Source organism: Engraulis encrasicolus, chromosome 10 (assembly GCF_034702125.1).
Source record: "Engraulis encrasicolus isolate BLACKSEA-1 chromosome 10, IST_EnEncr_1.0, whole genome shotgun sequence".
In the NCBI taxonomy this organism is placed as follows: domain Eukaryota; kingdom Metazoa; phylum Chordata; class Actinopteri; order Clupeiformes; family Engraulidae; genus Engraulis; species Engraulis encrasicolus.
Genome location: NC_085866.1, coordinates 54,255,406 through 54,399,091, shown reverse-complemented (window position 1 = coordinate 54,399,091; position 143,686 = coordinate 54,255,406). Strand labels below are relative to the sequence as shown.

General features: G+C 44.0%; 5 protein-coding genes across 7 annotated transcripts in view; 3 read left to right on the top strand and 2 right to left on the bottom strand.

Moving 5' to 3' along the window:
* The first annotated feature begins 11,281 nt into the window (after nucleotides 1-11,281).
* LOC134456353 (glucagon-1-like) lies at nucleotides 11,282-20,158 on the top strand. Its single transcript, XM_063207723.1, has 4 exons — nucleotides 11,282-11,474; nucleotides 11,569-11,674; nucleotides 17,373-17,521; nucleotides 20,032-20,158. Exons 1-4 carry the CDS (start codon nucleotides 11,414-11,416, stop codon nucleotides 20,064-20,066), a joined length of 351 nt encoding a protein of 116 aa, XP_063063793.1. The 5' UTR covers nucleotides 11,282-11,413; the 3' UTR covers nucleotides 20,067-20,158.
* Nucleotides 20,159-22,392: 2,234 nt separating this feature from the next.
* On the bottom strand, nucleotides 22,393-27,422 carry LOC134456351 (acrosin). Of its 2 annotated transcripts, none has more exons than XM_063207721.1 (5): nucleotides 27,297-27,422; nucleotides 26,842-27,028; nucleotides 25,401-25,672; nucleotides 23,207-23,349; nucleotides 22,393-22,664 (listed from the first exon to the last, which is right to left on the bottom strand). In XM_063207721.1, exons 1-5 carry the CDS (start codon nucleotides 27,376-27,378, stop codon nucleotides 22,419-22,421), a joined length of 930 nt encoding a protein of 309 aa, XP_063063791.1. In that variant the 5' UTR covers nucleotides 27,379-27,422; the 3' UTR covers nucleotides 22,393-22,418. The 2 variants fall into 2 exon arrangements, with proteins under 2 accessions (XP_063063791.1, XP_063063792.1); XM_063207722.1 differs by having other exon boundaries at nucleotides 26,842-27,025.
* A 1,874-nt stretch (nucleotides 27,423-29,296) lies between these two features.
* Nucleotides 29,297-116,483, top strand: scn8aa (sodium channel, voltage gated, type VIII, alpha subunit a). Its single transcript, XM_063209371.1, has 28 exons — nucleotides 29,297-29,378; nucleotides 36,767-37,107; nucleotides 52,258-52,376; nucleotides 54,294-54,383; nucleotides 54,954-55,082; nucleotides 56,413-56,504; nucleotides 62,078-62,296; nucleotides 63,674-63,737; nucleotides 65,505-65,646; nucleotides 72,655-72,865; nucleotides 73,546-73,814; nucleotides 74,029-74,328; nucleotides 78,394-78,529; nucleotides 79,617-79,855; nucleotides 84,863-85,036; nucleotides 85,460-85,816; nucleotides 86,630-86,803; nucleotides 87,313-87,617; nucleotides 92,037-92,143; nucleotides 92,432-92,586; nucleotides 94,118-94,291; nucleotides 100,931-101,053; nucleotides 105,783-106,067; nucleotides 106,266-106,319; nucleotides 109,431-109,568; nucleotides 109,976-110,080; nucleotides 113,983-114,253; nucleotides 114,574-116,483. Exons 2-28 carry the CDS (start codon nucleotides 36,832-36,834, stop codon nucleotides 115,728-115,730), a joined length of 5,865 nt encoding a protein of 1,954 aa, XP_063065441.1. The 5' UTR covers nucleotides 29,297-29,378; nucleotides 36,767-36,831; the 3' UTR covers nucleotides 115,731-116,483.
* A 17,081-nt stretch (nucleotides 116,484-133,564) lies between these two features.
* Nucleotides 133,565-137,334, top strand: LOC134457376 (transmembrane protease serine 12-like). The gene is made up of 5 exons (XM_063209370.1): nucleotides 133,565-133,738; nucleotides 134,899-135,112; nucleotides 135,713-135,978; nucleotides 136,068-136,207; nucleotides 137,015-137,334. The coding sequence occupies exons 1-5, from the start codon at nucleotides 133,639-133,641 to the stop codon at nucleotides 137,192-137,194; spliced, it is 900 nt and encodes a 299-aa protein (XP_063065440.1). The 5' UTR covers nucleotides 133,565-133,638; the 3' UTR covers nucleotides 137,195-137,334.
* Nucleotides 137,335-137,644: 310 nt separating this feature from the next.
* The window catches only part of dip2ba (disco-interacting protein 2 homolog Ba), a 95,528-nt gene continuing 89,486 nt past the window's right edge, over nucleotides 137,645-143,686 (bottom strand). For both annotated transcript variants that reach the window (XM_063209366.1, XM_063209367.1), the window contains exons 35-38: nucleotides 142,330-142,404; nucleotides 141,712-141,886; nucleotides 141,170-141,293; nucleotides 137,645-140,937 (exon numbers count right to left, since the gene is read on the bottom strand). In XM_063209366.1, coding sequence (XP_063065436.1) covers nucleotides 140,685-140,937; nucleotides 141,170-141,293; nucleotides 141,712-141,886; nucleotides 142,330-142,404 — 627 coding nt within the window. In that variant the 3' untranslated portion in view covers nucleotides 137,645-140,684. The remainder of the gene's footprint in view (nucleotides 140,938-141,169; nucleotides 141,294-141,711; nucleotides 141,887-142,329; nucleotides 142,405-143,686) is intronic.

The following is a 143,686-nucleotide window of genomic DNA, read 5'->3' as shown; positions in this document are numbered from 1 at the left end:
CAGCCAATTCAATCAGCTAAGCTGATCCTCATGATAACACCCCTGAAGCCAGGTTGATGAGCTGACTAGTGAAATGAGAGCACAGACAGAAGGAAAACCTAAGTTTTTTCCACCTGTGGTGATAGAGAACTGGTAAGTCAGAGAGAGAGAGCAAGAGCAAGAGAGAGAGAGAGAGAGAGAGAGAGAGAGAGAGAGAGAGAGAGAGACAGAGACAGAGACAGAGGCAGAGAAAGATGGACAGACAGACATGAAGCTGGAGAGAGCAGCATTGGGGTGAGACAGAAAGGGACAAATGCACGTCAGAGAGCTGATGAAGCAGAGAGAGATGGTAAGCTGGAGAGAGAGAGAGAGAGAGAGAGAGAGAGAGAGAGAGAGAGAGAGGGAGACAAGAGAGAGAGAACTGATGCACTGGAGAGAAAGACGGAGATTGAGGTGGAATGCTGCAGACACCGACTGGAGAGCGAGAGAGAATGTGAGCGAGTGGGAAATACAGAGACAGTGGCTGCGTTTACATGACATTTTTAATTCCGAATTAATAATTCCGAATTCAATTGTTCCTTCGAGCTTACTATGATCTTTCATTTAATTCCGAATTGTGAAGTGTTTACATGACGTTTACAAAGCAGAATTAACCTTTATTCAGAATTAAAGTGAGTCATTATGAATGTCTCATGTAAACGTAGCCAGTGAGACAAAGAAGTGAAAATCTGTAGAGAAAGAGAGCCTGGAGATGGAGGCGGATAATGTGGAATAATGAGAAAGAGAGAGAGAGAGAGAGAGAGAGAGAGAGAGAGAGAGAGAGAGAGAGAGAGAGAGAGAGAGAGAGAGAGAGAGAGAGCTGGGCCCAGTATGCCTGCATAATAGATGCTGTCGGATTATTACCCCAAGCCAAGGACACGGCTGCACTGCCACCCTGCTAAGATTACTACACTACACACACACGCGCACGCAGGCACAAATGCACGCAGGCACACAGGCACGCACACGCACACACGCACACACACACACACACACACACACACACACGCACACACGCACACACACACACACACACACACACAGTTATAATAACTCACTGTCACATACAGTACAAACATCCCAATCACACACATAGTTACATTCACACATAGTGTACACACACACACACACACACACACATGCACAGATCACTGATACATACACAACACGAATTGGAGGCACCACCATACTGCTAGCTGAGAAATGGAAATCCATCTGTGCATACCTTTCCATAAAGACCACATTAAAAAGAGGAACTTTCAGTAGCCTCTTACTGCAGAAGGGTCCATCGACAGGCCTATTCACTCTTTGCTGAAAACACTCAACTCAGTGTTTCCCACAGAAATTTTGGAAACTATGGGGGCAGCCGGGGTTTATTTTGTCCGGGGGGGGGGGGGGGGGGGGGTCTTCTCACACGGGCCTTTTTTTTTTATCCTTTTTGGGGGGGGGGGTGTATTCTTGCAGCGTAAATGCAAAACGGCAAAACAATGACTACAGTATGACATTGGCGCATGGAGAAACTGTAGGCCTGGGCCTATATTTCAGCCATTTATATTTTGAGAAATAAGGCTAACTTACATAAGATTTTACCCATGACTTGTATAATAGTAGTACATTGTCATTGTCAAAAAATGCAGTACAGTGAATAATTTCTGTTTACAACACAGTTTCATTCGTCCCTCATGCAGGGGTCTGGGAAACAATAATAAAACAACAATAGGAGCAGAGATAAGAATTTAAGAGCACTGTGAAATTGTTAACGCATAGACAAAAAGGGTCTTAGAGGGTAGGCTATGCCTTTTCCCCCACACATATCTGTAGGCGTACACATTCTACATGAGGGGTGCTGGTCACAGGGCCAGTTTTTTCCAAAATTCCTCCCATTAAAAGGGCTGAACAACATATTACACATTTATGTCTATATTCACATTCATTACACATTAATTTCTATATGCAGCCCGATGTCTCCTCTGCTGTGTCAATGAAGGTCTGTCACCAAACTCATTACAACTGTAAAACAAAGCCTAGGGAGTGTTAGTAAACTCATCCCAACTGTCCCTTCTCTGAAGGTTTTTTTTATATTGCTCCCAAACCCAAGTAAACTACAACAACTTGACTAGGCTTTTGATCCCTGTCTTTCAAGCACTTGTGGTTCTCTCTATAGCAGGGGTGCCCAACCTTTTTTTAACCAAGATCTACTTTTGAAGTTGATGGTCTGCCATGATCTACCAAGTCAAATTCAAGGATGTCAGTATGAAAATTTAAGACCACCATTTATTAATCACCATTAATTATGAACAAAATGTTTTCAGTAGGCTACTATGGCCGCATCTTTTCAGTGTGTTTTTAAAGTGTGTTGAATAGCCTATCTTTACAAAGCAATGCAGCACTGATAGTATGCAGAGATAATTTCAGTCATACACAAGTCATAAACAACTGAAACAATTTCAAAAATGATAAACATTTGCTATATAAAAAGGCACATAGGCCCTATTTCTAAAATATGATGAAGCATTATCATGCCTTCAGTGGTATAGGCTACACATTAAAAAGGGCTCAGAAATTCACCATTTGTTATGGGTAAATAGTAGGCTACTATGAGAGAGAGAGAGAGAGAGAGAGAGAGAGGAGAGAGAGAGAGAGAGAGAGAGAGAGAGAGAGAGAGAGAGAGAGAGAGAGAGAGAGAGAGAGCAATGAGAGAACTGACTGATTGGATTGGTTTAACACCCCTGTTAAGTGTGACTTCTTCTATGAAGGTTTTTTTTTTCAGCTCTCTGGGACAGTAGCACAGCAAAGGCTTTCTATTGTGAGTTTGGCCAATCGTTTTGGTCCACAACTGAAGCAAGAAACGGCACAAATGAAGTGAATTCCATACATGTCAACAACCTAACATTTCCCTTACACGCGGCACGCGATGTAAACGCAGTTAGCGATGATGCATGCGACTAGCGATTTGGACGAAGATCCTCGCATATCGGCGTGTCATAACGCATCGTTGCGCACATGTTCTGTTACTCACCCGATGTTACACGTGTGCACACATGAATCAACTGTAATACCCTTACGGTCACTTCCTAATGCTTTCCCCTCATTCTGTGTTACCGTGGGACTACTTATCTAACCAATACAGAGTCTATAGGATGTATTTACTCCAGGAGGAAAATGCGAAGGAAATTCAAAATCGTAATTCAAATCGTTTTAACAAAAACGGATATCGTAAAAAAATAAAAATAAAAATAAAAGTTTTTTTTTTTTTTTTTTTTTTTTTTTTTACATTTTCGTAAACTATGGCGGCCAAATTTAAACTATGGCGGGCCGCCATAGTTTCCTCAATGTATGGGAAACACTCAACTACATGATAACAACATTGCTATGACATTGCAGAGGGACTTCATAACATATTAAGACTTGGTCATTACAATTTAGTTGACAATAAGGTTACAAAAGGGGCTCTGCAGGAAGGGGTGAAAGTTCAGTTTAAAACCCAGAGGACCTCGGACAACTGAGAATAGGAACTGACCCCTCACACACTGCAGAGCTCGGGGAGTCCCATCTGCAGGAAGTAAAACCCCTGCTGCATGTGTCACATGAACAAAACCAACGGCATACAAGAAGACAGGGGCTTTACTTTTCAGATCCTCGCCTCTGCTTCATTGTTCAATCGATGTGAAAGCGAAAGTGAAAGCCCATTGGGAAACTCCAACTCCAACTCCCATTGTCATTGTGACACAGCACTCCACAGCACACAAGTGCACACTGCACACAACAAAATTGCATTTATGCCTCACCCATGCAAGGGGGCAGCCCTCAATGGCGCCTTTAGGGAGCAGTGCGGCGGGACGGTACCATGCTCAGGGTACCTCAGTCATGGAGGAGGATGGGGGAGAGCACTGGTTGATTCCTCCCCCGACCAACCTGGCGGGTCGGGAGTCGAACCGGCAACCTTTGGGCTATAAGTCTGACGCCCTAACCGCTTACCCATGACTGAATGTAATTGGAAAACAAAAAGGTTGGTGCCTGTGCCTTATCTTAGAACAGAGGTGTATCTCTCGGTGCGCTTTTTACAAGCTAGTGTTTGCAAATCAAACCACAGCCATGTAGTTTGGGGGTCATCAAGTGCTGTGGGGAAGGAAAAAAGAACATCTGACTTAATAGACACAGCAAGAATCCAGTGACTAACACATACAGTACAGGACTACTGTATATGAACGGGGCAGAGGAACTAACTTTGTTGTATTTCCTATGTGTCATTTGGTTAACATTAGGCACTGGTTCCTTATTCAGTCTTTTTGCGTCAGTCTTGTTCTACTTCTGCCTAGCAACAGCACTCTCTGACCTCCAACATGGGCTATGGATCACTTCTCACCAAACTTCTCCTGTAAAATGTATGAACTGATTGATGTCTTTACTCTAGTCTAGATCATGGCTACGATCACATACACCATGACAGACTATTAGAAGAACCCAGTTCTGCTCCAACCTTATGTCCAAAGAAGACATCCTTACTGTGATGGGATTGGCAACTTGGTTGGCCTCTTTTCTGAAGACGCAGGTCTCATCGTCATCTCTGAAGATCACTACTGACACCATGTGGGCAAATCTGGGAATAGTAGGAACAAAGTGGAAGCAGTGATCGATTTATTTTTCCCAAAGACAATCCTAAATGCGTATATGTATATAGGCGCCAATAAAGGGGTTGTGATGGACCTTGTTGATCAGGTAAAATTGGAGGGGCCAAAAAAAAAACTGAAATAATGAAAATGTTGATCATTGTCTTCTATCTGTCTGTGCCTTTTTCAAGTATGTGTGTTTCTACAATTCTATGATTGTGAGCCCCCCTAATGTTGACTTGAAACTGGCGCCTATGTATGTATATATGATTTAGCCATTTTAAGCATTCACGTAGTATTTGCAAAAGGTAATACCTGTATTAGACTCTCAGAAGTCCTAAATGGTTGTTCTGTGCAGTTCTGTGTCCTTTTTTCTGTCTTTTAGGAAGAACCAGAGACATTTTAGTAATGAAAAATCTTGCTAAATGACTATGGGCGAAAATTATTGTGCTGGCACATTCACAATTGTGTTTAATAACCTTACACATAAATAAATGAAGAGGGGTTAAGATAGATAAGTAGCTTTAGATGTAGATATGTACCGCAGATTTAGTGCAGATACCGTGCAGTATAATATATATTTAATATAAACCTGCAGTAAAAAAAAGGTAAATATTCATATCTCACATCATTGAAAAATAGCAGATTAGAATGTCCTGCAGAAAATGTGAATGTACGGTATTAGCATATTTGCGCTGATGATGGTCATTGGGCTATACTTATACTATATTTTGTCTATGTACTAACAATCATAATTATTTAGATACTCATATTTCAAATATCATTTGCATTAAGATTTTTGCTACTATTAATAATGTATCAATAATGTAATATCAATTAAGCTGTAATAGCTTACCCTGCACAATAACAATGCAACCTTATTTGTTTCAACATTCATTTTAAACTAGGCCTATATTACTTTTACACTACCTGCTGTATCTAATTTGTTTTCTTATTTTCTTTATTTCAGTTGTTACAGTTGTTGATTTTGGCCTGCTCCTCCCCTCAATGCAGTGATATCAACCCTCATGCCGCTAGCTGATCTCTCCGAGTCAGATTTAACTATTCATTTTGGATGATGTGGTCAAAATACCACATAGCACATGCTTCCTTCCTTCCTTCCTTCCTTCCTTCCTTCCTTCATTCATACATTCATTCATTTATTTTTTGTTATGCTGTGATTCTTGGGAGGATAACTTAAAATGACAATAGACTCTACATTGTGCATATGTAGGCCTACTGTATTTTGTTTATTACCTCCATCAAGGAGTTAGTGTTAGTTTGTCTGTTTTTTTTTGTCTGTCTGTCTGTTTGCTTGTCTGTCTGTCTGTCTGTCTGTCTGTCTGTCAGCAGGATAACTCAAAAACTTGTGAACGGCTTTGGCTGAAACTTTGTGGAGTGGTTGGAAATGCCCCAAGTGACTAAATTCTGATGGCGGATCACGAACCGGAACCAGGACTTTTTCAAAGATTCTTCACCATTGCTAGTGTACAAATCTAGACGCCCCTAGTGACTGCAAATTGAACTGCGGGACAGGGCGAATGTTGACATCCCAATTTATAACTCCACAAAAAGAAGGCAGAAAGACTTAAAACAAAAATCGGGGGTAACATAGTCAAATAATCTAACAAACAGCTTCCTTGACGGAGGTCTGCACTCTCAGAGTGCATTCTAGTTTTTATTTATTTGTATTTATGCTAATGTTCTTTTAAAAAAATGAATTGGTCAACGGGGGATCTCCAGCCACCCAGCGGGCATTGGAAGCCCTTAGGGGGCGTTCAGAAGGATACAGCTGAGAGGGGGCGGTGCTTAGTTGCCATTGGGGGGCACAAGTCCATTTTATTTTTTAATACTAAAGGGACATTGGCACGGTTATGATGAGGTCAAGGGTGCATTGGGAGGCTTATGATGAGGTCCAGGGGGCGTTTGTTCCAAAAAGGTTGAGAACCACTGGTCTATATAAAAAACACTGAAGTGTAATGTAATTGTAACAACTTATAACTTCAATAACCTGACATTCCTATTCCCATTCCTGCCCCTATTCTAATGGAAACCATGTAAGTGACTAGTGTTATGAATGAAGTAGACACTGGAATGCAGGCTTCTGTGGTATATGGAATCTAAGGCTATGTGTGGTTCATTGATTGTGTATTAGAACTAATATACAATCAATGGTGGTTATCCAACTGCACCCTCTTGTGGATAGGCTGAGTAAACATATTACTCCACAATCTCTCTTTCTCTCTCTCTCTCTCTCTCTCTCTCTCTCTCTCTCTCTCTCTCTCTCTCTCTCTCTCTCTCTCTCTCTCTCTCTCTCTCTTCTTCTTCTTCTCTTCTCTCTTGTCTGTCTGTCTGTTTGCTTGTCTGTCTGTCTGTCTGTCTGTCTGTCTGTCAGCAAGATAACTTAAAAACTTGTGAACGGATTTGACTAAAACTTTGTGGAGTGGTTGGAAATGAGCCAAGAGACAATAACTAATATACAATCAATGGTGGTTATCCAACTGCACCCTCTTGTGGATAGGCTGAGAAAACATATTTTACTCCACAATTACACACTCTACTCTACTATTACTATTCTCTCTCTCTCTCTCTCTCTCTCTCTCTCTCTCTCTCTCTCTCTCTCTCTCTCTCTCTCTCTCTCTCTCTCTCTCAATAATGTGAGACTTGGATCATCCTCTCCATGGCCAGACTCATGTGTTGGGGCCAGAAATTGGCCAGATCGAAGCTGAGGAGGACTTTGACTGTCCCCGGGTAGAAATCATGTAACTATAGAGTTCACACTTGAAAAAATTACCTTATGGAATTGACGACGTCAATCTTGGTCCCAAATAAGGAGAGGGTGGACAGGAAGGGATGGGAAAAAGGTGAATGACAATGTTGCCGTTGATGGTGGAAAGGGGGTAGGATTGGGGATAGTGGAGACAGGGGTGCAATGGGTGTCTGGCAACATCAGGGCTGCCACCAACAAAAGATGCCACCAACGGCGATGGATTATGACTCAATGGGCTCCTGGGCCAGACAACAAGAAAGTCCATGGCATTGAAAGTGGCAAAAAGATTTGAGAGCTTGAAGTAACTCTCGGCAGTTTAGCTGAGTTTGCGTGGTGCCCGGAGCATGCCTGTCTCGAAATCTACAGGTCATTAAAAAAAATGCTGTTAAACTGCCCTTCGCGGTGTGAATTTTTTCATCCCAGAGTACCAATAATGAGTACAAATGATAATGTGTCTCCTGTGGCACGTAAAATTTGATTTTCCTATGAGTACTTCTTTCACATGATGCTCGTTCGGTTCCGTCAGCCAGAAGTTACATGTGGGGAATTCTGACAGCCGACCACAAAAGTGGTTGGGAGAGTCACCGTTCACTTATACTTTTGACTAATTTAAGCATCAGCCAACTTAGAACAGTAATTAATTAACCTTTTCATTCTACCCTGTGTCCTTTTAAGATGTTTGAGAGGCTTAGTTGTTAGGGGGTTTCTCCTCGGAGAAAAAATTAAAATAGAGTAGGTCAATTTTGAAGTGCAATTTTAACACATATACAGTAGACTATGTCTTCACAGACATCTTTAACATCTCTCTGGAGCAAGCAGTCATCCCATCACTTTTCAAAGCTGCTACCATCATACCCGTGCCGAAGAAATTATCACCATCATGCTTCAATGACTACCGTCCTGTAGCACTGACGCCCATAATCATGAAGTGCTTCGAACGGCTAGTCCTGTCACACATCAAAGCCACCCTACCCCCCACCCTGGACCCCTACCAGTTCGCATACCGAGCCAAGCAATCCACGGAGGATGCAATTTGCTCTGCCCTCCATCCAGCCCTCACCCACTTGGACAATAAAGACTCATATGTGAGAATGCTGTTCATTGACTTCAGTTCAGCATTCAATACCATAATACCACAACAACTCATCAGCAAACTGGACAAACTAGGTTTCAGCACCTCCCTCTGCAACTGGCTGCTGGACTTCCTGATGCAGAGACCACAAGCAGTACGGGTAGGGAATAACACCTCAAGCACCCTGACCCTGAGCACGGGGGTTGTGTTCTCAGCCCCCTGCTGTTCACGCTGCTGACACATGACTGCACAACGACCCACAGCACTAACCATCTAGTGAAGTTTGCGGATGATACAACACTGGTGGGCCTCATCACTAAGGGCGATGAGACTCACTATAGAGAAGTAGACCTGCTGGCCAGATGGTGCAAAGACAACAACCTCCTGCTGAATGTCAACAAGACCAAGGAGATTGTTGTCAACTTCCAAAAACAACTGCCACCACTGACCATCGATGGTGATGCTGTGGAGAGAGTGAGCAGCACCAAGTTCCTTGGAGTGCACATCAGCGACGACCTCTCTTGGACCACCAACACTACATCACTGGTGAAGAAGGCCCATCAGCGTCTCTACTTCTTGCGCAAACTAAAGAAGGCTAGAAAGTGCTACACCCTCCATCATGACAACATTCTACAGAGGAACCATAGAGAGCGTCGTGTCCAGCTGCATCACAGTGTGGGGAGGAAGCTGCACGGAGAAAAGCAGGAAGACACTCCAGCGTGTTGTGAACACAGCGAAGAAGATCATTGGAGTACCACTCCCCTCCCTGCAGGACATTTACACCACACGCCTCACCCGGAAAGCACTGATGATCATCAAAGACACAAGCCACCCAGCACACAAACTGTTCAGCCTCCTGCCCTCTGGAAAGAGGTACAGGCGCCTCCGTTCCCGTACCACCAGGCTTGCAAGCAGCTCGATGCACCAAGCAATCAAGATACTGAACACTCAACCCACTCTCCCTCCACTGTCAGCCTCTAGCCAGCCAGGCCACTGACAACCCCCCCCCCCCATCCCCACCACCATATCTGCGACTGAACATTCCACCTGCACTACTACATCTGTGACTGAACTTTCAACCTGCACTAACTCAAAACATGCACACGCACACACACACACACACACACACACACACACACACACACACGCACACACACACACACACACACGCACACACGCACACACACACACACAAGCACACTGCACTTTCTGCACTAAACCCAAACATACACACACTGACACACAACTCATACACACACACACACACACACACACACACACACACACACACACACACACACACACACACACACACACACACACACACACACACAGACACACACCGCACTTTCTACCTGCACTAAACACACACACACACACACAAAACACACACACACACACACACACACACACACACACACACACACACACACACACACACACACACACACACACACACACACTGCTGCTGGTGTACTTGATAGACCCTTTTTAATATTTATTTTTCTTCAAATGCTACTATTACTATGTCAGAACGCTACAAAGGACTTTTAGAAAAGCACAACAAAATACCTCCTCTTAATGTATGTTCTCTACAAGTCTTCTGTTGTCCAGTCTTGCACTTTAAATGTCTGTATGAGCACTGTCTATGTCCATACTGTCTTATGTCCATGTATGAGTATTGTCTATGTCTATACTGTCTATGTCCTTACCTAGATTAGTCTATGTCTGCATGGGAAAGCAAGAAACGTAATTTCAAATTCTTTGTATGACCAGTGCATGTAAAGAAATTGACAATAAAACCAACTTGACTTGACTAATACTGAAGTGTGTTTTGTACCATAGCTTGGAGGCTTGAGCTTCTGGGCCCCCTTGGCTCTTGGGCCCCAGGGCCTGGGTCCAGTAGGCCCATGCAGTAATCCACCCTTGCCAACGTGGGGTTGAGGTAGGGGGCAGGAACAGGGGCAGGGGGAAATGGGATGTCTGACGTCACTGATGCAACCACAGAGGGGGATGGGGAAGGTACAGGGAGGGAGGTGGTGGGTAGAGGAGTGCAAGGGCAGGGGAGAGGGGGTGTATGACAATGTCACAAGCCCCCTGTCAGAGGTGGTATACCAGAGGTTGGCAGCTTCTCACATCCTCACACTGCACGGCTGCCAATTAACCAAACGGCAGCTGGTGACTCTCACTAAACCGGTGCACCCCTGAACCTAAACAGACCTGTGGCACCACACAGAAGCACCCGGGCCAACAGGAAAGGGCTTGGTAACCAGATGACACCATAATGAGCTAGAGGGAGAGAGGAAGTGCCATATTTGGCATCAAGGTGGTGTGGCGTGGTGTATTATTATTAGTATCATTATTATTAGCCTATTACTATTATTATTATTATCATTATTATATTATCATTATTATTGATGGTCTACCTTAGTTTGAAGTTGGTAATACCATTGCACAGTGTAGGACTACATACAGTTTTGCTCTGGTCTTCTACCAAATAAAAAGCCACTGTGTCTATGTAAATACTGTAGATTACAGTTCAAAATGGGATGGTGGATCACGTGTCGTGCATATTCAAGGATTTGACCTTGACCTTTTCCAGGTACATTTGGCGAGTTTTGCCAATACCAAATCCAGTCCTCCTCAAACCTCCAACAGTTTCAAGTGCTGTGAAAACAATAGCCTACATTTACTTGAATACGAATAACTTAATAAAATATTTTTAGAAATAAAATAAAACTTGGCTAAAGCTACGTTTTCTTCAGGAAAGGAAACCATTGTCTACTACACACTAACAAGTCAACTTCTGGTAGCCTATGACGCACGCGACTCACCTCAAACTACAGATTCTCCCTCCTTTATAAGATAGTCGACAGTTCTGCCACACGAATTTGGCAGTGGCACCTTGATGCTTTTCTTTGGCACAGTTGCTTCGGTTCCTTTATGACTTTCAACCCTCAAGGAAAGAAGACACTGCAAGTTTGCATCTCGAAAAGCACACAAGGTAACGGCATCCATTTCAAAGTGGACTCACGTAGCCTATTTGGGTGTTTTTCTGTGCGAATGTTTACATCGTCTGCGGTTTTCTGTTCTCTCAGGTGTCCACAAGTACAGGAAGATGCGCGGGCCATTTTGGAGTATTTTTATCTTCACGCTCTGCGCAGACACGTTGGAGTTTGTGATAGAAGATCAAACACGCCTTCGGTAATATTTCCAAACTTTCTACTCAAAGGTAGGGTAGACGAATGTTTCCCTTTACGTTTAATCCTAGCGGCCACAAGAATGACCTAATGGTCTTTTGGAAGCACCAGAGTGGTGAAACTGTAACTTGATGTTCTGTAAATTATTACCCTACACTTTGAAAACGACATGAAATAACACCAACACCAATAATCACCCTATGTTGAAAATCATGCTCATGTTTTTATATTGTGCTCACAAGAGGAGGGTCAGTCCGGTAGCCTGTTCCGAGAATACGGTTAATTGATAGACCTAAACCAGATTTCGTTAATCTTTAGAAAACATTAGCCTAATGAAAGCCGAACTGGTAAACTTAAACTCCCATTTTCATTTAATTGTGTTAAATGAACACCCCCACACACACACACACACACAATTAGCCATAGGCTATATAACAGACACAAATGAAGTCCTTTGAGTTCTCATAAAAGTCAAGGGTCCTTGTGCCACTAGGCCTTTCTGTTGGGAGGAGAGGTAAGGTAGCCTCTCCGTCCCATGGGTGTCCATAAACTCATTCCGCTTCTTGCGTTCTTTCCAGTTCATGATAAAAGTCCGCTTTGCCACTATATTGTGGCTGGGTTGAAATGGTGGTGCTCTTTCTAAGTGCTGCATTCCATTGTGACTGGGAGAATTGCATTCCCATATGTCACTTTCTCATTGACCTTTTATTAGTAAATTTACACATGGTTACACTGAGGACCGTAGTTTGTACATGACACAGTGCCCTTTCCTTTTATGGCTGTAATTCATTTGCTCTCCAGGTCACTGTGTGTTCCTATGTACACCCTTTTGACCATAATGCTTTAATTGTAGAATAAAATCTATTGTGGGTTAGAAAATGTACAACTGTCAACCCAAATTCTGCTTTCAAGACATTAAAAGCCACTATTTTCCATTCTGTATTAGGCCTTGTCCCATCTGGTTTGAAGGAGGACTTTCATCAATGTAGCATTGCATTTTATAACAGTTTGCTACACTTGTTCATTACATTTGAGATCATCTTGTATTTTCATTTATTTGAATCTTTGAAAAACTCTTTATTTTGCAAAGCATGTCTATTTGCATGGTTATTAATCTGACATGTGATACATGTAGGCCAGTGACGTGCGGTCAAGTTTATGGCTGGTGAGGCACTGACTTTTCCAATATCAGATTTTCAAATATATAATAGTATTAGTATTATTTGCCAAATAGGCCTACCGATAAGTTTCATATGTCATAGCTTTCTTAACATAAGGTAGGCCTACATATTAAAACATGCTGCATTTCCGTAGAGAAAATACTATTAGATCTCTCTCTCTCACACTCTCTCTCACACACACACACACACACACACACACACACACACACACACACACACACACACACAGGATTCAAACAGTGGTCTCACATAAACCACACAGCACCAAGGCGGACAAACAGGAGCATCACGGCGGATGCTCAAACACACACACACACACACACACACACACACACACACACACACACACACACACACAGACGATTCCAAACACTGGTCTCGCATAGACCACTGAGCACCACGGCGAACAAACCGGTGTGGTAGCTTGTGATACGCACCGGATTCTCATGCAAATGTACATCTACTTGTACCAAAGAAAGTGGATCTAACTAGCTCCACCTTCTTTGCTTGTACAAGGTTACGGCAAGCGATGTGGGACAAAGGTATGGCAGGAAGCGAATGTCAACATAAACAGCGATTACACAAGCTTCGATATGGTCACCAAATATGTTGGGACTGTCATTTATGTTATGCCTACACTTTGGAATTAGATCAGAGTCTTGTTGTTACACGGGTATATTTGATTTACCTCAACGGTACCCTGTACTTAAGTTTAATCGGTCCATCCCACAAGCAGAGTTAGAGAGAGAGTAGTTTATTTGTCACATACAAAGCCATAACCAAGGTTACAGCTTGTAGTGAAATGACGGTTCTGGTAAAACTCCACATCGTGCAGAAATCATTAGATTAAATGTCAACATAAATACACATATTAAAGAAATAAGTAGTATAGAAAATGTCCATGGTGTCAGATTGTTCATAGATTTGTCGATCGAGGCGAGAGTTGGACGCATCGCTTTACAAAGCAGACAGCTGTGCGGTGTCCGAGGCTCCTGGGTGGATATGGTGCTAGATGAGACGGAGACTACATCGCGGGTGGCAGAACTGCAGGCTATCACCCCACGCTATACACGATGATGGTCTCCACATTCATCTGGTGTCCGCGGACCTCTTGTAGACAGTAGTGCGAGGCTTGTCGGGATGATGTTCTTTCTCTGCCGGGCCGGTTGGTATGCGGTATTGGCTATGCGCATTCTGATCTCCATGGAGTTCCGTTGCGCTGCGGTGATCCGACAACATCGATTTCGATTTAAGGTCAACAAAAATGCAGACGGCAATAAATAGCACTAAAAAGTGCTGTCTAGAAACACATCGTCATATCTGTCCAAAATGTAGACTTCATATGGACTAAGTAGGTTTGAAGAGATGAAAAATTGCACGGTTTTGACGGAGTTACCAGAGAGGCAGCCAAACAATGCGGCGCCATACAGGGCACATGAGAATCCGGTGCGTATCACAAAAGCTACCACACCGGACAGAATCACGGCGGATTCTGTCTCTCCCCACGGGTCTCACAAACACAGGCCTCACACACATAGGAAACACTGGTCTTACCTTTACTCGTAGCCTACATCAGGTCCATGCGCCGCTCTTTCCGGATGAAAACATCCGTGACTGTCATAGCCTAGAAATCCTTGTCTTAGCCTCAGAAGCATGTCCTTCTCAATGCCAACGCCTGTTGCAACATGCAGAATGGCGGAGATCTCATTCATCAGCTCGACATAATTCCCACGATTCGAAGAGTGTGTACTCTCAGTCTCATCACCACCGCGAAACGTCAACTCCTGAAGCAGGTTGGCTGAATGAGACGTCACGGTTCTCCTTCAGCGTTGTGCATGCTAACGTTACTTTAGCCGGTGCTGTTCATCCAAAGCCACATCTAGCCTATTCCAGACGCCCCAAATGTCTTCAAAGCAATTTGGCATTGAATATGAGTAGCCGAGGATTGTGTTTCATGAGGCTCCTTGGTAAATTTTTAAGTCACAAAATCCAGTGCTAATGGTCTTCCACACATTCTCGCCGGTTGCAAACAAGAGACACGGATAACAAAAAAAAAAATTCTGTTGTACCACTCACTTTGAAATGATCGGGTCGTTCTAATCTTCTGCCCGGTCACCTGCAGCAGAAAACCCTTCAGCTCTGTCGGTCCTCCATTCTTTATCACATCTTTTTTTTCCCTTGGAAATCCAACTTTGAGAATGCTCTTAGTTTCGTTATGACATCCACTTCCATGGTAGCAGTCAAAGTGAACAAGCTAGCCAACACTAATGACACCGACTATTTTGAACTTCAGATTCGATATGATGTCACTGACCAACAAGACTCTCAACGCCAGAACGAGGTTGTGGCCAGACTGCTCCTAGCCGCACCACTGTATCTTTCAGTGGGCGTTATGCCAAAGCGTTCAGAGTAAAGAAATGATAATCACACGTAGAAAATAGTGAAACATTATCAGGAAAATGAGGGCACACCATACATATTTCTATTAAGTGTATAAAAACGTTTAATACAATATTACCAGGTTGCATACACAGAACGAGCAAAATGGCGCATGTGCTCAAGCTATGGGCACTTTGTATTTGCTTGTGATGTTGGCTTGATTATGTCCTCTTTTGAAAGTCGCTTTGGTTATAAAGCGTCTGCCAAATGCAATGTAATATAATGTAATGTAACTTAATGTTAAGGAGGGATTGCGCAATCCTGGTGAGGCAAGCTCGGAGCTGCCCCAAATTCAGCGTATTCGGAGCAATTTGACATGAAATGGGCAAATATTACGATTTTGGCCACGAAAATGATTGAAAATGATTGAAACTGTTTAAATACTGCACAAATGGTAGTGCGCAGATGCTCGAAAACAATAGTTGTTATTGTTACTATTATTCACATTTACTGCATCTCATCATTCTCATGTAGGCTGGTGAGGCACTACCTGCCCTGCCGTATTGGAGCGCACGTGCCTGATGTAGGCCTGTTTGGAATTAGGACTCCAGGAATACTAGTGAACTGCTATGGCATAAGCTAATGGGGATCCTTTAAGAAAATAGAATAAAATGCTGCTACCACTGTTTATCTTTACGTGTTACACCCCGAGCTTCAAACAAAAAGTTTCGCCACAGTGGGCAAAACGGTAGTGAATAACGAGTAAAGGACAAGCACTTTTGAAATACAGTCAGAATTTCGCGTGAAAATTTCACTAATGGGTTATTCAGTCGGATCTTGAGATTATAACATAGTTTGCATAATGTCATCTCTTTGTTATGTTCTGAGATTATCTTTTCTTCCAACAAATCCCAGCCTCCAATTTTAGTCTCAGTGTTATAGGCCCACTGCAAAGGATAACGTGAATTAAATGCAATTTAGTACAGGGTAGATGTCAGATAATGCTATTCCACCCCTAGACCGTGGTTCATTCAATTTTTCTGGCTAATCCTATTTTTTTTGTAATTCCATAGGAATCCATGTAATATTTTATTAACCTCCTTAAATCAGCTAGTGTGGAAATTGAGTGGGATGGATGAGATTATAAAAGTCAGTCTTGGTAAAAGGTTCATTTTAATCATTTCAGTTCTGGCCCAGAGAGATAAAAATAACAGTCTATCTCTTAGTGTTATCCCTCATAGACTTAAAGGACCTTTGCATTCATGCCTCACCGTGCAAGGGGGCAGCCCCAAATGGCGTAATGCCATATAGCCAGTAGTTATCCTTTAGTTTGGAAGAAGAGTAATCCAGGCTCTTCTATTGGATGATTTAGGACTACCCCAAAGTTAACTTACTGAACCAGTGTCTTGGAATACGTTTCAGTTCTGTCCATTGAAAATAATTGAAATGAACTAAGCACACTATCATTACAGTATGTTTGAGCTTTTTATGCATATACTTTCCAAAGGTTTTGTTTTTTGTAAAAAAAAAAAAATGTTAAAATGTATTCAATGCAATCCTATGGGACGTGAGCAATTCGCTGCTTGAAAACCGACTGTGTATTATCTCAGCGGTCAGTATTTTCACCGATTAAGTAACAAAACTTGAAATTGAAAAAGGCATCATGTTTGGTCATAAAGAAGGTCCAAGGAGTAAAATCCATGCACTGGGCCCTGCCGTGGCCTAACGGTAGGGCACTAGGTTACTACGCCAGCGTCCTGGGTTCGATTCCGACTTCCGATCCTCCCACATCTCTCTCTCTCACTTGCTTCCTGTCACCATCTCCTACTGTCCTATCAAATTAAGTAAAAAAAGCCCTAAAAAAATGTAAAAATAAATAATATAAATCTGTGCTCTGACATTTTCAGAAAAACAAAACTTGGAATTAACTAGGTGCAACTCAACTCAACCTTTTCTTTCTCCCTCTGGATGAGTCTGGAGTAAGGTCATATAATTTTGTACTTTTAGAATATAGCTTAGCTAATCTATCCCCTCCCAGATAATCATGCCTACCTTACCTTTGCTGAAAATATGGATGTCTTCGGACAAATTGATTGGTAGGCATAGTGTAAAGTGATAATCAATTCCTACCCCCTTCTTTAGGTGGTGGTCTTTTCAAGTGGAGGATGGACAAAACATCTCCCACTACGTGAAAAGGCACTCAGATGGGACGTTCACCAATGACCTCATACATCGCTGGGATAAAATTAAGGCCAAAGACTTTGTTTCTTGGCTGGCTAGCACCATGAGAGGTAGTAGTCATATTTTGCTGTTTTAAACCCCTGTTTCTTTAACATTGAAAAATAATGTATGTGTGTAGCATAACAATGCATTTCTAAATGATTCCAAAGATGGAAATACCTGAAGAAACATGTACAGTTCACAGCAATGTTTGTGATTTTGTGATGTAAAAAACAGTAATGATTTTTATAGAATTAAGTTTACATTATTAAAAACTACAGCACATTCCTATGGGTATTGTTTAGGCCTATAATTTATTACATTACATTTTGCAGCTGCTTTTAGACAAAGCAACTAACAAATACAATCAAGGACATAATCAGAGCATGCATAACTTGGAGATACAAAGTGCACCAGAAATACAAAAAAAGAAAAGAAAAACAGAACAATAAGTCCAGACACAAAGTAGGGTTAGTTATTATGTTAAGTACATTAGCACAGGGTTAGGTAGAGTACACACGCTCATGCAACATTCCTTAGAGATGCCCCAGGTCTGGGCTCAGGCATTAGTGCAGTAAATAGTCTTGAGATATAAGAGTCTTTACCTGCTTCTTGAAGGTAACTCAGGTCTGTTTCTAATGTTTCCTAGAATCAAAATGCATGTTGTGGATGAGCAGCCTACATTAGCTATCAAGATCATTTTGTTTGTGTTAAACTTGTCAGTCAAATCTTTGTTTAGAAAGACTATGTGACATAGTCAGTAATTATGTTTTTTGTTAGTCCATTCGTCTGAGTGGAAGTAGTCCCAAACTACATATCCCATGGTGCAGTGCAACAGACTGCAGCAAGATGCTATGAAGCGCACTCGACTTTGTTGCTGTTGATCGACGTTGACAACGTACGTCAGCGAGAACTTGTCGTCACGATGTGGGTGGTATGAAACACTGTGCATTTAAAGTCGACCACAAATGTGCACGAGACGATGCGCTTGCACCGGTTTGAAGTACTATCACACCACCAGGTGTGGGGGGACAGATGGAGAGGAGGAGCTGCTGAACTCGGGTGCAATGCAATCTTGTGAAGGGATGTTGGACAACGAGCCTACACACACATGAGTGAACTATTGGCAAACCAGTTCAGGAGTGTGTCCCCATGGAGGTGGTATGCAGACGAGCAGCAACGGGGATAAGCAACTGCGGGAGTTGCAAGGTCCGTCTGCAGTCGCATTGATCCCGCGATAGTTTCACACCATGTGACATGTCACCTCGTTGTCGCACCCCAATTCAGATCCTACTCCCCAACTCCCCCCCCACCCCTCCACACACACACACACACACACATACACACACCTCACATGTAGTGTGATAGTAGATCAAACTGGTGCGAGCTCATAGGCTCTTGGAAATTAGTGGTCGACTTTAAATGCACTGTGTGTAATACCACCCACGTCGTGACGACAAGTTCTCGCTGAAGTACTTTGCAACTGCGGTCGACCAAATCGAATAAGGCTTTTGCCTAAACCAGTCGGTGCATTCGATTTCACACAACGTCTACACCCGCATGCAGACAGCAATGCATCCTGGACTGGAAGTGTTGCAGGATGGTTAGAAATCTTGTCCAACTTACCAAATTTCAGTTATTACTGATCCCCGTTGATGGTTGTTGCATGGGCCTGCATACCACCTCCATGGGTGATGCACCCTTGAACTGGTTGGCCAAAAGTTCACTGACGTCTGTGTGTGGACACGTTGTCCCACACCCCTGAAAAGTTTGCAATGCACCCCATTTGAACTCCTCCTCCCCACACGTTACATGTGATGTGCTACGTAGATCAAACTGGTGCAAGGTTCATCATCTCGTGCAAATTTGTTGTCGACTTAAAATGTGCTGTGTTTAACACCACCCACGCCGTGATGGCAAGTTCTCGCTGATGTGGGCTACTTTGCAAGAAAGAAATTTGGTTGATGTTGTGCTAAGTCGAACGCACCTATTTTTTGTATGTTTATGGCAGGGGTTCCCAAACTTTACCATGACAAGGCCCGCCATATACTGGTAGATTCCAGTCAGGCCCCTCCTTACATAGGTCGTGCCATACTATTTTTTTCTGTGCATCCCCTTTCACAACCATAGTCTATGTTTGTGTGTCAGTGCTCCATTGGGATAGGCCTACGTATATAAAGTAACGATAATGGTTCTGAGATGCACTACGTAGATTATTATAATGCAGTTCTTAACTAATGGGAATATTGTTAAGCTTATTTTTTATTTATTTTGGTGTACATTAATTATTTAATTTAAGAAATTTTAATATTTATTTTGTTTTGCTACACTTTTGCTTCCAACTTGCTGCGGCCCCCTTAGCATCCTACTTTGGTCTGTGACACACTTCAATAAAATGACATTAAAACCATGTAATTAATCCAATTATGTACTTTTTGGTACGTTTTGTTCTACATGAATCTAAACCAAATTATTTCACGTTTTTGTGAGGGGGGACTCTCACAAAATTATTATTGTCATTTTGATTTTGTAGTCCAACGATAAATAAAGTCTGTCTAATTAAATCACATTCCAATTTCAGCCGACAGGAGTGAAGTGTCCATGGCGATGGGATGACACCAAGATAGCTCATCCTCTGCTCTCTCCGTTAAAGTATGTTAAAAAAGCTTCCAAAACACTAATAAAAATGTTTGCTTTGCCCCACGTCATTTCAGAGATCTGTGATTTTAATTTTTGTTCACACTTGATTTCAGGTTATGTCCTACAAAACATACACGTAATTAACCTGGCTCTCAACAGATGAATTAAATGTGTTTCTGTGACTGTAACACATCATATGCGGTGGTTCACAATATTCCTCTTAGTCTCACAATCTCAAAGCCTTTAATTGTGATATTTGTTCAAAGCCTATGAAGTGATTGTGTCATAAGAATAGTGTAATTTCACTTACCTATTACTAACCTAATGTTATTACAAATGTCATCAGGGAAATACACATACGCTACATATGTGATCTAAAAACAGCTGCCTGGAGTGAAGGGAGTGTTTTTTTCCACTCCCTATTTACCCCCTTGCACGCCCGCACTTAAAATAATGACAGACAAACAGGCAATATTTGTGTCGGCAGATTCCTTGTGTGTGTGAATGCAAGGCAGTGGGGGTGCCTGAGTGTGCAGTGACCATATGGCATGGGAGGGCGGATTTTTACCATGCTCCCTCCAACACAGCTGCAGCCTCCTCGTTCCACCACAAGAGGACGTATTTTTGCCATGCTCCCTCCAACACAGCTCTAGTTTCCTATTTTCACCACTAGTTGGAGCTGTAGTGTTTGGAGAAGACTGTCCATCATGTTCACCATGAAATACTACTGTATGCCTCATGTGTCCTTTAAACTAGGGGTGTGAATGGGTGCCCACTCCTCCTTCAAATCCTTCTAGCTCCTCTTGCCATTTTCCTCTGGCTTCTTACCTTGGTATCGTCCCTCCTCCGTGGAGAACAATAAGGCGTTACCTCTGTTGAGCAGTGTGAAGTGTTTTTTGGGTAATTTCCTCCACTCCATCCTGGTAACTAATAATAGAATAGCTCATGAGTTGGGTTTTTGCAAGAGATGTTAAAAAATAATAATAATAATAATAAAAACCTTCAGTCACAGATGGTGTTATGCCTTGTCTCACTAGGCAGGAAGCTGAAGTAAAGGTAAAGTAAAGAGATCTCAGCCCAAGGGTGGCAGCTATCAAATTAGTTCCTCCCATCCTGTTGCCTGTGGCCTTGTGGCGCAATGCTCGACGTCATTGATGATTAAAGTATTATTTAATATCTTGCAAAAGCACAATTTAAAGGTCATTATCTCATTGCAATCGATGTTGAATGGGGAAAAGCCCGCCAAAAGTTGCTCTACCGAGGTTGACGGCAGGGAAACCTTATTGTTTTCTACACTGCGACGGGACAAACACGAGACAAGAGCCCACAAATACCAAGAAAGGATGGGAGGGCCTAGTTTGAAAGGCACCCCAAGTGTATCATGAGTGGATAAATTCAAGGGCCTACCAACTCCTTCCAACCCCCCTACAACCACCCCCACACACGTTAGGTAGCCATGAAGGTGGGGTTGGGGTTCAAAACCATTTTCTTGCCTGCAATCACTCAATAATATATAGTATGTTGTGCCAAAATGAGGCACAGCATTTTGCAATAAGGTCAATCTCAGAAGCTAAATGGTTGGTATTTCAGCAGTTAGACAACTGAACTTGTTTGGCTAGGATCTCACACTCGTTCCAAGATACTATTTTTAGAAGTTCCAGAGCTTGGAGTGTGATTGGACCTTTCCGAAAGTGTTTCCCAGCCATGATCTCTGAATGTGTGAAGACACACTGCTGTGAGAGTGGGCTTCAGCTTGCATGCTCTGACAGTAGGCTACTGTATATCACTCGGCATGACTGTGAGATTTGTAGAAAAGTGTAAAGGAGGCTCTAATACTAGCGGTAGTACAGGCCATTTGTTGTAACTCTTTGGCGGAACCATTGTTTTTTGTGTATAATAGGATATGTGCAGTACTTGAGACTGCAAAGTGCATATGCATATTACAAGCTACAGTGTGTTCTTATGGTGCATACAAGACTCATCACAAGAGTTGGCTATTGTACAACAAATATCATAGATGTCATTCCTAAGCAGTAGGCTACTTATGAGGAAAACAATAGGCTACACAGAAAGTGGCCCCCAACAGACCTTAATCCAGACATCAGTCGCTGAGTTACTGCAAAGACTAGTGTGGTGGGAATGTTCAGACAATGAAAGTTCTTTGAGCACCATACAATATAATTTGGAATTCAGAATATTGCATTGTTGTGGAATACATTCTTTTTTATAGAATGTTTAAAAACCCACCCTTAAAAGGTTTTATAATAGACATACACTCTGCTTGATAAACCATTAAACCATATCCTGTGGTAATGCTGTGTTTATTTTTCAGGCTACAGTTAACATCCACAGAGTGGTTAAAACTGCCGTTATATGGATGAAGATGGCGTGCACAACCAGAGCAGGGGAGGACGATTTGGCTTTTCTGTGCATCCAGTCTGTGTACATGGAGGCTCGCGTATACACTCCAGGCTTCTTGGGCCTAGCGCACTCCGATCCGAAGCTGGTCAGCCCCAGTAGGTAGAAGCGGTCCTGCTCTTCACTGTAGCACTGCAGTGGGCCCCCACTGTCTCCCTACAGTGCACAAACACAAATACCAACACAAATGAAATGACGTTACATTTAATTTACAGTAACAGTTGCTTTTACCCAAATCTGGTACAGTGCAGGTTCTTTTTGGGTTTTTTTTCCATTGTTTTATTGTTACACTGAATTTAAACAAAGAAGGGCAAAAATGACATTAATATTATATCATTAATATCAATATCATTAATAATCAATACGGTGCCCTTCCTGAACCAAAAATGACAAACTCTTTGACTAGGTTTTTAACTCGGTTGACACACATCCATAGTGTATTTGTTTCCAGAATAACAGAAACTTGTTAATGGTCATTCTCACTGAGAAATCAAGACAGATGTCTAATTTCAGGAGGGGGCTAATAACAGAGCTGAAGTCAAGTCCACCTTTATAGAGTCCAAGACAAGTCCAAGACCCGGACTAGTCAAGTCCGAGTCCAAAGAGATTCGAGTCCGAGACCGAGTCTGGACTTGACCTGGACTCGAGTACTACAGTAATATTAATAATGTTAGCAATATGTCTTCGTCTGTAATCACCTGGCAGGTGTCAATGCCTCCCTCCTCGTAGCCAGCACAGACCATGTTGGGAGTGATGGTGCCGTAGTACCAGCCAAGCTGGTTGCACGTCTCCCTGAGGATCAGCTGGACCTCGGCCTCACGCAGATTCACCTCAGTAGGCCCTGGAGGGATGAGGGATGAGGGATGGGTGTTGCTTACCTAGTATACTGTTTATACTTTGTGATCATGATGGATTGGGATGGATTGGAAGAAGCCTTACTGTGTCACAGAGAGACTGTAGTTTTGTAGATGTTGTAATGCTGTGTTTGTGCTTAAAAGGATATGATACAGTGCACAGCAATAATGAGTGCACCCCTGTTGAAAAGTAACATTTTAAGCAATATTTTAATAAATACACAACTTATTCCCAAAATGCTCATAGAATAAGTGTAATACAACATATTTGGAGCTTGCGACAGAAAAGTAAGGTCAACAGTATAACTTAAATTACATATTTGTCCATTTTTGTGACATTATGCTGGTGCAAAAGTGGGTACACCCCTATGTTGAACTCCTACAGAGTGTCAGAGAAGGGGCCGTGTTGGCCTGAAATGTCTCGAAATTATAAGGGATTGAAAGAGAGGTCATCGGTGTGCATTTCGTTCTTGCCTTACATTGAACTTTTACATTTGGAGTCGGCACCTGAGTAAACTAGATGTGTGTGAGATTTGAATGAAATCCTATAGAGAGTATTATGATCTGCTTCAGTAGTCACAGTGGAATTTGACAAGCATGTTTCTTTTGGTGAAATTCAACTACTGTTGATGGCATCCATACAGCTCCAAACCATTTAAAGGGCAACTCCTGCCAATTTCAATGTGCTGTTGTATTGCTCACACTACCCTTGACTTGTCAGTACCCGGTGACACAGCATTTTTTGGCTCAGTCCTTTCCGAGATATGAGCTATTCTAATGGGGGCAACTTTTGTATACGTTTCAAAAAAACATTTTTATTTATTTCCAAAAACATCCAAAAGGTTATGCAACATCAGCAGACAGCTAGCAAACAGCGATACCTTTTGGGAAAATATTTGGAGTAGGCCTATGCTCATTTTTTTTAAAAATGTAAACAAAAGTTGCCCCCATTAGAATAGCTCATATCTTGGGAAGGGCTGGGCCAAAAACTGCGGCGTCACCAGGTACTGACAAGTCAAAGGTAGCGTGAGCAATACAACAGCACATTGAAATTGGCAGGAGTTGCCCTTTAATTCCCATGCTTGACATTAAGCATGGGGCACTTTTCCTTGTACAAATCACCTTTTACCACCACACATGTTTGAAAAAATATAATTCAAAGTTTATCATGGTCTCATCAGAGTCAAACAAACTAAGGATATGGGTTACTGGAACCATGTCCTGTGATCTAATGACACCAAGATAAACAAATTTGCTTTAGATCATGTCAAGCATGTGTGGCGGTAAAAAGCGATTTGCACAAAGAAAAGTGCCCAATGCTTAAAGTCAAGCATGGTAGTGGGAGTGGCACGGCTTGGGGCTATGTGGATGCCACCAACAGCTGGAAGCTGAATTTCACCAAAAGAAGTCAACATGTACTGTGACTAAGCAGATCATGATACTCTCTATAGGATTTAATTCAAATCTCACACACATCTAGTTTAGCCAGGTGCAGACTCAAAATGTAAAAGTTTAATGTAAGGCAAGGATGAAGCGCACATGATGACCTCCCTTTTACTGTAATCCCTTTCAATTTCAAGATGTTTTGGGCCAACACGGCCCCTTCTCAGACACTATATGGGAGTTTAACATAGGGGTGTGCTCACTTTTGCACTGGCACAATTTCACAAAAATTGACAAATATGTCATTTAAGCTGTACTATTGACCTTACTTTTCTGCTGTAAGCTTAAAATATGTTGTATTACACTTACTCTATGAGCATTTTGGGAATAACTTGTGTGTTTATTAAAATATTGTTCAAAATGTTACTTTTTCAGCAGGGGTGTTTATTGCTGTGCACTGTATAACTGACTTGAGGAAATTCCAAATCTGGTGTTGTAATGACAAAAAAAGCTACAATGACAATTTGTTAAGTACACATCTTCTCACTCTGCTTTTCAACCTCCTCCACAGACTAAACTTGCTGGGGTGAGTGGTTAGGGGATGAAAGTTACTCTTGTGTTCTTGAAGTTATTGAAGACAGTCATGTGTACAAACCTTCATAAGCGGTGGCTCCCCAGCCAGTGATGAAACACATGCTCAAATTCAACTTTTCTTCCTCTGTCTGGTTTGCAAAAGTGCACACAGGTTGCACATAGTTTGTAAACTGAAGGGGCTTGCTCAGCTGCAGAAGAGCAATGTCATTATCAAAGGTCAAATCTGAGTAATCACTGTGAATTACTATTTTTTTGACACTTCTATACTGGGCATGTTGTCCCATATTTAACAGGAACTGTTGACCAGCCAACACCTGTAGATTCAGTGGAGATCTGTGGAGAGCAATAGAATAGAATAGAATAGAATAGAATAGAATAGAATAGGAACGTAAAACAATGCCTTTATTGTCACTACATGCATGCGATACCAGGGGTCGACCGATACGGGTTTTTTAAAGGCCGATGCGATATAGAATTTTTTTTCATCCCCCTTGACCGATACCCGATTTCCGATACCCGATATTTGGGGCCGGTATTGGTAAAAGTTTAAAAATTGACAAATGTTCCAGGTCTCAAGTTAAAAATAAACATTCATTTAACATTATCAATTTGAGGTAGAACTTGTAACATTTAAACACTCACTCCAACAATCAAGTAATACAAAAATAAAGTGTCTTGGTGTTTTTTTTTTAAAAACCTGAATTACATGAAATAATAAATATTGCGTATCGGCCAAAATCACACGTGTATCGGCCGATACCGATACACTTAAAAAACGCAAATATCGGCTGATATATCGGACTATCCTTACACGATACATGTACAATGGCCATAATACAAACTGTACTGTACATATGGTTGAATGCCATGGAGCAGTGTCGATACTTTATTAATAAAAAGGGGAAATGAAGGTTTACACAGTAATACACATGATGAACATTACAGGACTGGTAAGCCTAAAGCACATATAAACACAAACCACACGTACACAATCAGACATCAACAGATCAAAGAAAGAAAGGAAGAAAGAAATAGGAAAGTGTCATGGTGAAACATCAGCATGGTGCAAGCTTTCCAGATGAGGTAGACAAAATGATTAAAGGTACCCTGAGCGTGGCATCATGGTCCCCTCGGGCACCAGTTTGGGTGGCCCCTTTCACTGATTACAGTAGACATAGACATACATTAAATGTCGCTGTGTGCAGTGTGTGGTGTGACATAATGGGAGTTTGCTGAAGTCTTTCACTTTTAGCCTATGCAGCCTAATGATTCAGCACCGATCATACAAACTATGAAACACCATGTGCTGTACTGTAGATAACTATATGGCAGGCATGTGTGTGTTTTTTTAAAACCTTTCAGGTTTTCCCTATGAAACAGGTGACTTCACTGAAGGGGTGACAGCTCATTACAATCAAGTGATTGCGAATTTCTCGGATTTCACATAGTTCAAGTTCTTCTGAACACTATCTATTTTGCCAGTGTTTATGTGCACTACTTACGGATCATCATAGAAACAGTGAGCAGCTGATACCACCCAGTGGGAGTCGAGCACGCTGCCGCCACAGGTGTGGAAGAACCCTCTCTGGATGCTGACCTGCCAGGGCCACGCGCCTTCAGGCGCAATCTGGCCACCCACTATGCGGGACCCCCCCGGGGCATCCACCAGCGGCCGCTGTCCACACCCTGCTAGAATTGGTCCAAAGTTACACGTTCATTTCGTACTCATTCATTCAGAACAGAATTTCTAATAGAGGATACGGTGTGGCCATGTAATACATCTTTAACTTATGGAGGGCATTGACTTTATTACATTGAGACTTTCTTTGATTAATAAGTCTCAAGTTAAGTCATCGTAAATTAAAACGACAATGACAGGAATACGCTGTGTGTGTGTGGGTGTGGGTGTGGGTGTGTGTGTGTGTGTGTGATCTAAAAATCATGCAGATGTACTTACACACTTCTGCAGCACATCCATAGTGGTTTAATGTTATTATACCCAACACGAGTAAATTGAGTATAAATATTTTGCACTCCATCTGACGAGTAGGAGGGGGAAGAGGGGGGCGGCGCACGGCTTTACATCAAATATGTTTTGCTTTGTGACGCTAATTCAATTGATTGTTGTGTAATAAAAAAAAGGCAGTCAATAGGCCTAGGCCTACTATTAATTTACCAACATGCCAGGGAGCAATGGGTGCACACACAGCGACTGTCATACTCTAGTTGTCATCCTTTACTCAATGTTTTGGAAAAACAATATCATTACCATTAAAAGTAGGCCTATGGCAACCTTCCGATATGTAACCTGTGATTTAGGACATGCATAAATAACGCTAGGTTTATGTTGCTGCAGACTGGACCAATTAGCCGACTGGCTTAACTCTTTGAATGCAACATTGACTGTTGCTTTACCGCCAGATAGCTAATTAGGCTACTGTAGCCGAAACATTTCGTCTGCGCCTCAAATAGCTTAGTCCTCCTGCCATCCAGCATACACTAGCCAGGTAGCAGCCAAGTGGTTGTTGAACAAGCGTCACTGGATTAATCAAAGCGCTTTCTTATTTTTTAGTCGGATGCCAATCAATGTCTCTTACAGATCCAAAGGCATGTATTTGCCGACACTCCCTAGTATTTTGCTGAGAGTCATCAATTATGCAGGGTAACTGCACGCACGGGGAAGGAAGGTAGCAGCATCAATATGGCGACAACCGCAGTTTCTTCCGAATCTTTTCGACATCTGCAGTCCAGAGACACAATTGTGGATACGCGCTAACATTATAATAGTAAGTATTTATTCCGCTTTTCCTAAAACAGGTCATTTTTTCCGGGAGAGAAGATGTGTTTTTGCTACCATCAGTACACCGAAAATGTCGCAGAGCGCCGGGTCCCAAGCATATTTTCCCGTCGAATAGGTTCATAGCCAAAATCACAACATCTACTCCCTTTTCCTGCTATGCATTCTGTTTTTAATTCCATTTCCAAATTTCATGTAATTTTCATGCATGTCGCCAAAATACCCCTGGTCTTAATTTACATTACGCGTGGGCTACATTAACATGCACAGAAAAATATATTAATAAGGCCATGATCAATAGGCCTATTGCTAGCCTATTAGACATGTGTGATTGCCATTTTGAACAAATGCACACAATGATGAATCTCTCTCTTTTACCATTTATAATTCCAATGTGTCAAAGACCTTGGGCTACTAGAATTTATTGGAACCCGTGACGTGATCACTCTATTTCCAATATCCCCCCTCCTAGCACCACCTCCGAAAATTCACCCACGGTCCACACAGGGGTTAGACTACATTTAATTTGAAATAATGACTGCATAATGTGAAGATTGCACTGAACAAGAAACACATTGAATAGGTGTTTTCTGATGCCTGGATGCTGTCGAAACAGCGGTGTGTGTGTGTGTGTATGTTTTTTTTCCAGTCATGACTTCATATTGATCCAGTAGACGACCGAGCTTGCACGGGTGTGGTAGGCTTCGTTTTCTTCCAAGTGTTTTATCCAACTTGCGCAAAACACCCCCTATAAACATCGATATAATCACTTGACACCCAAGCGATGTGGGTGCTTGAACTAAGCTAGTGTTAAAAGGCTGTTATTGGCCACTTATGTGATGGTGGGCTTCTCTCTCTCCCTCTCTCGAATGAAAGCTTTTCTGCTTAGGAACACCCACTGCAGCATTTGCTGTGTGTCTGAGGCTGTGGCCCGCACCCGTATTTGGAGGAGGTGTGAGGCAACGGTCTTCTGTTTACTTGGTTCTCCGAATCATTTCGTGACCTCGGCCATTTCTTGGCAGTGATCCAAATCGACTGTTTTTGGGATTGCGTGCGTCGGGCACTGGTTGCATTCAAACATTGTATTCAGCCCGTTCCAGGTTGACCGTTTCTGTGCCGAAATCGGTGTAGGGCGAAGAAGATGCATTCGTAATGAAGCAAGGGACACCTTAGCTGAGTTTTCCAACAGGGGATCCATGCAATAGACATCCGTGCTAAAATGGATTAACCGGGATGTTGCAGGTAAATATCACCATATCGACATGCACTGTGCCATATTTATGTCCACGGGTTGCTATTGTTTTCTTTTCTCTCGAGGAAGCCTGAGATGACCATTAGTAGCACAGGCTATCATATTGGACGTAGGCTACGTTTTCATACGGTAGCTTTCCTTTCCTTGATTTGATGTATAACCTATTCTGTCGTTAAAAATCACCAACGTTCCAGATGCATGGAGTGAAATCCGTGTTGTGCATTATAGGATTCACAATTGGATTAATATTGTCACGTAGCCTATTTTGGTTTAACATGGAGCTGTGTTACATCAAGCATCATCCATGCATCATATGGTGACCAAATTGATGTCACGTCATCACATTTTGAGGGGCATACTGCATTCCAATTGTGTTACGTTTTCTTTAGGCCAGTCGCGTCAATTGGCCAATATTGCGTGTATGGTTGACTAGCTGTAGCATTCGACTCAGCGTTCTCCTATAGGCTACAATTTCTGTTGGGCCACAGTTGCATGCGCCCTCGGTGAGCAGGCGTCATGGTTTGTGTCATCTGAGATGTACTGTAGTTTCTATGGCACGAGATAGGGCAGAAGCGTGATCAATTGTTGCCCGCGAGCCCGAGATTGTGGTGCTGAACGGACAGCGCCCACGAGGCATAGCGCTCCAGTCCACCACCAGCGGTGTCGGTGTGGTGATTTAGAACGGGTTCGATCCGTGTGATTAACGCTGCTGTCTTTAGCCATGATCTGTCTGTTGTTGGGTAGTAGGCCTACTGTGTGAACCGCACGGGGTTCTGTTTCGCCCATTAAGTTATGTCCCACATGGATTTGAGTCCAGACTGCTTGGTATGACCTTAAAATGTCTCCTCTCTCGCTCTCTGTCACAGCTAGTCGTGGAGGCCCTTCAATAGAGACTGTACAGGCCTTCTGTCAAATGCGCCTAGTTTCACTGACTGTGACTGTTGATTATTTGACAGCCTTGATGTCTTTGATGACTTAACTGATACCCTTCAGCAAGTAGCCTACGCCTGGTTGTTTTCAAGAGAAGATAAAGGATAGCCTATTGCAAGTACTTGCCGATAATTTTTTTTATACAAGGGCTGTGGACAATTCTTGCAATTGGGGTATGGTTTAGAATGGTATGGTATCGAATGGTATGGTATAGGAGTGAAATTGAGTGAAGGGGAAGAGGGAAGCATAGGGACCCTTATTATCAGTGTAGGCCTACGCTTTAATTATGACAGTATGTATCATAATGTTTGCCATTACGTGTCAATGTGTTGTATGTATAGATTGCCTGTTTGTTGTTTTAGCATTATAGACTAATCATGGCTTAATATCAGATATTAAAGTAACATAACATAATTTAGCATACAGGATTTGGTACATTAAGAGGTATTGGATTTTGAGTGGAAATCTTTGAATACTGGCAATTTTCTCCATTTACCCAAATGTTTTCCCAAATCTTAAAACCAGTTTAGCCTTTAGGGGTTAGTTAGTTCTGTTGACATCATCAGTGTGGCTGGAGGGATTGAGAGGTGAAGGTAAAGCTGGCGTCCGCGCCTGAGTCTTTCTTGGAGAGATAAAACGTGGGTATCCCACTTCGTCTGGCTTTTCTATTTTTTTCTGCTTTTTCAACACAGCCTAAATGGTCCAGCTCCTGTGTTAGACTCCTTTCTCCTTCTTGAGGAATTAAGATGCATGGATGCACTTTGACTTCTGAACAGCTACAGGTCGAGCTACTCTCTGCCATAGTGAAGAACGGCCATGTAAACGCCTTTGTTTATCATTGGAACGTAAGTTTCACGAGTGACCTAGTTACTCTGTCCATGCTAATGTGGAGGCTCATCACATGTACCAACATTAGAATATGTTGGTGAGGTTTGTCTCTCATGTTACTGTGGTATTTGTTGTGCCTTTTCCCTTTCTTATTTTGTGTACTTCCCTACATGTGCAGAACACAGAGAAATCAAAACACCATTCAGTGCTTCCCACAGACCATTGTGCTTCCCACAGACTATTGCATTGTGTGCTGCCACAGGGAAAAAAAAGATTGGGCCAGTGCAAGTGTTTTAGTGTACCCTCATTAACATCTGAGGCTGTTGATGAATGTGTGGTGCTCGGTTTTCATTCTGTGGCGCTGCACCACAGTTTGGCTTATGTATGGGAAACACTGACATGTCTTTGCTCTTTTAAGGTGTCTGATGTCAAGCGAAAAAGACCCATATTAGGATCAACGGAGAGACAAATACAGCGAAAGCTATGAACCTAGTCCTGATACCGGGACCAAAGGAGTGGCATAGACACAGTGAAGGCAGTGAATCTAGTCCCAATTTCAGAACCAAAGGAGTGACAAAGACAGTTGACGTGACAGAGCAGCAAATCTACAGCCTTTGTCCATCGATACTTCATGTGATTCGGCACACTATACACATATGCAAAGTCATTCACAAACGCGTGTGCACACACACACACACACACACACACACACACACACACACACACAGAGTCTCACCAAACTGCCTATCGCTGTCATTTCAGTGTTTCCCCCGATTTTGGGAACTCAGTTTACAGTAATTGGCTGTAACGTGAGGACGTGACTGTGCTCCAGCCAGTTAAATGTCAGTGAGGCCTCGTAATGCACATAGTTCCACCAGTGGAACGCGTCATTGAAAATACTTTACTAGTATAGAACTCCACCACTACAATATTATGCCAAGCCTTTAGTAATACATTACTTTGTCATTGACATTGGACATGGATTTGTCATAGCCATTTTGCAAGTTTATGACATCAGATGGAGTGCTGTGATTGGTTGTATCTGCATCCATCTAATCATCTCACACGTCAGCTTGGCCAGACCATGACGTTTACAGAAAAGACAGAGAAGGCAAGAAATATGAGCCTAGAAACAGGACCAAAATGGTGACACATACAGTGTATACATTGAGTCTACATAGAGTGGCAAAGACATGATACTAAAGGAGGGTTGGTGAATACAGGGAGGGAATGTAGGCCTACCGGTAAGCAGCAGTAAGTGTTGGTAAAGACAGGGATTCTAAGTCCAGGACCTTATGGATTGGTCAAGACAGGGGATATATTGCAATCCAGTGATCTATGGAGTGGTGAGGGCAGTGAATCTAAGCCCAGACCATAAGAACTTGTAAAGGGAATGCATGTACTGTAAGCCCAGGTCCTAAAGACTGGCGAAGACCCAAACACAGGGCCTAAGGACATATGACTGTTCAGTCATCCTTTCATCTATGTGTGAATTCTTGCCATTCAAATATTTTGGGAACATACTTTTTAAACCTATATAAAATGCATTTTGCAATGCAATGCCCAATACAGAAATGTCAAAAGCTCTTCATACACAGTTAAGAGTGGTGAAGGAATTAAATATGTACAGAGTGGTGAAGGCCGGGAAGGCAGTGACGGCCTAGGAAAAGAAGACAGCAGTGAGTTTCCCGGTATAGAAGCCCAGGGGCAGATCTAGCCATTTTGGACCCCTAGGCGAAATGCTGTATAAACATGAGGGCCTCAAAAGTCAATTCATAGAGAAAAAAGTCTGTGTTCTGGTGCTCTTTTAGTGTTTCGTTTTGTCTCATTTATATCTACTTTACATAGGCCTACTTTAAGTCACAAATTATAGTAAGATCAAGCCTGCTTTTTTGTGTGTTTACCGCAACTGTAGTGACAGCTGGGGCCGCTATGGATGTCAGATTTGATCGGGGCCCTAGGCAATTGCCTTGGTTTGCCTAATGGAAAGTCGACCTCTGGTGAAGGAATACAGTACTCTGCCCCCAGTACTGTACAGGAGGAGTAGCAGTAACAGCAGTGCAGTAAAGGCCCAGGATCTTAAGATTGGTGAAAGATTGGAGTTGCAAATTAGCCTTCTGGCTAGATACCATATACAAGTTTTGTCATGCCTTTGTCATGTCGTTATGATTGCAATAATGTTACAGTTTTTCTCGATTGCTTACACACAATTTCTGACACTTCACACACAATTCTCGGAACATCTCACCCATTTCCCAACTCCCCTAACCAATGTCACTGAACACTAAGCACACTCACATTTAAGTTTTAAAACACACTCTTTTCAGACCACTACACACAATTCTCTGAATTACACACAATTTTCATGAAGAAAAACCCTGGTTGTCGCATTGAACACACTGCCATTCAAAATACTAAAATCAATTACCATACTATATTCACTTCCTCATCACATGGGCAAACTCTCTTCATACCGGTTTACAATCTGAAATCATCACCCCATAAGGACACACATTGCATGTGATATTGATGAAAGCATGAGTGAATGCAGTGAGAAAACACATTTGTTTAGTTTTTGAACTCCAAAATATGTTATACAAGAGATAACTTTCATGTGGTTACCCAATATTTTACAATAAATTAGTGCAATTTTTTAAATGTCAGAAAATATGTAAAATATACACACATATGTGAACTCAGAGTCTAAAAACAATATTTCAGTATTTTACTACAGAAAAATACCCTCTTTAGTAAGTAGAACACTGAAGAATATAAGTTTCTACTGTGTGTCAAGTTGAGTATAGAGTTTTACCTTGTGCATATTAGTGTTCAATGGTTCACATAAGAGTGTATTAAAATGACTGCTTGTGTGTGTCATTTGAGAACAAAATGACCTTTTTAGAAGAGAGTACATTGTATGAATTAAGTTCATTATGTCGTAACATGTCAGGTAAAAGATAAAAACTTTTACATGTCTTAAGGCAAAAGAAACCACTAAGTGTGAGAGTACATTGTTTTGAGACAAGACGTGCATTTTTCAGAGGTAGTGAGGAGTTTTGCCCGTTGTGTGTGAGGTTTGGAGATTTGTGCGTAGAGTTTTGAGAATTCGTGAACTGATTCCAAAAATTGTGTGTAAGCAATCGAGAAAAACTGTAATAACCTAAGCATTGGTAAAGGTAACGCATCTAAGCCCAGAAGGAGTGGCATACACAGTGAAGCCCAGAACAGGACTAGCAGCATCGTGTAGTGTAGTGTAGTGTAGTGTAGTGTGAAGTGTAGTGTAGTGTAGTGTAGTTTAGTGTAGTGTAGTGTAGTTTAGTGTAGTGTAGTGTAGTGTAGTAGTGTGCAGTATAGTGTAGTGTGAAGTGTAGTGTAGTGTGAAGTGTAGTGTAGTTTAGTGTAGTGTGGTGTGGTGTAGTGAAATGAAGTGTAGCCTGCTGACTGAGTGATTTATGGTTCATCAGGAAATGCTGTGCACATGCCTTTGGAGATGCCTGGCTTGTGGAGAGAGGAAGACAGACAGAGAGAGAGAGGAGAAAGACCCTCCAAGCGCCCCACCCCCATCTCTGTACCAGTGCCAGTGTGACATTAGGCCCTCTCACACACACAATCTCTCTCTCTCTCTCTCTCTCTCTCTCTCTCTCTCTCTCTCTCTCTCTCTCTCTCTCTCTCTCTCTCTCTCTCTCACTCTCTCACTCTCCATCCTTTGCTTTAATTATGATCTCCTGCTGTGTATGAAGAAGAGCTGTTCATTAAGGTGTGCATCTATAGCTTCCTCAGTATCTCCACATGGGCTGCCTTCCTGCTTCTCCTCTCACAGCTGTTCAGCAGGCAGAGGCCAGTCATGGCAGAGGCATGACACACATGCACGCGCGCGCACACACACGCACACACACACACACACACACACACACACACACACACACACACACACACACACACACACACACACACACACACACACACACACACACACACACTATGTGGTCATATTTTGGTGAAGAGCCGAAGAAAAGTAGATGAGCAGATAGTAGGACAAAAGGAAAGGTGACATTTTATTGAGGTAGCAGTCATGAGACAGAACAGTTATGTGTGTGTGTGTGTGTGTGAGAGAGAGAGATGAGAAACAAAAAGGGAGAGAGAGAGAGAGACAGAGTGATAATCAGCATCCCCACACTACACAGAATGTTTTGTTAATTCAAGTTTTCAGACTAAGCGTTGAATGAACACAAAGTTCCTTTGTGAGTGTGACAGAGCGAGAGAGTATTGTGTTTTACCCAAAGGCTAACTTGACCACTCGCTGCTGGTTATGAGCATGGGCTTCCTAGTACATTATTTTTGGTGTTGATATAACACTTAGCAAGGGGTGCCAAACATGCTGTAATAGTGTTAAATACCGTTGACAATAGTGTTTAGGAGTTAGATCAACACTGCAAAAAGGAAATGATAATTTGCAGTGTCAATTCAATAATGTGAATAGTGTTGCAAGTAACACTAGTAGAGCAGATGATACATTGGCCAGGTGTTGAATCAACACTTCAGAATTCACTGTGTGTCTCATCATATCCTCGTCCTAATTTGTCACCCGTGACTGCTCGTGACTCACTGTCTGTGCCTCTGCTCTCCTCTCTCTCACCCATTCTAGTGTTTCTGCTCTACTCTCCTCTCTCTCACCACCTCTCGTGTCCGTGCTTCTGCTATTCTCTCTCTCTCTCCTCCACCCTACTCTCCTCTCTCACAATCACTCATATCTGTGCATCTGCTCTTGCCTCTCTCTCACTCTCTCTCTCTCTCTCTCTCTCTCTCTCTCTCTCTCTCTCTCTCTCTCTCTCTCTCTCTCTCTCTCTCTCTCTCTCTCTCTCTCTCTCTCTCTCTCTCTCTCTCTCATTGCCACTCGTGTCTGTACCTCTACTTTCCTGTTTCACCAGTGGTGCCTGTGTATCTGCTATAATCTCTCTCTCTCTCTCTCTCTCTCTCTCTCTCTCTCTCTCTCTCTCTCTCCCTCCCACTTTAGCAGTGTGGTGTCGCTAGCTCGGCTAAATACAGGGCCTACTGGAGGCTGTCGATTGATATTTTTAGTGGCACAGGGAAGCTACTGTTTTTTCTCTCTCCCTCTCTGCTCAGTCAGTCGATACATATTGTTTACACAACACACCATTACTGTCAGCGTAAACAATATGAGTGATGGATTTTTTTCTTTTTTTCTTTTTGAAATTAGCAGATGGACGTGTTTTTTGTGCTGCTGTATTGCTGTGTGTCATCACTGTGTCTGTGTGTCTGTGTGTGTGTGTGTGTGTGTGTGTGTGTGTGTGTGTGTGTGTGTGTGTGTGTGTGTGTGTGTGTGTATGTGTGTGTGTGTGTGTGTGTACATTCGCAGCTGTGCGATTTAGCAAAATAAAGGAATGCCCTACATTTCAATTTTTCGCATTATGCACACGGGGGTTGCCTTGTGAATCATAAGTGACCTTTCTGCCTATCTTTTTTTCTTCGTTCCCTATCTTCTCCTTGTATAATTCTCTCCCCCATCTTCTCTCGCTGCTCTCTCTCTCTCTCTCTCTCTCTCTCTCTCTCTCTCTCTCTCTCTCTCTCTCTCTCTCTCTCTCTCTCTCTCTCTCTCCAGAGCTGGACTCCCCCGGATGGTACCCCTAATTAAAGCTTAAAGGAAAGTCGCTGCAGGATGAAAACATGGCTGCGCCCCTTCTTGCACCGCCAGGACCCGATAGCTTCAAATATTTCACCTTGGAATCCCTGGCCAACATCGAGAGGCGCATTGCAGAGGAGAAAGCCAAGCCGCCGCCCAAGCCAGACAGCAGCTACCGCGACGATGAGGACGAGAACAAGCCCAAGCCGAACCGCGACCTGGAGGCCGGCAAGAACCTGCCCTTCATCTATGGAGACATCCCTAAAGGGATGGTGGCAACGCCCCTGGAAGACCTCGACAACTTCTACATGAACAGGAAGGTGAGTGGGACAGGGGGAGAGTCCATTGTTATCACACGCAGACACACGCACGCGCACACACACACACACACACACACACTCACTCACACACACACACACACACACACACACACACACACACACACACACACACACACACACACACACACACACACACACACACACACCTCAACCAGCTATCTTGGTTGCAGTAATGGCCTGTAAAGTTAAATCCTCACAATATCAGCAATGTATCTCAAATTGCACTCTAAATTATTTTAACCAAATACTGGACCATTACCTGTTGTCTTAAATGAGGATTAGAGTGATATACTGCATACACTACAAACTACATTTTAGGTATGATTATCTCTATGATATGTTATTAACAAACGAGCATGTACAAGCACAGTACAAATTATATGCACAATAAAAGTTAATTTAATAGTGTGGGTATAGGAAGTGTAGGAATGTATATCTGACACCCTACAATTTCACACTTCTTCTGGTTAAGCAGAATAACACATACAACAGATATAGTGTATAACACATTTAATTTCCCACAAAATTCCCACAATTTCCAGAAAAGTCCCACACTTTGGTAAGTATGGTTTTGCACCAGCTATGTATATTACATTTTGTTTGAATAAGTATGAACGTAATATCCCCTGGTACAGTAAGCTTTCAGCAGTGCACTTTCACATCAAGCCGCTCTCCTATTACCTGGAAATGTAACAATGATGCCTTTACTCCACAGCTCTCACAAATTATATTCATTGTGTTCTTCTATTGTGTTTTTCTTATTATTCTTTCCTATTTGTTTATAATTATTTCTATTGCTTTTTTATACGAGACATCTTTATCACATTTTTGTGTGTGTGTGCATTTTGCCTGTCCTACCTTCAGTGTCTCTTCAAAATGACAAAATACCATCAGCAAAACTTAAACGCTTAAATAGATTCTGTAGATTAAAATTGAATTATGTTATTTGCAGATCGTGTAATTTATAACAACGTCCTCTTTAATTTATTTGGCTGCTGGGGTCAGATGGTGCTTCAAGGCCTCAGAGGCTTAGCGGCCTTTAGGGGGAAAAGGTCAGCGGCACAGAGATGTGCTGTTCCAATTGACTCACCATTTCTAATTCATTTGAGATTTATTACGGTTGTTCCAGAATTAATCTGGCAGAAAATATGAAGGAGGAAGAGGAGTGGAGAGAAGAGTAGAGGAAATGAGAGAGAGGAGAGGAGAGAGAGAGGAGAGGAGATGAGAAAGAGAGGAGAGAAGAGAAGATGAGAGAGAAGAGGGGAGAGGACAGGTGATTTGATGAGAGGAATAGAGAGGAGAGGCAAAGTTTCGTTATGTTTACGTAGTTTTGTTTGGCAGCTTATTAGAAAGGGGCCGTGTACAGAGCAGTTCCAGTACCAGAGTAAGCTATAAAGCTAATTTACATCAGACGTAATGTCCTTAGAGAGGCAGTATCGTGTCCTGAAGCCCGTCTGACCCAGGCAGCAGTGGCAGTGGGGTGGTGGCGCCTCGTAGCGTAGTGGGGCGGAGGAGCTTGGTGAGGTTTATGTATGCTGGAGCCAGCAGCAGACAGCGATCTCCCAGGACGGAGAGAGGCTGTTTATCCCTCTTGTTTTCTCCACCCATGCTTGGTGGTGCTCGCTCCGGATTAGGGTTTGCTGTGACCATGAACTGGAAACAAGCGACGTTGTGGAACAGGCGAGCAGGCAGTCAGGCAGTCAGGCAGTCAGGCAGGGAGCATTGCATGCCAGCCACTGAAGGCATCAGTGCCACTCTTGTCTTCCTGTGTTAGACTGCCGGGTCTGATGCCTGGGGCTGGACGCTTCTTCTTTTCTCCCCCCCTCCCGTCTTCTTTCTCTTCGCCTCCTCTCCGTCCTTCTCCTTCTCTTCTCTAGACCTCCTCCTCCTCTATACCTCTACTCTTCCTCTTCCTCTCTTCCCCTCTCCTCCTCTCCACTTGTGTCCTCCCCTCCCCTCCTCTTCCTCTCCTCCTACTCTTTATATGCTGCCTCCTCTCCCTCTCCTCTTCTCATGTCCTCAGCCTATACTTTTGTCTGCTTTCCTTTGCTCCCCCTCTCCTCTCCTTTCCTCTCCTCTGCACTCCTTTCCTTCTCCTCAACTCCAGTCCTCCACTTTATAAGCCCCAACAGTGAGTGAGTGAGTGAGCGAGTGAGTGAGTGAGTGAGCGAGTGACTGAGTGAGTTAAGAGTGAGTGAGTGAGGCATTCTTCCGCTTGCTCTGCTGTTGACCCCCAGGCATCAGTTGCTTATGGGAGGCATTAGCATTTAGAAGACCCACAGGAGAGGCAGTCGGGCAGGGTGGTGGATTGGGCAGGGTGGTGGATCGGGCATGGTGGTGTGGCGGGTAGGGTGGAGGGTCAATCAGGGGGTCGGTCAGTTGGTGCATCCGACAGACAGTCCAATTGCAATATTTTCAGATCCCAAGACGTTTGTTTGGAGTTAAATGAAAGTGCTTCATGTAAATTCCACATAGAATGATTTCAAAGTCCCATTAGGAAACTCCAACTCCCAATGTCATTGTGACACAGCACTCCACAGCACACAAGTGAACACTGCACACTGCATATAACGAAATTGCATTTATGCCTCACCCGTGCAAGGGGGCAGCCCTCAATGGTGCCCCAAAGGAGCAGTGTGGGGGGACAGTACCATGCTCTGGGTACCTCAGTCATGGAGGAGGATGGGGGAGAGCACTGGTTCATTACTCCCCCCAACAACCTGGCTGGTCGGGAGTCGAACCAGCAACCTTTGGGCTACAAGTCTGACGCCCTAAGCGCTTAGACTGCCATTAATTCCATTTCCACTATTATTCATTCCAAACTATTCATTTGTAATTCCTAATTCATAATTAAAAACATAATGTAAACATGTCAGTGTGTGTGAGCTGCGAGCTTGTGAGTTACACACTCCATAGTCTGGCCCAAAGCCCCTGTCTACTGTAGAGCTAGATACACTCAGGCCTAAAGCCCCGTGTGGGCCCTTGTCTATTGTAGGGCTTTACAAGGACCAAAGCCAGGAGTAGGCCCTTGTTGACTGCAAAGCTCTATACTAAGGCCCTATCTGGGCCCTTGTCTATTGTTGGGCGTCATACTAAGGCCCTATCTGGGTCCTTGTCTACTGTGGGCCTTGATTTGTTGATTGTAGAGCTCTATACCCCTTGAGTGACAGGGGCCCGTCCACAAGATATGCAATCATTCATGTTCTGCTTGAGTCTGCTGGGTCATTATGAGTGCCTCTGTGTTTATGTGTGTGTGTGTGTGTGTGTGTGTGTGTGTGTGTGTGTGTGTGTGTGTGTGTGTGTGTGTGTGTGTGTGTGTGTGTGTGTGTGTGTGTGTGTGTGTGTGTGTGTGTGTGTGTGTGTGTGTGCGTGCGTGCGTGCGTGCGTGCGTGCGTGCCTGTCCTAATGAAGGCTGTGGTCCTGTGCTGAGTGCAGGCCTTCATCCCCCCCCTCCGCCCCTCTCTCTACGGCCACTCCTACTCCTGCCACAATGCTCAGCTTTGAATTATGGATGAGTCCATTTGGAGTGTTAATACCTGTAAGCATGGTGTGTGCGTGTGTGTGTGTGTGTGCGTGCGTGTGTGCGTGATGAAGTAGACATGGTTTTGATGAAGTGCATGGGACAGAGTGAGATGAAGGGAAATGATGACGAGAGAGTGAGAGTGAGAGAGAGAAAGAAAAATGAGGAATGAGATCAGGCGAGAGGCAAATGTTTCATCCATCCGTTCCTCAATCTCTCCTGCCTCTCTGCCTGTTCCTCAGTGCTCTCCTGCCTCTCTCGCTCTCCGCTTGTGGGGCACTGGTTTCCTCTTATGTAATACAGCAGTGTTGTGCACAGGACGGGAGCTTGAAATGAGAACATTTCTTTCTTTCTTTCTTTCTTTCTTTCTTTCTTTCTTTCTTTCTTTCTTTCTTTCTTTCTTTCTTTCTTTCTTTCTTTCTTTCTTTCTTTCTTTCTTTCTTTGTCTTCTCTGAGTTGTCCATCTTTCTTGACCATGTTTATACCTGCTGTTCCTGATCTTTCACCATCTGTCAGATCAGGGTTGTTGTATGACCAGGCCAGGCTCGAACCGGGGTCTGCTTTGGTAACTGGCCATATATGTATTGCAGCACCTGCCCTTTAAAACCTTTTTGTCCGACTTCTCTGCTGAATTGTTGAATTGTACATACTCCAAAGCCAACAAAAGACAAAAGACGACCTATGCAACTGATATGTTCAGCACCGGAAGGCAGAGCAAACAGAGGTGTAAAGGCTTGATTGTTATTCTCTGTGTGTTCAGCTGTATAGTAGATCTCTGTGCACTTAAGCAGCTCATCTTATGTTACATTACATGATAATGTGAAGTTGAACAGCGCCAGTGTTCGAATGTCATCTAATGGGTTTTTATTCCTACCGCATCATATTGCATTGTATTGTGTATCTTCCCCACAGTCCTCACTTCTCTTCTCCTCTCATCCTCTGTTTGTCAAACAAACCCATCCTAGCACAGGGTTGTTTTTCTTTGCTTTGCCCTGCAAGTGCGTCATCTAATGGGTTCATATTCGTATCATTGTATTGCATCTACCCCACTCTTCTCCTCTCCTCTCCTCTCCTCTCCTCTCCTCTCATCTGCTCTCCTCTCCTCTCCTCTCCTCTCCTCTCCTCTCCTCTCCTCTCCTCTCCTCCGTTTGACAAACAGATCAGTCCTGCTCCAGGTTTGGTTTGCTTTGTTTTGCTTTGCCCTGTAAGTGCGTCATCAGCTACTATAGTGCCACTGAAATACGAGGCTGAGTCAACGTGCTTTCCTTGGCTGTCTGCATCACAGAAGGTGCCAGAGGAAAGAAGGAGAGGAGAGCCCCGTGGCCAGAGGGATGTCTGTGGGCTATTAGCCTGTCAAAAGCCATTAGTATTTAAGAGGACGGCTGGACTAGATGCGGGGGGTGGGGGGTGGGGGGGTGGAGTGGACTAAAGGATGGCTGGGGAAGATGGAGATGGGTGGGGTGGGGGTGAGGTGTTGGTCTAGATATAAGAGGATGGTTGAACTGGGTGGGCGGGGGTCAACCACAGTCACATGTAAGAGTAGATGGCTGGACAAGAGGGCTGGTGGATGGGGATGAGGTGGAGGGACTGTGGGCAGGGAAATGATGACGGGGTGCTGGAGGACCACGGACACAGCTAAGAGCCTCTGAACTGACACAAGGGAACAGGAGAGACAGTGAGGTGGGAGAAAGCAGAGGAGCAGTCGGGGGGGGGAGTTGAGAGGATGAGAGGATGGGAGGATGAGAGAAGGGAAGGAGAGGGAATGAGATTAAAGAGGATGAGGAGTGTGGTGAGTTAAGTGGAAGGTGAGGTTACAGACTGCACTCATAACAGAGAAATGGAAGTAGCACTGTGTACCCACCACGTGTATGTTTTCGAAACCATGCACCAGTTGTAGCATCATAATGTACACCAATGTATGACAGTGGAACACTGTAATAGTCGTTAAAAAGACTACACTACTACACTACACAGTACTACAGTGCTACAGCATCACTTACAGCAGTGATTCCCAACCTTTTTTAAAATGGGACCACTGCAGTAGAGCACTACTAAATAGGGTGTAAATTGCCTTGTTTATCTCCCTACATAGATGTTGCAATATGTACAACAGACGAGTGAAGGCTTCAGATTCGGTCATGGAGAGAACAGGCAACACAGAGAGAGAGAGAGAGAGAGAGAGAGAGAGAGAGAGAGAGAGAGAGAGAGAGAGAGAGAGAGAGAGAGAGAGAGAGAGAGAGAGAGAGAGAGAGAGAGACGTGGCATGATGGATGAATGGAGGGAGTGTCTGTCCCAAATATGCCGAGTGGCAGAGCTGGGGTGTGTAGGGCTGTGGGTGTGCAGATTGGCAGGACTGGACAGGGCAGTGACTGTAGCTGTGCAGCGCTGTTGCTAAGGCTGTGTAGGGCTGTAGCTGTATAGGGCTGTAGATGTGTTGGACTGTGTCTTTGCAGGGCTGTGTCTGTGCAGGGCTGTAGCTGTGTAGGGCTGTAGCTGTGGCTGTGCAGGGCGGTGGCTGTCTAGGATTTAAGCTGTGTGTGGCTGTGGCTGTGCAGGGCTGTAGATGTGCAGGGCTGTGTCTGTGCAGGGCTGTAGCTGTGCAGGGCTGTAGATGTGCAGGGCTGTAGCTGTGCAGGGCTGTAGATGTGCAGGGCTGTTGCTGTGGCTGTGCAGGGCGGTGGCTGTCTAGGATTTAAGCTGTGTGTGGCTGTGGCTGTGCAGGGCTGTGGCTGTGTCTGTGATGTACCTGATGGCCTGCCTGCCTGTTTGGCTGATGACGCAGCACTCTCCCCCTCTCTCGCCCCTCTCTCTCTCTTTTGGGTGAGGGTGGGGAGGCTGAGGCAGATGGTATGGTAGCACAAGACCAAGACAATGGCCATTGCTTTCCTGCCATACTCCTCCTCCCCTCCATGTCCCTCAGTGTATTATCTCCCTCTCTCTCTCTATCTCTGTGTGTCTCCATCATTCTAGTCATCTTTCCTTCTATGGAATTCATGAGAAGGGAGAGAAGAGGAGTGATGTGGAAAGGAGAGAACAAGAGGGATGCGGAAGGCGTTTGGTTAAAAAGATGTGTGTGCAGGCATGCATGAGTAGCAGAGCGTTCCTCTCTTTCTCATTCTCTCTCTCTCTCTGTCTCTCTCTCTCTCACACACACACACACACGCATGCATGGACACACGCACACACACACACACACACACACACACACACACACACACACACACACACACACACACACACACACTCTCGCTCTCTCTCTCTCTCTCTCTCTCTCTCTCTCTCTCTCTCTCTCTCTCTCTCCTCTCCTCTCCTCTCTGATGCAACCGTAGTGGAGGGTGCTGAAATGCTGCCTGCCTGCCTGTCGTGCTCAGCTGGCTGTCGGGAGAGAATACCAATGGCCCCATTACCTCCTCAGCAGCTGTGCAGAAGGAGGAAGACATGCCCTTATATGGGCCACTGTAGGGCTGGGTGTTTCCTGCCACTTCTTACCACAATATGTGTCATTGTTATTAGAGGCCAATGTATCGCAATACATCCTGATATACTACCCCAATAGATGCCAATATATCCCGATAAATATGCTCATTCTGATAGATGATCAGGGCATGTCTGTCCCCCAGCGCTGCTGGTCATTTCTTGACACGTACAATATGTATACATAATCAAAATTAGAATCAGCTGTTTTGGCCATGCAGGTACACAAAGCTGCTTGCACACTGACAGTTCCTCTGACAGATGTTTTCTACATACGTATACTCAACATATAACATATATAATGTAAAAAGACAAAGAATAGACAATGCAATACACTGTTTATTATTATATACATTGGTACACGCAGGTCACAAGACAATGCATATTCCAATTTATGGTTATTCAGAATGACAGAACGGTTCTTCTGGCTGTTTCAGACCAGAAACCAGAGCTCCAGAACTCTCCAGAACAAACCAGAACCAGACATTTCTGGCCTACTTTCACATCACTGTATTGCAAAGGCAAATCATACTGTAGAGAGCCACAGTTTATCAACAAAACCTCATATAAGGCCTACAAAGACATGAAATATTAATGTTCATTTTACACAAAACAATCTCATTTAGTTCTGATACTTTTTCATGACTGGGTTTTGCCAAGCAGAGACCCGATGGGATTCTTTTGAAAGGGAGTACAAACCCTTATAATGTGGAGGCCAAGTGTATTAATCTCAAACAATTAACATTAAGGAGCAGTTTTTACAGTGATTCGTAAGATCATTGTGCTCATTGAGAATAATATAGCCACAGAATTTAAAAGGGTGTATGGTGTACGGTACGGGTGCATTTACAACAGAATGATAATCCATGGCAGTTGATAGCTAATTTGCAATAGTTTGCCATTTTATTGATCTTTACAGCTTAATCTGTAGAGCAGGCTGGCACAGTAGGAATGTACTGCGTACCGCAGCACAGTCAACAAAACATTAATGAAGCTTAATAAGGTCTACCATATACGATGGGAATGAGCATTAATAAAATTAGCCTTTGAGTATTACATGCGTGCATGCACTATTTTTCTCTATTTGTAAACAACATATTGAGTTTGGACCACAACTTTGTTGCAGTCCCAGATTTAGATTTTAGTCCACTGTGTGAGTTTGACTCCCCGGGCTTAATTCCTATAATGGGGGCTCCACTGACAACTTGGCCAAGTATTTGTCAAGTTGACCTGAGAGAATGTACAGTAAAATGGGAAATTAGCAATGGAATGATCCTGTTTTACGAGGAGTACTGATGTTGTGACCACCTGCTGAATTTCTCATTTACGATTGCCAACCGGTGTTTGGCCGCTTCGAATGTATCATTTTGTGTCGGTAACCCATTGCCAATCGGGACAGTTGTATTCAAACAAACTGCAAGCTAGCTTCCGTTTGTCAAGTAGTTTCCACCCCTCCACGCCTCCCCACTCTCTGATTGGCTCCCTCGCTTAGGCCACTGTGTTTAGCCCATGGATGCTGCCTTTCAGATCAGAATGATTGTGCAAAGCAGCATGGGATTTCCCAGGCTAGGGTGATGCTGCTTGCTGGTTGACTTCAGGATGTCCTTGTCCTTGCTGTACTAAGTGGCATGTGAGGGGGATACGCGTGTCTTGTGCTGTGGCGGCGCCGTGGCTAATTCTTAGTTGACTGCAGGATGTTTTTTGGCTCCTTGAAAAATGGGATGTGGGATGCAAAGGGAGCGGGGTAGCCCTGTCTTGTGCTGCGGTGATTTTGTTTGGATGGTGTTGTCCTGTACTAAGTGGGAATTGGTTATTTGAGGTGGGAGGAGGGCGGGGGGAGTTAAGTAGTGACTTCTGCTGTCCAGTGAGATATGATTGAAGGACTGGGCTGCCCCCCCCCCTTTCTCTCTCTCCATTCCTCTTCCTCTTTCCACTCCTCTCTCTGTCTGTTTCTCTTGCCTTGTTTCTTCTTCTCTTAATTGTTCCTCTCTATTCCTCTTTCTTGGTCTCTCTCTCTCTCTCTCTCTCTCTCTCTCTCTCTCTCTCTCTCTCTCTCTCTCTCTCTCTCTCTCTCTCGCTCTCGCTCTCTCTCTCTCGCTCTCTGTCTCTACCACCTCTCTTTTGTTCTCTCTCTGCCCTTCTCTCCCCTGATTCTTACGTAGTTCTGTCTATCTGTTCATCTGCATTGTAAAAGACTGTACATGCTCATCCCCTAGCGCCGCTCGTTATTTCTTGATACATACTGTATTATATTACATTACATTACATTACATTGCATTTGGCAGACGCTTTATAACCAAAGCGACTTTCAAAAGAGGACATAATCATAGCCAACATCGCTAGCAGATACAAAGTGCACAGGAAATATACAGAACAACAAGTGCAGATGCATATACACAATCAGAATTAGAATCAGCTGTTTTGGCCATGCAGGCACATAAAGCTGCATATACACTGAACGTGCCTTTGAATCGGCATTGTAAAAGACTGTGTTCATACGCATCACTCCCATTCTGCACAGGAAGCCAAGGAATTCCCCCATCCCATTTACACGCTGTAAGTGGTCAGCCCATCGCAGTAATGGATGAGTACCGTAATATAGATTCTCCTTGACATTTATAAATTCATTTTGAAACTCAGCCATGTTCAGCAGTAGGATCCCGGCGGTTGAATCATGTGCTATCATCATCATGATTCCTATCTGCTAGAAATGCCTTGTGCTGTGCTGTGCTGTGCTGTGCTGTGCTGTGCTGTGCTGTGCTGTGCTGTGCTGTGCTGTGCTGTGCTGTGCTGTGCTGTGCTGTGCTGTGCTGTGCTGTGCTGGCTCACTGGGTCAGGGTAACAAAGCGAGAGGGAAACATGCAGAAGCAGAAACAGCAGTTGTGACTTTATTTCGCTTTTAGCTCGGAGCAAGAAGGGGAAAATGTCCCAGTTATCTCCTACCCCCACCACCCACTTCTCCACACCCATCCCCAGCAGCCTAGGCAGCTGTGTTTGAGAGCTATCTCCTCCACCACTAGCTCCACCATAGGCATGCACAGATAAGCACGTGGTAGTGCTAAAGCACCTGCCCCTTTGCCTTACTGGACAAAAAAGGACACAGTCTCCATCATCCCCTCTCCCAATCAGTGGACTTAGCAGTGCAGTGTCTTGGTTTGGGGTTTAGCTGGTGAAAAAAGCAGAACGCATATGTGGAGCTCTGGATCTGCCTCTGCAACAGTGGTTGTCTCTGTTGATGTGTGTCTCTACCATTATGCCTGCCTCTGTCTCGACAGAGCAGCTCTGTGTCTCAGTCCATGTTGCTGTCTATCTTTGTATTTGCCTCTCTGTTTGTCTGTCTGTCTCTCTGGCTCTGGCTCACTCTCTGTCTCTCTGTCTCTCTGTCTCTCTGTCTCTCTCTCTCTCTCTCTCTCTCTCTCTCTCTCTCTCTCTCTCTCTCTCTCTCTCTCTCTCTCTCTCTCTCTCTCTCTCTCTCTCTTCTATCTTCTCTCCTCCTCTCTTCCATATCTCCTCTCTTTTATATTCTGCATGTCTGTCACACCCTCCACATTGCTCCTGCCTCCATTTTGCTCCTCACTTTCGCTTGTTGGTTGGCTTTCTTTTTTTCACTCCTCCCGACTCTCTCTCTCTCTCTCTCTCTCTCTCTCTCTCTCTCTCTCTCTCTCTCTCTCTCTCTCTCTCTCTCTCTCTCTCTCTCTCTCTCTCTCTCTCTCGCCCCTTCCGATGTACTCCAAAGTATGAAATTTTCAGTAGCTTTATGGCAAGTCATGCATTGCAAAAAAGGCTCTGGCCTGCACTTTGTGTGCGTGTGTGCATATGTGTGTGCACATATGTGTGTGTGTCTGTATTTGTGCATATGCGTGTGCATAGTATGTGTGTGTGTGTTTATGCATACATTATGCGCCTGTGTGTGTGTGTGTGTGTGTGTGTGTGTGTGTGTGTGTGTGTGTGTGTGTGTGCGTGTGTGCGTGTGTGTGCGTGTGCAGGAGCTATGACAAGGACATGCATGTGAGCTGTGTGCATACAGTGCATGCACTCTCCGCATCCCCTCCCCTGCTCCACTACTGTTCCCTTCTCCCGTCCCGTGTGTTAGCAGAGCAGCCGGGCGGCGTTCTCTTGTCTCCACTAATCACTCTGAGCGCTCTCTCAGCTCCAGGGCTCTTTATGCACCAGCCTCATCACTACACTTTGCTCCACCACAGTAATCTACTATCCGCATTGAGGAAGCCAATAGCCTCCCAGAGATCGCATTTATATTGCTGCTAGAAGTTCGAGTGAGAAAAAAAAGAAATGAATAGAAGAAAAAAAAAAGCGGCAAATTGTACTTAGTGTTGTAAATCATCATAACTCAATATACTGCACCGAGGGCAGTTAACTTATCCTGGGAATCAGATTAGGAGCATGGCTGGGATGTGGAGGGCCCTGTGCTGGCAAGTGGCTGACTGGCCGGTCTGGCTGGTCCGTCTCTGGGCTGATTGAGGGGTGAGTGAGTGGATGCTCTGGGGTGAGTGGATGGGGCGGGATGCTGGGCTGGATGCTGGGCTGATTGGGTAGGGGCGGCGATGGGTAAGGGGGATGCTCTGGGCTGATTGAGGGGGTGAGTGGCTGTAGCTGCCTGCTAATCGCTGTCCGTGGTGCTGAAAGCAAGACTGAAGGCTTTCTCTCTCTCTCTCTCTCTCTCTCTCTCTCTCTCTCTCTCTCTCTCTCTCTCTCTCTCTCTCTCTCTCTCTCTCTTTCTCACTCGGTGTCTCTCTCCCCCTCTCTCTCTCTGTCCCCCTTCTCTCTCCCCTTCCTCTCTGTATCTGTCTTGCTCTATCTCTGTCTTCTGTCACAGTCTCTCTCTCTCTCTCTCCCTCTCTCTCTCTGTGGCTCTGTCATGGCAAATGGCTGGTGTGGAAGCACAAGAGTACATATCACTCCAGCGAACGCACAGTGTCCCATTAAAATTTGATGTGACTCTGCATGTTTTATTTAAACAATTATGAGGTTATATTCAGAGAGAAGAGGGAGAGGCAGAGAAGCACGGAGAGAAACACAGATAGAGAGACCGAGAAAGAGACATACTGAGGAAGAGGGAGGGAGAGAGAGGAGAGAGAGAGAGAGAGAGAGAGAGAGAGAGAGAGAGAGAGAGAGAGAGAGAGAGAGATATGAAACGGACCTTGTTTACACATTGTTCTCCCATTTGTTGACCAGCGGTTAGTTTTATTGGTCTGTCCTTAATTACCCACTGCCCATGTGGAAATGCTCAGATAAGCAGGAGGGTGTTGGGCCCACGCTGCTCGGCGGGGGAAACACCTCCGCCACCTAGTGCCTGAGCAAGCAAATCCCATTCAGGCAGCACCTGACACCACGAGTTTCTCTTATTTATTGGCTCCGCTTGTGTCCCCAGATTGACGGTGTTGACAGATAGAATTTCCTGCGATGCAGACCACTTTGTGAGATAGATATTTCTGGCCCGCAACGACACTGTCAATACTGGAGAGAGACGCCTCCAGCACTGGCATCTGGTTGATGATAGATTGCTTGTCAGATGTATATCCAGCCGTACTGCCTCTTCTGGAAATGCCCTTAAAGGTTCCGCTCAGAACAAGTTTACTGTATGTTCTAGAACATTCCACAGTAGAATGATCTTGTGTTCAGAGAGAGGGCTGGTGTGTGTGCAAGTGCCTGTACCTGTTTGCACAATTGTGTGTGTGCGTGTGTGTGTATGAGAGAGAGAGAAGGGGGGGTTGGCTGTGTGTATATATGACAGAAAATATGACACTGATCTGTGACATGCTGTTTTGTTGCATCTCAAAAATCTTGCTGTATGTTTGGTCTATAAATAGATAGCCTCTCCTCTCCTCTCCTCTCCTCTCCTCTCCTCTCCTCTGCCTGCCATCAGAGAGATGTCTCATGTGCCAGAGAAGAGCCAAGCTTCACACACACAACCTGCTTTATGCGTTGGCCAATGTGAGGCAGAGAGAGAGAGAGAGAGAGAGAGAGAGAGAGAGAGAGAGAGAGAGAGAGAGAGAGAGAGAGAGAGAGAGAGAGAGAGAGAGAGAGAGAGAGAGAGAAAGAGAAAGAGAGAGAGATTACCCTCTTGCTCTCTGTTCACTGGGAGCCTCTCCTCAGATCTGGCCCCAAGATCTCAGCTGGGGCCCCTTGGAGCTTAGGTCTGGAATCAGCCAATCCAATGCCAGTTCAGCTGAGTCACTCATATCTGAGCCCTGTGCTACTGTGAGCAATGCAATGGGCCTTTCATGTTAATCAGATGATCCCAGTTCGGTTAAACTGCGACTCCATTACATGACATTACATTACATATTTTATTATTACATTATATTAATATCTTTGTAAACGCAAAGATTTTTATTCGATTGGACCTTTCGTTTACAGGTAAACACAGATTTAGCTTCCAAGAATAGATACCTTTAAAACCGAAATTTTAAGGGGAGATTTCTGACACTTTAGTACAAAAGCCAGGTTCAAACTACACAATTTCTGATTATATGTCCGATTTTGACGTCGGGTTACGCCGCACACATTCTTCTAACTGGTATGGGATCCGAACCTTCAACCTTCTGATCACAAGATTAACTCTCCAACCCAGTGATTCCCAACCTGTGTACTGGGTCCCCTTGGTGGGCCACTAAAGTATTGCAAGAGGGCCGTGAAAGCATTTTTTTTTAAATCTCCACAGCATTATACGGTATGCATTGTTGAGGGCCTTCCTTCTTCCTCCTTCAAAGCAGAGGGATAGCGACGCGTGAAGGTTGCAACCCCCCTATTGGCTGTTGATTATTTACTTGAGTTATATTGTTTATTGGGTCCGAGGCGGTGCTGCAAACATTTGAGATTTTCAAGTGGGCCCCTCGCCAGCAGTCTGTATCGGTCTGCTTTAGTGTCAGTGCCTTTGCTGACCCACCATGACACAGCCTTGTTTATACAGGCTCGTAAATATCCTGTTACACTAATGCCAATGCACTGTCCAGATACTGTTACACCACAACTACGTATGTCATAAACATCATATGATCTATCTGGCTCCCGATATAGCACTGGGCTCACCTCATTTTGGAGAAGTGTGTGTGTGTGCGTGCATGCGTGTGTGTGTGTGCGTGCGTGCGTGCGTGTGTGTGTGTGTGTGTGTGTGTGTGCTTGTGTGTGTGTGTGTGTGTGTGTGTGTGTGTGTGTGTGTGTGTGTGTGTGTGTGTGTGTGTGTGTGTGTGTGTGTGTGTGTGTGTGTGTGCGTGCGTGTATGTCTGTGTGTGGGTGTGGGTGTGTGTGTGGGTGTGTGTGTGGGTGTGTGTGTGTTTGGGGGGGGGGTGTCTGTGTGTGTATGTGCGCCAGTGTCACATCACTCTGAAGCACACGAACCGTCGTTACTGCCGGCGATAACACTGGGAAGTGAAAACTAGCTTTTAGTATGGATGTGTGGAATATTGATTGACTCCTTGTGGGGAATGCTTTGCTGCTCGCTGGTGCTGCTGTTCAACCACAGCCCGTATGATGGTACGCGAGCGTACTTTAGTTTATTTACTTACTCGTTGATATTTTTATTTTATTTATGCCACACCATTTGACATTGTCATCATGATTTCGTATCATCCTTTGTTTATATTTTATCATGTGGTTTCTGTTTTCTGCTTTGGTATTCTTTCATTTTAATCGTATTATTCTTGATATTTTACTTAATTACACAAAATAATAAAATTGGGATAGGGGAGTATTTCATCCAAATGTACGGTTTGGTATTTTATAGTGTCTACTGCTTACCCTCAACACTTGATTAATAATCATCATCATAAAATGTGTATAATAAACCTCTCAATGTGTCTGTTTGAATGTATAATTGGAAACAGTAAGCACAACAATGCAGTTATGTGTACCTGGATGTGTTTATGTTAATGTCTGCAAGGTTATGAACTAGATCATTCCCCTATATTAAATAGATATGTATGATTTCTGAGATGTTTTTTTCCTCTATCTGTGATTGTTGTGTAGTGTACTGTATGTGACTGTTGCATGACACTCTAACCGTTGCCTCTTTTCTCTCTCCTCTCTCTCTCTCTCCCTCTCCTCCCTCTGTCCTCCTCCCCACACCCATGTCCTCCTGTGTTTCCTGTGTTTCTTGTCCTCTCTTGACCCTGCAGACGTTTATAGTGGTAAATAAGGGGAAAACAATATACCGCTTTAGTGCCACGCCGTCGCTGTACATGATCAGCCCTTTTAATATTGCTAGGAAAATAGCTATTAAAATTTTGATACATTCATATCCTTTTGCATATGGGGGTTTGCAGCCCAACGGTTGCTGTTCTCTTTCTTGTGCATGACAATGCTGCATGCGATTTTTTACCTTTTCTGTTTTTGCCTGCTAGCTAGCTAACCCTAGATAATGACTGACAATTATTATACTTATTTTTTTAGCAGACTAGGTCACCATGAAATGGCACTATGACCAGCCAGTAACCAATGCAATGCAAGGCAATTTCAACAATGGGAGTGAATGCATGTTATCACTGGGCAGACGTTAGTCATGCTAGTATTTAGTAGTCCTAGTACTAGCACTACTAGCAAGAGTCTTAGTATTAGCACTACTACTGGCCTCCAGAACGCACGGGGCTGCATGCGGTGCGTTTTCCTTCACCTGAGCTGCTGCTGAAGGAAGTGAGGAGCTGGGGGGGAGGGGTGGGGTGGCTGGCTCATTCTCCGCAAGCAACGCAAAGGAGATTTAATTGCATCCAATAACCTTCCAATCACGGAGTGGCTTTTTCTTGTCTATCACCATCCACTGGAGGGTAACCCGGTAACCCCCGGCAACTGCATCCTGGTCCCAACTGCTAAACCCACCCGTTCCCCAAACCCCCTCCTGCCTCAACCATGCTGGACAGACCAGGAGACAACATATCTATCCGCATTTTTCTATTGGACTTTTCAACCCAACAAACTTCTCCCATCCCCCTCCTTCCCTCCTTCCCTCCCCCGCCCAAAAGTCCAGACCGTTCTCTTACCAAAAGTCAAAGACACAGAGAGACAGACATACAGTAAACTGGCCTCGTATTACCTTATCTCAATTCCGTCTTGATGTTAATCTGCAGTCCAGAGGTTTATTACAGCCTTGGCGTTTGAGATGACCCTTCACCCCCGCAGCCTTCCATATTAATAGGGTGTCCATCTGGCCCTAAGTGGCGTCTCTGTGGAAACACAGGAAGTGCAGAGTGAGTGTCCATCACCCATAATGACTTGACTTCCTGTCGGAGACAGAAATGGGCCCGCTGATGATGATGATGATGATGGGCCTGTGGTCGCATCGTAGCTATTAGTGCGTGGTGTTGTGTTGTGTTGTGTTGTGTTTTTCGTGTTGTGTCGTGTAGATTGTGAGAGTCTAAAAAATAGGAATTATATAACAATTTGATCTTTTTAGTATGATTGGGGTGTCGATGTCAAGATATGAGCCATGTTGCTGTAAAAGTCATTGCTCATAGTGATGGGCAACCTGGACACAGAAGCTATGTACAATCCAGTGCCACATATTCCAAAAGACCTGCTTTACCTGTCCAATTAGTGCACTCACTTGGTTAATTTGGACAGGTAATACCAGGTCTTTTGAAATAGGTGGCACCGGATTATAGCTTTCGAATCCAGGTTGCACATTTCTGATTGCTTAGTGTGAAAGCTATAACCCCCTTCCCCTGCCCCATGTCTCCCAGACAACGCCTCAGAGTTTGAGCCACCTACTCCCAACCCCACACCCCCTTCTTTACGGTGCTTACTCTATCAGGCAGATACGTAACTCAAAGCCTAAGGCGTTAAGCTAATTACAATATGTCCTTTTTAAGCAATTTGTGATGATCTGTAAACGTAGATCTGTAGTAAGATGTTTTTTGTCATGTCTGTTTTGTGATTGGTAGATAGACATACTGCACTGTAGCGTGCCCTGATTTTTCTCTGTGTGTTTTCCAAACTGTTCCTACGATACGCTATCTGAGATACTCAGTAGTACGTACGTACTATCTAGTTGTCTTTAGTGGCCAGTAGACGTCTTCTGTGCATGTCTATCTAGTCTTATCTAGTACGGTACCAAATGTCTTTACTTCCTCTGAAAAGAAAAACTACAAAGCCTTTCAAACTGTGTTTTTTGTCTCTGGCTGACCCTTTTCAAAGTTTCCCTTAACCCCTCGTTTCCCACATGGTTCAGCATGATCATTATGTGTACGATTTTGACCAACTGTGTATTCATGACTTTTAGTAACCCTCCAGAATGGTCCAAACAAGTAGAGTAAGTACTGCTTTGTGTAAGAGCATGAATACCACAAAAAAGTCACCATGCAAGCATGTGCAGGCAGCAAAACAAATAATAAAAAAATGAAAGCATAAAAAAACATCCCTCCGTAATGCTTGACCCTTGCTGCCCACCGTAGCCCCGCCTATGTGCATGTATGTCACATGTGCAGCGCCACCATGTGTCTCTACGTAGTGCTCTGATTGGTGATTGGGTCTTTTTTTATTTATGTTGCGTTAAGGTGCATTGAAGTGTGCAGCACTGTATGACATTTCAAGCCAAACACATAGGCCACATGCATGCATGTACGTACGCGTTATGCGTGCCTCTGCCCCCCTCCTTCATCCCCATGCGTGGGCAGAGGGGGCGCTGCCATAAGGGGCTATGAGTGACAGGCATCACCCACCACCATAGACTCTGGAAGGGCATGAAATTCATCTTTGCATGGGTAGATTAGCCGTGTGAGCGGTGTTTATGTTGTTGTGTGTTGCGTTTGGCTAGGTGATTTGGGCTAACCTCCGATATTCTCTTTGCCCCGCCCGGGGTTATTTTTCTGTCCCCTCACAGGTACACATTCACTGGGATTTATACTTTCGAATCACTTGTAAAAATCATTGCCAGAGGTTTCTGTATAGACGACTTCACATTCCTTCGAGACCCATGGAACTGGCTCGATTTTATGGTCATTTCTATGGCGTAAGTATCCCTTTTGGACACGCAGTACTTCTGTCTTGTCAACAGCTTCGAACACATGACCTAATACCGCTGTAAGACATAGCATAAAAGAAAGAGCACAAATGAAATATCCGCTTAAGCCCAAGAGGGGCATTGAAATAGCCACATCGGATGTTGTTTGTTCTTAAAAGAAAATATATAAATAAATACTTGATGGTGCTATTTAAAGATATCTTTTGTATTCGGGAAATGCAAAACAAAAAGTCTTTTAATTTTCAATCTTTTACCTTCTACCCTCTCTTTCTCTTCCCTTATCTTCCTCTCTCTCTTTGCTTTCTTTGCTTTTTTTTCTATATTTCTCCCTCTTTTCTTCCTGCTCTCTCTTGTCTTTTTGTTTGGAGTGTGCGTTTGTGTTGGATGACAGTCATGCTGTTAACAGAACATTCTAGGTTCCTCTGTTGTGAAGAGGAGGCGACTTCAACACACATCTTGTAGAGGCTGACAGCTCTCTCTCTCTCTCTCTCTCTCTCTCTCTCTCTCTCTCTCTCTCTCTCTCTCTCTCTCACTCACACTGTGCCTCTCACTATGTATTTCTATCTGCCTCTCTCTACTTCTTTCTCTCTCTCTCTCTCTCTCTCTCTCTCTCTCTCTCTCTCTCTCTCTCTCTCTCTCTCTCTCTCGCTCTCGCTCTCTCTCTCTCCCTTTCTCTGACCTATGACTCTTCAATTCTTTTCCTTCTTCCCCCAGTCTGTGTATTTTGAAGAAACCTTATATATTTATATCCAGGATTTGAATGTCTAGTTGTTCGAATTCATATATGTTTATATTTGTGTTTATACTTCGTTAAAAGTGCATCTGTTGAAATACATACAGTATCAAACATAGCCATAAGTGAAATTGTCCCATTTCACATAGGATGTACACTTATGCAGTATATACTTTTATTACATTTTATTCTTTAGAGAGAATAAGTGGTAGTCTAGCTGGCCTCACAGTAATTTTCCCAGTGTTAATTCAACTTCGAGAGTAGAAATTATTACTCGTACCCTAGATCTACACTGGATGCGTTGAATCAGAGACTTCTCTGCCATAACAATGAGCTACTATAATGAATGGAACTGGTTACCGAACATGGTAACGCAGCAAACATTTTTTTTAAAGCTAGAGCTCATTCTATTTGATTTGCAAAGCTTCACGTAGCATAACGCATCCAGTGTAATCCTAGGGTTACTCAGAGTCTTTCTCTCCAGGTGATGAATTAACACTGCAAAAATGTACTGTGCATATATTTTGCCTGTGCGACACTGCCAACTTGTCTTCACGTATGGTCTGGTTTGGTTTGATCCTGCAGGTATATAACAGAGTTTGTAAACCTAGGCAATGTCTCAGCTCTGCGCACGTTCAGAGTCTTGAGGGCATTGAAAACTGTAGCGGTAATTCCAGGTAAGATGGCGGCCGTGTGTGTACCACACTCAGGGCTGCGGGACGGGGACTGTCCGTGTTTAGCCGTGTGTGTGTGTGTATGTGTATGTGTGTGTGGTGACAGTATTGACAGCGGCGACATGCAGCGTGTAGTGTGTGTGTTTTCTCGTGTGTTTCTTCTCCCCCCCCACCCGAAACCTCTTCTTTAGTGGACAGGTCTCTGTGGCGTGCAGTGGCGTAGCGTGGCGTGTAACTCTTCCTCTTCCTCTTCCTCTTCCACCTGCTCTTCCTCTCCTCCTCCTTCCTCTTCCTCAGTTTGGTGTCGTGCTCTCGTGCGTGTGGTTTTGTCATTCGGTGTGTGTTCTGTGTGTGATCCTCCCTTATTCCAGATATGTAACAGAATTTGTGGACCTCGGGAATGTATCTGCGCTCAGAACCTTCAGAGTTCTCCGAGCATTGAAAACTGTAGCTGTAATCCCAGGTGAGACCAGATTTAAACTCTAAGGCTGAGCTTTTATCAGACCCCCTCACGCCTGTGAGGCGGCACTCTTTTTTATTATTTTTTTGGTTTGATTTCCGGTTTTCAGTTGGTTTGTTCGTTTCTCTCTCAGGCCGCAACGCAACTAGCTGGAGAAACCACTTCACGCTTTTTTGGACGTCATTTTTTTCTGTTTTTGATTTAGATTTTTCTTGTTTGTTTTGTTTGTTTTATGACATTTTAACTCCAAAACGATCAAAAATGGTACTGATACATTTTTGATAGGCTTTGCAGTCTATGATTGACCTTAGGACCAGTTTTAGACCCTTTCACATGTAAATATTCTCAAAAACATTTGCTGACACCCCCCCTCTCATAAAGAAATAAATCTATACCTGTGTATAATACATGAATAATTATGTCCTTAAAGAATAAAAACAATTTCAGACTACACTATCCCTGTTCTGTTCTGGCAAAAGAGGCAGAACAAAGCACTTGTCTTACTTTGGAGCACTCGGTCAGGAAACAGAACACCAGATTACAGTGTAATGTTTAATGGAGCGACTGTATCCTTTAGTCTGATCTGGAGCCAGAAGGCTAGTGTTTCAGATGGACAAGCCCAGGGCAGGGCACACTAACTGCTTCAAGTAATGCCTGTTTGTCATCGGTAATTTCCCTCATGGAGCAAAGTGTTCCAGTAGCAATACCATCTCAGGACAGGACATTCCCTTCTGTGTCCCTAAAAAGTACGTACAGTAGCTACCATTCATATGCTAAACCTGCAGTGCTTCTATCAGAAAAAGGCGCTTCTTAGCACTGTCTCTGAGCGGACAAGAGACGTCAGTGCAGCATATACGTAGTACATCACCATATACAAAAAGGTACCTCCAATCCCTCTAGTATAACTGAAGACTTCTGGAAAGGGAATAGGACATGATACATGTCTAGTAAGATCCATCAGATAGGCACTCCATCGTTTTGGACTCAGCGCTCAAAAACTGCACAGTCGTACTCCGTGGAATCCCCAGGACCCAGTAGCACTGGTTTATTGATGAAGACTGCCAAGCCTAGTTTGTGGACATACCCTATGCTGCATGACGCTTTGGAAGTCACTTGCTTTTTAGAATAATAGTCCTACTAAGAGCTTGGCCGATTTTATCTTTCTAAAACATTCATTTTTTGGTTCACTACATTATGATTTTTTTTTAGTTGTTGGTTTTGTTTCTTTTTTTGTTGTTGTTTTTTGTTTTTGTTTGGTTTTTGCTTGGATTGGATGACTCACAGAAAAATAATACACAAACATGCACATCAATACCTAACACCTGGTTACGGTATGCAACATTTCATCTGAGATGCCTAACTCTTCATTTAGTTACCAGATAGTCACGGCATAATGAATGAGTCAGTCCTGCAGTAAACAAAAACACTTTGCTGAGGGTCCAGAACGGCAACAGTTATGGGAAACAAAAAAAGCAATGCAATTGTTATGACATCAAAAGTTGCTGAATATAAAATTGGCATGTATCGAATTTGAAGGGATATTCCTGTTGGACATGCTCTGTATTAAAAGTCATGGCTTTGCATAGCCGTAGCCGTTCACAATAAATATTGGGACTGGGGTCAGGGGGTGGGGATTGCTACTGCATGAGACTAGGTACTGGGTTCACTACGGTAGGGTATATATTCACTGGGTTCAGATTGATAGAATAGAATAGAATAGAATAGAATAGACTAGAATAGAATAGAATAGAATATAGCCCTAATAGAATTGAATAGGATAGAATAGACTAAGTTAGGGGTGAAGTGGGAACTGTGTTCTGTGGGTGGTGAGGAATACTGGGTTCAATATGGGCTAAGGGGAGCTAGGTTTGATTGTGAATATAAGAGGGTTAGTGTTGCTTGGGTACTTGTTGTATTCGGTAAGCCATGAAGGGGTTCTGGATTTGCTGAGTGCAAAGGGCTCCTGATTTTGGGGGGTAAATGACACTTGACAGGGTTTGGAGGGTACTAGGCTCCAGGGGTCAGTGGGTGAGTAGGTAGAGCTGAGTCTGTGTCCACCTTCTCAATCAGCGCACAGCTGAGCATCTTCTGAGTGTCTGTGTGGGTTCAGTGAGGGCCTTCAACTCAAGGCCTTCCGACAGATTGCTCAAAGGTAACCCAGACTCCTCGGTCCCATCTGTAACAGTGTATAACTGGGCTTGTGGGGATACGGGTGCAGTGCGGTGGGGGAAGATGGGTGGAGGGTAGTGGGTGTCTGTCTAGCTGACCATAAACATCAGATAAAAGAAATAAACCACTGAAAAAAGGAAGCTTCTGTAAGTCCAATGCAGTCTTATTTAGCATTGGCTGGGCACCATTCCCCCCTTCAGCCTTGGCGTTTAAATGCCCTGCATGCCACTTCACGTGCTTCTCCCCTTCCTGCCTGCTCGTCTTCTTCTTCTTCCTCCTCCTCCCTCTTCATTGGCCCTCTGTTGTGCTGCTCTATTTCTCTTAGCCTATTAGATGTGGCGGCTGTTGCTGGGAGCCCTCCCCTCCCTGTTCCCTGCCCCATGACATCACATCACAGTACTGGCCTCCATCAGTGCATTTGGCATGGCATTAAATTACATTACATTTAGAAAAAACACAGACACATTACATTAAATTGTATCACATCACATTTGGCAGACACTTTTGTCCCATGTGACAACAAGCATTAACCCTGCCCCCCATCAGTGCATTTAGCACTCACACAGAGATACTATCAAGTCTTTTATACTGTAGTAATAGTTTATGACACAAAGTGGTGGGCAGCTAAAATTCTAAACTGATAAGGATTTGCCCAGATATCATGCCCAATTGGTACTGTTGTCATTGGCATTGGCCATAGTTTGCTTTTGAAACCACAATCAAACCATCAAAGTAATCAGTTTTTGTCAGACTTTTTGTCAGACTTTTCTCCTATCAAATTTGATCTTAGAGCACCCAAAGTCCATTATCAACTTTCAGTTGCAAGGGGAAGGCTCCCAAAGCAGTTTTTGTTTTTTGTTGACTGTGATTGTTCTATATTGTGAGATTGTTGTGTCTCTCTGTAGGACATTTGAATAAAATAACATACTGTGTGCATACTCTGGGGCCAGTGCATGGTTACTACACTCCAAGATTAGAATATTATTACAAATTATCACACACAGTAAACCAATACAACACATACTATGTGACATCTTGCACACGCCTACACATATGCAGTAGAGTCCACCACATGATGCACGCCACCATAATATTGGACATCTCTCGCACACTCACGCAAACACATACTAGGGATAAATATAGCATCAGGAAGCCATGAAGGGCCCTGCCTGGCCACCAATATATATTGGCAGAGGGGCCTCTGTATTCCAGAATATTCCATCCAATGGGAAGACCACCAATATTGGCAGAGGGTCTCTTGATTCTAGATTATTCCATTCAATATGGCTGCCAAAGACAGCGTGACCAGACCAGGGCTGCCAGCTAGAGTTTTAGTGGCTTACTGGGAATGCAGGCTGTTGCACCCAACACAGCAGTTTGTAGTGGTCATGTCATGATGGCCCAATGACTACTGTAGTACTGTATGTCATCATATTCAGCATGTGAAATTAAAAATCTATTTTTTTGTTTTTTTGTTTAAGTACTTATGTTATGTAACTAATGTATAACTAATGTTATACAATCGTCGTAGACCACATTTCAAAGTGCAATTTGCACAAAAACGTCTACTGTATACATTGTTCTGTATAAAAATCTAAAAAGACAAATCCACTCCTAGTGTAACCATAGCACAATTTTTTGGTTTAAAGAAATGAAAGACAAGGCAATAAACAATGCCTACAGTTTTTTTTTCCAGGGAAAGAAGCAGCTGATAATAGGCAGGTTGGCAGACTCTATGCAAGGTCACAGATGAATAGAATAGAATAGAATAGAATAGAATAGAATAGAATAGAATAGAATAGAATAGAAAATCATAGAATAGAATAGAATAGAAAAGAATACCTTGTCACAAAGTACAATGACATTATAAGTACAATGAGATTTAAAATGGCTAGGCACAGCTACGACTAGGTTGTCCAGAGCATCAGATCATTAGCCCGTATGATCTCTCTACAATTGCATTACATTATTTTAGCAGATGCTTTTATCCAAAGCGACTTCCAATCGAGGGCATAATCAGAGCATACATCACTTGTATACAAAGTGTATACAAAAAACAGAACAAAGTGCAGGTGCCAAGTAGGGTTAGCAGGTTTCTTTTTTTTCTTTTTTTTGGATGATATGGGATTCGAGCATCCTTCTTATTCCAACACCTACTTCCTAACCATTTGACCACATGCTGTCCTTCACATACAGAGAGTCTACACACACACACACACACACACACACACACACACACACACACACACACACACACACACACACACACACACACACACACACACACACACACAGACGTCCTCCTCACACGCGTCCACTCCCACACACCATAACTGCCATGACAGAGAGAGTAGTGACATTTATTGTTAGTACATGACGACATGACCTTACAGCATACAGTACCTTACCGTTACCACCGTTACCATGCCTGGCCCCAACTGTCCCACTGCAATAGGCCAGCATATGTGCAACCACCTTTTTCTCCTGTGTGTGTGTGTGTGTGTGTGTGTGTGTGTGTGTGTGTGTGTGTGTGTGTGTGTGTGTGTGTGTGTGTGTGTGTGTGTGTGTGTGTGTGTGTGTGTGTGTGTGTTTGTGTGTGTATTTGTTCGCACAATGTGTGTGTGTGTGTTTGTGTGTGTGTGTGTGTGTGTGTGTGGGTCTGGGTCTGGTTCTGGGTCTGGGTCTCGGTCTGTGTGTATGTGTGGGTGTGTGTGTCTGTGTCTGTGCGTGTATGTGCATGTGTGTTTGTGTGTGTATGCGTGTGCCTACATGTGTGCGTACTGTATATGTGTCTACGTTTGCATGTGTGTATGTGTCCATGTGTGTGTGTGTGTGTGTGTGTGTGTGTGTGTGTGTGTGTGTGTGTGTGTGTGTGTGTGTGTGTGTGTGTGTGTGTGTGTGTGTGTGTGTGTGTGTGTGTGTCCATGTGTGTGATTGCCCCCCTCAGGCCTGAAGACCATCGTGGGCGCTCTGATCCAGTCGGTGAAGAAGCTGTCCGACGTGATGATCCTCACCGTCTTCTGCCTGAGCGTCTTTGCTCTGATTGGCTTACAGCTCTTCATGGGCAACCTGCGGCAGAAGTGCGTAATCTGGCCTATCAACGGCACCACGTACCTGTCCAATGGCAGCATCGGCTTCGACTGGGATGAGTACATCATGAATGACAGTGAGGAGCATTCTTCTTTTGCTATACACATACATATTACATACATCATCTCTTTAACACCTCACACCTGTAGTGTATATGGGTGGTGTGTATGTACCTGTGGAACGGCGGCATTGACTTTCACTGTACATTAGGAACGACGGTGAGGAGCATTCTCTTATGTATGTAACACCTAATAACTAGCCAGACAGGTTAGACCATTCATTTTGAATTACTTAGTAATCCACAAATGGTCTGATTACACCTCTCTGGGGAGGGTTTTCAACCGGTGCTCAGACAACTGGAAGTGTTGCCAGATGTAAAATGTTGAACTATCGCATCAAAATCTCAAAATTATCATTTTTGGGGGGTTTTGGGAGGTAATTATTGTACACGAACCAAATGGTTGCTTCAAGTCAACTGAAGAAAAACTCTGATATTATCATATAGCATGTGTTTTTGATCGTACAGAGGACAAAATGATTGTACAAATTCTCGTACATCTGGCAGCACTGACAACTGGTGTTACCAGCTAATAAGCGAACGCACTTGGGAGCATAATAACATACGACAACTGTCAGCGATTGGTCAGCTCATTTCAAACCAGAGCTGAGCTCCCTTCTCCCGCCCTAGTGCTCCAGGGCACCGAGGATCCAGACCTAAAATGAAGACGTAATTAATGTGGTCTGGTAAAACCAGGCTACCTAATAACACCTGTGTAACCCATATTAACACCTTACACAGTAGATTGCATACTGAGCATGACTATGGGGGGCATTGATATACTTCCATGTAGAAAGCTATACAATCATCTTGCTTTAGCACCTCATCTTCTGAGGTTAGACGTACTCTATCATGATAAAGGGAAAGCAACTATATAATCTATGGCTAGTGGAATACCTGAATGGCTAGTGACTCGGGAAACCACTAGCCACAGTGACAGGTGGGTGAAAAATGTAATGTCAAGCCCTGACACACACACACACACACACACACACACACACACACACACACACACACACACACACACACACACACACACACACACACACACACACACACACACACACACACACACACACACACACACACACACACACACACACACACACACACACATTGCATGCATCACATCACTCACGTACAGTTTATTCCTCAGAGCCAACACATTATCTTAACAACCTTCTCCTGTTTTTGTCTCTCCCCTCTCCTCTCCTATCGTCTCCTCTCCTCTCCTCTCCTTTCCTCTTTTCTTCTTTCGACTCTCCTCTCCTCCTTCCCTTCTCTTCCCCTCTCTTCTCTTCTCTTCTCTTCTCTTCTCTTCTCTTCTCTTCTCTTCTCTTCTCTTCTCTTCTCTTCTCTTCTCTTCTCTTCTCTTCTCTTCTCTTCTCTCTACAGCTAATTTCTACTTCATCCCTGGGCAGCTTGATGCCTTGCTGTGTGGCAACAGCTCTGACTCTGGGTAAGTGTCCATCAGTTAAAAGTCAACATTCTCTGCTATAGGCTACAGTAATTTCTAATGAAAACTATTGCAATATTTGACAAAATATTTATTTTCTGAAGTTCTGTTATTGTTCTTTTTACACACACAAAGACTTTATTATTTGGAGTTCAGTTTAGCACCCCAGCTCTCTAACTCAATCAATAGAAAGTCCTGTTCAAACCACCACATGTTCCTATTACTGTCTGAATGCCTGACTTGGCTCACAAGGTTATACAAAAATATTGTAACACCACCAACAGGTGTACATTTATTTAAAATGTGCTACATAAACATAGGTTATAGTGAACACTGTATCAGTCATCTGCATTACACCAAGTAGGGCCTATACATCAAGACCAGTTTTTTTTCTTACACAGTAAGAGGTCCACCTTACCTGCTTGCAATGTATGCATGCACCCCATCATTGTTTACCGACATGCTTGACTTGCGCGTGTACATCAAGGCCGCGTATTTCCTCCAATGTGAGAAGCACAAATCAATCACAGATCATATTTGAAAATAGGCTTTCCTTTTTATGAACGTTTGTGCACATTTTCCTTGCATTGTTTTGGCCTGAATATAGATTTCTGTTTATTCTAAATGGCTTGAGGTCGTCTTATATTCACAGAAAAAAGAGTACCAAAGGCCCGTTTTTGTAGACTAATTTTGATGATTAAAAGTTAGCTAGTAAGAATGCGAACATTCTCTGAAATAAGCCCACAGGTATCTACAAAGTACCTAATAATTGGTGAAATCATACATTTACAAAGTAATACTACAACTTTTTCTAATGAGCCCAACGATGTCAGGGTGTAATTGAAATCTAAACAAAACAAGGAACTGGGGGCTCATGTAGAAAAAAAAGTGATAATCACTGTCATAGAAGAATATAATTAGATTCAGAATATTTGTATATTATAATGTAAAACATCATTCCTTTACTGAAAGCTTGTCAGTTTATAGAAAAAAAATCCAGACAAACAAACACAAGTGTAATATTCAGTACAGTAACTGGTCATGATTGTGTGTAAGGAGAGGGAGAGAGAAGTTCTGAGTGATATCAAACTGCCACTATGGCTACATCAAACACAAGTGCATCCGGGGGATTTCTTTGTTCCTGTCATGGCTAAATATATCTGGACAAGTCACCCTGTCAGACCTCTCGGGAGCATAGAACAATGCTGAGTCACTTTGGATGCCCAACTCACCACCTCTCAACCTCTCTCCTTCTTCACCTCTCTCTCTATCCACCTCTCCACCCATCCCTCTGTCTTCCTGTCTTCCTCTGTTGCCTGCTGCCTTCATCCCTCACACCTGTTTTCTCTTTTCTTTCTACACCCCTCTCCACCCTTCTTCTATCATTCTTTACTGTCCTGCCCCCTCTCCCTTCCTTTGCTTGCCCTTATCCTCCTATTCCCTTGCCCGGCCCATCCCTACTCCTATCCCCAATCCCCATCCCAATCTTCATCTCCATCCCCACCCTCCTCTCCTCTACTTCCTAACCCTTATGTCATCCTCCTCCTTTCATCCCCATCCTCCTCTCCCCATCCTCTTCCTTCCCTTCCCCACCCCGTTCTGCTCTCTTACTCAACCCTACTCTATCCCCACCTGTTTCTTTTCCTCTCCTCTCCTCTCCTCTCCTCTCCTCTCCTGTCCTCTCCTCTCCTCTCCTCTCCTCTCCTCTCCTCTCCTCTCCTGTCCTCTCCTCTCCTGTCCTCTCCTGTCCTCTCCTCATCTGTCATCTAGTCATTGTCCTGAGGGCTACACGTGTATGAAGGCGGGTCGCAACCCCAACTACGGCTACACCAGCTTTGACTCCTTTGGCTGGGCCTTCCTCGCTCTCTTCCGTCTCATGACTCAGGACTTCTGGGAGAACCTCTACCAGCTGGTAGGCTACCTATCTGTCTTGATCTACTACAGTATGTCTCATAAGTGAGTACACTCCTCACATTTTTGCAGATTTGTAAGTATATCTTTTCGTTAAAGAAATTGACTTTGACACAATTATTAGTGACCTGTTAACAACAAGACATATATAACCGCTTAAATGTGTTCATGCATTCACAAAAAATCCAAATACACCCATTAATGCTTGCACATAGGGGTGTACTCACTTATGAGACATACGGTCTGTCTGTCTGTCTGTCTGTCTGTCTGTCTGTCTGTCTGTCTATCTATCTATCTATCTATCTATCTATCTATCTATCTATCTGGCTTGATGCACTCAACTAACGATTTGATTTACATCGCAAATCTTACTTTTTTTTATTTTCCAACAATATACAGTAAAATTATAAATAAAAACTATAAGTTACAAGAGGCTACTACATCATAATTTTAATAATAAATAAGGAAGCCTGGAAGCACTATCACATCATATCATGTGGTCGTCTTCTGGACTCGATACACAGTATTGTGACTGGGTATTGAGTTTTATCAGTTTTAAGAACTTTGCTGTGCACATGGCGCAATTGTGTGTGCAGTCCAATTTCTGGCACCAGACAGACAGACAGGCATATCAAATAGCAACAAACTTACACAAACTTACTTGATTTAGACCCTTGTACTGGCCTAGGGAGTAGTGGGACATCCAGACAACTGCTGCATTTGAATTTAGCACCCCCAAACTCACATACTGTATATAAGAACACATATTTCAAAGTTGCCACAATTCAAAGTAACAACAAGCCCCATTTTCCAGAGGGGCTACTGTATGATTTCTGGCCCACAGCCAGATTATTTGTTTCCCCTTATGAACCATATTTCAGTGTGAATATTGAATCACAACCCTGCACGACATAGCACAATATAATACCACACTGAATAAAGACTGTTGGATTTACCTTACGTAAATTCAATATTGGACTTTGGGTGCACACAAATGTTGCTTTCTTTGCCAGCAACATAAACAATTGAGTTAAATTAACACAATATATTCATATTCAATAAACCTGCGTATTGGTTTCCCCCTCATGAATCATATTTCTGTGTGAATATTGCATCACAGCCCTGCATGACACAGCACAATATAATACTAGAAATATGAGAAGTGCAATATAACAGTATACACCTGTTTTCCTCACACACTACAAGGCTTCTTGTTGGATATTTACTGAGCGCCTGCCTGGGTGTCAGTGCTCATATGTCAAGCAGACAGAGATGAACTAAAAACAAAACCCATGACTAATGCTGCAGCCCACACACTCAGCTCTAGCAGAGGCCTGCCTCCTGGCATCCTACAGTGACAGCCAGGCTCCTCTCCTCTCCTCTCCTCTCCTCTCCTCTCCTCTCCTCTCCTCTCCTCTCCTCTCCTCTCCTCATCTCTCCTCTCCTCTCCTCTCCTCTCCTCTTCTCTCCTCTCCTCTTCTCTCCTCTTCTCTCCTCTTCTCTCCTCTCCTCTCATCTCATCTCATCTCCTCTCCTCCTCACCTCTCCTCTCCTCTCCTTTCCTCTCCTCTCCTCTCCTTTCCTCCTCTCCTCTCCTCCTCTCTCCTCTCTCCTCTCCTCCCCTCTCCTCTCCTCTCTCCTCTCCTCTCCTTTCTCCTCTCCTCTCCTCTCCTCTCCTCTCCTCTCCTCTCCTCTCCTCTCCCCTCCCCTCACCTCGTCCCATCCCATCTCATCTCATCTCATCTCATCTCATCTCATCTCATCTCCTCTCCTCTCCTCTCCTCTCCTCTCATCTCATCTCCTCTCCTCTCCTCTCCTCTCCTCTCCTGTCCTGCCCTGCCCTCCTGTCCTGTCCTGTCCTCTCCTCAACTCCTCTCCTCTCATGTCCTCTGCTCTCATGTCCTCTCCTCTTCTCTCCTCTCTTTTCATCTCTCATCATCTCTCCTATCCTCTTCTCTCCTCTCCCTTCTCCTCTCCTCTCCTCTCCTATCCTCTTCTCTCCTCTCCCTTCTCCTCTCCTCTCCTCTCCTCTCCGCTGCCTGTGTGGTAATGGAGGAGCTACTTAGGGCAGGCCTATTATGTATTCAGCAGTGGTTTACAGTGCTGCTTGGTAAGCAGGCTACGGTAGCTGAGGAGCTACGTATGCTCTATCCCTTCAGCACAGCACCGTTTTCACTCATTTTTTTACATTGCTAATACTTTCTTTTAGCTAACATTTTTACTTTATTTATAGTTTATTTTCTTCAGTTTATGTACTTATGTACAGTTTATGTACACTAATACACACCTTACCCTAGCCATTTTTTACAATGCCAAATACGGTACCGAACTGAATGGGTGTTTTTCAGAATGATCTGTCTTCACGATCTGTAAACTGTCCTGGCACACAGTTACTGTTTCAGAATTTTACACTGTAGTCACCACCCTCTCTCTCTCTCTCTCTCTCTCTCTCTCTCTCTCTCTCTCTCTCTCTCTCTCTCTCTCTCTCTCTCTCTCTCTCTCTTCTCTCTCTCTCTCTCTCTCTCTCTCTCTCTCTCTCTCTCTCTCTCTCTCTCTCACACACACACACACACACACACACACACACACACACACACACACACTTACTAGTGTGTAAAGAGCTAGAGAGAGAGAGAGAGAGAGAGAGATGGATAGGCGGGGGTAAAGAGAGGGAGAAGGAGAGAGCTGGAGAGAGACATATTAACTTTTCAATAATTCAGTCAAGCGACCTCATGCTTTCACATGCCACATCCCATCCAGAATACAGTGCATGGGGAGCAGAGAGGAGACATCAGGAGAATGCCGAATACAGTGTATGGGGAGCGGAAAGGAGACATTAGGAGCTAGCTAGGCATGGAGAAACGCCAGAGAGTGTTTATGTCTGTTTGAGTCTGTATGTGGTAGGAAATGAAGAGTATGTCTGCGTTATGTCTGCTTGTGCGTGCGTGCGTGTGTGTGTGTGTGTGCGTGCATGCGTGGGTGTGTACTGCATTTGATTGTGTGTGGTGGTTTTGTGTGGGTGTGCTTTTACATCCAGATATTTTTTTCTTCTGTAAAGAGTCGGCGAAAGGCTTAATGTGTTGCAGTGGTGTGAGTGTGTGTTGGGATGTGTGTGTGTGTGCGTGTGCGTGTGTATGTGTGTGTGAGTGTGTGTGTGTGTGTGCGTGTGCGTGTGTATGTGTGTGTGAGTGTGTGTGTTAGTATTCCACATACAAACAAGGCGCACTGCATGCTAAGCTAATCCATTATTGATAGCTGAGGGAATAGTAGTGCTAATCCAACCATGCCAGTCCACTTTCCTCTCATTTCCTTCCCTTTCCTCTCTTCCTCCTCTTTCCCCTTTCTGCACTGTTCTCTCCTTGCATCTCATTTCCTCTGCTCTCCTCTCCTCCCCTCTCCTCTCCTCTTACGTATTCCTCTCTTATAATTAAATGATTCTACTCTCTGATATTTTACCACTTTCTCTCATCTTCATCTTCCCTTGTTCTCTCTGTCTTTCTCCCTGCTATCCTCTGCTTCTTTTCTCTTCCCTCTGCTCTATACTACCCTCCTCTCCTCCTCTCACTGTTTATCTCCCTTATCCTCTCCATCTTTCATCATTCCTTCCACTCCTCTATCCCTCTTTCCCCTTGGTCACTGTTCTGGAATCTTTCCAGGGCAGCTCTAACGTCAAGCCAATGATGATGTGGCCTCTCTCTCTCTCTCTCTCTCTCTCTCTCTCTCTCTCTCTCTCTCTCTCTCTCTCTCTCTCTCTCTCTCTCTCTCTCTCTCTCTCTCTCTCTCTCTCTCTCTCTCTCTCTCTCTCTCTCTCTCTTGCTCTCTCTCTCCTCAGCCCTCTAAGGCTGCTGACATAAAAAAGGATGAACCACCAGAGGAAATAAAAAAATAAAATAAAATCCTGGTTCGGCTCGAGCCCAACTGCTGTCTTGATTTGATTGTGAGGCCATTTGTAGAGCGCGTTCCTTGTGGAGCCCATAGATCACCTAGCTCTGCCTAACGCCGATCATTACGCAGGGCACTGAGCTCTATTTATAGGGCCCTAATAGGCTCCAGAATAGATGATTACCACATCTTATACTGCCAAGATGGGCTGCTCTGCGCTGAGCTGATATTCCTCATCAGTGCAGACTGAGGCGTCCAGTTATTTATTTTTACTGTATACCAGCTGTGGGATTAAACACCAGCTGGATTTCATACTTACTGTGAAATATTTTTCTTGACTGGTTTCTTGGAGATTCTTTTTCTCCCTTATTTTTCTCGGCCTCGTCCTATTTTGTCCAACACCCAGAAGCACACACCCAGTAGCACACACCCATTCAGTGGTAGTCATTGTGTGTGTGTGTGTGTGTGTGTGTGTGTGTGTGTGTGTGTGTGTGTGTGTGTGTGTGTGTGTGTGTGTGTGTGTGTGTGTGTGTGTGTGTGTGTGTGTGTGTGTGTGTCTGTATCTGTATCTGTGTGTGTGTGTGTGTGTGTGTGTGTGTGTGCTGCACATATGTGAGTTGTATGTATGTGAGTATGTATGTATGCATGTATGTGTGTGTGTGTGTGTGTAATGTGTAAAAAGTAGGTCAGAGCAGCTAGGCTGCATTAATGTAGTGTAATATACAGTAATATGTAGCAGTGATCTAGGCTGCATTAAAGTAGTGTAATATAATATGTAGTAGTGCTCTATGCTGTATTACTGTAATGTAGTGTAATACGTATAATGTGTCACAGTGCTCTCCCCTCTCCTCATGTAGGGAAGCCACTGTCACTGCCAGCCTTTCAACACTGCAGGCCTGTCCGTATCACATACAATGCACACATGGCCAAGCCCTGCTCCACATGCCTCACATACACACATTACATGGCCAAGCCCCACATGCCCCCCAAGCCATCCCATTACATGGTTTGCCTGAACATGAGAAGATCCATGTGGTATTTCACTGCATGACATTATGGAATTCTCTTATAGTACATCACTGATGCAGTGTGTGTGTGTGTGTGTGTGTGTGTGTGCGTGTGCGTGCGGTTGAATGTCAATGCGTAGCACCTAGATTAAGCAGTATAATGAAAATATGATGGAAAAAAGGAAAATTGTAGAACAATGTGAGCACACAACCATACGAGATTATAATAAATATGATATTGCAATATTTGCAAATATCAGCATATAATGCCATGGCCTCTGATGGCTGCTTGGGGAGATAATATTATACATGTGCAGTGCCTCTTCATTTGGATTTTGAGTAAAATAAAATAAAATTGCCTGATATTGACTCCATAAACATGTTCAATGAACATTATGAAAGCATACGGCGAGATAAAAGCACACTCACTCATCTATGCAGCAGTGAATAAGTAAATAAATAAGTAGGCCTTAATACTAGTGCAAGGAAGAGTGGAGTGTGTGGGGAACATGGTTGCATTGGTATTGTACATAGTAGATTCATTCATTTATTCATTCATTCAATTAATATGTTGTACCATGGGCTGCTAGATCACAGATGACTTTTAACATTTTTTTGTCACACTGTTTGGTTATATTTTAAAATAGTCACACAGCTAACACTGGCAATTGTTGAACTCAAGGTTAACAGCACATGAGCAAACTTTCACTCGCAGGTGCACCTTTACCTCTCAATATCAACACAGGGCTTGGCATAGCTGCTGGGCTCCTTTGGTGCTCTCTGAAAAAAAAATGCTGTCTCCCTTTTGGCATTGATTAAGATTTTGTTCAAGAGCGTAATATTTTTTGTGATTATTTTTTATTAGGTTTTTAGTTAACACATCCTCATAACATGAAGTCAAGATCAGGGAGTTGTAACCAGGGCTTTGAACCGGTTCAAGGAACGAAAACGAAAACCAGGAACTTTTTGTATTTTACAGGGAACAGAAACGAAAACGGAAACGTTATTATTTTTTATGTTCTGGAACGGAAACACTTATTTAAAAATAATGGTAACCGGTTAATACCGGTTAATACCGTTCCTCAAACAAACAAAAAAAGTAATTATTTTCCTGTGCACGTTCCTGTGACATCAGATATTCTCTGACTGAATGGAGAGAGAGCTGTGGATTACAAAGTCTCCACTCCACATCTTAAATAAGAGAAACCACTGTCATACAAAAGGGCAGAGTTTCCATTGCATCATTGTAAGATATTGCAGAGAAGCGCGTGTAAAGCGCACCGAGAATGTTCAACGTTATTGGGCATCCATGGCCGCTTCAAATATGCACAAACTCACAATGTCCATCATAGCGCTCCCCGTGACCCAAGTCAGCATGGAACGCGCATTTTCATCATTGAGGTTTATTCTCCGCTTAGGTCGTCCCTGAATGACAAAATTCTGGAGGATATTCTTTTCATCCACTTGAATAAACAGTTTGGAAGTAGGCTGACTCATTTGCACTTCCGTCTTTCTTGGTTAATTAACGTCAGTTAGGCCTATGGGGAGTAATCAGCTGACAGGAACGAAATGAATCGTTCCGGGAACAATATTTTTTTGTTCTAACCGGTTCGGGAACGTCAGTTTATTGGTGGAACTCATAACCGGAAACGTTATAATTCTGTTTCTGTTCGGAACGGAACGTTTGGAAAAAAAATACGGTTCAAAGCCCTGGTTGTAACAAAAGAAAATTTTACAAGGAGGGGGTGTAACATAGCTCAACAGTCTCTAAGAAGCTCAGACAGTTCACACACAAAATGTCCCCTCGCACTAAACATTTTTGCATGCAACGCAGGTCCCAAAAGTAGGACAAAAACTCATGATATCGGTCTGGACAGAGTGCTCCAAAACCGAACTATCTGGATGAAATTTGGACGGATGGCCACCCTAGACGAGGAAGATGTACATGGACTTTGTGTTGGTGATCTTCCTTTCATATGTATGTCTGTTGGTGTGTGTATGTGTGTTACGCTAGACCTTCCATGCGGCTGGAAAGACCTACATGATGTTCTTTGAACTGGTGCTCTTCCTAATGTGTTGCCCTTGTGTGTACGTGTGTGCGCGCGTGTGTGTTATACTAGACCCTGCGTGCGGCCGGTAAGACGTACATGATCTTCTTCGTGCTGGTGATCTTCGTGGGCTCCTTCTACCTGGTGAACTTGATCCTGGCTGTGGTGGCCATGGCCTATGAGGAGCAGAACCAGGCCACCATGGAGGAGGCCGCCCAGAAGGAGGAGGAGTTCAGACTCATGCTGGAGCAGCTCAAGAAAAACCAGGAGGATGCACAGGTAGACACACACACACACACACACACACACACACTCACACACACACACACACACACACACACACGCACACACACACACACACACACACACACACACACACACACACACACACACACACACACACACACACACACACACACGCACAGAGGCATACGGTACACACAGTTTAGTACTTTTGTTTGGATCACCACACAGGGAAGGATTACAGATCCAAACATTATACAGTGTGGGTCATGTTTATTGGGGTACCAGATGGCCAGGTTACACTTTGTTGGGAGGACCTGGAGGCAGGCTTTGATGGTAAATGTTAATATGTCCTCACCAACAGAGCAGTTAGAGAGCACAGAGTGGGACAAAGTGTGATCTGCAAAGGCTAAACCCACCAGTTTCCCCTGCAGTTTCAGGCTGTCCCAGTGATGTGCGCTCTGAGACCGCTTCATCTGGAGGATAGAATCCTGCATGTTTCACTGGCACCCCACCACCATTCCTGTGCAGTTGCAGAGATCATTTAAGTCCATCCAGTCTGACCTCACACCAAATCCTGACACACACACACATGCACACACGCACACACGCACACAAACACACAGAGTAGCTCAAGAAACAGCAGGTCTCCGATTCCGACTCCGACTCTGATTCTGACTTGTGTGTTTGTTGTTTGCTAGATGAACAACATGGTCACGTCGGCGGGCACGGTGTCTGAGGACGCGGTGGAGGATGACGAGGAGGGCCACATGTCCTGCAGCTCCTCCGAGATGTCCAAGCTGAGCTCCAAGAGCGCTAAGGAGCGCCGCAACCGCAAGAAGTGGCGAGAGAAGAAGAAGGGCAGCGGAGATGAGAAGGGCGACTCTGAGAAGTTTGTCAAGTCCGAGTCCGACGACGGCATCAAGAAGCCCAGCCGCTTCCGTTTCCCCGACAACAGACTGGGCAGACGCACCTCCATCATGAACCAGGTAAGGTCAGGAGTAGGAAAAAGGAGGAGGAGGAGGAGGAGGAGGAGAATGGGGGAGGAGAAGAAGAAACAATGCATTATTATTCTCATTATTAATACTAATACATTGTTATTGTTATTGCTATAATGCATTGTAATTGTTATTATGTTATTGTTATATTGCTTGTCATTGTTTGTTATTGTTCTAATGCACTGTTGTCCTGCCTGCTCCTCAGTCGCTGCTCAGCATCCCCAACTCCCCGTTCCTGTCGCGCCACAACAGCAAGAGCAGCATCTTCAGCTTCAAGGGCCGGGGCAAGGACGCCGGCTCGGAGAACGAGTTTGCGGACGACGAGCACAGCACGGTGGAGGAGTTCGACCCGGAGCGCCGCGCCTCCCTCTTCGCCCCCATCCACCCCTCCAGCTACGTGCACTACGGCAACTACGGCAAGCAAAACAGCACGGTGGTGGACCGCAACGGCGTGGTGTCCCTCATCGGTTCCGGGCCCGGCCCCGGAGGACGCCTTCTGCCCGAGGTGATAATAGATAAGGCAGCTACTGACGACAGTGTAAGGAAGGACTTTCAACACTACTACAGGCTGAGTCCCAGTCTTAGGCATGACGATGCGTTATGACGTCCCCCCAACCTAAACGTGACCCTGCCCTCCGCCCGCCCTCCTCCCCGTAACCCGATGACTCGTAACCCCTCTCCCCCCCCCCCCCCTCCCCCTTCTGCTTTCCTGTCTTCTATATTACTTTTTTCATGCCCTTGATTGCTTTTTATTCTTTCATGTTTTGTTTTGTTTTGTTTCCTCATCGGATTCTTTCTAGACTGTACTTAGTCTCTGTCTCTCCAGATCTCTTCCATGCTTTGTTGTGTTGTGTTGTGTCTCCTCAAGATTGGCCATTTCCTCATGGGTCTTTACCCCCGTCTCCATTCCTCACTGCTTCCCTTTCTCCCCCTCTTCTTCTCTTTCCCTTCTCTAGTCCTCATACAAGCTTTAGCTCCACTAATTCCAACTGGAATAAATAGGTAGAACAAAGGAAAACACGTATTCCACGCTTCTGGTGACAATCCGTTACAACCAGTGTACTGTATTCTAGTTATTTCTTATTTATATACAGTGCATTAGACTAACGTTTCAACAAAGCGTCTTCTAAAATAGACATCTGTGCGGCGCCAGATTTTTTTTGCCTTTTATTCATGGAATAGACAGGCATTCCTTTCAGATATTGCCCTTAGTATGTTATTGTTATAATGCAATGTCTGATAATTAACCCCTTAAGACGCGGCTTTATACATTTGTTGTTACCACTATGGTAATGACCAAGTCGTGGTGCATTACTAAAGGCCCTGTGTTATGTCATAGTAGTGTAGTCCTATGGTAGTTACATTTCAATGACTATTACAGGGTGCCTCTGGAGGTACGCTGCGCATTAAGGGGTTAAGATCCCTTCTGGTTAGCTTAACGAGCATAAGGAAAGAAGGGACCCAGCCATTTCAATTTATCACATGTACTGCACAAAGGAAATCAAGTAAAAGTCACCTAATAACAAGTACTTTTGAACTAGAACTCTGAATTAGACTTGTTTTTTTGTTTTTTTAAATATTGCTTGTAACAAGAAAAAAATCTGAACAAGAGAAAATTATGAAAAAATGACCATCTAAATAGTCGAAAGGTTCAAGTTAAAAACTACTAGTTATTAGGTGATTTTTACTTGCTTTTACTTGAAACTAGAAAAATACGCTTGCTAAGATTTCATTTTTTTGCAGTGTGCAGACATGAGGCAGCCAGTGTGACATTGGTATAATATCTAGGCTCCAAACTCCATTACAGCCACATGACTTTATCTCTGTCCTTGTTTGACCACCCCCAACCCCATTATGGCAGACATGCTGTTAATCACCACAGCCATATCTCTGTCTAGTGTGTGACTGCCACACATTATCACTGTGCAGGAATACATGACATGACATTGCCTACCCATAAATGAGATCTGTTTCTCAAATCCAATTCACAATTCTTACCCTTTGGGTTCACACCTCATTTTTACATTTCCACCCTGTCCCTCACCCTAACCTGAATTTACGCCGACGGTGACTCTGCAAAAGCCCAATTAGCTCATGTGCTGAATGGAACTCAATAGATATTTCTCATCACCATTTTCTCTCATTCCTTTTTCCCAGTATTATTCAGACTCCTCCCAGCGGATTTTGTTCACGTTCGTCATCATCTTCATCTGATCTATCATCCCTTACTGTCTATCCCTGTCTCTCTCTTTCTCTCTCTGTTTCTCTCTCTGTTTTTCTCCTTTTCTCTCTGTTTCTCTCTCTGTTTCTCTCCTTTTCTCTCTGTTTCTCTCTCTCTGTTTCTCTCTCCGTTTCTCTCTCTCTCTCTCTCTCCATCCTCTCCCCTAGTCATGACATGACTTAAATACTGTCAGCCATGTTGTCGGACTGTGTAGTGGAGGGCGGGATGGGGGGGTGGGGGGGGGGCACAGTTTGTGTGCTCACTCCTGTCCTCTCATCTCCTCTTGTGTGTGCGTGTGCGTGTGCGTGTCTGTGTCTGTGTCTGTGTGTCTGTGTGTGTGCGTGTCTGTGTGGTGGACCACCTCTCTGTCATCAGCATCCCTCTCACTAAATCATGTCACTGTCACTAGGACCGCCTTTCCAATCATGGCCACCAATGTCACGCCATCTGCCTCTCTCTGGCTTTTGTCTCAAACCAGCTAGGGCCCCTCTCCTCTGCTAAACCAGTCATAACCGGCCCCTCTCCCAAACCAGCCTCTCTCCTCTCCTCTCCTCTCCTCTCCTCTCCTCTCCTCTCCTCTCCTCTCCTCTCCTCTCCTGTCCTCTCCTGTCGTCTCCTCTCCTGCCCTCTCCTCTCCTCCACCTCTTTCTCTGTTTTGATACCTGTATATGCTTATTTTTTCCTTCCCCTTCTGCTTTTTTGCCCTCCCCTACCCTAACCTTCCCCCCCTCTCCTCCTCCTCCGTTCCCCTTTTTTGTTTCTTTAACACCGTTTGAGGAAAAATAGCTAGTGCCGATTTTGTTTTTCTACTCATCACTAGTGCTAGTAGTTAGCATGGTAGTTGGACTGACATCCTAACTCCACTAGCCCCACCCCCTCTATCTCTCTTTCTATCTCTCTCTCTCTCTCTTGCTATCTATCTTTCTCTCCTGTCACTCACGTGGAGTGTCATATAACCGACGTAGTTTGTCTCACTCCAGCATGGAATCAAGTAAATGGGGTGTTCCTTCTCTTCTCTTCTCTTCTCTTTTCTTTTCTTTTCTTCTCTTTTCTTTTCTTTTCTTTTCTTCTCTTCTCTGCTCTGCTCTCCTCTGCTCTCCTCTCCTCTGTTCTCTTCTCCTCTGTTCTCCTCTGCTCTCTGCTCTCCTCTGCTCTACTCTGTTCTCCTCTTCTCGGTTCTCCTCTGATCTCCTCTGCTCTCTGTCTCCTCTGCTCAGTTCTACTCTGTTCTGTTTTCCTCTCCTCTGCTCTGTTCTCCTCTCGTCTCCTCTGTTCCTATCTGTTCTCTAACTCTTGTGCATGGTGCTGATGCTGATCTGGTCTCGTTTGGTCTGGTCTGGTCTGGTCTTCTGCACTGCACGCTGACTGGTCGACTGGTTGCCACTGACCCCTGTGCCTGTGCTGTGTGTTTCACACGAGGCTCGCTGGAGGGAAGGAGGGAAAGGCTTCAGGGCAGACGTGATGCTGAGCTCAGGACAAATGAAATTAGTGAAAGAAAAGAGAAGAAAATTGAAAAAATTAAGAAATTGAAATGTTTGTGCACATTCACAGAAACCCCACTCTCTCACTAATTATGACACAGACCCCTTATGTCCTACACCCCCCACTCTCTAACACCCAGCACTAAAACCCTACTCTTACAGCACTCTCCACTCAGATACAAGCGTCTACATAAAATATGACAGTGTGGTATATTGCTGTCTTATGTGTGAATTTTTGGTATTTGTAATCAATGCTGGCATCCCATTTATAGTAATGTATGCTGAATATGTTAGTTCCATTATGTAAACTTGTGCCATTGTGTCACTGCCATGTCACTGCTATGACATCTAATTGTGACCAGACCAACACAATCTATCTATCTATCTATCACTGAGATACATGCATATATACATACTGTACATACATTGTCTGCCATTGTACAAACCCACACATACTCTCCTGTGCTGTAGTGGTGTCCAGTGAGTGGTGCATTGAGCATTGAGACTCTTCACACTCCAATCTCATCAATCCAAACCTACATGTTGTATCTTGTCCCACTGCTCCTCATTGGGCTGAAGCCTGCATGCTTCTCCATGTTTCCACACTAGTGCATCAGTCTTGAATGATGAAGGATGATGGACTCCTACCAATGCAACTAAATGTCAAATGTCACTACTAATGATACATGTTCTCTACATCTTTCTCTCCTCATCTCCTCTCCCTCTCTCTCTCTATCTCTCTCTTCCTCTCTCTTTCTCTCAAAAAATGTCATTTCACCCTCCAATCCACATGGGGGAGTGAAAGTTGTGATTGCATGTTGTTGTATTGACCTTGTTTTGGTTTTTTTCCCTTTTTGCTCTCTGACAGCCAACGACAGAGGTGGAGATCAAGAAGAAACTCTCAGGCTCTATCATGGTGTCCGTGGACCAACTCAACACCTCGTTCGGACGTGAAAAGCGAGCCAACAGTGTCATAAGCGCGGTGACCAACACACTAGTAGAGGGTATGGCACAAGATGTTACATAGCACACTAGTAGAGGGTATGACACGAGATGTTACATAGCACACTAGTAGAGGGTATGACACAAGATGTTACATAAGGCATTAGTGGAGGGTATGACACAAGATGTTACATAGCACATTGTTGGAGGACTAAGACAGGTTAAACAATTACAATAAGTTGAAAGGACCATTATAATGTAGGTGGAATATACACGTAGTATACAGTAGAGACCGACACACACGTGGAGGGTATAATAAGTAGGGATAATGTATAGTTTAAGGTGTTACTGTATACGTATAACATACGAGTAGTTATAGACCTACGATGGCCTATGATCATTGCGATAATAAGTACAGAGGGCACAGGATAGACCTTCACTATGATAGACCTTCACTGTTCACTGAGGTAATACAATGTATTGTCCACCATGTACATGTCCAATTCCCAAGCAAAGAGAGTCAGTAGAAGAGAGAGTAGTTTGCCAAATTTGTGAGAATGGTCAATTAGGCCAGTGTTTCTCAACCGGGGTGCCGCCCACCCCCCTCAGGGGTGCCACGGAAACGTGGATTGACGGTATGTGAAATTGACCTAAATAAATAAATGATGTAATATATAATACATATTTGTCTAAATTAATCAATTAATGCTTAGTCAGTGTAATCTTTCATCTACCATTTACGCACAATAAAGTAAATTTACCCCAGTCACCTCAGTATGGTCTACTACACATAGCTTGTCTGAGATAAAGCTGCAACTTCAAACGTCTCCAAATGTGTTACTTTTCTAAGCTTTTGTAGTATCGGATGTGATGTCATGTTACGGCTTATTGATTCGGGGTGCCTTTAGATTTTTCATGAATTGAAAGGGTGCCTCGCCTAAAAAAAGGTTGAGAAACACTGAATTAGGCTGTCGAGTTATCTCATTGTCTTCTTCTTCTTCTTCTTCTTCTTCTTCTTCTTCTTCTTCTTCTTCTTCTTCTTCTTCTTCTTCTTCTTCTTCTTCTTCTTCCACCGAACTTCTTCTGCTCCTTTCATCCTCCTCCTTTCCTCATTGTCCTCCTCCTCCTCCTCCTCCTCCACAATTGCAGAACTGGAGGAGTCTCAGCGGAAGTGTCCTCCATGCTGGTACAAGTTCTCTAATACATTCCTGATCTGGGAGTGCTGCCCCATCTGGCTGACCATAAAGAAGATCACGCTGCTGGTCGTGATGGACCCGTTTGTGGACCTGGCCATCACCATCTGCATTGTGCTCAACACCCTCTTCATGGCTATGGAGCACTACCCCATGACGCCGCAGTTCGAACACGTGCTCAGTGTGGGCAACCTGGTGAGAACTTTTTTGTGTTTTTTCACTTTTTAAAAAAGATCTTTATAGACTAAGTGAAGTGAAAGCAGTATATGGTTTGGTTTGTAAGCTACTGGTGTTTTTTCCAAGGACATTGTGAATTCATTGAAACCTATATTTGATTTGCCAAAGAGTTAATTTAGTTTTAAGGAATTGGACTTCTCATATGGTGCTCAAATATATTCCATCTCCAGTCTAAGTGCTTGGTTTGGTTGGTTGGTTGTGTAAAATATATTAGAAAGCAGTCTCTGATGCGGACAGCAGAAGACCCCTGAAGTCAGTTTTACAGCATTGTAATTGGTGTACAGGAGGACTTTGGGAAGCTCTAAAACACCTCCTACTTACATCATGAAGCCATACAGTGAGGAGAATAAGTATTTGATCCCTTGCTGATTTTGTTGGTTTGCCCACTAATAAAGACATGATCAGTCTATAATATTAATGATAAAATGTATTCTAATATGGAGAGACAGAATATCAAAAAGAAAATCCAGAAAATAACTTTGAAGAATATATATTAATTGATTTGTATTCCATTGAGGAAAATAAGTATTTGACCCCTCTAGTCAAAGAAGACAAAATACTTGGTGGCAAAGCCCTTGTTTTCTTGTACAGAGGTTAGATGTTTCTTTCAGTTAATGACAATGTTTGTGGATATATTAGATGGGATTTTTGTCCACTTTTCTTTGCAGATCATCTCCAAATCATTTAAGTTGTATGACTGTATCTTGGCAAATGGGAGCTTCTGTTCCCTCCACAGGATTATTATAGGGTCAATGTTTGGAAAATGTGCTTCTGCTTGAGCTACTCCTTCGTTGCTTGGGCTGTATGTTATGGATTATTATCATATTAGGAGGCCAATCCATGACCCACCTTCAGTCTAGTGGTGGTGGGAAAGAGGTTGGCATGCAGCATTGTACGTTTACATGTCTCCCTCCATCCATTTCTTGACAATGTGAAGTTGTCCTGTGTCTTGGCCAGACAAACAACCTCAAAACATAATGTTACCACTTTCATGTATGATGTTGGAGAAGGTGTTGTTCTTGGGATCATAGGCAGCATTTCTCTTCCTCAAAACACATCGAGTTGTGTTAATGCCAAACAGTTTGATTTTGGTGTCATCTGATTCCAGAACCTCCCAATCATATCCTAATCCAGTTTGATGTTCATTGGCAAACCTCAGGTGAACCTTAACAGGTTCCTTCTGAAGCAGGGGCAACATACATGAACTGCAGGATTTTAATCCGCTGTGGTATTAAGTGTTTCCAATAGTTTTCTTAGTGATTGATGCCCCAGCTGCCTTGATATAATTTCCTAGCTCTTCCCATGCAGTTTTAGTGTGCTTTATCTCTGTTTTTTTCTGGTTATTGAATCCCCACAAGGTAAAATCCTGTATGGAACCACAGACAGGCCTAAGATTGATGATAGATTATCATTTTGTATGTCCTAAAATTTGGAAGAAATGCACAAACAGTTTGCTCCTTAATATCCAGGAGCCCATTTCAGCCTTGTTGAGTTCTAAAATCTTGTCCCTGCCATCATTTGACAGCTTTTTGGTCTTTCCCATGTTGGCGAGTTTAGTTTGATTGATTGACTGATACTATGGACTGATTCTGCAGATTCAATGTGTCTTTTGTGCAGGTTTCTATTAACAACTGTGTTCAATTCAGAGAACAAGTTGATTGGAAGTGCCATTTGATCTGCGGGATCAGAACTCTTAAATGGCTGGCAGGGGATCAAATACTTATTTCCCTCAATGAAATATAAATCAATTAATATATATTCTTTAGAATTAATTTCTGGATTTTCTTTGTGATATTCTGTCTCTCCATGTTATAATATACCTACCATTAAAATAGACTGTTCATGTTTCTATTAGTGGGCAAACCAACAAAATCAACAAGGGATCAAATACTTATTATTCTCACTGTAACTGTCAGACTGCATGGATAGTGCTTTAAATACCATCAACATTGGCAGACAGGAAATGCTTCTGAATATTTCATATTTTCATTAATATTTAATGATATGTGAACATATTACTTATTTTTATATACAGTATGTCATAATCGTCTTATTTTTATGGTTATATTATATATTCATATTTTCAGCGTGCTGAGAGACCTAATTTGACCATGCTGCAGCATTCGTATTTAGTCATGAATGACACAACTTGGTGAGATATACACGGACCGATATTATTGTGACTTAACTGGGTCTTTAAACATCATGATCTGATGACTGTGTCATGAAATCTCTAGTGGGTGTATAAATAAGGCCCAGGCCCAGGCCGTTCCCCAAGCGGTGCAGAGCAGTGTCCACCCCCGTACAGCACACAGCTCTCCCCTGTGGGGGCTCAGGGAGGACTCTGCTGCCAAGCACACAGCATACGTTACGTCTTACACAGTGTCTTCAAGTGGATGTCCTGGCTATTTCTCCCCTGCTGGCTTAAAAATAGGCTGGCTGTAGCTTGGATTTGTCCTTTTTTGTCTCTGTCCAGTTGTCTTCCCCAACCCCCCATCTCCCCTCTCTCTCTGTCTCTCTCTCTCTCTCACTCTCTCTCTCTCTCTCTCTCTCTCTCTCTCTCTCTCTCTCTGTCTCTCTCTCTCTCTCACTCTCATTTTCCATTGTATCTTCGTATTGCTCACTCTCTCTGTCTGTTTTTAATACAAAGTATTTTCTCTGCCTCTCTTCCTGCATGTGTGGGAGAGATAAACAGAAACTGACAGAGAATGAGAGACAGTGAGACAGGGGTAGAGAGAGAGACAGTTCCAGAGCTACAGTACGTGAGCGAGCTGCTGTAGCTAGGCAGACAGACAGACAGACAGAGGCAGATGCGTAACATGCGTGCTTGCGTGCGTGTGTATGTGTGTGTGTGTGTGAGGCACTGTACTGTAGCTAGGCAGAGTGAGGGTGAGAGGGAGTTGGGCATTAATATTTCATCTGGCCTGATTGATGAGCACCTCTAAAATGGAGTCTGAATCATCAAGCACCACAGCACAGCACAACATAGCTCAGCTGTCTGCAGCCACCACTGTACCCAGCCCTCTTAATGCTCTTTACACCAGTGTTTCTCAACTGGTGGGTCGCGACCCAAAAGTGGGTCGCGGAGGGGTCATGGGTGGGTCACGGAGCCTTGGTGTAAAAAATACGTAATTCTAAAAAAAAACTTTTCCTGCAACAATTTACAACTTTTATTTTGATAGGCTAGTGAACTCCTTGTCATCTGTCGTCATAGATACAATCTGAATGTTTATGCGAGATAGATAGCGTGCAACCAATCATTCGAATCTTGGTTACATTTTGAGAATTGCATTGAATTGACTTGAACGCTAAAAAAATTGGGTCGCGACCGAATGAGAGTGGAAAATGGTGGGTCCCAAGACTGTTCCAGTTGAGAACCACTGCTCTACACCACACAGCTGTCTGCAGCCATGGCTCTCTATGTTACACCCGTGCCTCTTTACACCAGTGTTATCTGCAGCGCTTTCTAGCAAAGGCGGCCACCTTACCAAAGACCAACGTGGATTGAAATTCCTTTGTGGTCGACCCTGCATTTATTCTTGAACCGCAGACTATGTGTACCTTGAACTATACCTGTGTGTCTTTCTGGAGTTTCGATTGAAAAAGTTGAAAATTAGCCAGTAACAGCGTGAATATTTATTGAAATAGGCGGTGTTATTAATCATTTTCTTTTTTTTGTCCAGCCTGTTTATAGGCATGTGTGCATGTCAGAGAGAGAGAGAGAGAGAGAGAGAGAGAGAGAGAGAGAGAGAGAGAGGGAGAGGGAGAGAGAGAGAGAGAGAGAGAGAGAGAGAGAGAGAGAGAGAGAGAGGGAGAGAGAGAGAGAGAGAATTGACTTGGGTACTGTACTGTACAGTAAGTGATTGTGTGCTATATAAAGCAGTGCTTTGATTGATTTACGGAAGATGAGGAATTAATTTGTTTAGTCGATGCAGCACTCTGTTCAAGCAAGCAATCAAATGTGATATAGCCTAGAGAACATAAATGTAAATACTGACAGTGAAATACCATTAAGACTGGTAGAACTGTTCACAAAAACTAGAACTACTGAACGATGTCAACATTGATTTCTTATTTTATTTATTTCTAAATAAATTAATTAATTAAGTCAACAGAATCAACAGAATATATTATGAAGTACACACATACACAAAAGAATCATGTGGAAGAAACAAAATATTTATTCAAGATTTTAGTGTGGACTCAAGAAAGTGACTTCATTTCTCAAGAAAGAGACTTATTTCCTTTAGTTCAGGTCACACCTAATAGCATGGCATTAATATCCTCAGACAAACTTGCGGTCCATGTACAGTGCAGTTGGAGACGAGACTAGCTCTGGGGTGCAACGGGGATGTGACGATAGTGTGACTCATCCTATCTTGTGACATCAGCGACTGGCGGCTCTCGAGGGCCGTTGGAGCGCTGAGGCCACCACGTAGCAAGAGACACTCTGGCATGGCTCAGATCGGCTCTGCTGTGCTCCGCCTTGCCGTGGGATGCATGACTAAACGTGTCCTTCAGCTGCAGCTAGGACAGACGCATCCCCGCCGTGCCCACTGATCACCGCGCCGACCATGAAGGCCCCCGTGCGTCACAGAGGCATCTTAGGATGTGCCTGTTTTTTTCTTCTTGTTGTGTGAAGTGTTTAGCAATTTAAATTGGGGTTTGTGCCTCCAGAGAAAATCCAATGAGATAAACAGAAGCCCTACGACCTCGCCATGACCTCTGTGTAGAAGGCTACTTCCGACTACATAAACAAAGCCAGCCTTTCTGCTTTCTGCTGTCAAATCACTATAAACATATCAACACAAATTTCATATTCTTTCACCAACGGTTGTCACGCTTAGGTTTTTTTTTTCAAGGTCAACATTATGCTTTCTGTCTGCACCCTTCTGTTGTGTGGCGTATAATGACACCTCCTTCCTGTGGACACTCACCTACTTTTCTCTCTCCTTGTTCCCCCAGGTGTTTACAGGGATTTTCACTGCCGAAATGTTTGCCAAGCTGGTTGCTATGGACCCATACTACTACTTCCAGGAGGGCTGGAACATCTTTGATGGCTTCATCGTCAGCTTGAGCTTAATGGAGCTTGGACTGGCTAACGTGGAAGGGCTATCTGTCTTGAGATCATTCCGTTTGGTAAACACTTTCTGCATTTCTCATAATAATGCATGTTATTTTTTTTAAAAATGAAAACTATCCTAAATTTCACTTAGGTTAAATACAGTATGTTGCTGAAGCCATTTATTGTGTATGTGTAAATAATTACTTAATCAAATTTGTGACTAGTATTAGCCATTGAAAGCCTTGATGATGTTTTTGAGAAATGTTCATTATACGCTTATATGTGTGTTAAGGCATAAATACAAATATGTTTACAATGTTGTGTTTTGACACTGTGTGTTGTTTTAGCAAAACTAGTACCTGACAAAATTAGGAAATTTAATTGCCTATTTATATTTCTGAATTGTAGATGGCTTAATCTTATCAATGAAATATGAAATGCATTGTGACCCCTCTGCCGCTAATTAATCATCTGTCCATCTGTCTGACCTCTCCCAGCTGAGAGTGTTCAAGCTGGCTAAATCATGGCCGACCCTAAACATGCTGATCAAGATCATCGGTAACTCTGTGGGCGCCCTGGGTAACCTGACCCTCGTCTTGGCCATCATCGTGTTCATCTTTGCCGTGGTGGGAATGCAGCTCTTCGGCAAGAACTATAAGGACTGCGTCTGCAAGATCGCCCAGGACTGCGAGCTGCCGCGCTGGCACATGAACGACTTCTTCCACTCCTTCCTCATCGTGTTCCGGGTGCTGTGCGGCGAGTGGATCGAGACCATGTGGGACTGCATGGAGGTGGCGGGACAGAGCATGTGCCTGATTGTCTTCATGATGGTCATGGTCATCGGAAACTTGGTGGTAAGGGGAACTAGTACCTAACTATATGCGTAGCTATGCTACCTACCTTGATTAGTGTTTATTATACTTACTGTATGCAGGCCTGTATGGAGGTGGCGTGACAGACCATGTGCATAATCATCTTCATGATGGTCATGGTCATTGGAAACCTGGTGGAGAGTCGTGTTTATTTGCTTGTTGTGGGAGCTCTGTTAGCTTCAAAGCCCTTCTGGTTCGCAGACATGTCCACACATTAAGCAGGCTAAATATGTATGGTAAATGCATAATAAGGTATTCATTTTTGCCTCCCGTTAGTACATGGAGAATTCGAACAAGGTAGACAGACCTTTTTCAATACGACCGTGGAGCGGAGTGGAGAGATCAGAAGTGGAGAGATCAGAAAATGCAGGCTTGGAAAGTTCCGTCGCTAGGACACCATTTCTGTAAACGACAAGTGTGAAGAGATTGTTCTACCGGATAGGCAAATTAGTATTCCTGTTTAATGTGGACGGCATGGAGGTGGCGATGTGCCTCATCCTCTTAATGATGGTCATGGTCATCGGAGACCTGGCGGTAAGGAGAACTAGTACTTAGCTACGTAGCTCTGCTACCAGAGTTGAATAAAGTACTAGTAGAGGTAGTCTTACAGATGTCATTATAACACTAGTAGTATGATATAACAAAGCCATACCAAACCTGAGGCATAGATTTGCATCCAACAGCATTAGATTTGCAGCACACACAGATGCACTGTGCGACATGCTCTCACGGGTGTTGAACCTCTTCCTTGCCTTGCTGCCTATGCTTATGCACAGTGTCCTTGGTCCACAACAGGTGTTGAACCTCTTCCTTGCCTTGCTGCTGAGCAGCTTCAGTGCGGACAACCTGGCGGCGACAGACGACGACGGTGAGATGAACAACCTGCAGATCGCGGTGATCCGCATCAAGGCCGGCATCGCCTGGTCCAAGATCAAGATGAGATACCTGGTGGCCGTCATCCTTGGCAAGGTACATTTGGTGTATGCTAACTCCCGTCCCCCCTTGCTTCCCTGCCTGCTTGTGGCCTTGTGATGATGACGTTATTGAAGACAGAAGTATATTTCAATATCTTGCAAAAGCACAAATCTAATGTCATTTTCTCATTTGTAATCGGGATGGTGAATGAAGAATAGTCCCCAAAACGTTGTTCTGGCTAGGCTGGCAGCAGATAAACGTTATTGTTTTCTCCACGGAGGCGGAGCGTCAGCGAAGCACAAGGCCACAGGAGTTAGGATATCGGAAAGAGCCTTTGGTGTTTGTGACGTGTGGATAAAATGTCCTCTGGCAGGCTGTATTGCTTGCTTTATTGTTGTTTTGTTTTATGATGCATACCTGCCTTAGGATAACGGATGAACTTTAGCAACTTTGCTAACACAGCATATTTTATATTGATGTTTTTTTTAGCTGATGTATTGATGACAGTAATGTACATTGTCCTAATCAAATGAATGAATGAATGATTGCATGAATGAATGAAGGTTGACGAGAGCAAGCCGCTGGACGACATGTACGACAAGAAGCTCAACTGCATCGCCAACCACACGGGCGTGGACATCAACCGCGACCTGGACTACCCCAACGGCACCACCAGCGGCATTGGCAGCAGCATGGGCCAGTACGTGCTGAACGAGGACCACATGTCCTTCATCAACAACCCCAACCTCACCGTGTGCGTGCCCATCGCCGTTGGGGAGTCCGACTTCGAGAACCTCAACACAGAGGACTTCAGCAGCGAGTCGGAGGCAGAGTGCAGCAAAGACGTGAGTGGCGTGTGTGTGTGTGTGTGTGTGTGTGTGTGTGTGTGTGTGTGTGTGTGTGTGTGTGTGTGTGTGTGTGTGTGTGTGTGTGTGTGTGTGTGTGTGTGTGTGTGTGCGTGTGTTTTTGTGTGCGTGCATGCGTATGTGAATGGAACTGTGTGTGTGTGTGTGTGTGTGTGCCTGCGAGCGTGTGTGCTTGTGTGAATGGGACTGTGTGTGTGTGTTCGGGGTGGGGTGCTGTGAGTCTGTGTGTGTGAGGGTCTGTGTAGGTGTTGTTGGGGAAGTCTTTGTGCTGTTGGTCTGTTTCAAACTGTGTGTGTGTGTGTGTGTGTATGTGTGTGTGTGTGTGTGTGTGTGTGTGTGTGTGTGTGTGTGTGTGTGTGTGTGTGTGTGTGTGTGTGTGTGTGTGTGTGTGTGTGTGTGTGTGTGTGTGTGTGTGTGTGTGTGTGTGTGTGTGTGTGTGTGTTGGGATTACATCTCTCTGCTCCACAACACGAAGTGGTATTAGAGAGTAAAATGCAGCTGCTGTATATTGAGCATGAGTGTATGGGCAGCCACATGAGATTGTAGATGACTGCACAGTGGTATACGCTCCGCGCCAGTCCTTGTAGATTTCAAACACCTTGTCTTGCCTAAAGAAATCAGGCCTGGTGACTCTCGTAGTCCTTGATGGCTTTTTTCATTCAGTTATGCAATTTCCGATCTCAAGTTCGCCTTGGTCATTTTTCCGTTCGGTAGCTTTCCATGGGGTGACTGTGACTGGCTTCATAGGCAGAGGAGTTGCCCGGCGACCAAAGGCTTTCTGGTTCGATTCCACCTCCTCTCGGCATGGCTGGGATGTCCTTAAGCAAGTTCCATACCACCCTTGCTGTGCTGATTGGCACTCATGGATATGAACACTAGATGCCACGTTCACCACTCCTTTGCATTGGAACAAATAGCTGCCATTTTTAGACGGCACATTGCTGCCATCAATCTTATGCAAGGCAACATGCACGTTAGGTGGCGATAACAACTATGAGAGCTATCAGGATACTGGCCCAAGATGGCAACGCCAAAGGTTGGGCCACACCAAAGGCTGAACATCTGCATTAGTGTTCATATCTATGATAGGTGATAGCATTTGTTGCCTTTGCAAGTGGGGGGTGAATTTGTAGTCAATGTAAAGAACTTAAGGTATTTTGATGGGTGTATGAATATGTAATAGATTTATCTTCTGTGATGCTTTGTTGGCTCAAGCACGCACACACACACACACACACACACACACAAACAGACAGTGTAGACCCTTAAGAGAGAAGACATGCTGACATTAATAGCAATTTTTTCACGTGCATTTCATGGAGAAAAGGGTCATTACACATTGAGATAATGTTGAACTTAGTACAATGGGATAATTATTACCACTTTAAAATCGTCAATTACGACAAAAATACTTAAATTTGTGCGCTGTTTTGGATGCCACGGCTTGCCGCCAATTTTTAAAGGCAATCGCAATGCATTGGGGGAAATCTGTCGTAGCCGTCCGTTTGGAGTGTGCTGTCGGAAAATCTCTGTTTGGAGCGGTAGAGAGCCCTTCCCCTTACCCCTATGCCTCTGTCTTTATGTGAATTGAGACGCCACTTCCCCTACACGTGGACACACAAAACGGAGTGGAAGGGGAAAGGCGTAGGGCTAAAGGGTGAAATGGAATTTAGCCATAATGGAGTTCCATCAGCGCTGTAGATGGCGGTAGCGCACATCTTATACAAGCCGCCACCAAACGCCACAGGAAGAGAAGAAGAAGGGGAGGACAACGCCCCCTTAGGAGACCAAACTTGAGCACACTCTTTGCATTGCGTAGAACATTTTCTTTTGTGATAACATGCAATCTGCTTGTATGTAATGCGTCATCATTGCCACCCCTTTACCCCTCTCTCATCCCTCCCCCATTTGCTGGTTGACTGGTTGCCTGGCAACACCGGTAATCTCCACCCAGAAGGCCAGACCCAGATATAATGTAGAGGGAAATATGAATTGAGTAGAAACGTACACAGTGCAAGGCCACTAAGCCAGACTACAAATCACCCACTTTGAGGTTTTAGTTGCACTTACAACTACCCATCAGTAGAGGGTGATGTTGAGCGCCCTTGGCGGAGGTCTGCGCTCTCCGAGCATTGTTCTAGTTGCTGTTGGAATGAGCAATATGCCATGAAGAGATCAACTATCCGTGGAGTGGAGCCTCAACTAGAGACGATGGGCATTATTGAGGGTCAGAATAAAAACTTTCCCCACTTTGCCTTTGTCTTCGCAGTGTTGAGAAGTGAAGGACCACCTGGGAAACTCAAACTCCCATCATCATTGTGACACCACTCCAGAGCACACAAGTGCGCACTGCACACAATGAAATTGCGCCACCATGCTCAGGGTACCTCAGGCATGGAGGAGAGCACTGGTTAATTACTCCCACCACCAACATGGCGGCTCGGGAGTTGAATCGGCAACCTTTGGGCTACATGTCTGACACCTTATTCGCTTACCCATGACTGCCCATGACAAAATGTTGTGTTTGTGTCACATGTTCGATGCTGCACAGCCAGACCTTAATTAGGAAATACGGTACAGTAGGCGGGGCTGGTTAACGGTTGCAGGAAACACACGCATGTTCCCTGCTGCTGGGACACAGTGTGAAAGCCAGCCAGGAGGAGCACGCTGTACAGCAGTGTTCAAAGTGGGGGCCGGGGACCCCTGGAGGGCCGTGGGGGGGGTGCTACGGGGGCTGTGGCAGGTTGGCAGGAAAATAAAATAAGTAAAATTGACTGTGTAACTGATATACTGTGTAACTGTGTAACTGTGTAACTGATATACCGGTACACCAAAATGAACCAAAAAATAAACTAAACACAGCTTTAAAGACTAGATTATGGTTGTGAAAGGGGGTGCGCAGGAAAAAATAGCATGGCACGACCCATGCACAGTAAGGAGGGGGGCCTTGGCTGGAATATATTGGTAGAGGGGCCTTGTCATGGTAAAGTTTGGGAACCCCTGCTGCACAGTACGGCTGCTCTGCTGTTGGTAATGAACTGTGCTGCTGCTGCTGCTGCTGCTGCTGCTCTGGCATCCATCATATGGATTTCCATAGAGCCTTAGCCCGGGACCTTGTGAAGACTCTGCGCCCCAGACATGTCATCAGTCAGGAATAATTACCGCAGGGTCAATGCCACGCGCCAGTCATATCATTTATGGATTTATAGCACATCAGGAAAGCTGACGGCTGCACAACTGCTTATTGAGGTTGGGTGTGCTGTGCTGTGCATTCGGTCAAAGAAGTACATTACATAATTTAGTTTGTTAGTTTTTTGTTTGAACTTCTAAAATTGTTTCAGGTTTGTTTGGCCACCTGTTTGGCCACCTGGTACCTTTACAAGTGAAGACGCCACTGTTTTGTGGGTGGCTGTTTTTTATTGTACTGTTGAGTTTTTTTGTTGTTGTACTGTACGTATTTAAGTCGGCATTAGCAATGAATTGGGATGCAATACAGTATGTCTTGTTGAGAATCCTCACAGACAGTTTGTTCCTGCTCTTGTGTTGTTTTATGGTGATCTGCTCCCACTCCTCTACTGAGACCACACACACCAGTCAGTGTAGTGTAAGGGCACTGTGCCTTCTGTAACCTCATTGGATTTGGATGCTGAAATTGATTTTGTTTATTTAGATAGACGAAGAATTAATAAATGATAGGCTATATTGTAACTACCGTATTATAGTTGACCTGTTGCTCTAACTCAGGGGTTATGCACATGCTTAATATTTAAAGGTAAAATTTACGAACATGTATTCCCATTGTATGTGGTAGATCAAATGTCCCTGGCCGCCCTTGCACATATTCTGTTGTATGACTGTGAGATGCTGCTGGTCTGGGCTCACTCATATTAATGCTGAGCCGTATGTGGGCCTACTGTAATACACATTTGAAAAGATCTCACGGGGCAAATTTAGAGTTTGACATCCCGGCTGTTACTCCTCTATGCTGTGTGTGTTCTTTTCTATTCTGCTCCTCTAACTCCTTTTTTGTTTTGTTTTTTTTTTGTGTTTCTGTCATGGCAGTGGTGGCTCAGGTGGTAGTAGAGCCAGTTCGGCAACCAGAAAGTTGCAGGTTCGAGCCCCGCTCTACCTGAGCCCATCGATCGAGTCAAGTCAAGTCAAGTCGGTTTTATTGTCAATTTCTTTACATGCGCTGGTCATACAAAGATGTGTCTTTGAGCAAGATACTTCACCCCATATTGCTCCTGGTATCTTGCGTGGCAGCCTCTGCCAACAGTATGTGAATGGGCGAATGTGAGGCATGCAGTGTTTTGTGTTTGTCAAGTGTTTTGAGTGCTCGAAGGCGTGGCAAGGTGCTAGGCTATATATGAATGCAGTCAGTTTACCATTGTACCATTCTGTAATTCTCAGCTGGATGACAGCAGTTCGTCGGAGGGCAGCACCATAGACATCAAGCCGGATGTGGAGGAGGCGGTGGTGGCAGAAGTCGTGGAGGAGTACGTGGAGCCAGATGCCTGCTGGACAGAAGGTAAAGTACTCACGCCAACAGTCTCTTACTCACCACCCATCATCATCAACACCACTGTATATAAAGCATGTTCTTGAGAAGAATGCTGGACGGAAGGTACGCAATTAAGGGATGGAGTTATAGTGTGTAGGTGTGTGTGGGGGGGGGGGAGGTCAAATACCTTTAAGCAGTAGTAGCAGTAGAGTAAAGAGTAAGTCGTAGACTAGTATTGATCCTGAAGGGAGGTCTGAGGATGGGCAGCACAGTACAGAGGACTACATTGTTGGTGTTTGTGTGTGTAATGTGCAGGCTGCATTGCGCGCTACAAGTGCTGTGACGTGCCCATCACGGAGGGCTGGGGGAAGTACTGGTGGTTCCTGAGGAAGACCTGCTACCTCATCGTGGAGCACAACTGGTTTGAGACACTCATCATCTTCATGATCCTGCTCAGCAGTGGAGCGCTGGTGAGATGTCACATCACGCTCTCTCTCTCTCGCTCTCGCTCTCGCTCTCGCTCTCTCTCTCTCTCTCTCTCTCTCTCTCTCTCTCTCTCTCGCTCTCGCTCTCGCTCTCGCTCTCTCTCTCTCTCTCACGCGTGCACCCACACATGCACGCGCACACATACACACACATACACCCTGAGGCATGCCTTGTAGAGAATAACTGGTGTAATGCTGGAAGGTGCAGCGGAGGGAGGGGGGTTAGACACGGCATCTGATTGGCTGAGAGGGAGAGCAGTGCAGTCATCTGGTTGGCTGAGGGGGAGAGCAGTGCAGTCACCTTCCTGGTTATGAATGGCTGAGAGGCGGGGCTTAAGCCAGGGCGGTTGCCTGGGTGACATGATTAAGGGGCTGTACCATCTATCAAACAGGATGGGGGGAGGGGGAGGGGAGTATATTCTGGGCACAGGGAGCGTTAGGTACCGTAGACACTCCTAAAAGCTGGGATGACGTGCCACATGAATGCCACAGTGTTTAAAAGCTGGGATGGCATGCCACAGTGTTTAAAAGCTGGATTGGCATGCCACAGTGTTTAAAAGCTGGGATGACACGCCACATGAATACCACATATTCACACTTACTGGAGTCTTTTTTTATGCATGGATTCACACTGATTCTATTTTCACAGTGCAATACTGCTTTTGCTGTTTCCAATTGTTAAAGGAGAATTTCGGCCAGTTTGGATGCATATCCCATCTTGGGTGGACCAAGGGAAAAGGATGCAAGGGAAAACCGCGAGAAATTTTCATGCGTGCTGCGCAAAGTTGTTCAATTGCGGCGTTTTCGGTTAAAGCCTGGCCGGTCGGGCAGACTTTTGACCTGTTTTAAAGCCCTTAGCTTGTATTAAAACACTTTTGAACGCTTTGGCCGTGGTGTGTGTGTGTCATTACAAGTAAATCTGGTGGTTTACAGTACCATTAGCTGGCACAGGAACGATACAATCGGAGTTTTGAAAAGTGGCGCACCTACCTCTCTCAGCTTCCGCCTTCCACCTCCGTCCGCGAAATGGTTCGCCAAAGTGATACTTCATAGTAATCCATTTTATTTTTGTCCACCAAAGACGAGCCAAAGGAACCTAATTCACACATTTCCATGTCCTGTGTTGTTGTTTTCTCGCAGATTGATTTCTCACTAGCGAAGCGCAGTTTTGTGACGTCCTTCCAGGAGTCAGGAAAATTCAAAGGAAACTTCAAATTCCCTGAAATGCAATAAAAAACGATTTATTTTGAATATTTAGAAATGCAAAAATTATGGAATAGATTGCTTTTTGGGGTTCTTCTTCTTCTCACAATATTATTTTCATGTCTTAAACACAATATTCAATGTCTTAGTCATTTTTCCTATTGATACAAACAGTCCTACTACGCCTACTATGCCAGGATGTGTACTTTGAGCAGAGGAAGACTATCTATATAACTCTGTATTTGTGTGCGTGCATGCTTGCGTGTGTGCGTGCGTGCATGCATGCATATGTTTGTGTGTGTGTGATTTTTAGGCCTTTGAGGATGTGTATATCGAGCAGAGGAAAACTATCCGTGTCATCCTGGAGTATGCTGATAAGGTCTTCACATACATCTTCATCCTGGAGATGTTACTGAAGTGGGTTGCATACGGTTTCGTCAAGTATTTCACCAACGCATGGTGCTGGCTTGACTTCTTCATCGTGGACGTAAGTCAACCCATCTATCTATCTATCTATCTATCTATCTATCTATCTATCTATCTATCTATCTATCTATCTATCTATCTATCTATCTATCTATCTATCTATCTATCTATCTATCTACATGTATCTATCTATCTAGTGTCTATCTATCCTCTCTCTCCATGGCCATGTGGTTTAAGAAGGAGGAGATTAAAAATGTCACTGTCTGTTACACCTTGATGATGGATGAGGTCCATGAATGGATACGTTATCATGTTAGCCAGCCAAGCTCTTATTTAAGTCCAGTAATGGATATTATGTAAGAACGGCTTGGCCTTGCTGCTGAGAGGTTATTGTATTCTCATAATGTCCATCATTTCACCAGTGGAATGCCTTGGACGGCTTTGCAAAAAAGACTAAACTACTAAGACATTACAGTCTTTAGTAATACTTAATGACTTGGTCATTGCCAGTCTGGTAACAACAAACAGGGGCCATGCCTTACACATTACACATAACCTGCCATTTCTTGATGCATGTCTTTAACATGCCTTTTCTAGATAAAAAAAGTAGGCCTTCTGCGTATTCTTTACACATTTCATTTTATGTAGGACAGACCTTATTGCTAATGCTTACATATTTTTCCACTTAAATTCTACTTACCGTAAGTCAGCACGATAGCAGTAGGTGCTTGTCTTTTTCCGCAACAAGGTGTAACAGTTAGCTTAAGGTTTCTTAGATCCTTTTGTGATAGATGTTCAATCGCTGCAGAAGGTTTGCATGGGTGAGAGATGAAACGATACAACAAAATCATATCCCCATTGTCTGTTGCTGTGCGTAACGCACACCCATTATGAATGGGAGAAATGGAGATTGAGAAGATGAACCAGATGAAGAATGATTACCCCTGGGTCTAAAGGTTACGGCCTCTCCCTAAAATGATCCCCCTTCCTCACCCTTGCACTACACTGTAAAACTTTGCAACCAGTTTAACATAAAAATGGAAGTTGCCTTGCTGCCTTAAGTTTGTCAGTTAACTCAACTTGAGAAAGCCTCGAGTTCAATTAAGCCTCGAGTTGTATTAACTTACTAACTTAAGGCAGCAGGGCTACTTACTTTTTTACATTTTACTGGCTTGCAGTGTTTCACAGTGTACCTGGGAGACCTGTGGTCTCCATGTTAATGCAGTGTTTATGTTTACATCTGAGCTGCTTGAATGCCAGAGATTCACTCTATCAATCACACACCTGTACAATTCCTCTGCTATGTCTTGGACTATCCTATCCTGCCCCCAGATATTCCATTGATTGTTGATTTGTGACCAGCAAGGAATTGTGTGTGTCCACTCCTGCAAAAGGCCCATGTTTGCTGTAAAAACAGAATATAGGGTGTCCCAAAAAATGCATACACACTTTAAATTTTACTGTAACTGAAGTGTGACAGCAGTTTGTCACCACCTACTCTCAAACTGATGTCTAAAGTGTACTTTGAAACATGCATCATCCATTGAACGCAAATGCACAGGAAGCCTAGAGAATTGTTAGTGATGTTGGCAGCGGTACCTAGTCCAAAATGGGTATCAGTTTCAGAACAGACGGTGACATTAAAATGATGTGTATATCTCTTTTATACTTTGAAAATAACATGGATATTAATAAATACATACTTTACTATGATTTAGAATGTGCATACACTTTTTTTCTGGACATCCTACATGCTGTCTTTATTCTTTAGTCTGTGGCCTTGGCCCCAAACTCCAGTGTGATGCCACATTTGGTATAGCCATGGGAAAATGGCACCACACTTTACCCCCCCTCATCAATAGCAAAGGCTTATTGATACCTGATAAAGTACTGTACGCATTCAAGCACTGCTCAGCTTAGTGGAGATGTCTTATTACTTGTTGCTGTTTTTCTGAATTGTCTTGTGTAATGTCTGAGTGTGCGTGTGTGTGTGTGCGTGCGTGAGAGGGGGGTGGGTTCTGTGTTCTATATACAGTATGTGTGTATGATGTATGTCTGATAGCTTGTCTATGTCTGACCGGTAGCCATTCTCTACCCTCACTGTTGACTAGCTTCCAAGACTCTTTGGTTAAGCATAGATAGTCACACTCAATGTGGCAGACAGCTGCTACCAATGTCTCATCAGGATGTCCTTTTTACATTACATTACCCTTAGCTTAGCATTACATGACACGTACAGGGTATTGGTTACAGCCCCTGGACCAATATGTGGTTAGCTGCCTTGCTCAAGGGCACTTCAGCCATACTGTATATGGGATTTGGACCGGCAAGTTTCTGGCTACTACTGTAGGCCACAGCCGTCATCTTTTCAAACCAAGAGTTGTTTTTGGAAGCAAACCTCACTGTGAGGGGTCTAGAGCAATGGTTTGTGAAGAGAGGGTGGCTACCATGGGTAAAAAATGTATTATTCTGATGGCATTAGCCTTCCTATTGGGAAGACCTGACTTCTCCTGTCATGTGTACACCTGAGTGTGTGTGGGTTTTGTGCGTATATGTGTGTATGCTATGACCTTGTCCCTATGCTAACAGTATTTCAGCTGAACCAAACACACAAATGCTGCAGAGTTCATGGCCATGTCCAGAGAAGGGCCCAGACACCACTCACTCATACACACACAAACGCACGCACGCACGCACGCACGCACGCACGCACGCACGCACGCACGCACGCACGCACGCACACACACACATTCTTATGACTTTCATTAATGTGATGTCATTTACAATTCACTACAATCCAAGCAGCACTGTTCCAATCCATCTGGGATGGTTGTATGCACATCAATCTCTCTTCTGGTCCAGCCACTGTCCAGTATACATGTGACATACATTTACATTCAATTTACATACATCCTCTCAACACATAGCTTACAAAAACACAGAGCAGAGTATCATTTATTGATCCCAGTGGGGAAGTAAAACACCGTCCATGTACCACCATTACATGCACATATTAAAACGCATGGACATTCTAAAAAGAGAGAGGTATTTCAAAGTCACCTCCGCTGTCCTGCCCTGGTCGACTGGCCTACAGGCCTGAGCCAAGGGGATTCTGTGTGCAACCTTCCCTCCCTGCACCCCAAAATCTCCCTTACTCCCCCCAAAATCCCACAACCTGCTCCTCCTTTTAAAGTGTGACACCTGCTCTGCTCCTACCTGTGAGGTATGTGGGCGCAGGTCAGGTGTTGCGATGTTCAAGGACACGGGCGGCGGATGGTGAGTTGCGGTCCTCACATCGCCTCTCTCCTCTCTCTTATCCTCCTGCTCTTGCTCCCTGTATTTCACTTCCCTCGTTTCTCTTAATCCTGTGCTTATCTCTCTCTCCCTCTGTCTCTCTCTCTCTTTCTCTGTCTGTCCCCCTCTCCTTTCTCTTGCTCTCTTTCGCTCACTCTTTCCTTTTCCCCCTCTCTATTTCCTCTGTCTATCTCTGAGGAGCGCTGGCTCCTGTGTGTCCCATGTGTGGCCTGTGGCTTCTGCTGTCCCGTGTTGTCACGCCTTGTCCAGTATCCAATCAGGATGGGCTTAGGGGCAGTGGGGGCGGGGGCGCCATCATAGACCAGCATGCATCACTGGTGTTGTGTGTCTCGTTTCGTGTGACCGTGCGTGGGTCCCTAACTGTTGCTGTCCAATGGTTCATGGTGGTCCAGTCTCTTCCTGTACACATTTTCATGTGTGTCACATTCTTCAATGGTTTATATTTCTGGTTTCATTGTCATCACAGCGCTCTCTCTGTTTTTGATTATGTACTTTTTCAGTCTTGTGTGCTTGATGGGTGAGTGTCAATGAGTGAGTGAGTGAGTGAGTGAAGGATTTTACTTAAAGTGAAACTTTGTCCAACACAGAGGCTCTGTAACAGCCCGGCTGGACTACAGTTGTCTGAGAAAAAAAGACATTTAGCACAGCTGTGCAATTTGGCCTAAAAGACAGTGTTCTGAATCCTGGAATACTGTGAAATGTGTCTTTATAAATATAAAAATGTACATATAAACATGTTACAGTAAAGAGGACGACGTTTATACAGCTCTGGGAACACTCCTAACTATATAATTAGCAACTCGAAATGGTCTCATTCTGATTTGAGAACAGCAGTGAGCCTAGATGTACCATAATCTATAATACATGTAAAACATATGATAGGACTGAGAACAGATTGTATGAATGAGAACGTGTGTTGTCTTTTGCATCACCGTTGATTTAATCATGCATATGTAGTTTTGCTTTCTGTGTTTTTCTTTATCGCTTTTGGGGAGTTTCTTTGGTGAGAGTTGAATTTCTGTGTTTTTTTTCTTTGCTTCTTTCTTGTCTTCTGTTCGTTTGTTGTCATTCAGATCACCCCACGTCACCACGCCTCCCATTGTCATTGAACCTTGCCTTGCAGAGCTGTGAGCGAGAGAGAGAAAATGATCGAACAGTCCAATGCTGAGCAGGTGAAGTACGGTACGGGTCGTGGTACCGAGGTGTCTGATGCGGGCAGCTGGACCGACCGGCCGGTTCGGCCCGGTTTTGGTCTTGTGCCGGTCCTCGGTCCCTGGCCCGTCAAACCCGTGCTGAAGGTGACCGTATCCCCACAGAACTGTAACCCTAGAGTGAGGTGAAAGATTTATCTGCACCCCCCCCCCCCCCAACCCCCCAGTCCCTGCCCGCCCCACCCACCCCAGCCCCGCAAAACAATGCAATCTATCCCTCCCGGGGGGAAGTGGCCAAGGATTTGAGCTTTTTGGCACAAACCCATCTGGGCTGAGAGACGCCGAGAGTCTCGTTGTGTCTACTGTACACTCACTCTCGGCTGTCCTCCTCTGGCTTCCTTATTGAATTGGTGTAAAATTCAATATACAAATGGAACATGAGCCAATTGAATTTTGTCAGCAATAACAATTCAATTGTTTTCCAAAATTACAATTGTGGTTATTGCCCCTGAAGTATGTCCTTCACTCAAAAGCCCTCCCTAAAAAGCCATTTTGGTAGCATTATAAATAACATTCCTTTAGAAAATGATTTGCATCCCCATGACCAAAGACTCAAATGCCGTTGTATGGAGAGCAGTGCCATCACCATAAAACTTTCTCCTTCCGTAGACTCTCCCCCATCTGTGAGTTGTTCTGCTTTGGGTGTCGTGTACTACTGTATCTCTCTGTACTATCTTGCCAGTGTACTCTATTTTTAATGGGTCCGTCAGTGGCTGGTTTTGAGTGGTGTTGAGGTCTGTTTGATATCCCTGTGTGCAGCAAGGACCTAAAGCCCTGCTCTCAGCTCCATCAGCACGATATTTATATTGCCATACTGCCAAAGAAACGTTTCTTGAGTGTGAAAGGCAATCCTCTGAAAGATTGTGAAGGGCTGTCAATATATGGCACATTTTTGTCCGTGAACATTTTGACCATTCTCATTAGTTTTCCAAATATACAGTACTCATTATCAGTCACACTATATTACAGTAAAAATAGCAGAAGACATAGTTTATTCCTCCGTACAGATATGAACGAATTGAAGCATATTACTGCATGTACTTGTATGCATTTTATATCTTCTATCCAGTTGATGCTATGGTGCTGATGCCATATAAGCGCCTCATGGCATGGCAGTTAACTGGTGCTGCTGGGCTGAGCTGGGTTCCAGGTCCCCTGATGTGTTTCTGTCCTTTCAGTGGCGTCCAGTACAAGTGACATTAGCCGATCACCTTCCCTTCCCTTCCCCCTACTCTGTGCTGTTCTATCGATGTGTTATTGTGTGACATTTTCCCTTGAATTGTTTACTTAAAAAACAAAGAATGAAACAAAGAATGGTTGTGTAAATGTTGTTAACATGGCATAAATGTTACATGTTCACCTGTATTTCTCTCCATAGGTGCCATTAGTTTGTCTGTCTCTAAAAATTAAATGGGATTTTAAGCCTCAGCCGAAACCGCCACGGGACTCAATGTTAGAAGGTCCAGGGTAAGGCTCTTGTGGTCTGTTGGGGGTTTAATGGACGTCTGCAAGGGAAAACATACTGTGTGTACTGTGTGTACTGTGTACTTTAACCCCACACCACCCCTTCCCTACCTCCCAACCCCCATCCTCCCCTTTTCACCTTTTCGTCTGGGTTTTTATCCCCTGAAACTTACCACTTTATACACGTGTTGTCAGGGTTACCGTGCCCTCCCTATCTTGTTGAGTGTCATGCTGCTCTCCTCTCTCCTCACCTGACTTGTTCATATGATGTGTCTCAACTTACCAGTCTCTTCACAGGCACACAGAGGAATCTCCAGGGAACCCCCTAACCCTTTTACCCTCGACCTCTAAGAGAGGACATTTTGACCTTGGGGTGGGGGGATTGTCTTGCTACGTCTTCAACTCCTATGCTCCCGCGTTACCCATACTAAATATGCTTATTTCTCTCCTGGGTTATGGCTATATACATATATAACTGTTATTTTATATATGTATATACTGTACACAGCAAAAACACTTGTGAGTGTATATGTGTATGAGAAAGTTTGTGTGTGTATGTGTGTATGCTTGTGAGTGTATATATGTAATCCCAGTTCCGCCAATTCTAGGGTCCTCTCTTTCCCGAGAGAGAGAGAGAGAGAAAGAGAGTCTCTGCTCCCGATCTAACAGTCTGGAACCTTCTTTTGCTTCTCTGTTCTGTTTCTGTGTAGGTGTCAATAGTCAGCCTTATAGCTAATGCCATGGGCTACTCCGAACTAGGGCCCATTAAATCCCTCAGGACACTAAGGGCCCTCAGGCCACTCAGAGCCTTGTCACGTTTTGAAGGGATGAGGGTAAGATCTCAAGCTATAGTAGCTGGTCCTTCTGCATGCCCATTGAACAGTTTAAGCATGCTAGAACTGATCGAGACAACCACAAAAAAACTAAAATCACTAAACAAAAAATATATATCCATATATATTTCTCTCTATTCACCCTGGGGGATTTTTTTAAAAAATGGCCAAAGCAAAATTTGAAAAATATAAGATCAATCATTGAAGTATTTTTGTATCTTTCTGATGTACATTGGTGACCTAATTGTAATTCTTTGGATATTTCATATGTCAAGTCATGATGCAGCTACAAATATATGGTACACATAGCCACTGTACCAAACAAAAAGCATTTTTTTTAATTACCACCAAAAATTGGTGTTTGACTAGTGAGGCTAGTCACACAATGTGTATATATACTGTTTATATATACAATATGGCTAAACCTAAATATACACATATAACAAGCTGCCTCATCACAAAAAAAGAAAAAAAAGTACATTGGATGTCTGATTGGATGAAGATTTCTAAGAAAGAAACTTGACCAATAGAGGTCAACGACAAAAGCGAAAACTTGAAAGTCAAAAATCCCGCCCTCAGCACCATGTGTGATCCCCTTTTCCATTCCCATGGAGCATTTGGCCTGCGATTGGCTTCTCTTCTGAACTGATCCGCAACCTCTGCTTGTAACCGAGAGCCCCTTTCCCTCCATTTGAACTCCCCTTCCCCACATGTTCTCATATCCCCCCACTCCCACTCCCCTATCCATCCCCCTTACAGAGAACAACCAGGTGCACAGGCACCCCATCGCATGTTGTTTCTACAACACCTGACACCCACCTTTAGCTAGTATAACTCCACAGATAACAATAGGTTAACACCGCTTAATGTTTTGGGACCAAATTATGTGGTCTGAAATCTGACATCTGCCTTTCCCTGAGATGACATGTTAAATCTAACTCTGTGTAAGCAGATGTATGCTTTTGAGTACTTTTTTCTTTCGTTATCCTTGAGTTTATTTAGACGATGTAGTAATTTTTAATCATCTGTTCTTTTGATAGTCATCTTGCGGGATATTTTGCCTTGAGGTTAGCTGTACATTTCTTAGTTAGATGAGCTCTCTCACAGCTCCCCATTTCCCAGCCCCTACTCTGGTGGTTGTTAGCGATTGTGCCTGGTTGTTTTCACTTCTAGCTCCCCTATTTCTCTTCTTCTTCTTGTCCTTCATTCTCCCTTTCCTACTCCTTGTATTCCTCTCTTCTTTCTTTTCTTTCCACCTCCTCTTTCTCTTGTTAACCAGTTTCCTTGTTCTCTAGATTAAGCTTTTTTCCCTCTCACCCACCAAACCCTCTCTTGTCTCTCCACCCTTCCCCATTTGCCCGATCACACCAATGCAGCTAAGTGCTGTATGCCCTCTTCCTCGCCCTCCTCTCCTTCCCCTTCCTCGCCCTCGCCCTCCTCTCCTCTCCCCTTCCTCCATCTTATCACTGGCATCCTCTGCCCATCCGGCTCTGCACTGACCCGTCCAGAGCTACTGGGTCTGGGTCAACTTGCTGAAGCCTCACTGCACTCTCTCTTGCTTGTCCAGGATCTGCACAAGGAACTCAGTACAGATTTAAAAACAGGGCAACTGAAACCACCCCTCTTGCACTCTCTGTGGATGTCAGGGGGAAGACATTTGCTAAGCTTTTGCTGGGAAAATGCTTTGACATACATTGATCAATTCCTGCCAGCTTATTGGCAAAAAAGTCTGGATCCAACAATCATCAGCACAGGGTTTTTTTTCTAAACATTAGTGAACCATCCGTCTTGGCCATGCCAAAGTCAATGTTTTCTTGAAAAGATAAGGCAGAAGCTTAGAAAATGTGCTAACGTTGTCTGCTCACTCAAAGGCATTACCGTATTCACCATCATGGCACGATAAGAGCTCTAGCAGGACCCCTGGGTTGAGTGATTCTTCCAGAGGCCAAGCTGGGAATCTTTGGGATTATTGAGGCACAGTGATAGATTGATAAGCAGACGAATTTAAGGAAGAAAGGAAAGCAAGAGATGTGGGATGGGCTTCTATCAATTTGTCTGTAAGACTAACCTCGTCACATGGGGAAAGGTTCAGGTCTAGAGTATCGTACACCTCCCAAATCGTCAGACCAGACGGTACTCAAGGGCAAACACAAGAAGATTAGATTACAGAATAGGATGTAGCTGAAGCCTTCAGGATTGTTCTCTTGGGACGTCTTCTTAAAAGGAAGATCACTCTGAAATATCTGTTAAAGAATTAAGTGGCGGGCGGTGCTGGTTGACTAAGAGATACTTTGAGTAATTGATTCTGAAGGAAATTAAGTAATTCGGGGTACTTTGGTTTGAATCCAGAAGTGTCTCAATTTAATAATCCTGTAATTTATTTTAATTCCATTTCTAAAACTGTACTTTTGGAGACACAAGGACCCAAACCATGGAGAGTTAAATTGTTAACTACCAATAGTAGCAGGCTACTACACTATCATGACTTAACACAGGGCCTTTAGTAATGCACTATTTGCACGACTTGGTCATCACCATTCTGCTAACAGCGAATGTATAATGCTGTCTTAACGGGATATAGCAGTTTCCCGCAAATGTTCTTACTGTGGGTTTCCGCATAACCAGAGGTGTGAGACATCTCTTGAGGAGTTGAACTTTCAGGGATTTACTATGATGGGTACGGCCATGAAAATAGAGGAAGTACGGAAGAATTTGCATTGGTCAATGCCGATGTTCATCAAACTGTCTGCCATTCTGTTTGACTTCGATAAGAAAATGAGTTAAATATGAATAAACAAATTGACAAGGAGACTCAATATCAGAGGGATGACTTTGACATTGATATTATTAATGTAGATATTTTATATCCCAGAAACTTTGACATGGGAAGACATCCAAATTAATAATTAGATTGGCATTGAAGGAAATGCACCTAGTCTCATTTTCTAGTGATCTCAATTATTCTGACTAATATGCAAAATAATAATGCTTACAGTCACTTTAACTTTTGTCTATAGAAGACTTTAACAATTTCTTCAGGAAACTCTGAACTCTTTATTGATATCTCCATGTCATTTTGTTTACTTATTTTAACGGTTTATGAGATGCACAACAATGCCATGTAACACGCATGTACTCTTCAAATGCCAATGCACATTATGCACTTTTGTCAGCCATTTTCCCTCTCTCTCTCTGAGTATATATTACACAATAATCTGGCCAGGCTCTAAAATGGGGAGCAATATGATTATGCAAAACTATAACATAACTATAATTATTCCCTTGGCAAGGGCACATCGATTAAATTAGACTTAGTGTAGAATCTTGTCGTTCACATGCAGTTCATCATTTTGTGTTTCAAAATACAAAACTAGCCTATGTTTGTTGATGGGAAAAAAACTGTAAAAGTGTAGCCTTTTTGAGGTGTGAGCTTTTGACAATGAAATCCTGCTGATTTTCTTGATGTACTGTTGTAGAGTCCTGTGACAGAAAACATTTAGAGAAATTGACATTACGTACATTTAGCAGGCATTTTCCATCCAAACCAAGTTATAGACAAGGACATGATTTGTAAAATATAGCATACTGACAGTGAATTCAGATACTTCCTTGATAAATATATTGTACATGTAAAAAGTCAGAATGTGCTTTATTGGTCAAGTAGATGTTAACTCGTCTTACGCCCAACATACAGTATAACTTATGCATACATAAGCACATATACCTGTGTGGTTCAGTTAGCCTGTCTGTATCCCTGGTCTGGGCTGGTGGCAGTTAAGCCAAAGCCGATCTAGACTCCACTTAGCCCATCTAGCAGTAGTGTGCCCATTCCAAGGGAATGCCCTGATGCCCTGGAGCGTCTTGCTCTCCGTGTGTCCATGTGAAGGAGGGAATATGGCTTCACAAGACTGTGAAAGGCATGCATGTCCAGCTGTGTGGCGGAGAGCTACTGGCCGGCCTGTCTGACGCTCCCAAGGGCAGACAACCTGGCTCGGCACGGAGCTCACTGCTTAGCACTAACTAAGATAAGAAGACGGGATCTTAGTAATGGGTGGACAGAGAAAGTGGAGTAGGGGGTGTGCGTGGATTTGAGGGAATATAGTCAGGCTGTGCTTGCATTTTGGGCTAGTGTTTTTTTGTGGATTTGGGTTTTTCTGGTGTTTCTAGTAGTGTAAGCTTTTCTGTAGTGTGTTGGCGGGAAATGTGGGGGCTCGATAATTGGAAGAAAGGGAGTGGCTTCATGAGGGTTTGGGAAGGAGGGAGGGAGGGTCTTCAGGGATGTGAAAGGGGGATGGGTGAGTGTGTAGCCTACTGTGTACCTGTTTGACCAAAATAGTTTCTAATACAGAGCAGAACAATAACACAATAGCAAACAGCTAACCTATGACTATCATTCTATGAAAACAACATTGTTTGTAACCATTCAAAGCTTTATTGAATAGTTAAATGAATGCAATAAATGAATAGTTTTCATGACACACAATTACTACATTGTTTCGTACATTGCAATCCTCTAATTTCCTATGGTTAAATGAGCAACTTTGTGGCTCAGTCGGCTTTTTGACACTCGTAAGTTCACATTTCACCATAAGTACAGTAGGCCATACAGAGTCATGCAGGTACACAGCTACATGAGTGTGTGTGTGTGCGTGCGTGTTTGAGAGGGCATGATGCACAACAACTCCATGGACAGGACCTTACTAGCGCTGTTTGTCCTCCTGGCCTGCAGGTGGTAGTCAACGCTCTGGTGGGGGCCATCCCCTCTATCATGAACGTGTTGCTGGTGTGCCTGATCTTCTGGCTCATCTTCAGTATCATGGGCGTCAACCTGTTCGCCGGCAAGTACTACTACTGCTACAACGCCACGTCGGAGGAGATGTTCGAGCTGGATGTGGTCAACAACAAGACTGAGTGCTTTGCCCTAATCGAGGCCAACCACACGGAGGTGCGCTGGAAGAATGTCAAGATTAACTTTGACAACGTTGGCGCTGGATACTTGGCTCTTCTACAAGTGGTGAGAACGATGCCTCTGGCCTGCATACAGTAAATGTCATGTGGTCTTTGCAATTTTATTTAGTCAAAATCTCCCTGTTCTTGCACACCCCATTTTCTTTCAGAAACAGCTTTGTATAGTACAGTATTTGACAAAACTATTAAAATATTTATCACTATGTTTACAATTGACTGCATTTAATCTTCTATTTTCTCTCAGGCTACATTCAAGGGCTGGATGGACATCATGTATGCCGCTGTGGACTCAAGAAAGGTGAGCTTCTGGGTAGTTCACTGTTGCCAGATGTTAAATACGATAATCCGGCAACACAGGGTTAGTTGGTGTGTAGACAGGGGCGATTGCCATGTGCATCACCATCACGAAACCCTGCCCCCCAATGACATTGCAAAAATTACTATAAACATGTTAAAATAGTTATTAATCACTAAAATTACTAAGTTAAAAATCACTAAGACCTGTTATTTCCACACTATTACCACAGGGCAGTCATGGGTAGGTGGTTAGGGCAGGGGTGTCAAACTCAAATTGACTGAGGGCCGAAATCTAAATCTGGAACAAAGTCGCGGACCGAACTCAACATTTATCTTAAAAAGAATTACTAAAATTGTGCATATATGCACCATCATGTGGTAGTTCAAATGTGTCCGCACTAGAGTGTGGCTCGGGTCGTTTTTTTCTGTCCAGGCCCGGCCCTCAGCCGACAGAAAAGTGTTCGAATCCGACCCGAGCCCGAGACTAATTAAAATGTTTGTGTCCGAGCCCGTCCGAAGCCCGAGACCACTGTCATAACAACAGAACCATGTGCGCAAGCAAGGTTTTCTATGTGGGCTCCATATTCAATATAGCACGTGATAAATAGCCAGGAATAGGCAGATACGTTAGGATGAGGCACTTTGCAGTAGTCTAATTTAGTTACACACGCATAGTAAGTATAAACACACACACACACGCACACACACGTGACGGCGCACCTTATGTTTCTTTCGGTTAGACTAACTAGAGATGTTGGGTGCAGTGATCGAATGCATGGGAGGGGCGTGAGAGGATAAGAAAGGCGAAAACTAACGAATACGTTTTGGATGCAGTCAGCGCAGCTACCGAAGCATTTGTTACGTTACTGTTGGTGCAAATAAATCCCTGCGAACCGCGTGAAGCTGCCGCCTTATCGTTAAGAAGGATAGGCTAAAAGTTAACCCTGAAAAACAGTAGCCTGTTCGGCTGTTTCAAGTTTCAAGTTTATTTATTTAAGAAAGGGACAGCATATATTGCCAGCATTTAAACAAAAATGCTAAATATACAAGATTGTAGCCAAGAGGCTAATTTCCGTCTTTTGTCCCTTTGATAGGTTTGATGTTCCTTAAAAAAAACAAAGTTAAAACAAAACTAAAAATACACAGTTATTGCAAACAGTTGTAAAAAAAGAGAGTCAAAAATACACACACATTTTAAAATATATAATACAAAATACAATTACAAAATATAATACCCAAATAAGTGAAACAGCTGCCATTAGGCCTACTAACTATCTAAGATTATGTTGACAGCATTGATAATCCAGTAGCCATACTTTTAGCTGTTTACTAAAAGAGTTTAATGTTGGCAGTTCTCTAATTTTACTGGGAATTGTGTTCCAGGTGTGACAAGCTCTGTAAGAGAAAACAGCCTGACTAAAAGCGCTCTTTCTAAATGGGACAGAACAATCACCCCTGGAACTGGCTCTGGTAGCCCTGTTTATGCTTTTTATGATAAATGTCTGTAGAGGAGGAGGGGCCAGGCCATTGTTAGAATGCAATTTCCCCTGATCTCCATGCGGCCAATATAATACCAGGAAAGGTTGCACGCGCATAGTTACAACAGTACAGAAAAGTGACAATAATTGAGAACCTACGTGAAGGACATGACATGTCACAGCGGACAAAATAGTAACAGGAAACCTCTCCGCCCCTACCTTACTCCACGTAGCGTGTGCGCCTTCTTAGTTATCCATATTATGCTCCTTGCTAGCCCATGCTGAGACTGTGATCCTTGGCACGTAATGCAGTGACAAACTTCGTCATTTTATGTTCAACCTTCAAGCCTCGAAGCCATACTAAAACATGGCCTACACTACAACAAAAGACCACGCGTTCACTGACAACTGTTGATTTGGCGCTTATTAAGAAAGCAAGTTGACACGGCATCCCTGCTCGGCTGACTCAGAGTGAGTGTCCAAATGTTGCCACTGGTAACTGGCGCGTGCATACAGCCAATAATAATCTCTCGAGTAGCCTACCAACATTTTCATTTATGCATATTCAATTACTTATTTTTAAATCACAAAACTGCCTTTGCATGAACTGAAACGTTTCCTCTGGTTGCTTATAATTTTCACAATATCTGTTTGCTTCCAGCCCGAGTCTGACCCGAGTCCCACAGATGTTCTATTTTTTCTGTCCGAGTCCGGCCCGGCCCGTCGGGTTCCGACCAGGCCCGTCGGACTTCGGTCGGGTTGCCATGCTCTAGTCCGCACAACGTGTGACACACCAAATGCCATGTCCAAGTCTTGTTACGCTATACATTAATGGTGTGTGTGGGTCAACCGTATTACACATATGAAATGATCTCGCGGGTCAAATGAAATGGCTCCGGGGGCCAGATATGGCCCCCAGGACCTGAGTTTGACATCCCTCGGTTAGGGCGTCAGACTTGTCGCCCAAAGGTTGCTGGTTCGACTCTTGACCCGCCAGGTTGGTGGGGGGAGTGATTAACCAGTGCTCTACCCATCCTCCTTCATGACTGAGATACCCTGAGCATGGTACCGTCCTGCCGCACTGTTCCCTTTTTGGCCGCCATTGGGGGCTGCCCCCTTGCATGGGTGAGGCATAAATGCAATTTCGTTGTGTGCAGTGTTCACTTGTGTGCTATGGAGTGCTGTGTCACAATGACAATGGGAGTTGGAGTTTCCCAGTTGGGCTTTTTACTTTCACTGTTGCAACAATAACATACTATTAGGAATTTTGTCAGCTAATATAAGTGTTTCAGATGTAGCCCATTTTTTTGCTGGGGGTGGGGCCACGATGGGGCTGGGTGCTGGGGGAAGCGTGGCCTGGGGCGCAACTCATTGTAGGATCGCTACTGTGTGTAGACAGTGGTGAGATAAGGGTGCCAATACTAATCTGGTATCTTTCACTATATATCTACTACAGTATACTTGTCAGATGTTTAAAATGTAAATTATTAGGTTTTGCCTGAGGTCTGCAAATCTCAGAGATTTTAACTTATTTGTGTCATTTAATGCATTCTCTCTCTCTCTCTCTCTCTCTCTCTCTCTCTCTCTCTCTCTCTCTCTCTCTCTCTCTCTCTCTCTCTCTCTCTCTCCCCCAGGTTGAGGACCAGCCTCTGTATGAGGACAACATCTACATGTACATCTACTTCGTCATCTTCATTATCTTCGGCTCCTTCTTCACTCTAAACCTTTTCATTGGTGTCATCATTGACAACTTCAACCAGCAGAAGAAAAAGATAAGACCTCTATATCCCCTCTCTTTGCCTCTGAGCATGCGTAGCTTCTTTGTGCAGATGGGCACACTGGCATTCGGTCTTTCACTCTTTGCTGAAAAACACTCAACTACATCATAACAACATTACTGAGGGCCTTAAGTAACAGATTAAGAATGGGTCATTACACTTCTGGTGACGATAAGGTTATAACAGAGGCTTTGTGCAAAGGGTTTAAGCTTAAAATGGTTCAGTTTAAAATGATCAGAGATGCCAGTAAGTTTTTGCATACCTATAGAACCTACAGAATAAATCACAAAATATGAGACACTATTGCCTGTTTTATTCTTTGATGGACGTGCATGCTAAAAGGGGTAGAATGCAACACTGTGTGTCACAGGTTGTAACCAAATTCTTGTTTCTGCCTATACTTTGGGGGTCAGGATATCTTCATGACAGAAGAACAGAAGAAGTACTACAACGCCATGAAGAAGTTGGGCTCTAAGAAACCTCAGAAGCCCATCCCCCGACCACAGGTACAGTATGGCTGGCATTCTGGAATTATGGCCCATTCCAGACACAGTCCAAACTATTAGGAGATCGCACTTATCCTACCTGGATATTTCAGCTCCCATTCCTGACACTTGAAGTGGGTGTTCTACAACCATCGCAACCACCGCGGTTTAGCTGACTTTAGTGAGGTGTTTTGATACGAGCAAAAAGAGCCATAATAGCTATCAGTGATGCGCGGGCTGACCCGAAAGCAGCGGGCGCTTGCAGTTAACTGCGGTCGACCGCAGGCACGGGTTATGAAATATTATTTTTAATGAAATTCGGGTCGGGTGCGGTCGGTCAGGACCTTTGAAATGATGCCGAATTTTAAAGTAGGCTATAGGCTAGCCAATAGGCTATAGTTTACTTTAGCAGACAGGGACATTTTTTGAGAAATAGATCAAAGTTTATATGGCTGAATAACTACGATGGTGCCACGCGCTCTGCAGGAGACTGAGGCTCCTGCGTCGGCCGAATATCTTCTGCGCGCAACTGGTGCAGCAGGTGCAACCATTGAGTGCATTTTGAAGAACACAGAGGGTGCTCTCTAAACAGTGCAGTGGTGGATATAGCCTACATATTTTCTTATACAATTGTAATGGTTTCGCACTCATGTGTTGCTTACAGAGTTTGTTTTCATTTCCTGTGTCGTACCATGAGAGGCAATCCACTTGACGGCTGGCTCCGTCTGCTCACCAACCTGATTAATTTTCTCCATGTATCCAAACGAGATGTTACTGAAATAAACAGGTGACAGTCGGCAGTCGGCATTGCCAACATGTCCTGTTGAAATGCACAGCTGTCTTGTTCTTGACGCAAATTCCTTTTTAAGACCTTTATTGACATGATTGTGCTTTGCCAATGACGCTAGGGTGTTCATAAAGACGCACGGCTACTATTTTCAAAGGCGGGTCGGGAAGCGGGCCGGGTCAATATTTTTCATGAATATTTCTTGCGGGCAGGGCAAGCGGGCGGACTAGGGAAAAAAGCGGTCGGGTGTGTCTTGTTTTTTCGTCGACCCGCGCATCACTGATAGCTATTATTCTGACTGATGTTGCATTTATGTATCATATAATAGCATAAAGAATATGTTGAGTTAAAATGGCTGTGTTTGGAACAGCTGCACACAAGAGAAAATAAATGTCTCTATTTATTGACATTTTAAATAACGGCTCCATGGGCGCCGCCATTATCATCTGACTTCGATTTATTGAGGTGGGAGTAATACAAGTCCCCCCGACTTCTTTAGTTGGAGATCCCACCGGCGTTCCAGAGCATTTTTTGTAGAGGGAGGTGCGATCTCCTACTAGGATGGATTGGAACTGGAATGCACCATTAGATCAGAGAACAGTGCTGGATAATGTAGAAGCCCATTCCCAGGCCTCAGGTATGACTTGCATTCTACGTACAAAGCGGATTCCAAAAAAGTTGGGGCACTTGGTATTTTGTTAATAAAATCAAAATGCTTTCATTTTCAATGCATTCAATCTGTTATTAAGTAGAGCGTTGTGCAAAGACAACATATCAGTTGTTAAAAGTCAAGTAGAATTATTGTTTTGAGGAAAGCATGTGCGCATTTCACCTTGCAACAAATTCCCAAAAAGTTGGGACAGGGCCAATAAAATGCTTTTTGGATAAGGCTAAAGACAAGACAAAAGATGAGACTTAGCAGTTAATTACTTTCATTGATGGCATGATTTAAAAAAAAGTTATTTTTCTGTGTAATACATGATTTCAGCAGCTCAACTGGTACAGTAGGTGTGTTCTTCATCTTGTTTTCCTTTTTGTTATGCTTCATATGGCATAGTCTGACTGCAAGCGGGCCATTTTCTGACCTGTGTACTCTTATGATGGAACAACAGTGTTGGAACATAGTAGAGAATGCAATTTGCCATCATTATGGGGCAATATAAGGCTGTGCTTCAAAATATAATGCCTTGGTAGCTATATATGCTATTTGAAGTCTGTATATATCACTCAGCATTCATTTTAATGCTCCACATGAGTAAGAAGATCATAACCAAGGAACTACTGCACCCCGTTACCATAATATACCCTGTCTTTCAGACTGACCACTGAATCAAGCTGAAATGCTCATCTTCTGTGTAACCTGCAGGGTGCATGACTCCATGATAACATGATTAACATGACATGATTAACAGTTGCAGCATTTTGCTTTCAATACACAAAATACCAAGTGTCCCAACTTTTCCGGTTTGTAGAATTACAGTAGACCATAGAATTGGGCAGGGTGATATGTAAGCCCATACCACGGGGACAGATACAGTTTGACTGGCATTGCTGAATTAGACCAGAGAATACTGCCCTACAAAGGCAAAGTGCAGTAACATGAACAGTGCATATTTTTATTTATATTCAAAATTTAGTTTTGACTGCAGATGCTCTTCATAATACCTCCTTTATCTTGTGGCGAAGCCTTACAGTACAAACGTGTCCCGTTGTAGAGATATTGCTATGTCAACAATAACTACAATATCCGAACTAATACATTGCCTAGAAGGCCTTTTTCTCAGTTTCAGCGTTGGCATAGTTCCTGCACGTTGCCTCTGTTGGGCAGAATAGTGCAGGGTGTCATGGAAGCCCATTCCCAGACAACAGGCACGTCTGGCACCACGGACCTCAACCACAGACTAGGACTAGGTGAAATGGAAGACAAAATTATAACAGCAAACAGTATTTCTTTTTTGGATGAGAGACCTACTACAATATGGACATTAATCTTTTTTGAGAAAGGATTATGATTATACTGTGATTTTTTGCACTTTGATATCAAGTGTTTTTATTTACTAATGGCCTGAACCTGCATCTGAGGAGTGATATGCATTGTATGACCTCTATGAGGATATGCATATAGATACAGGAATGTGAGCATATTTATCTGGTAAAATGCATTAGAATTGTATAGTAATTTAAATGGCAGGATGTGATAATATACATACCTAAACCAGGATTGGGTGTTGTCTAGCACTTAAATGGGTGGAGTGGTTGAATGTGGGTGAGGTCATGTGACCAGGTAATCACCCTTATCATCTTTGGGTGACATGCGTAATGTCAGAGTGAACCTGATGAAGCAATAGCGAAACGCGTTGTTCACCAAATAAACTACCAGCAAAGATACCAGTGTGCGGTGATTCATCCTTCATTTACTAGTATTTCTTTTACCTTTGTATTATCGGATATCTATCTCCTATTATATTTTCCTTCCTCAGAGACTGCCAGATTGAGTGTACAGCACAGTATGTTGACTAAATCCAGCCTCAGACAGTATAGATGACCAAACGGCATAACCCACACTCTTGATCCATGTCACTTTGGCCAGAATCAAACCATGGCCTCAGGACTGACACCAGGCCCCGGGCAATATTGAACACTGCACTGACAGTCTCTGACTATAGATACAGGTGCAAAATGTCCAGAATGTGCTCTCTCTATTTTGCTTTGTCTTCTCCACTTCATGTTATCTCTCCTGCAGAACAAAGTCCAGAGCCTGACCATACAGTACATACAAGTGCAATCAGTGTCCAGAATGTCTCAATGTTCTCAACGTGTACATTTGATCATTTCCAGAGGTGTCAAACGTAAAAGGAAAATTCAGGGTGTAAGTACAACACTAGCGCATAATATTGCTAGCTGCTATGCCATTTACCAGCCAGCGCAGTCAGCTGATCGCAAGACAGGTTCACAGGTCTACTGGTTACCCAGATAAGTTACCTGTATTGTATTGGAAGGAAACAGTGTTTCTTTTTTATAGTTTTACGTTTACGTTTACTTTCGACACCTCTGATCTTTACTTTTGACACCTCTGATCTGTCTCCAGTTTCCTCACTGTTTATTCCTGTTGATCTGTCCTCCCTTCCTCCAACAGAACAAGGTCCAGGGCATGGTGTTTGACTTTGTGACGCAGCAGGTGTTTGACATCTCTATTATGATCCTGATCTGCCTGAACATGGTGACCATGATGGTGGAGACAGACGATCAGTCTCCGGAGACTGAGAACATCCTCTACTGGGTCAACTTCATCTTCATCGTGGTCTTCACCTCCGAATTCGTGCTAAAGCTCTTCGCCCTCAGGCATTACTACTTCACCAACGGATGGAATGTCTTTGACTGCGTCGTGGTGATTCTGTCCATCGTGGGTAAGTGAACGGAAACATTTATATGTATTTTCTTCACAGCTGAGGTCACCGACCTGTTCTGTGTTGCTAACCTTTGCAGTACTGTGTCTTTAAATGATAGTTGTTCATGTCAGCAGTGTAACATTGAGTTTGAACGGTGGATTGAATTTTTCATTGACTGATGGAATTAGAATTTAAATTATGGTTAATGAATGAAATAACACATGATTACATTCATGAAAAAGAAAGAAAGAATGACAATAGATGTCCGCTGTAGAAACTATTGTAATTTCCATGAGCTCAACTTTTTTTGTTGTTGCTTTGTCTTTGTCATGTTTTAGGCATGTTCTTGGCCGACCTGATTGAGAAGTACTTTGTGTCGCCCACGCTGTTCCGTGTTATCCGATTGGCTCGTATCGGCCGTATCTTGCGTCTGATCAAAGGTGCCAAGGGCATCCGGACACTGCTGTTCGCCCTTATGATGTCACTTCCTGCTCTCTTCAATATCGGGCTTCTCCTCTTCCTGGTCATGTTCATCTTCTCCATCTTTGGCATGTCCAACTTTGCCTACGTGAAGCGGGAGGTGGGCATCGACGACATGTACAACTTTGAGACCTTCGGCAACAGCATGATCTGCCTGTTCATGATCACCACTTCAGCCGGGTGGGATGGCCTGCTGGCGCCAATCCTCAACTACCCGCCCGACTGTGACCCAACTCTGGAGAACCCCGGCACCACGGTGAAGGGCAACTGCGGCAACCCGTCAGTGGGCATCTTCTTCTTCGTCATGTACATCATCGTGTCCTTCCTCATCGTGGTCAACATGTACATTGCTATCATCCTGGAGAACTTTAGCGTGGCTACGGAGGAGAGCGCTGACCCGTTGTGCGAGGACGACTTTGAGTCCTTCTACGAGATCTGGGAGAAGTTTGACCCCACCGCCTCGCAGTTTATCACCTTCGCCAAGCTGGGCGACTTTGCCGACACGCTGGAGCACCCGTTGCGCGTGCCCAAGCCCAACACCATCGAGCTGATCGCCATGGACCTGCCAATGGTCAGCGGCGACCGCATCCACTGCCTCGACATCCTGTTTGCCTTCACCAAGCGCGTGCTGGGCGACAGCGGCGACCTGGACATGATGCGGCAGCAGATGGAGGAGCGTTTCATCGCGGCCAACCCGTCCAAGATTTCGTTCGAGCCCATCACCACCACGCTGCGCCGCAAGCAGGAGCACGTGTCGGCCTCCATCATCCAGCGCGCCTACCGCGCCTACCTCATACGCCGCGGCTTCATCTGCAAGCGTATCCTGGGGATGAACAAGCTGGAGAACGGCGGGACCAATCAGGAGAAGGAAAAGGAGGGCACGCCCTCTACCGCCTCGCTGCCCTCCTACGACAGCGTGACCAAACCCGACAAGGAGAAGATGGACGACAGCGAGAGCATCGGGAAGAAGGAGAGGGGCAAAAACCAAAAAGACGTCAGGGAATCTAAGTGTTAGGGAAACTTTGCGCTAAGGATGGACACCAGCGCTTTTTATTTTGGGCTTCAATACACAGCAAATGACACTTGTTGTTGAGACAAGACTCTGTATTCGAAATCCAACAAATGTACAAACATCCATCGATGACAAAAAAGGAGAAAAAAAATCAATTTGCAAGGAAAACAGAAAAAAATGTGTTTAAAAAAGGTTTGTTTACAGACTTGTTGCTGATGTTTCGATGCAGGGGGAGCAGCTTGGTCTTATGACCACTCTGAAGACGACCAAACACGATGAGCTTTCTGTGTTTCATCTGTGATTACCGACCAAGATTTTAAAATAACTTTTACGCAACGCTACGTCTATCAAACATGGCGGACTTGAACTTACAAGGTGGTCCACATTGCCAAATCCTCGTGGATTCACATGGGACCACCTGCCATCTGGACATAAACGTATACAAAAAAGATGGCGCCATTTCAATGAAAGCTTCTTCTCCACTGCCATGTGTGGATCCCAGCATTGCTCATTACCAATGGGCGACACAAGGACTCAGCACAGATGCTGGATTGTAGGGAACCTCCGGCTCCCATGCTGGGGGGTTTCCATGACATCACGTCTTTTAATTGTAGATGAAAAATGATGAATCAACAGTTGGGAGAACAGAAAAAAACCTGCAACATTATGCAACATTATGCAGGTTTTTTTTTCCTATTTGTTTTTGTTGGCTGAATATACTTGCATCTTTACATTATTTGAGCTGCAAAAAAAGAAAAAAAATAGCGCAACATTTAGCCCATGTCACTAGTCTTTTCATCCTCTTTGTTATACCTGCGTTCAGAATGATTTTTCTACATGGGCTGTCACATGGATGGGGGCGGGGCTTTTATCAGGGTTTTCTCTTGGGCTTAAGGGGCCCTGGGGCACCTGTGCTCCAGAGTGAACACCCAACTAATTGTGCTCGTTCAAATGCATAGAAATGACTTGCATGATGGCATGCTTTGATCAGGAATCATGCATGAGAAATCATAGTCCACACAAACACTTAACTCACAGGCCACACATCAGTGGCCCGACCATTAGCTTTTGAAGATTTCCAGTGGTCCGAAATTCGACAAAATTTGCGATTGTACTCCTAAATTCTAAACACATGTATGTACACTTTGTACACAGCATTTGGGAACTTCAAATGTGATGATTGTACCTCCCCTTCACCCTCTTTGGTATTTTTTTTCTGACACCATGCTTTCACCACGCGTCATTGCTATGTTTTGCGGTGTCAACCCAGGCTGTTATCATTAGAAAGAAGCTAATGCTCTATTTGCTTGTGTGTAATAACATTGTGGCACATTGTGACAAAACACAAAAACCCATGTATTTTTGCTGCTCCTGCTGTGTGTATGTGGCCATGGGTGGTTGGGAGGAGGTGGGGGGAGAGATCGGGAGTTTGAACGATAGCCAACTATTCAGTATTGTGTTTCCCATGAGGATAACACTGATTTGGAGAAGAAGAAAAAAAAATGTTTAATCCCGAACGGATCCAGATACCGTACGAGGCTTACCAGAGATCTTGATTTGCCTTTGTGGTCTCCTGCACCAGCAGCAGCATATTATATAGTCACGCATAGAGCACTCATTTTTCTGATGTTCTCCATGTTGCATAGAGCACTCCTTTTTCTGATGTTCTCCATGTTGCATAGAGCACTCCTTTTTCTGATGTTCTCCATGTTGTTATCGTTGAGAGGGAGGGAGGGGAGGGGGCGGGGGGAGGGCGTGAATGGGAGTCGGATGTCACGAGAGGGGGATATGATATAATATAATATATAGCTGGATGGTGTGGCAGAGTGTCGCTTGCTCTCTGTCTCACTCAGATCCACTCAGCGTATCGCAGCTCTGCGATCGTGCTCAGACTGCCGGGGTCAAGTACACTCCTCTGTCTCCTCATGAGGAGGAGGCCGAACCTCCACCAGGCACACTTAGACAGCTGTCAATAACCCCTCACAACTGCCAGGATGTTTAATTTCCATCCATTTTCCTATAGGGCCTTTTTGATGGTATTTTTAAACCTTGTGAGCCCATTCTTGGCACTCTGTTGTTTTTATGTCTTAGAGAGAGAAAAAAATATTCAGAGAAAATTCAGTACAACTTTTAGTGTCTATGAAGCTTTTTTGGGCAAAAAGACAAACAAACATTTGCCATTCTTAGCTTCGTTTTTAACACACCACCATCAAGGGGATAGTAGGGAGTCCTTGATGGGGTTCGTTCACTGCCCTCGTGTGTCGTGACCTGATCTGATTCTGCTGATGCACACCTCCCACATCAGCATCCTGCCAAGTGATCAAAAGAAAACCCTTAGTCAGCTTCCACAGTAGTGAGAGAAGAGGAGAGGAGAGGAGAGGAGAGGCTCGGAGGAGAGGGGGTATTCCCCCGTCAGCCGTCCATCCTGCATTCTAGCTACATATACACCCTTTTTGGACTACTGCCAGTCAGCTTGGAGCCTTCTGTGTCTTAATTAGTCTTAGCTTCTGGCTCTGCAGGATGGACCGTGAAAGGGTTACTGTGGGCCTACCGTAGAGCTACTGTAGGCTTGGAAATGTCTGGTTAAGGCGCCATTCCTCATTGATATCACTATACAGTGAAGGACCGTCACACAATTACACTCTCCCTTTGGGTTTTTGTTCTTTTTCCTTCATAGGAGAAATTATTTTCTTTTGTATAAAATAAAAAAGCAAACAAATAAGTAAAAGATATGCACTTGAGTAGATCTCATGACAGTTTGGACTAGCCAAGTGAAACTCGGTGCAGGCTCGAGTGGTGAACGGGAGTCGTGCCACCACGCCTCAACGGGAGTTGAGCACAGCGTGCGCGAGATGGGAGGTCCACTCCTCTCGCCATCAGCTGCCCTTTAGGTGGGGAGATTTTTTTGTATCACAGAGTTCGAAAATTGCTCTTAAACTGCCATCCTCAATCTTGAGGTCTACAACAGAAAAAAAAACAAAATATGTAAGCAAGAAAAAAGCATATTTAAAAAAGTAAAGGAAAAACACAAGTCCCAGTGTCCATGGCGTTGGTTGGGGCGTGACCTGGGACAAGGAAAATGGCCGTCACCTAGGCCACGCCCACTTCCTGTTTACAACCTCTCCCCTTCTCCCCTACAGAGCCTCACTGCACAGTGGGTCTGCAAACTGCCTGAGGACTCCAAATCAGTGTGGGTGCTGTGGACGTGAGATAAAAACCAAATACATTCCCAGTGTTGAAAACAAACCAACAAACAAACAAACAAAAAACATGCAATGCCATGCAGTTTCTCCTGATGCCCATCTTGGATGTAATGCGTAGAAGAGTACATTCACATTCTGACTAAATGAAATATAACATTCTGTGTACAGTGCGCCCAATGGGGGACATGGCACAATTGCAGCGAAGAGTTGAGAATGAACTATCGGAGAGAAACTATATGTATTGTAATATACTCTTTTTTGTTTTGTTTTCATGGCATGCTTTGTTGTGGTTTTTTGTAAATACAGAATTTTAAAAGATTACTACTAATAATCTAACAATAAATGACAAACAAAACTATAGAATGGCTTCCAACCGATGCCCTTGTCACATTTTGTTACTTTTTTATTTTTATTTTCCACAAAAAAAAATCAATTCTCTTCTTTTTTTGTTTAGTTTTTTTGGGGGGAAACTGAATGAAATAGTATGAATCCTATATTATACAAACCGTATATATGGAATATATAAATGAATATATAAGAGCACTGTCACATTTTGTTTATATGCAACACGTCCAGTGGATGTCATGACCCAGCTGGCCTCCTGGGGGCGATAGGGCCAGCTGTCTGTCGCACCGTGTGAGCGGGCTGTTGGAGGTTAGCCCAAGACAACTAGCGGAGGATGCTGCCACCACACCTATGTGTATTCCTGTAGTACCTACAGTACTTATTCCGAACACAAACACACATACTCATACACACACAAACATACACACACACACACACACACACTAAATGGAAGAATACACACTGAAATGAACTCAAAACACATTGAGACACACTGTACACGCATACACACGCCTACACACTCACACCTCCAAGTGCACACATGCTCTTTCCTGCCTATAAAGACCTCTTCTGTCTCAGCTGGAGTCTGTCCCTGATGTAGAAGCCAGGCCTCTCCAGGCTTCTCATACACTACACATCTGTGCCCTCGCTACAGAACTAGCCATCCATCTGACATGTACTTACTTCTCTTGCTTTATCTGTGTACATTTCCAACGTTTGTTTGTTTGTTGTTTTAAAGTTTTATTTATTTCCTTTTTCTGTGTTTGTGTGTGTTTGTATATTATGTCCGTAGTGTTACTTCACTATGTGGTGTGTGCCTTTTTTTCTGCATTGTTTGAGTTCTGCTCCTTCATGTTGTGTGTGTGGCTTTTTGTCTGCAATATTGGAGGAGGGTGCCGTTTCTGAGTAGTCACCCTGTAAAGGACAGGGAAGAGCAGAGAGCATGATGGAGAAGGAATGGAGAATGGAGAATGGCTCTGGAGCACAACGTCAATCAGGGACGCCAGATTGTACAGCATGGCATCTATACTGCCAGTTAACCTGCCGAACAATAAACAAACAAACAAAAAGAAAGAAACTACACAGAGTCCTTTTCCTCTAGATTTGATGTTACAGAAGAGAAAAAAACACATAATACCAGTGTGTGATTGTGTTCTGTGCTTTGTGTATCATCCACTTGGCTTGTGAAAAAAGCTTGCCTTCTACTTTTTGTTTCTTTTCACCTCTGAGAAGATTTTTTTTTTGTACCGGCATTTGTTTATTGGACTGTTCCATTTTTTTAAAAGCATGATTAAGACGCTTTCTGTTTCCATCTTTCTGAAGAAAAAAATATCAAAAAGTGCTTTTCAAACTGTTGTTATCGTCTGACACAGTTATGTACATGGTAGGAGGAAATATGATGTTGTGTCGCACAACCCCTTGGACTCTTAGTAAGACCTTATAAAAGATTGTCTTCATTTGAGCACGAAACCTTTTTATGAACAAATAAAGCAGCCTTCCAGTTACACAGTGTGTTTGGGTCTGTTCCAGTGATACAGCGTGTTTTGGTCTCTTCAGTGATCGGGGGTGGAGGGGGATTGGGAGATTCCACAGGCTGCTGTTGCTGTGGTTACGTCTGTACGGCCAATGATGTTCGATCGCCTTCTCAGGCAAGACCAGCTGTATGTTACATGTGACCAGACTTCTACAGATACCAACCCCAGAATGTTAGCAGCGACTAATGGGACACAATCCATTTAGGCCTCCCAACAACTTTACAGCTTGGATATTCTGTTTATGGCCATAAGAAATTGAAATTAAACACATGAAGAATGTCGTTGAAATCCTTCACCTTAACACTACAGCAGCAGCCCAGTCACAGGAGGAGTGTGGGTAACAAAAGGCCTTTAGGTTGTCCCCTTCAGGTTGGTCTTTCCAGGACTCTTCCAGGCACTTGGTAAGGGATCAATGGGAGGCTATTAGCTCCAGCTCATGGTGAGGTATCACTGTCATCCACTCAGCTGCAGTCGCCCCTGGCCTCCCCTGGGACCAGCAGCAGGCAACCAGGCAACCCTCCCTCCCTACGGTGGATTGATTTCTGCCCCCCTTTCTCTCTCTCCTCTCTCTCCTCTCTCTCTCTCTCTCTCTGTCTCCATACGCATGCTGTGCTGTGCTGTGACAAGTTTGAGGGATGGGGCTGGGCTATCTAGATCCAGAGGCTGAGGGAGGCTATTCAGTAGGGAGTGTCGATACACAGCTGCAATAGTGAAGCATATTTTCATCCATGGAAGTCATACAGTGGCATTCAGACAGGCAATGCATTTGAGATTGCGTTTCTGCGATCTTTGTTGCATGTCCTTGCGCTGTCTCTCCACTGAATTCCCACCCCTCCTCCTCCTCCTCCTCCTCCTCTTCCTCCACATTCTCATGTTCCTCATCCTCTTCCACATCCCACCTCCTCCATCTCAGACTGGAGAATACTCCACCTGGTTCTCTGACAGCTTAATTTGTCTTCACCATGACCAGTACTACCGTCCTGTCCCCCATTCTATCCCCGTCACCCCTCCCCTTCCCCTTCCATCCTCTCCTACGGTGGCAGTGAATGGTGAGAGCCATGACTGTTCCTTCCCCCTACTGTACATCTCTCCTCTTCTCATTTCCTCCAACCTACTGTACGCTCCTCCTCCACCTCCCACCTAACCTACATGTTTCCTCTTCTGTTCTCCTCCAACCTACAGTACTTCTCTCCTCTCCTCTTCTCCCTTCCTCCTCTCGTCTCCTCTCTTCTCCCTCCGCTCTCTCTGCTCCCACATAGCAGGAGCGAGTGCAATGAGATGGAGAGAGTAGCGTAGAGCGCAGGCATACATACAGTAGGAATGGAGAGGCAATAGGATTTGGATAGATGAGAGAGAGGGAGACAATGGGGAAAGAAAAATCAAGAGAGAGGCAGGAAGAGGAAAAGAAAAAGAGAGGCAAGGTGGAAGGAAGAGTGGAGAGGGAGGGGAGGGGAAGGTGAGTGCACATGATGGAGAGAGTGTGTAAGTGCACGGGAGAGAGAGAGAAACGCGTAAGGGAGGGGGAGGGAGAGGAAGGCGTACTGTGCGCGGGAAGAGGGAGGGCTAGAGGGTGCGGTAAAGCACTGCAGTGCAGCTAAATGAATTGCACCATGGCTGCCTGAGTCAGCAGTGGTCCCCATCCTCCTCCTCCTACTCCTACTCCTCCATCACCTCCTCCCTCCATCCATCCTCTACTCTCCCCTCCCCTGCTCCCTCCATCTCTCCCGCCGCTAACCAACCGAGCTCGCGCATGCAGCCAGACCAGAGGCTGCAGCCATTCACACACACTATAGTCTCGCCTCTCGCAACAGCAAGAGGATGAGGGAGAGCTCTTGTGTTTTTTTAAAGGGGAAGGGGGTGTGTGTGGGTGAGGATAAAAATGTACATACTCGTTTTATAGGGAAACCGCTGAACAAGAGAGGGGCAGGATGGAAGCTGAGGAGAGGGGAGGGGAGGAGTGGAGGGAGGAGAGTGGAAAGGAGAGCAGAGGAGGGAGAAGCTCAGCGTCTGACCCAATTTACAGCCAGCCACACCTACTGTACAGTCTCTCTCCCATACACTCCACTCCTCCCCTTCCTCTCTCTCTAGCGTCCCATCCACACCTCCCCTCTGCCTCCCATGCATCTTCTATCTCTCTCCCAACCCATCTACTCCTGCCTGCCCTCTCCCATCCAGCCCTACTCTACACCATCTCTCTCTCAACCATGCCACCCTCCCTCTCCCATCCTAGCCTTGTCTCTCTCCCATTCACTGCCACTCTGTACCCTCTCTCTCCCAATCCCAGACCCTTCTCTCTCCCAATATCCTTCTTCTGATGCGCTGAACGCACATGTACAGGGACTCGGGGCAGAGCCCATCTGTGCGGCTGATTGGGCTTTGATATTGAGGAGTGTCCTTGTGGGGGGGTGGGGGAGGGTGTCCATCCATCATCATTAGCGGCTGAAAGTCTAGCCCTTTGGCCCCTAGATGGAGCCCCTGGTAGAAGACGGGAGAGGGGGGTGCTGAAAGGGCAGCCTGGACTGTCGCCTTTGGCCTCTCGATGTAGCCTTGTAGAGAAGGAGGAGAGGAGGGTGGGGTGGAGTGCGAGAAAGAAGACAGGACGGGAGAGAGAGAGAGAGAGAGAGAGATACGGAGGGATGGATGATTTCTTACAGGTCAATTAGCCAATTGCTGTGGCTGCTGCTTTGTGACAGGTCTATTAGCCAATCCTTGTAGACAGTGAAGTTCCTGATTGGTCTGCCTGGGTGGGGGCCCCTCCTTCTGAAGTGGTGTCAGAATTACAGCATTTCTCAATGAAAAGCAGAAACGCACGCACACACACGCGCACACACGCACACATGCATTCACACACACATAGCCCCTGCCTTCTTATCTTCTTTTTTTGCAGGGGGATTACACTGAGAAGGAAGAGAGAGTTTCCCTATGCTCAGGCTATACTATAATTGCCACAACAGGAATTATTTGACTCACATGAACTGTTTTACGGTGCTTTGAAATGTCCCCTCGAAACTTCCATTGTGTGTCATGTTTCATGAAAAAGGCCATTGAATTGTGGAATCATGCAAATATGATGAAGGGGTCTTTGACAGAATTTTGACAGTGTTTCAGGCTCAGTGTGTGTGTGTGTGTGTGTGTGAGAGAGAGAGAGAGAGAGAGAGAGAGAGAGAGAGAGAGAGAGAAAGATGTAATGGGAGGATGACGTAACAGTAGAGCTGTCAACGTGAGACAGACTGTGAAGAATGGCACATATGTCCCACCCCCTTGGTCTAAACAGCCAATGAGGAGAGAGAGAGAGAGAGAGAGAGAGAGAGAGAGAGAGAGAGAGAGAGAAGAGAGAGAGAGAGAGAGAGAGAGAGAGAGAGAGAGAGAGAGAGAGAGAGAGCGGAGGCATGACTAGAGAGCATCTGGGTATGAGATATGGAGGCAGGGCTGGGTGGGGACCAGAGACAAGCACTGATTGGAGCAACAGCTCCCCCAGTGGTTGTAGAAGGAACTGACGTCAAATATAACCTTGATGTGATGGGAATAAAAATATGGGCCTACTAACTACAGTAGATTAACCACTAGGCCTATATAAACTGTCAGTGTGTCTTTAGAATGTAGATCTTAAGATATCACATAGTAATCATCAATTTGGTGATGATGATGATAATAATAATAATAATAATAATAATAATAATAATATATTATAATAATCATCGTCATCATCATCATAATCATAATAATAATAATAATCATAATAATACAGTTTTTCTCTATTGCTTACACGCAATTTCTGGAATCGTGTCTCGAATTCTCAAAACTCTACACACAAATCCAAAAACTCAAAAAAAAAACCTCACTACCTCTGAAAAATGATATACTTTTTGTTCTCATAATACGAACACACATCATTGTTGAGGGCATGTGGACCTTCCGGCTGCCTTACATTAGAGGTTATTTATTATATTGGAGCATTATTAACACATGCTTTTGATTGTGAAGCATTTGCAGATTATCATGTCAACATGGACCACAGTAAATTGTGACTAAAAACTTCCCCAAAAGGATTTTCAAAAAGGGCATTTTTGCCCAATAGGGCAAAGAGGCAGGTGCTTTAGCACCACCTTGTCCCCATCTGTGCAGACGAGTTGGGAAATGGGTGAGATGTTTAGAGTTTTGTGTGATGTACCAGAAATTGGGTGGAAACAAACGAGAAAAACTGCAAACAGGGAAGCTAATGAAGGCACTTATACCGCTTTTCCCAGCTCATAGACATGTCCCTAATAGAGCTTTGACCTGGATCAACTAATTGTGCTATCAGTTCGAAATAGGTTAACTTCTGTAACATTTGTAGAGCAGGGATGGAATAGCCAGTATGATGGTTTGGACATATCACCCTCTTCTCTGCTCATGTTGGCATCAGCTCCAGTGTATCAGCACCACAGATATTTTGTGGCATTTGTTACTCCCAGCTCTTAGATAGATAAAAAGGAGGGAACTATCACATTATCACACTCTTCCTAGCATTATTATTAATGTCAAACTCTACCCCATAATCAGAACAGATATAAAGGAGCTGTTGGAACCAACTGTTAGCCTACTTGGAGAATGGTCAGGTTGGCTGCATATAATAATAATGATAATAATAATAATGATGATAATAATAATAATGCATTTTATTTAAAAGCGCCTTTCAAAACACTCAAGGACACTGTACAGAGAGAAGCAAAAAAAAAACCCCACATAAACAGATTGTCAACGAAAATAAATAAATAAATAAAAAATAAAACAAAATAAAACAAAACAGAGTTAAGAATCATAAAGAATAGGCTAACTGAAACAGATCCTGACAGTGCGTGTGTGATTGTACTAATCTCTGGTAGAGGCATCTCAGTGATTTTCTGAGCTGTTAGCATCACATGCTGGAGTGCTTGTCTTCTTTGGAGGAACTGGAGTACCTCACCAGGGACCCTTATATCAGGACGCTGCTGATGGTACAGATGTGGAAGTTGACCAACAGCAGTTTCAGGATTTGGTATTTTAGTATTTGATCCCCTGCCAACTGATAACAGTTCCGGGCCAACAGACCAGATGGGCACTTCCGATCAACTTGTCATCTGAATTAAAGACACCTGAACATACTAACATGCGTAAAAGACACATTGAATCAGCAGAATTAGTCCAAAGTATGAGTGAATCAATCACACTCCAACCTCTCCAGCATGGGAAAGACCAAAGGGCGGTCAAATGATATCAGGGACAAGATTTTAGACCTGAACAAAGATTTAATGGGCTACAAAGCCACAAGAAAGTGACTGGGTATTAATGACCCAACTGTTGATGCATTTTTTCCAAAATGTAAGGAAAACAAAATGACTATCCATCAGCCTGTCTGGAGTTCTACAAGATTTGATCTTTTGTAGGGATTTGATAATCATGAGAACAGAAAGAAAGCACCCTAGACCTGTTGGTAACACTTTACAATAAGGTTACGTGAGTAATGACGGAATAATGTCTGAAGTAATGATTGATTAATAGTGAATAAACCTATGATTCATGTATGCAGTAATGTCTACTCCATTAGTAGTCATGAATTACTCATGGTTGGAGTAATACTGATTCACTATGAAGTAAATGTGCATCAAGAGTTGATTAAGAGTGTGAGTTCCAAATGTTAGTAAATCATGTGTTAACATTGGCCACTTCACGTTCACACAAATTAAATACAATTCCATTAAAATATATTCTTTTAAGTTCTTTTCTGGAATTTCTTTTTGATATTCTGTCTGTCCATGTTTGAATACATATTATCATTACATTTATTGACTGATAATGTCTTTATATATACTCTTGAAATGCGCCACCACCACCCTGGCATTCGAAATCATCGGACTAAATGCAACAACAGAGTCTCTCGTAAGTCGCTTGCTCGTTCTGTAAATGTGGACAATTTATGTAGTGTAAAACTTTCGGAGCCCTCTTCTAATCTTGGGTCTGTCACACTCTCGTCCTTTGCTCTTTTAAATGTTCGGTCCCTCAATAACAAAGGACCATTTATTAATGATGCAATTACAGATATGGCTTTGGACTTCATGTGTCTAACAGAAACCTGGCAACTTCCTCATGATTACATGTCGTTAAATGAAGCTTCACCTCCTGGCTATTCTTTTATTGAGAAGCCCCGCCTCTCAGGGCGCGGGGGTGGTCTGGCTGTTATTCACCGCTCTGATTTTAATGTTGGGTCTGTGCCACTGCAGCTATTTGCATCTTTTGAATGTCTGGCTGTAGGGTTCACTGGGAGCCAACCTTTACTCTTATTACTTGTCTATAGACCCCCTAAGGCATCATCTGTCTTTATTAGTGAATTTACTGAGCTGCTCTCTTATGTATGTCCCAAGTACTCCTCCATCCTGGTCTTTGGTGACTTCAACATTCATGTTGAATCTCATAATTGTAACTTTGCCATTCAATTCTTAAATGTTTTAAACTGCTTTGACTTTACCCAGCACATACATTTCCCTACACACTCCAAAGGTCACACACTGGATCTTGTGTGCTCCAGTGGTACATCACCATATAACATAATGCCTAAAAATCTATCAATCTCTGATCACATAGCTGTTCTTTTCCATCTTGCTATCCCTGTTCCCCAGCACCACCGCCGCCCCCTTCGCTCCATCACATACCGTAATACTAAAAACATCAACATAACTGAGTTAACAGAGCTTTTACAATCTCAGCTGTCAGTGTTACCTCCCAGTCTGTGCTCTGATGATCTTGTGTCATCATATAACTCTAACCTCTCCTCTACACTTGACAAACTTGCCCCCCTGAAAACGCGTGTTGTCTCATTTTCTCACTCAGCTCCTTGGTTTAATTCTGAGCTTAGGGAAATGAAGGCAGCTGGCCGTAGGCTCGAACGTCTCAGTAAAAAGACTGGGCTTACTGTTCATGCGCTTGCTTTTAAGGACCATGTCCTAGCATACAAGGAAGCCCTAAACAAGGCCAAGTCCTCGTATTACAGCTCTATTATCAGTACAGGCCAGAGCAATCCCAGAGCACTCTTCTCCACTGTTAGCAATATTCTCAAACCATCTCAACCCTTCCCACTTACCCCTTCAACTGATCTCTGCTGTGAGTTCTTGAACTATTTTAATAACAAAATCAACACCATTTACAGTCAACTACAGTCTCTCCCCTCCCCCACTCTAAATGACAGCCCTTCTCTTCAGACACCTCCTCAACTATTTTCCTCCTTCTCTCCCGTTAATATTGAAACTGTCTGTGATCTTGCCACGAAAGCCAGGCCTACCACCTGTCTCCTGGACCCTATGCCCTCCTCTCTTGTCAAGGCCTGTCTACCAGTTCTCAGTCCCCTCCTTACCAACATGATTAACACCTCTCTCCTGACAGGCATAGTTCCAAACTCCCTAAAGATTGCAGCCATCACGCCTGTCCTCAAAAAAACTGGAGCTGCAGCGGATGATTTTAAAAACTACCGTCCCATCTCAAACCTTCCCTTCATCTCCAAGCTGCTAGAGCGTACTGTGGCTTTACAGCTTCAAGAACACATGACATCATTTAGCCTATGGGAGGAACTGCAGTCTGGGTTCAGGGCTAAGCATAGCACTGAAACTGCACTAGTCAAGGTCGTAAACGACCTTTTGTTAGCTGCGGATTCAGGCCATTTCAGTATCCTCCTGCTACTTGATTTAACAGCTGCTTTTGACACAGTCTGCCACAACGTCCTTCTCACAAGGCTGGAAACCCTATTGGGCATCACTGGTACTGCACTCTCCTGGTTCAGGTCCTATCTAACTGGAAGAGAGCAGTTTGTCTCTATTGGTGACTTCCGGTCTCCAAATTCACTCCTCACACATGGTGTTCCTCAAGGCTCAGTTCTAGGCCCCCTACTCTTCATCATTTATATTCTTCCCCTTGGTAACATTCTCCGAAAACATGGCCTAAATTTTCATTGTTATGCAGATGACACCCAAATTTACATACAACAACCTGCCTAAATGAAATTAGTAATTGGATGACCCAAAATTTTCTTAAACTTAATCAAAACAAAACCGAAGCCATCATCATCGCCACTCCATCATTACTTAAAAAGATAAACCTTTCTCAGTTCTCTATCCCTGACTATTTTACCTCCACTTCCTCTGAAGTAAGAAATCTGGGCGTCATCATCGACTCTTCGCTCTCCTTTGAATCCCATATCAAACACCTCACCAAAACTGCGTTTTTCCACCTTAAAACCATCTCCAGACTCCGCCCTTCTCTTACCCCTACCTCTGCTGAGACCCTCATCCACGCTTTCGTAACCTCCAGATTAGATTATTGCAATGCCCTACTCACTGGTCTCCCTACTAAATTGATTAACCGTCTACAATACATTCAGAACTCAGCAGCTAGATTACTCACACACACCAGACCCTGGCATCACATTACCCCTATCCTCTATCAATTACACTGGCTTCCTATCCATTCACGTATCCATTTCAAAATTCTCCTCCTTGTATACAAGGCCCAGCACAACCTTGCACCCTCCTACATCACAAGTCTCCTCACCCCATACAATCCCACCCGCACACTACGCTCCACTGACTCACTCCTCCTTACAGTTCCCTCCACACACCTGCGCACCATGGGCGACAGGGCATTTAGTGTTGTTGGCCCCAAACTTTGGAATTCACTCCCACTGTCTCTTCGTCAGTGTTCCACACTATCTACTTTTAAATCCAAGCTGAAGACACACCTTTTCATTTCTGCTTTTCCACTTCATTGACAGGCACTTCCACTTTATTTTAATCATCAGTTTATTTTTAATTTTACATTTTTTTTATTTTTTTTTTCTCCCCTCATTTTATTTTATTTTCAAATGCATTCTACTTCTTTTCTTACTTGAAAACATTTATCTTTATTGTACTTTTATTTCTATTTTATTTTTGCATTTTAATTACTCTCCTACTGTTAATTCACTGAAGCTTTGTTTTACTTTCCCTACTGTTATGTATTTGTTTTGATTGTAAAGTGTCCTTGGGTATCTTGAAAGGCGCTCAAAAATAAAAATTATTATTATATTATATTATATTATATTATAGTGGGCAAACCGGCAAAATCAAATACATATTGGACTCTCTGTACATGATGGTTGTTCAGGCTCAGATAGTGGGGTTTAGACAAAGACTCTAAAGCTGGATGGTGCTGAAGGCTTAATTGCAATCCAAAATTGTGCATGTGTTCCTCAGCTCCATGTTCTCCTGTAGTGTATGAAGCATGCTGGTGAATGTGTATGTAGAGCAGTTTGCCCTGTATTGCAATGGGTTATGTGATTCCTGAAAATACAGGCTTTTCAGATGGTTACCATAGGCCTACCTGCAGAGTGGCAGGTCTATTAGGTGTTTAATGGTAGCCTATAGGCCTACCTTAAGTTGTGTAGGCCTGCTTTCCCCCCTTCTGTAAGCTCACTGTGTCACATCCAGGAAGTAGGCCAATGTAGGCCTATGTGTGGCGGGTATATGTATGAATTATGTACGGTCGGTGTTCAGGGTGTCACCTGGGGGCTGGAAATCATTGTAGGATCCCCAGATTGTGTGCGCGTGCGCGCGTGCGTGTGTCGCTCAGTAAGCTATTCAGCATGCCTGTCAGCATTTTGATTTGAGCCTAACATTCTATTGACTTCCTGAGTTGAAGTCCCTGCAGATCCATTGATCATGGTTGTATTTTAGTTTTTGCTGTGGTATCACTATAGGCTACTGCTTAATAAAATAATGCCATATTGTTATAGGCCTATGTCAAACCTTGGAGAAAAACTTGATTGCCAATGAGGTAGGGCCTTAAGATGAAATATAGCCTAGCAAAAAAGAGAAAAAAATGGAGCCAAAAACACACCACATTTAAATGTGGTTTAAGAATATTTTTTCTATTGAGTATTGTCAGCTTAGTCACCAAGGATTTCAGGTCATTTTTCATTTTTCAGAAATGTAGCCTATCTAAAAAAAAGAAAAAAAGAAGGGTAGCCTAGGCTACATTGCCTACATAGGCAGAACTTCTTTCGCGATATTTCCGACCGAGCAGACCCTCCAATTATTTGTCCCAACGGGAACTATATATATATAAAAAAAAATCACAAATAAAAAGTAGGCTATTGCAAGCCATGTTAGGTAGGCTCTAAGGTTCAACCTTTTTTAAAGCACTTGAGAGTTTGGCTCCCCGACTGTGATATATGAAATATATCAAATTCTGCACAGACAGTGTCACCGTGAAGAATCATATCAGGGTTTATCCAAACACCAAGTCATGGATGACCAGAGTGGTACAAAACCTCCTTCAGGAAAGGAACTCTGCCTTCAGGAGTGGTGATGAGGGGATGTACAGCGCGGCCAGGTCCAGCCTCAAGAGGGGAATCAGACAAGACAAGGCTGCTTATAGGAAGAAAATAGAGGCCTGTTTTCAGAGCCACGACTCCAGGCAGGTGTGGGAGGGCATTCAGCACATCACGAACCACAGACCCAGTACCAAGTCAACAGATTCCGTGGACACCTCATTAGCAGAGGACCTAAACATCTTTTTTGCCCGCTTTGAGGTACAGCCACCTGACACTGCCATCCATAACCCACCAGGATATAGCAGTCACTCCCGTCGTGCTGGAGGAACAGCAGGTGAGGCGGGTGCTACGGGCAGTGGATCCACGGAAAGCTGCGGGCCCGGATGGTGTCTCTGGACGGGTCCTGAGAGACTGTGCGGCCCAGTTGGCTGGGGTCTTCACTACCATCTTCAACCAGTCCCTGAGCCAGGCTGCTGTCCCCCCCTGCCTGAAGTCCTCCACCATCATCCCGCTCCCCAAAAAGAACACCATCAGTGGACTAAATGACTACAGACCAGTGGCACTCACTCCCATCATTATGAAGTGTTTTGAAAAACTGGTTCGGGCTCACATCACCTCCTGTCTCTCACCTGGGTTTGACCCTCATCAGTTTGCCTACCGGGCCGGCAGGTCCACAGACGACACCATCATAACAGCCCTTCATGCTGCTCTGTCCCATCTAGAGCAGCAGGTGAGCTATGCTAGGCTGCTCTTTGTGGACTTAAGCTCGGCTTTCAACACGATCCTCCCCAACAGACTGGTGACCAAGGGGCTGTCACACTCCATCTGTCGGTGGATCTTGGACTTTCTGACAGGCCGCACCCAGAGGGTAAGAGTTGGCTCCCACCTGTCCTCAGCCATTAACACCAGCACAGGCTCCCCCCAAGGTTGTAGAGATGGGATTTATGGCTCTTTGACGGGATCCGGATCTTAGTGGCTTGTTCCTTTTAAAGAGCCGTTCAAAAAACTGGCTCTTTTGGCTCATTTCTAAATGATTTATTCAGTGTTTACAATGTAATATTTTGACTCCACCTCAGGTAATTTTGCCCAAACAACAAATTATTATTCTCCGGCTTCTAAAGACCGTTTTTGCCACTCTTTAAGGCAAACAAGTGTGTTTTTTCCCACATTTAATTACTCTGGTCGAGGTCACGTGCTTAAAATGAATGAAAAATGACCGAAATAACAGTCGAGTGGCTCCCCCAGCTGTGATCCGGTTCCCATCGTTCTCTTCAGGGAGCCGTTCAAAAGAACCGGCTTGTTCGTGAACGACACACCTCTACAAGGTTGTGTGCTAAGCCCACTCTTGTACACCCTATACACTCACTACTGCACCCCCTCTCACTCCAGCAATAGTAGGCCTATCATCAAGTTTGCTGATGACACCACCATCGTAGGTCTCATCTCCAAGGGAAGAGGTGCAGCGTCTATCGGTCTGGTGCAAGGAGAACAACCTGTTCCTAAACATCACAAAAACAAAGGAGTTGATAGTGGACTACAGGAGGACAAAGGCTAAGCGCTGGTCATCGATGGGGCCTGTGTGGAGAGGGTCTCTGATTTCCGCTTCCTGGGCGTACATCTGAGGGACGACCTTACTTGGAACACCAACACCACTGCCACCATCAAGAAGGCACAACAGAGACTGTACTTCCTTAGGGTCTTACGGGCTAACCATCTACCCCAAAGTCTATTGGTGGCCTTCTACCGAAGCTCCATAGAGAGCATCCTAACATAGGCTACTGTTTATTTGTGTGGTATTCCAGCTGCACAGCAGCGGACAGAAGAGCTCTTCAGAGAGTGGTCAGCACAGCTCAGAAGATCACCAGCTGTCCCCTGCCCTCTTTAGAGGAGTTGTTCTCCTGTCGCTGTCTGAAGAAAGCCAAGCAAAAAAATCAGAGACCCCTAGGCCTACCATAGCCTACTGGCTACTGGACATTTAACTGTTTGAGCTGCTGCCATCAGGCAGGCGTTACAGGGCTCTGGGTACAAAAACCAACAGGCTAAAAGACCGTTTTTATCCAAAAGCAATCTACACACTTAATTTTGCTCAGCTGACTTTTTAAAATCTTAATTCTTTTTATACAGTATATATAGACTAAGTTATAGGTTTTTTTTGTTGATTTTTAAGCATCTGCACTTTACCAATTTCGATGTAGGCTACCTGTACAATGGCAATAAAGTTTCATTCATTCATTCATTCATGAGAGTGAATGCCTACTACAGAGATGGGGCTGGAAAGAGTGGATTGGATACCACATTACACAGTCCGCATCCAGACACATAACTAGGCTTCTTCAGTGTTTCCCAACCTCTGTGCCGCGGCACGCTACTTGACCATGGACGGGACTGGATGGAACTTGAGTTTGCGCTCTTGCAACGCGCGTTTGCGAAGTGGACAGTTCCAAATTCCAATCCCCTTGAGTAGCCTACTGAGAAGTAGCTTTACCGTTAATACACTCAGCTGGTTTGGAAACATGAATCTGTGTGGGAAATTGTTGTGTGTTTTAACCTTAGCTTCAGTATGTATTATTTTTTACTTCGGGATTGAGGAAGGGAACGCTTTTCATATAGACAGTAAGTGATTGGTTTTAAAGCTATAGGCCTACCTGTGAACTGACGCATAGCAAAACGATAACGGTTAGCTAACAGCTAAAACGCTAACGGGTTAGTGAGTATTTATATGAATCATAAGCTGTTTGATGGATGTGACTTCGGTATACTCTGTAAGTGAGATAGTCGCTATAACGACCATATAACATTCAAGCTTGTCGTTGCAGTTTGAAGTTGTTTTTCATTATTGTTAAGGGCAGGCTAAACAGGTGAGCGCGCCACCCCCATAAAAAGGCTAGGCTCGTAGTGATGGTGAATGTGATTGTGAAATGTGTGTGAATGTCACTATAGCAGCTATTGATTTGTCCTACTGCTACATTGTATCCCGATTCCCAAGTGAAAAAGTGTCTGTCTGAGTAGATACGGGTAAGTAGTAACAGAAGCGTGCTCTGGCTAGGTGGTTCCGTAGAAAAAAAATTAAGCACCTTAAAATGATGGTTCGTAGGCTAGTTTTCAGGACTTGTAGATACCCTTTTTCTAAAGACTTTTGGTGGATCTCAAAGGGTGCACTTGTGTTCATGTTGCAGTGCCCATGGCGTATTAATTATGCACTGAAACATAGTGTCCGTAGTCCACAAGTGCACCATCTGAGACACAGCATTTGTCTTCGTATGACATTCAAGTACAATATACTAAGGAAAACAATAAGTTTGTCATTCACTTCAAAGACGACCACCCTGCAACAAGACACCTGTACCACCTGTACAGCGCTACCAGCAGCTGTCTTCATGTCCTGGGGGCCAGCGGTATGGCTCAGTGAATCAGAGGGCTCTCTTAACAGCACCCACCCCAAGGGCCCTTAGCAAGGGCTTTCATAAACATAGGGTCCTCCCCTTGAAACCCTAGTTGGCAGACGTTAGGGCTCACACAGGAGCTTTTCACGCTATAGGCTCTACTGCAGGGCCAGGGACCCTCTGAGCCAGAGGCCCTCTGTCATCAAAATTGGCATCTGCAATGCTCTGGGGATCCTGGGCGCAGGCCCTATTGGCCCAAACTGTAATTCAGCCCTACCAGTAAGTTTAGGAAAATACATTATAGCTAATGCAATTTCAGGAACTCTTTACCATTGCTAACACAACATTTGACTGAACATTTGAACGGTTTATTCTCAATCATTTCTACAGCTAAGTGTGGCAACAGACCAGACCGGGGTGTGCCATCGGCGCGGCGAAAACGCTTTCTGGGCTCTGCTGGGGCCCCCGGAGAATGGCCGTGGATAGTGTCCCTCCAGATGCGCTCCTCTGAGTCGGATCCATTTGTGCAGCGCTGTGAAGGCGCAATCATCCGTAACGACTGGATACTCACAGCAACCACTTGCTTTTATGAACTAGAAAACAGGTCTGTGATTTAATGACATTGCGGTAATCACAGAAGATATGTTAAACTCAAGTTCAAAAGAAAGTGCCTCTTGATGATTTTGATAGGTTCGGTCAGTTCCCAAACCTCATTTGCAACCCCATTTTGGGCCTAAGAATACCCACCCATATTCAAAACCGCGCAAACATTTTTTGTCCATTCATATTGCTAAATTTTAATTTGAAATGAACAAGTTAAATAAGCCATTTATTAACCATACAAAGTGAATATTGTTACTAACCAATTTCTGGAATCATGTTAAGGTTACTGTGGTGCTCCTGTTTTCATTGAAAGTTTCCTCTCTCCATGACTCTGTGACAACACAAGGGCTCCAAGTTGTAAAATAGCTCATGTCGATATGACACCAGCAGATACTTCAGAACACTTTACTGGTACCATCTGGGTGTATCCTGTGGTATTCTAGTGTAAACTGTACATATTCATTTAAATGATTGGCACATCCACTTTGGTGTAAAATATGTCTCTACCTACATGCAAAGGTTGCCCACATGGTGAAATCTCCCATGTTTTTTTTTTTTTTTAATTCAGGACAAGCAAGTGATGTTATGCTTTTTTTTGTAGAAACCTCTCAAATTGGATAGTCAAAACTGGTACGGACGACTTGACGGTCGATGGCAACTTCACTCAGACATCTACTATTGAGGACTTCCTCCTGCATGCGGATTACCATCCCGCCACCAAATACCAGGACATCGCACTGGTGAAGCTGGCCACCCCACTGGTCTTCAATGATTACGTGGACCGCATCTGCATACCTGACACCACCGTGGTAGAGGAATACAAGTATGGGGAGTGCTACATCGCCGGCTATGACGGGCCTACTGGGGGTATGGCCTCACTCCTATACACTCTATACTAGGTGTTGCACTGTGTTTATCTGCTTGTGCATTTACAACACGTGTTTCTTCCCACTCAGCTGACCCTGGTATGCTGAAGGAGAGCCATGTGACGTTGTTCTCCAATTCGCTGTGCAACATGATGACCTGGAGGAAGTTTGAAGTGGCTGCCAATATGTTCTGCGCCGGCAACGCCAAGGGAGGCGTAGATGGATGTGAGGTGTGTGTGCATCCACGGTTTCAAAAACATAAATAGTAAAAATAAACATGATCTCAAAATATGATTAATGACCTTACAAATGTGACAGGGTGTGCTCTCTCAGAGATGGCACTGCAGGTGCAGTAGTGATGATCTGTGAAGGTGGGCTACTGTGGTCCTATGCTGCATGTTTCAGATGGTGCTTTTTATGCTCCACATGTATGGCAATTGTGTAAGGCCCTCTGCACTCCGGTTCCAACAGCACTGAAGAGCATTATCGGTTCAGGCAATTTCGGTTACCCCTGCACACAATTTCACCACAGCACAGTATGTATGGATAATTAATGGGTGGCTTCGACAAAATAGAACTTGTCCCTACTCCAGAGGCGACATCCAGGGACACTGCGCCAGTGTTCGGGGTTGTATGGGGCACCTAAGTCACGCCCTCTACTTCCTGGTTCATGGGGCAATAAGTTGCAAAAAGTTGAATGGAAGTGAACGAGGCGAGTCGTGGTGGATTTGTGGTGCATAGGTGGAGGCCCAAGGTTTGGATTGGTGTCGAAAAACCACTCATTTCAAGCCCAGTAATTATTTTTTTACTCCCCAGGCCCCATGAACCAGGAAGTAGAGGGCGTGACTTAGGTGCCCCAACCCCAAACCGGTGTGCAGAGGCCCTGATAGTCTTGTTGTTGTTATGTGTGCGTTCTGTCTTAAACCAGTGTTACTTGGATGCAAAATGAATTTCAGTGAAAACTGACAAAGTTCTATGGCTATTGTATGGTACCATACTGTGGTAACTTACTGGCCTTTCTGTATCCATGTGTGCAGAGCAACATCGGCGGCCCCATCAGCTGTTACATCCCTCACATCAAGAGATACTACGTCAAGGGGCTGCGCATCAGGGCAGACAAGTGTGGTGTCATCCGGAGGCCCAATATCTACCTGCGAGTCAGCCAGCATTACTACTGGATCGAAGCACAAATCGATAACTATTTCAGGGGGATATAAGACACTGTCCTGGCACTGCATATTCACATGGCAATACACTAATTGCAAGACGCTTTTATATTTGAAATGAAAATCAAATGTGATGTTTGAACTGTAAACTCTGACTTCAAAACGTAAACTAATAGATGTATTTTATGTTTCATGGTTTCAGTGTCTGTTTTTCAAAGATCTGAGAGAGACTAGATGACTTTTTATTCTATGATCAGAGCTTTGGAGGGCTGAGGAGGGGTTACCATTTACAATCTAAACGTTGACAACCCAAAAGGCTCAAAATTACTAAACACCAAAGGCTAAAACGGTATGAAAATAAAGGGAGAAGGGTATGGTTCAACCCCTGGCAACTATAAACTGCCCCTACTAAAAGTTGTGTACAGCTCAATGAAAATTCACAAAAACCGTCACAATGTAGGGCTGATAAACATACATGATACACAAAAAAGACACATATCATTCTATTCAATACATTTATTTAAATCTATGTATTGGCATAGATCAGCTTGGCATTTAAATTTAAATTAAAAGTCTAGCATTAACCCCCACATCACTAAGTGTGTCTATTCAAAACCGGAATAGGAAAGGGCCTTATGAGCGCCCCCAGTGGAATGGGACTGGACAGCAGTTCACCAAGTCTCTTCTGCTTAGCTGTTAGGTGCCACACTAACTACAATGCTTTTCCTTTAGCAGCTCTCAATAAGACGTAGCAGGACTCTTCATCTGGGCACTGATATGTTTTACACATACTGTAACTCATCACTGTTTAAAAGCTCTCCAAGTCAATGTAAAGTGCGGCCTGTGGTGAGTGTTTGACTTGCCGTGTGTGGAGGCAGGTGCAGTAGAAACAGGAAGTACAGTGAGTGCCAGAAGCCATCACATAGGAGGCATTGAGTTACTGGAGATACCCTGAAATGTAAATTACAGCCACACACCTCTACTGAATGTGGCAGGGACAAAAAAAAGTTTAAGAAAAAGGCTTTGTGGGACAAAATATATATGTACACAGGCTTTGTGAAACGGAAAATATATATGTACACATTTTTATGTCATAATTTGTTCCCCATCTCCTAAATGAACAAAAACAAACTGTAAATACTCTTTTTTGAAAAACATGCAATTGTTAAACTGATGGGGGGAAAGTGCAAATTGTTACTTTTTTCCAACATGGACCAGGTTATTTTACCCATAAGCAGTGATGCAGAGGATCGCTATCAAGTATGAGAGATCAGTCAAGTTTTATAGACATACAGAATACGTCCGATCGATTATACAGTAACACCAGTGAGACATGATAAACAAGAACACTAAAAATATAAAAACCAATACCTTCAGTAAAATCATCACTCTAAAATCCCTTTTCAGTATACAGTTTACATACAGAGATGCAAGAGAGAACAACTAAAATCAAACGGTCCACAGGTTTAATAAGGCATGGAGTTGTCGAGTACGTTTCTGTTGCTGTTGCGAATGACTCTCTACGCCACCAGTTTCAATGCATAATAATGACGCTTGTAATGGGATGCAAGCATCAGGGGATTAACAGCAAGTAACAACTGAGATCTCCCCCTAAATGGGCTTGTGAATGAGGGCTGTACATTGCGTCATGATTGGCAAAAATGAAGTTCTGTCCTCAGAACCAAAGCTGTGCTATATGCTGTCCATGTTAGATTTAATGTGTACACACACACACACACACACACACACACACACACACACACACACACACACACACACACACACACACACACACACACACACACACACACACCAATGTGCCTATGAACAGCTCTGAAAGACTGTCCAGACAGTACAGTCAAACATTGCTGGTGATGTTGTAAAATGCATTGATCTCTTCAGGGGGGAAATAAGCGGACTGTGAGAATGACAAGGTGTCCTGCCTGTTCTGTTATTAGCTGTTGAGCTGCATCAAAATGGAGGGCCGTAGGGCTTGAGTGCAAAGGCCAGTTTCCTGCTAGCGAGTGAGTCCACATTGCGGCATCTGTTCAGAGTCGTCAGACAGGCAGAGGGACAGTCCACCACAGAGGGACGACTCTTAAAGAAGTGGTTTGCTTTCGCAGAGCAGGGCCTGGCCTGTGGGGGCAGAGGATCTCTGTAGCACCATCAAAGAGAGTTGGGTTCTGCTGCGATGATGATGGTAAAAGGTGGAGGGTGGTTAGGTGTGGAGAGAGACAAACTGATGAAGAAAGCTTCCAGTGTGCCCAAACATACAGTAACATATACCACAGGGAGGGGGAAGCACCATGATGTACAGTAAGCCATCTCCTCTTTGTTCATGTCTGTCTGTCTGTCTGTCTGTCTCTGTGCTGTTTCCTTAAAGATCACCCTCCCTCATCAGACAGGGCAGCTTTTATTGGTTTCTTTATTTTTTATTATTTCTGTCGTTTTTTTCTTGTTCTTTATTTTTTGACTGTAGGCCACAGTCAGCATGATGGGCAGGCCGATGGAGCCAACCTGCCGTTAATGTCTGGATGTCTGGTCCACTGAACAGTATTTCAGTAGGCTGAGACTGAGAACGAAGTAGAGGGAGTAGTAGAGGGAGGGTGGAATGGATAGGACCAGGACTGTTCAGAGGCCAGAACACCCCCCAGCCCCCAAATCCCCCTGCTGTTCCTAATCACCTACCCCCACCCCAAGACCCAAATGCCCCACAACAGGAAGAGCTAACTAGGGCCAACATTGGACAAATGTGGAAGTGGGTGTGAAGACGCCCAGTGGACAGACAGGGCATTGCAGAATATCCTCTACCCTTTCACGAGTAGGTCGGTGCAAGACAACGAACACCAAGTCAGTCCTCCTCAGGGATATTTTTGTTTGTTTGTTTGTTGTTTAGGGTGTGGGTGGTGGCTGCTGGATTGAGGTGGGGGACAGTAAATATTGGCGGCAGTACTCTACTACTGAGCTCAGCTCAGTTCAGTTCAGTACACACACGACTCTGGATGGAGCCTCTGGTGTTGACGGCCGGCCGGCCACATGACATGGGCTCCAGCCTCGTAAGTGGTACTGTAGGTCACGGCGTATGGAATGGGTCTCGTCCCACACCACACCACACCACACACTGCAGTTCACGTAGATTAGATGGGGTCCAAGTTCACAAGTTGTAGGCCACGTAGAGTAGATGTGGTCCGGGCTCAATGGCCACATAGGCCCCCTGGTGAAGACTAGATGGGGTCCGTAGGCCTTGTTGCATTAGAGATGGCTTTCAAGCTCACGTGTTTATAGGCTCTGTGGAGGAGATGGTCTCTAGGCGCCCATGGTTTTGGGATTCGATGTGGTCCAGGCTCACAATGTTGTGGCCATGTCGATTAGATCAGGCTCACATGTTGTAGACCATATTGATTGGATGTGGTCCTGGCTCACATATTGTGGCCATGTCTATTGGATGAGCTCCTGGTCCATGTCTATTGGATGAGCTCCTGGTCCATGTCTATTGGATGAGCTCCTGGTCCATGTCTATTGGATGAGCTCCTGGTCCATCTCACATGTTGTATGCCACATATATGGGGTCGAGCTGGTCGGCCAGGAAGGAGTCCCTCAGGTGCATGCGCTGCTTCTCCCCGCGGGAGTTGATGGGGATGACGCCGGGGTCCACCACCACCACCACGCCCACGATCAGGTGGTGCTCCTCCAGCACCACATTGGTCACCAGCGGCACCAGGTCCAGGGCCTCCTGCTCAGAGCCAGCCAGCTCCGACACCACCACCAGCAGGTTGGTCCAGGTGAACACCGCACTGCAGACGAGGGGAGGGGAGGGGAGGACAGGGTCAGTTATTATGATGGCAATGGTGGTGTTTATATTAACAAGGTCATCTACAGGATTGGGGCACATGTGAAAGGCATAGAGAAAAAAATGTGACAGAGGGAATTTTCATCAAATTTTCCTTAATGCATGTAAATGCCAGCTAACTTATTATTGGCCGCTATGTGTTTATTGTGAGCATGTAAACATATCCTCTAGCGTACCTCTCTGCGATGCTGCGGTGGGCGCGGGATACAGAGGTCTCGATGTCAATGGGGTGGTATCGCAGGCCTCTCAGCTCCAGAGTCTCATCCAGGGAACCCACCACAAACAGGGCATCATGACGATCTAAAAAAATCACACACACATCATCATCCATCTCAGCCCTTGCAAAACCTAAAACTGCAGACTCCGGTGTAACCTCAAATACTAGCAAAAAAAAATATTAAGGACATTTCCCGGTACTGCACAACAGTAACTGGCTGATTTGAAACATCTCACACCCACAAGATACAAGATAAAGAATGTTGCACCCTATGAAAGAATGCCCCCCCCCCCCCCTGCAAGAAAAACAATAAACAATAGCAATGATTGTAATACTCTACAGTCCCTTTTCAAATATTTTGCAAAAAAACAAACAAAAAACCTTCCAAACAGGAAAGGCAAGCTGTCATGTCTAGTTCTGACTTGTACGTCAGTTGTCTGTTGTACCGGTAAGTGCTTTAACAGTGCCCCCTGCTGCTGAAGAGCAGTAATGACAACAGACCTCCGCTGGCGGCCACCATCTCGGTTCTCTTGACGAAGCCCAGGTAGCCGGTGCGAGCCCACAGCGTCTGCGTCTCCCCGAAGCTCAGGTGCGTGTTGAAGTGGTCAGCCTGCAGACTCTCCTCGCCGTAGATGGTGTAATAGCCACTCGCATTGTGGGAACTAGTCACCCAAATCTGGGGGAGAGGGCGGGTGAGAGAGAGAGGGAGTGGGGAAGAGAGAAATGGGAAGAAAAAGTAATGTGTAAGACTAGGGAGCATAAGGGACAAGGGCATTCCATTTGCAAAATCACATTAAGCAGATGACAGTGTGCATGTATGTTCCTACACTGTATGGAGTCTTCAGAAAACAACAAAAATGCCAAACTAATCGCACGGAAGGTGCAGTATACAGCCAGAGACATTGGAAAAGGTAGAAGGATCCAAGAGACAGCACGGGTTGAGAGTAAACGCCATTAGCGTTGTAGATGGCGGTAGCACACATTTCATACAAGGAAGAGACACCGGCCCCTTGGGAGACCGAACTCGAGCACACTCCTTTGCTTTGGGTAGGTGGGGTTTGATTGTCTTCCTACAGAAACTCTTTGATACAGTCAGGCGGAGTACACATGCCACCTTACCTCTCCCAGATGGGAGTCCCCAAGGGGTCCTCTGGTTTCAGGGTTCACTATGATCACCCGCACTCCTGGAAGAATCTGCAGATGGAGAGAAAGAAAGAACCACACATAAACTTCATTTATCTGTACATTTTATTTTATTTGTTGTATTCAATTTGTAATTGAGACCACTTCGAATTTTTTCTGATTTTGTTATGGATAGGTATGGGTTTGAGTAAAACAAACTTTGTCATTTCATTCTATAAACCACCGACAACATTTCCTCCAAATTTCGTAAGAAAATATTGTTATTTCACTGATTCTTGAGAAAGTGGCTAAAACAGGTTGTAATGTTGACAGAAAAAAACAAAGTGAATTACAAAATTATATGGTATATCCTCGTAGACTAAGGTCTTGGCTTTTCAGAAATGCACAAGGCCAATCTCCCCATTATGTATTTTTTTCAGAAATCAGGCTTTTCTCCGATCATACCTTGTTTTTTGTCAACACCGTCAGACACAATTAAAAGTTATTAAAATTGTATTGATTTGGTTGCATATGTATCTGGAGTTTTTAAGTGATTATGTGTATTTTTTGGTTCACACATATGCCTTTAAATGTTGAAAATTCACTTTTGTTCTATTTTAATACTGTTTCATGTGTTCTAATTTTAAAATATGTACCGTCATACGATGCTTACTTAACGCCTAAATACAACAAACAATTTTTTGTAATTTCACAAATATTCGTGTAGGCTTAAATTGGCTATTACTTTGATATTTCAACAACTCCTAAGGAAAATGTTGTAAGCACATTCCTTTAAAATGTCCAAAACTCCTTCTTACGGTGGTGACTTAAGAACTGACGGTGGTGACAGTAATCTGAGAGTGGTGAAAGTGGCCTAATTAGTACCTGCATTTAGCAAAATAAATAGCCCTCTCAAGTCAATGGCATCTTGCATAAACACTTTATTTTTGTGTGTGCACAGTATGAGCATGTGTTTTTACTTCATTAGTTAGATAATGTAGGAAGTAAGCCACTGGTTGTTGAAAATGTGGTAAAAACAGCTTTTAAGTTGTTCAAATCCAAAATATAGAGGTGTATTATCATAGATGTAGGTCTTGGTTGTGCAGTGAATGCATTGGCCAAGTTCCCCATGTTTAACATTTTTCATAAAATGGGCTCTTTCTTGTTTTGTCAACAGCGGCAGACAGAATTAGAAGTAAAAACACATGTTTACTGTATTAAAGTGAATTACTTTAACAATTCAACATAACTGTAGATACTTATTGTATGCATATTCTTAAAACATGTCAAAAACACGTAAAACATGTGTTTTTTGGTGAATTCCATCAGATGTCACCACCGTCAGGTTTTCTGA

Excerpts from the sequence above, each read along its gene's own strand:
- LOC134456353 (XM_063207723.1), top strand. The coding sequence starts at position 11,414 with ATGACTTTCAACCCTCAAGGAAAGAAGACACTGCAAGTTTGCATCTCG. Across the intron at positions 11,675-17,372 it reads GAAGATCAAACACGCCTTCG|GTGGTGGTCTTTTCAAGTGG; the intron begins GTAATATTTCCA and ends CCCCTTCTTTAG. Across the intron at positions 17,522-20,031 it reads GCTGGCTAGCACCATGAGAG|CCGACAGGAGTGAAGTGTCC; the intron begins GTAGTAGTCATA and ends TTCCAATTTCAG.
- LOC134456351 (XM_063207721.1), bottom strand. The coding sequence starts at position 27,378 with ATGGAGTGCAAAATATTTATACTCAATTTACTCGTGTTGGGTATAATA. Across the intron at positions 23,350-25,400 it reads GGGAGCCACCGCTTATGAAG|GGCCTACTGAGGTGAATCTG; the intron begins GTTTGTACACAT and ends TCATCCCTCCAG. Across the intron at positions 22,665-23,206 it reads GAGGCATTGACACCTGCCAG|GGAGACAGTGGGGGCCCACT; the intron begins GTGATTACAGAC and ends TGTGCACTGTAG.
- scn8aa (XM_063209371.1), top strand. The coding sequence starts at position 36,832 with ATGGCTGCGCCCCTTCTTGCACCGCCAGGACCCGATAGCTTCAAATAT. Across the intron at positions 72,866-73,545 it reads CCAGGAGGATGCACAGGTAG|CGGCGGGCACGGTGTCTGAG; the intron begins ACACACACACAC and ends ACATGGTCACGT. Across the intron at positions 106,068-106,265 it reads ACTTGGCTCTTCTACAAGTG|GCTACATTCAAGGGCTGGAT; the intron begins GTGAGAACGATG and ends ATTTTCTCTCAG.
- LOC134457376 (XM_063209370.1), top strand. The coding sequence starts at position 133,639 with ATGAATCTGTGTGGGAAATTGTTGTGTGTTTTAACCTTAGCTTCAGTA. Across the intron at positions 135,113-135,712 it reads TTTTATGAACTAGAAAACAG|AAACCTCTCAAATTGGATAG; the intron begins GTCTGTGATTTA and ends TTTTTTTTGTAG. Across the intron at positions 135,979-136,067 it reads CTATGACGGGCCTACTGGGG|CTGACCCTGGTATGCTGAAG; the intron begins GTATGGCCTCAC and ends CTTCCCACTCAG.